Source organism: Mytilus californianus, unplaced genomic scaffold, assembly GCF_021869535.1.
Source record: "Mytilus californianus isolate M0D057914Y unplaced genomic scaffold, xbMytCali1.0.p SCAF_6, whole genome shotgun sequence".
In the NCBI taxonomy this organism is placed as follows: Eukaryota; Metazoa; Mollusca; class Bivalvia; order Mytilida; family Mytilidae; genus Mytilus; species Mytilus californianus.
In genome coordinates this window covers 69,563,443-69,707,621 of record NW_026262712.1, presented here as the reverse complement: position 1 = coordinate 69,707,621, position 144,179 = coordinate 69,563,443, and the positions used below count along the sequence as shown (strand labels likewise).

Here is a 144,179-nt window from a genome sequence, read left to right as displayed (position 1 = left end):
AAACATTTTGAAATTAGTATTAGAGGTCGTATTCGGTATAGAAAAAGATACGTTGTAAACTAAACAACGTAATTCAAAAATATGAATCGAGTTTCTGATAATAATACATGTAATACATTAAACTATATTTTGTATGCTAAAGATAACAAAACAATTTCAAAAAGAAAAGAAAACGGCACAGCAAAGCACAACTCGTGAACACCGGCTAATGGACGAATACTACACTCGTGGACTGACATTCCAAATAATGCCATTTTACACTAAGCTTTTGCCAATGTTTGATATGAACAAAGACTTAACTCAAAAGATCTTTTACACACAATAACATCTTTGAATATGACATTTTGTAGCGAAATATCTTTTTGTGAATGGCCTTGGTATTTTTGTTATTTTACTTTTGGCTTATTTTTAAAAGTTTATGACAAGATCATTTTGACAGTTTTCGCAGATTTCCATAAAATACAAGTTTGATGACCAACATCAAATATTGGTTAAACAGTTCTAGATAAGTTCATGTGTTTGATAGACTAATTTCCTTTTAACATCTGAAGCATGTTATCTAACATATTTGTAGTAATTTGTTTTTAACTTCACCCTCCGCTATATAGATGATGTCCTCTCACTAAATATTTCAAAGTTTGGTGACTTTGTTGAACGCATCTATCTCACCGAACATGAAATAAAGGATACAAGATCACTCCCGGTTTTTGGTGGGGTCCGTGTTGCTCAGTGTTGTGTTTTGTATACTGTTGTTTGTCTTTTGGTCTTTTTCGTTGTTTTGGCATGGCGTTGTCAGTTTTTTTTTCAACTTATGAGTTTGAATGTTCCTTTTCTTTCTTTCGCCTCTCTTTTTATTTTTGAATTCAAAACGTCAAAAAGTGGCCTTGTCTTACCTCCTCCTTTGGAATGTCAAATACATAAATGAAGGAAAGTAGTTTGCAAGGATAGAAGCAAATGACTAAACACAATAAACATACTATTAAGGATTGCATATTTTGGTATTAATATTGATTCACTCATAGGGTCTTTGCATCGGAAATAAACACATTTATTCTAAAACCAGTTGTTGGCATGATACGGGTTATGTTCTTCTCATATATTTTATGATGGTAACGGGAGGGATTGTACTTGATTTTCATATGATGAAGACATAATCTTTCAATCAGTTTAATTGAGGTCTGGAGCTGGCATGTCAGTAACTGCTAGTAGTCCTTTGTTCATTTATGTATCATTGTAATTTTGCTTAGTTTCTTTCGTTACCTATTCTGACATCGGACTCGGACTTCTTTTAAACTGAGTTTTACTGTGCGTATTGCTATGGGTTTTTTTTATTCTACATTGGCAAGAGGTATAGGGGGAGGGTTGAGATCTCACAAAACATGTTTAATCCCGCCGCATTTTTGCGCCTGTCCCAAGTCAGGAGCCTCTGGCCTTTGTAAGTCTAGTATGTTTTTTAATTTTAGTTCATTTATATGTTTTGGAGTTTAGTGTGACGTCCATTTTCACTGAACTAGCACACAATTTTAGTAAGGGGCCAGCTGAAGACCACCTCCGGGTGCGGGATTTTCTCGCTGCATTGAAGACCCATTGGTGGCCTTCGGCTGTTGTCTGCTCTTTGGTCGGGTTGTTGTCTCTTTGACATATTCCCCATTTCCATTCTCAATTTTATGCATTAATTTGTTTATTGCACTGAAAAGAAAAACACAACAAAACATTACCTGTTGTATGGATGATTAAGTAAAACATGGTATATAAACTTTGTTGAAATCACTGTTGATGTTATAATAAAAAATGTAACATGTGTAAATGGATGATAATAAACTCATCATAGATACCAGGATTAAAGTTGTGTACGCCAGACCCGCTTTACGTCTACAAATATCATTGGTGTTTTCCTCCCGTTGTTCAACACCCTAATTCCAGGGGCTAGTTATATGTAAGTCAACTGAATAGTATAAAATCGCTTTGTTGGGAATTTATCAAAACTAAAATTACAATGTGCGATGCAAACAAGAATCAGCTATTATTGATAATAGTTATAATAGAGCGCAACATTATATACTAATCGACCATGTACTTGTTTCTCTAAATTAGAAAACACAAAATACAGTTTGATTCATATCAATCTTATACGCACTTCTGTTAGAAGAAGCTACTTTAATAAAAACAAGGAGATGTTATGATTGCCAAATAGACAACTATCCACCAAAGTTCAAATGAAGTGGATGTAAGCAATACATTTTAACGCCAAAAGGCCTAAAAGGTTAGGGTTAGATGACAGATATTTACCAAACCGCTATTGTATTGTGTCTTATCACCGTATAGTAACAGGAGTCATAGGACGGGTGTCACTAATGGAGCAGGAATAATCATGGCTGACCCTTTCGGTCACATTTTCTATAAAAACAAGAAGATGTGGTATGATTGCCAATGAGACAACTCTCCATCAGAATCCAAATAACATAGAAGTTAACAAATACAGGTCACCGTACGACCTTCAAAAATGAGCAAAGTCATACCGCATAATAAGCTATAAAAGGCCCAAAAATGAAAAATGTAAAACAATTCAAACGAGAAAACTAAATGCCTGATTCATGTACAAAATAATGAACGAAAAACAAATATGTAACACAGCAACAAACGACTACCACTAAATTACAGGCTCCTGACTTGGGACAGGTACACAGAATATATCGGGGTTAAACATAAAACTTTTCTGTTTATTTCTGACTTGTGCTTTTATATTGTCCCCTTGGTATCTTCTCCCTTTTTCTACAATGGCATATCTCTAGTAGTGCCTTTAAAACGTTAGTTACATGTTTCTGCAATTTTGTCCTCAGAATTGTCTTGGTAAGTGTTCTTCTTTTGTGTTGAAACGGACTGTTATTCTATACATTTGCTAAAACTAATTACACTTTGTGCGTCCAAAGCATTTTTCTGGATTTCCCTTCATCAGGAACTCTAAAACCCAAATATTTGAAAACCAAGGATGTATCAGAACAAATCACATGAAGAGCTTTATGACCAAACGGGATATAAAAACATAGCCAAATCCATCTAAGGTCAACTGTGACTGAGGAAATTAGAACCTTAGTTTATTGATAGTTTCTTAATTTATTAACGGATCATTTACAAGAAGGTTTTTATGAATCATGTCAGTACCGAAACACTGGCTATTGAGTTGATGATATCCTCGAGGATTAGCAGTCCACCAGTAGCGGTATCGATCTAGTCTAATGAAAATAACATTTTAATCATTCCGTGCGTCCTCAGCTGTCAGTGCTTTACGTCCAGTGGTAAATATAAAATAGAAAGTCAGTGAGATGACATGTGTTTGTTTTATAAATATACCTTGCTTTGTAAAAGACTTACAAGCTGATTTGGAAGATGTTAATTCGTAAATATAGGCAACATAAAATCTCATAAAAATCCTTTTCAAAGTAACCAACAAAACTGAGGGAATCGCATGAACTCAAAAAGGAGCGAGACCGGTGCATCAACAAGGGAATCGTCATCTGCTATGGATGCATCATCCGCCATGCAAATCCACTCTCGGTAAAAATGTCACAATCGGGAAGAGGACACAATCAGTAAAATTACAGATTAGACAACCATTCTTGTATCTAAAGATCTTAGACTGAATAAACATAGTGAGCCGTAAAACTTATGCTGTGTCGATTTCAGTCGTTCATATTCATAACTCTATTGGAACAATTTTTGTGTAAGGAGTAAACCCCTACTAATGAAGTCCGCATAATGTAAATATACACGAGCGTAACGTATTAATTGAGATATGTCAACGCAGTATGATGTAGCAGAACGGATGTTACTGCTGAGAAGTGGGAAGTTGACAATTGAAAAGTTCAAATCATCACGTTTTTCATAGATTTTGGTTTGAAGTTGTCCATCTGTGTCAATATCGAGAGAAAGATCAAGATGTGAAGCAGACCTGTTAGTTTTGGCTGTATCCTTAATTTCAAGATCACTGTGAGAATTGAGTTGAAAGCACTCATTGAAGTGACAGGACATCATCAATATATCTGAAAGTTAAATTAAAGAACCTTGGAAGATGCTTTCTCTCTTTGTCTTTCGTAAGGTTGAAAGATACATGTCACTCTAGTAGGAAAGTTTTATTCTGACTCCAGAATCCGACAGTTTTGCATCTGACTTAATGCCAAGTTCTAAACAATCAAACGGTAATACCCATTTTGTAATCGTAGGTGAAAACCTCCTCCAAGGTACAACAAGACCATTTAGGTGTTCTTGAACCTAGTGCAATTTAAATGCAAATTTGTGTAATAATTGTTTATACATGATATTATTTTGCATATATCAATAATCAAAATGTCCATCCAACGTTAATATTGCCGTTGAGAACAGTTTTACAACTTCTGCCTATGCGGTAGGCCTATATACTGATTTCATATATTGAAACTTTGAAAGTTTTCATTATATTGTTTCGAGTTCTGCTCATTAGGAATTGATGTCACCCCTTCCTCTTGTATAGATATATATTTCCACTGATAAAAATATCACAAATACCCGTTGTATAGGCTGATATGTCACTAAGATTTGAGGTCACCACTGTTTATGAGGTTATGTAAAAGAATGACTTGAGGACACCTCCTGTATCAACTATTTAAATTTTTCGATGAGACGAAATGTATATTATTTTTGAAGGACCGACCATTTTGTCCTCATCAGCCTCTACCCTTACCATACACATCGACATTATTTTCTGTCCATTAAACGTTTTAAATTAACATTAGGAAAATATTAATAGAACGATTGTAGCTAGTACTGTTAGATTGACCTTCGATTTGAACTAAATTTTAAAATAATTGAGTTGATTTACCAAGCAAATGTATTGAAATTTGTTTCGGTATTTGTTCATTTTCAGATACATTAGCTATTTGCTATATGCTATAGCTTGACATTCGGTCTGAAAAATGAAATACTGTTTTTATTCTGTGGTGCGGTTGTCAAGTTTGTATACATTTTTGTACCCTAGCCAATCCTATTGCACACTAGCTAGATTTCTGTGCGAATTACAGCTATTGCGAAACTTGACATTTATATTGCAGATGGCTAGAAATGACATGAATTTAAAAAAAAATTAGTTGATGATAAACTCGCAAAGTCTACATAAATGTAAATAAATGTAAAGATAATTTACAATGAAATCGCAGTTAACTAATCTGGTCAAAAATTGGATTACACAAATGCTTTCATACTTATAATAACCCCTGTTTATATATATCTTCTTCGTGCATTTACAAGATAAAAGATTATTGCAATGCGGTTACATGCTTGGAAGTTATCGGAAGTTTTGCTTAATACAACAATGTTTAAATTTGCTTTCGATTGTTCACTAATGATATATTCAAAACAGTTTTACGAATCATGATAACAACTATAAGTCCATGCAATTTTACCGTTTAAGGTGTTCATTGTTTGATATGAAATCGTTTTGAAATTGTGCATAGATCATCTTTTTTCATCAGACAGGACGCCTTATCTTTTCGAGGTTTCAATGTGTCCTGATTATTTCTTGTAAAATATCTGTGTCGTCTTGGCAGTTGTGGGTGCAGGTCCGTGTTTAATGTTGAAGGTCTTTTAACTACGTACAAGCTTCGAGCATCCTGTGCTTTTTTTTTGTCACTTTGTCATTTTTCCTTAGTATGGTATGGATTTTCTTATAGAGATGTTATTAACAGATTATTCATTTATATATATATATATATATAATTCGTCTCAAATTTAACCCAACAATGTTAGATCTTCAAACTTGCGTTAGCATATTTTTGTTCTTCCCTCAGCGGGATTCGAACCCTTGCTTCTGTGACATCGTGGCAACACCGCCTGCACCGTGTCTAACGCCCTAGACCACCTAGGCTCCATAAAGATATAGCTTTCGGTGGTCGATGTAATGCCTTTCCTCGTCGGCTTTATCTAGGGTTGTAACACTGTACATGATGTATAGTGGCAAGTAGATGGTGTACCTTTCAGATCAACTATTTTGACTGTCGTAAAGGATGTGAATGTTAATTACCATGCCGCCACATCAATTTTTTTTAAAAATTTTATTATACACGTCTAAACAAGTGACAACTCTATGACAGACATTATCCATTGGATAACACGGGGGTTATACAGGGCTAACACTATAATATATATATAATTCGTCTCAAATTTAGACAACAATGTTATATATACATACGTTTTTTCTTAATTAGATATAATAAGATGTGGTATGAGTGCCAATGAGACAACTCTCCATCCAAGTCACAATTTGTTAAAGTAAACCATTGTAGGTCAGAGTACGGCCTTCAACACGGAGCCTTGGCTCACAACGAACAGCAAGCTATAAAGGGCCCCAAAATGACTAGTGTAAAACCATTCAAAAAGGAAAACCAACGGTCAAACCTATATAAAAAACGAGAAACGAGAAACACTTATGAACCACTTCAACAAACGACAACCACTGAACATCAGGTTCCTGACAGTTGCAAACAAATGCAGCGGGTTTACACGTTTGAATAGGCGCCAACCTTCACCCTATCCGAAACAATGGTGTAACATCACGACATAGAAAGACACACTATAAAATATCAATTGTAATGGCTGAACTCAATCAAAATACATATTAACAAAAACAAGTGAACATACACTGAACGAATAAATTTGATCTATGACACACAATGTAAATACAAAATTAATAAAACAAGGGGGTTAGATGTAAAACAATATCAAAAAGACAACCATTACCTTGGATAAAATGCCGCCAAAAAAAACCAACGTACACAGGTAAATAAAAATAGTTTTGTTGTAAGGTATACATGGAGTACGGAAATAATTTTTACAAAATAAATAATTTTGTTGTTCCTAGTACGAGAACAAAAGTGAAAATTTATCGTCATACTAAACACTTATCAAAGGTGGTACATATTAAAATAGTGAGACTAGATAAAACACTGAATAAGTAAACATTAAATAACAAAAATACATTACAAATTGTATCAACAGGTCAGATTAGCACGAAAGTACGATTTTGAGAGTACTCGCAGTTACTGAAAGCTAGTTAAAAGCCAAAAACAATGAATAATAAAAAATCATGCATCAGAGACTAAAATTAACTAAAACACATCCCAGGGATTTAGTGTTTTAACGTCATGGACAGTCAAAGAAGACATGACTTGTGCAATGCCAAAATAAAAATATCGACAGACAGAAGAATAGTTAGGAGTTAACCTGTTAATAAATATGTATAATTTAATATATAGATAGAGTAATCTCTATATAGAAAATGAACGTGGATGTGTATTTATACATCCCAAAACAACGTTTGAAAAGAATACAAATTTAGTTATGTTTTAATTTGCTGATGACAACATTGATATTTGTGCCAATGTAAACTATATTCAAATATTTAATTACAACATTGGTAAGATAAGTTCATTTAAGGAACATAAACTGGGCCAATCTTTCTCTATAATTATTTTTGTGTTTGCAATTATATTGATGCAGAAAAAAAACTCTATAAAAATGATTCTTCTGTTACTTAATCTTTTCAGTTTTATGTCATTCTTAATTCAATTCAAACTTCAGGCAACAAGAGTGATGTGCAGCATATTATCAATGCCACTCATGTAATTTATCAAAATATCTTGAAATTCCAGATCGCCTTTATGTAGAGCATGCATATACGATTAAGTGAATATAATTGAATATATATGTACAACAAAGATCAAACTGTTTTATTCTTCTTGAAACTAGGCCCTAACTTATAATGTAGATCAGTTGTTTTGTTTTTTTAATGTCAATTTCGATTTTGTGTCCAAATTTTATTTTTCGTTGTTGATGGTATTTACAACTTTCTATTCTTGTAAAATTCTAGCACTTTTATTTATATATCTAATTCGGTACTGTCATGAATTAAAACAAGCCTTTCATTTAAACTGCCCGTTTATAAATTTTTAAATTATTAAGTAACCAAGGTTTCAACCCCCTCATGCAAAGTTAACCTTAGACTTATTTGTAGATCTTGTCTTGCTGATCATGTTTGCAAAGTTTCTATCTTTTATAGTCTTCAAGATAATGGGCCAAATTTTTAAAAGAATTAAAATTTAAGAAAATAGTCATTTAAAGACAATAACTCCTAGTCTGACAGTTTTGGTGTAAATAGAGAGTGTGTAGATCGCATTCTCTTACTTCCTATATCCTTCTAGAAATATAATTGGTTAAAAGCGAACGCGTGGAGACCGTGTATATTTAATATTTGGTCAGTGAGCGCTTTTTATTTTAAAACCCGGTTATTAGCAGTGTTACATCCTTTTATAAAACAATAGGGCGTTGAAGGAAAATCTTAAACCTAGACAACAGATGAAGAAATTGATTGAAAACGATTGAAAATAAATGCAGAAAACACAATAAAAGTTAACAAATTGTTATTGTTGGCATTTGTTTTTGTATAGACCAATGGAAGTATGTTCTTAAATTGAAGACTTAATCACTTCACTCTCATCCCATATGGAATTTGCTGACCCCGTATATATCGTATTAGGTCACTAGCACTCTGTGAAACTAGTAGTATTGCTATCATTTCTGTCTTGTCATACTTTCTCTATATATTGCAGTTTAGACAAAACTGGCATTTCACCCCATGTTCAACTTTTATCCATAAAGGCCGTATTGGTTGACAAGCGAGATCATCGTACACATTTTGTAAACTAGATACCACAATTATGATTGTAGTTTGGTTCCAATTGGCCTAATAGTTTCAGACGAGAAGATTTTTGTAAAAGTTTACGAACGACAGACAACGGACGCCAAGTTATGAGAAAGACTCTCATGGCGCTTTTGGCCAGATGAGATAAGACGGAGCACGAAAATGTCACATGTTCCTCAAAATTAGATTCAAAGTAGAATTCAATTCCTTTCAGTGATTCCTTTTCTAAATTAATTGCATCAAAAGGTTAATAAAATAACATTAATAATATATACAACAAAGGCGAAAAAACGTACCGTGTTCGGTAAACTTTTGACTCTGTAAAACTGTTTAAATGTATGAATGTATCTAACTGTATCTACCTTATCGAATAGTTTACCTAGATATTCAATAACTTATATATTGAGATACTTTATTGAATCTGTGGATTAAGTAAATTGTTAACCGTAATGGTGCAATAAAAGTGATTATTTTATGTTAAAAAGTATTTTTGAGTTAAAAAAAAGTTCGTACACCTTTGTCTGGTATGATATAAAAATACGGACTGTCAAAAAGAAAACAGTCCATAACACATACATAAGATAATCGGGCTGTTCATATAAACCCACTTTGAAGGATATTTTACTCTCCAGCTATCATAAAATGTATTATATAGCACAATAACTTTAATATTTTCATCTTTGAAAAATTCACCAGGGCCAGAATGCAAAAGTCCACACCTAACTATGGGGGCTATCTAAGGGGTAGAACATGGTTACTTCCAGTCGCCCAAAGTAACTTCCTGTTGACTAGTACAGGTCACATTTCACAGAAATGCATGCAAAAAGTTCATAAATTTTTCATGTATCATTATACAGTTATAAATAACAATGATAAGTCATCTTTTCAAGGCGAAAAACTATAAAATAGAACAATACAACTTGGTATCAAAACTGCGTCTCAATGTTTTGCACTACCTTTTATTCCTTTAACAGAAGCGTTTAACAAGCCTGATTATGTTTTTTTTTTATCTACAAATTGGACTTTGATTTCAATTTCTTAAAAAGACTTAATTTTGTCATTTATTTGCTTTTCCAGATGTTTTTATTGGCAATTGTGAAATCTTCTTATTTTTATATCATAGGTATGTGGCAACATGATTTTATAAAAGCATCTTTTGATAACACTATACAGGTGTTATATTCTTTATTCATTTTTTATAAGCTTCAGTCTCACATTAAAAAAAAATCCAAGTGCGATTGTAAAACATATTCCTGATTATTATAAATATCAAGGTATTCATTTCAAAATAAATCCAAGTACTAATATAGTCCTCCAGAAGTGACTTCCTTTCTATTTGTAAGTGAAGATTTAATATTAGGGGGAGGGGTACAGGATGATTTTCCGGATTGGTAATTCATCTTTATCTGTTGCTACGATGAAAAAAAAAAATTCAACGGCTTCTCCGTGCGAAAATTTCAGACCAAGTGATTCATTTTCAAAATCCTCCTTGTCCCCCCCCCCTCCCCCCATCCCACAAGAAAAACAAATGGTCGTCCCCTAACTGACATCGTATATATAATTCTGACGGCTAATTTTTGTTTTCTTTATAAGCAGTTATGGTCTCTGTTTTATTCTTTTGTGCCCTCTTGGGATTTCATACTCTGCGCTATCGAATGTCGAATGCTTTTGAATTCTATTGGAGTCTCCGTAATTGCAATGGTTCCAAGGCTTTTAATTTTATTGTCTAGATAGAGGGCATCTACGTTTGTTTCAAATTTGACACCTATTTTCCGTTCTAAAGCAATCAGTTCATTCAACTCAGATTCTCTCTTCTCAATCTCCGGTTTAAGAATATTTGCCAGCATAAATGCCTGTCTGTTCGAACCATGGTCGGAGACAAATTTAAAATCACCTATATGCTTTTTCAAACCGGTAGATAGTTTATGTATAGTATCCCCGTTCTGGTTAACTTTAGAAACAGCTTTCTGTTTTAATTGTTTCATTTCGTTTTCTAATTGTGATTCAAGTTTTTCAAAATGATTATCAAATACGACTTTAATCTGTTTTAATTTACTCGTAATCGCCAGTTCCTGTTGATTAATTTCATCCAAATTTTTGGTATGACGCTCTTTCAGTTGTTCCGTGTCGTGAAATAACTCCTTTACATTAATAGAAAGTTTTTCAAACAATGCAGATTGCTTTGCCTTTTTGGATACATCTTGAATTAAGACAATTTTACAAGTGCGATGAACTCTTTGAATACACGCCCAACAACACAGAAGACTGTGATCAGAACAATAAAATTCCACAGAGATTTCTGGATGGGTTTCGCACAGGACATAAGAAGATACAGTAATAGGAGTAGCTGATGATATCTTATCTACAGCAACTGCAGTGTGTGACAGTGATACTTTGCTTATCTTGTGTGCTTCATCACAAGCAGAACATAGGGTTTCCTCACAATCAGAGCACCAGCTAAAAGAGACTGATTCTTTGTTTCCTCGGAAGCAAGGTTCACAATAACTGTTGAACAGTGATGACCTGATTAGAAAATACAAATACAATTATAACGGACATTCTATTACATGCCAATCTTTGTCAGCATCTTTGTGATTTAGTATGACACTTTGTCGGACTCACATGACAAATTAACGTAAAATTTAGAAAACAACGGAGACTAGAACGTGAAAAAGATATACATATCTTTTCTAGAATTTGAAAAAAAATGATAACTCAACTCAACTCATTTTTAAGGCAATATTGTTTACCGTGCCCGGAAATTTAGAAACGATGCTGGTAAACTTATCGATCCTTTAAATAAACTTATTCTAAAAGGTTACCAATTCAACACTGTAATTAGATCATTAAATATTGTTTTTATTGGTACTAATATTGATTTTGTTATCAGTATATTAAAAGCAAACTAAATATTTTTGTTATATACATACACACATTCATTGATCTACAATCTGTCGATACCTGTATCTTGGCATTGCACAAGGTAATGTTTTTCTCTGACTGTTTATGACGTCTTTACACTAAATCCATTGGATGTTGGATGTGTACGGATTGATAATTTAGTCTTAGATGCATGATTTTTTTTTATTAGTTGTTAGTGGCTTTGAACTAGCTGTCAGTAAATGCTAGTACTCTCAGATCTGTACTTAGTGTCTTTTTGTTGTTTGGATGTACAAGTACCCGGCCACGTCCACTTATATGTGTAGTATTTGTATTTTTATCCATCTGATGAGTTAAGCCTCTTTCAACTGATTTTTATAGTTCGTTCTTATGTTGTACTGTTACACCACTGTCCCAGGTTAGGGGGAGGGTTTGGATTCCGCTAACATGTTTAACCCCACCACATTCTGTATGTATGTGCCTGTCCCAAGTCAGGAGCCTGTAATTCAGTGGTTGTCGTTTGTTTATGTGTTACATATTTGTTTTTCGTTCATTTTTTGTACATAAATTAGGCCGTTAGTTTTCTCGTTTGAATTGTTTTACATTGTCATTTCGGGGCCATTTATAGCTGACTGTGTGGTATGGGCTTTGCTCATTGTTGAAGGCCGTACGGTGACCTATAGTTGTTAATTTCTGTGTCATTTGGTCTCTTGTGGAGAGTTGTCTCATTGGCAATCATACCACATCTTCTTTTTTATATAGCTTTGGCAAACAAAAAGTTTTTTTTTTTAGATTTCGTATTGTTTAATTTAAGAATGCAATATGCCTGGTAACTTTGATGGTATATTTACCTACTTATACTTTTTAGAAGTAACATTAGCGCAGCCACAAACGTTGGAGTGCATGAATCTAGTTTAAAACGATACGCCAATCACGATTTTTCGGTGAGTATCACGCTAATAGAGGTGTGCTATTGACTCAAAATATACTGAAACATTTGTTCATGGAAAATCGGTAGAAACCATAACATCTATGGTCCTGTTTCCAACTCTTTCATATAAAGTTGACCTTGGAAGGTTTTTGGTGCTAATTCCTTTTATGTATTTCAATGCTCTGATATGTTATTTTTTGGTTTTTCAGATGTTTGAATTCGGAAGGCATGATGGAGTCTACTCCAGAAAAACGTCTTGAGAGCAAATAGATAATATCTTACGTTTTCGACTGAATATTAATAATATTGCTTTCTTTTATCACATAAATTTGGTTTAAATTATTATTTGATGGAAATATTGTTTAATATACCTTTTTTCATGCAAACAACTTTGCAAGAGTGTTTTTATATCAGGAACGTCTGTTAAATTATGTGACTGCTTCTCCTTTTTTTCATTCGTATTGTTTGTACTGAACCTATATAAATAACAAATACGTAAGCTATGTAATTTCCCTTTGTTTTCGGTATGTGTTTATTTAAAAACCATATTACTGTTAAAAGAACAAACTGTTTGTTCGTGTCATTCCAACTAGTTGAATACGTCAGCTGCATGACTACAAAGAACAATGGAACGGGTAAAAAAATATAGAAAGTGAAATTTTAAATGATAACTGCCTTTATATTTTAGTGTGAGAATTTATTCACAACTGTATTGTTGAAATGTCAATAGCAGTCAGCAGGGTTTAATAACATCCGTTGTTCGACCTGCTAGTCAAATGCGTTTTGTTAAAAAATCCTTTTTTACTTTTTAGGTCTTTTGTAAAATGTTGTTTGTGCTGTATTTAGACCCCTCTACCAAGAAATTTGCTATGCATGCCCACGTATAGAAATTGCGGTTTTTATCCAACGCAATCATAGGTTTGAATGTTGTTTTCAATTAGACTTGTTTACAAAGATATATGTATATTGTTGAAGACTCTGTCTTGCCCTATGCATATAAGTTATTTTTAGTCAATGGGTTGATGCCTCTCTGATGTATACCGCAAATCTCAAAGGTTTACAAATGCATTGAAAGAAGGTCTCTCTGAAAGTTAACATAATAAATCGTGCAGGATAAAATAAAATCACCACAAATACAAGTGCACATATTCACAGTCAACCTCAAGGAAAAATATAGCTTAGGCTTTGCGATAATTTATAGGAGTGTTATAATATAAAACGGGATAGTAATTGAAAACAAGAAATCGAAAAAAAATGACAATCTACAAAAAAGTAAAACTGATAACTGGGTAACTCCACCAAAACGTACTACTTACTAGTCCTTCAAAATCATTTCTTAATTCACCCCTTACGTTATTCATGGTAGAATATAAACACTTATCAAATAGGAAAGACAGAGAGCTGAGTATTTCACAAGAAATACAATTTATTTGTTTCTTATATTTACTTAATATGAAGAGAATGACACTGGGGTGCTCATTTGCTAAATCCTGCTTTTTGTATTTTTTACCACTTCCCACTTTTTTCCTTTAAATTTCTAGATCTCACGTTTTTACCTCCTATATCTGACATCCTCACTCGGAGTTTTGAGATTTATCATTGATGATCTTTTTCCGTTATCAACTTTGAGTCAGCAATGCTCTTCAACTTCGTTCTTTATTTGTTCCATTTAACTTTTTTTTATTCGAGTGTCACTGATGAGTCTTTTGAAGACGAAACGCGCGCCAAGCATCCTGGTATCTATGGTGAGTTTATTTATTTCTGAGTGCGGAAAATTGATTTAGTTCGTTATATTTGTAAATGACTTCTTGAGTTCGTTCCATTAATATCTGACAAGAAGAGGGAGATTCTAAGGGGACAATCAAAACCCTGATCGAAAAAACAGAGAAAGACAAACAACAAACGTTAGATTACAAAACACTACACAAAAGCAAAACAATTTGTAACATGATCCCCATCATAAACTTAAAATGATCATCAGTCGTGCTGCCCGATATATGTTCCAACTCTCTTAATTAGTTACATTCAGCGATTATATACATTGTGCAACTAGGAAAGAATGACACATTTGTGACTACCGCTAATGGACCATATCTGTGGTTATTTTTGGAACATGTTTTCGACCCAAATAGACCGCTCAACTACTTCAATTTTAGCCAAATAAGGCCTTGATTCAATAGCTTGTAAACAATATACAGGTGCTGCGGAAATATTGCTACATAAAAAGCGAAAGTTGACTATAGGACAATTGAAACCATTTTCAATTTGGTAAAGTTTATAGGTTTCAGCCGGCCCGTACTGCTTCATATCCACTGCATATATAGAACTTGTTTTTATTAGATTAAATAAATTAACTTAAGATATTAAATATTATCACCTATCTATCTGTATTTGAGTTTGAGAGGCTTCCCGAATGTTAGACACTTCAGCAGTGTTAGTTCCTTTCTTTTTCAACCTTTTCTTTAGGATTTCATCGTATTTCCTTTTACTGAAAAAAAGGAAATACAAATTTTGTCTCTTGTTTATAATTGCATTTGTAGAATTTATCCATTTTTTGTATTGTAAACTGTACACGTATTGTGCGCAAATTGATCATATCTTACGTTTTCAACCGAATATCATTATTTCTGCTTTCCAAAATCACATAAATTTGATATCAATTATAATCGGATTGTCAATATTGTTTAATATCCCTTTTTCATGCAGGAACTTCTGTAAAGTGTTGTGACTGTTTCTCCTTTCCATCATTCGTATTGTTTGCATTGTACCTTCAATGTAACAAGTACGTAAGCTATGTAATTTCCCTTTGTTTTCGGTATGAGTTTTTTTCATAAATATATTTACATAAGAACAATTTTTTTGTTCATTTAAACTAGTTGAATACCTAAGTTGCACAACTGCCAATAACATATTGGTTAACAAATATGGAAATATGGAAAGAGGAATTTTGAAAAATGAATTCCTTTATAGTTTTAGTAAAAGGATTCGACTCATTAGCAATGTTAAAATTGAAAAATGATATTGCAAACATACAAAAAATACATATGACAATGGAGAACAGAGATAATGGCGAAAGGGTCACACTGACAGGTAAACTAACCTCCGAATCATGTAGGATATAAAGACAAATGCTAGATCGCAATTAATTCAGGGACAAGTGCACATGTACACAGCTGGTGTCACTAAAAACGAAGCTAAGGTAATATGATTATAAAGGCGTGATATCATATAAAGTGGAATAGTTGGTATATTCAGTATGTATACCGTTACAGTTCCATGGAAAATATTTTTGATGGAAAAGGGAGGGGTATGAAAAACTTTAAGACAATTTTTTCGACAGTACAGTGTTTTTACTTTAATTGTTTTTTTTTTTAAATAACCGTACTTTGATGTTAGTTTTGCTTTGATAGAAAGTTTACCAACTTGAACTGACTTTAAATAGATTTAAAATCAACAGCTACAATCGTCCCTTTCAAGATTTGAATATTTGGACAAACGATTTTTCGTTCCTTATTGTTAATTTCTCTTTTTGGACGGTGATTTTCCTTTGAACACCTCGTACGATGTGTATATTTCCCAACACATTCGCCTTGCCCATGTCTGTAGTGACGTTTAGATTTCGATGGACGTAAACAATGTGTAACTGGTAAATTATGAAGTCAGGGATTTAATTACCACAAATTACTCGTACTTAAAACCTTGATTGATTTATTCCAAACATACAAAGAAGAGGTTTTGAAGTCTTGCTATACTCTATATCAGTACTTTGCGTCATCTTGTCAGTTGTTTGAGGTTCGTATCAATCTAATGAATCACAATCTTTCCAACCGAATGTGTTTCTATATTGTTCTGTTACACACCTATCTTATATTATGGCGTGGCTTGAACAATCAAATTCATGTTTAATCCCTCTACATTCTGGAAGTGCCTGTCCCAAATCAGGAGCCAGTGCTTTTGTGGTTTTAGTCGGTTGCTGTCTGTCATATTTGTTTCTTTCTTTAAATTGTAAAGCATAAATCTGTGTAATGATAGTAAGAGTGCAATGAAAACCATGATCGTAGAATGAGAACTACATTGCCAAAAGAAAAAGACAACCAGTAAAACAAAAGTCCCCAAAATCCCATCTAAAACAAGCATAAACATTTCCTGTTTCACTTATCGCATCCGTCTTTTTGGGCCTTGGAATAATATATTCCTGTGTTTAGTCAAATTTGGAGAAAATAAAAACGAAGAGAGGAGAATAGAATTGTGTCTTACTCAAGTGGAACATACATGTGGTTTTCTTTGAGACATACATTTCAGAACTGTAAACCACATCATGATCACTTCATCATATAGATCAATATGTTGTAAACCATAAACAGGTGCTGTCGGTTTACACTTCATGAAAAGCGAAAGTTGACAATAAGAAAATTATAAATATCATTGGTATGCTTTATATAGATTTTACTGCACATAAAAAAAACTTTTAAAATTAACATTGTTTAAAATAAAACTAAAATCACGTATCCTAAAATCAGCCAGATTTTGTTTAAGTTTCTTCCTTTTTAAATTTCCTTTTACCTCAATTAGCATGTATTGTTTGGTATTGCTTTTGAACAGAACATTAAATAGCATACACACTGCAGTTAGTCAGGAGTCGCTTCACACATTTTACCAATTGAGTTAAGGATCTAGTTTATTTCGTATATTTTCTAACCAAAAGTGAAAATTTATTTCAGAAATGTACGTGCTTTGAAAACATAAAAAAACAGTTCCCTTGCTTTCAATATTACAAAACTCAATGATGAAGTGCAAAGAAAAGCGTACTATGAAAAGCTATTCCATCACCAGTGTTTCGACAGTAAAATATTTTGACTCTTGACAGCCTGTCGAAAGATTAGTGAAATAGGTTATTAACAACAATCGCAAAGTTACACTCAAAATAAGTATTAAAACTTGTCAGCTAAAATCCTTTACTAATTATTACTGTACTTGGAAACTGGAAGAAATGATATCATCGACAACGAACATCCAGTGAAAATGTGATTACAAATGGTGACCGATTTCAGGTAATGATCGATTTCAGGCGAGAGGACTAAAAATAGTTTTATATTACAATTATGTATTATTACCAATCTGTTTGGATCTGAGTTTGAGAGTCCTCTCTTGTGTTTTCAGATGCAATAGGATTAGCTACTTTCTTCTTCAGTTTTTTCATAAAAGCCTAAGTGTAAATCTCTTTACTTTATGTAGGACTCTAAAGTGCGATTGGGACGCTAAAGTACGATGGTCACGCTAAAGTGCGATGGTCTGCGCTAAAGTGCGATGCCTCCATACGCTAAAGTGCGATGGTCCGCGAAAGTATAGACGGAAGAAACGTAGTTGGATTATGACGTTAGCAATCGTTTATACAAACCAAAAATGAATTTACCAGAAGATAAATAAAGAATATTTGATTAACAACTTTTAAACCAAATGTCCATGAATTAATTTCAGATTCAACAGTGCTCTGTCGGCTGAAGAAAATTTGGTTTTTTTTCGGCTGCTGGAAGAAGGACTTGTGTCCTGTAGTCGACCATTTTACTATATAGATACAAAATAGTATACTAATAGGTATCCTGTATCCTGCTTCTATTGGAAATGAACGGATACATTTAAATCATTTCTTACTTTGCAGTTTATTTTGCGGTCCCCGTTAAAATATTGTCGATTTTGTTAAAAAAGTAACGTCGGTAAAATAAAGGTACATGTTTTTAAGCGTAAATTATAAATTGTCGGCTAAAACATAGTTTGTACATTGTAGCAAAATAACACATGTATTTGTACTCGTTACGAAAAAGTAGAAAGCTCGGCGAATATCGCATTTTTCTCGCATTTACATTAAAGCTTGTACAAATAAAGTAACTTATTCCGACAATGAACGCATTTTGTATTTGTTATTTACAATGACGACTGTTAAAAAAAGGGGGAGGGGGGTGTTCAGATTATTGATAGATTATGTGAACGGCAAGCTACACCAATTATTCAAATATTTAATACGCCCGAATTGTTAAAAATTACTTAACAGGAAATACACCTAAATTACCTTTTCAGCAATTATTACGTGGTCGGTCTTCTGAATAAAGAAAGAATCACTCAAACCTCCCGGTAAATTATTAATTATTTAATACAGTACACTCTTATTTACAAAGAACAGACTCGATTTTAATATTTGAAACAATTTTCTGTTAATAATGGCATTGTATACCGACATGCGTAAAGTTTATAGAGTGTTTCAAAAGTCTAATGCAACAGTACATACTTGACAGGTTTGTAGTGCCTCTGCTCGAGGTTTCCGTCTTTGTAGGCTTCAAATGCAATAACCTGATCGAAATCAAAACAATTACGATTAGTAACTGCACTCCATAATTTTTATAAGTAACATTAAGTATGAATTATTGATCAATCTTAAGTTCTTTAAATACTTAATAGACCCTTATCATATACTTAGAACTAATATGATAGCTTTTGCATATGTGTAATGAACGGAAGTACACAAGCCATAATTTCCCACCCGGGCTGATAACCCATATCAGGGGCGTCTCGTGCAAAAAACCCACAACAGTGCCTCTCGTGCAAGTTACTTCCGGTATTTCCGGTATCGTATGTTTACTTTTCCATTGTGGCGTCAGATATTTTTTATTATGACGTCAAAATTTACGGGAACTTTTGTGATGTCCAGTAATGGCGGACAAATAGCGATAAGGTTTATTGGATCCAGTGGTAAATCTGTTTGTACAGAACCAGCTGTTATTGAAAAACAGATGTTAACATGGCTAAATCCAATGACATAGATTTTTAAAATGATGCTAGTTTACAATTAGTACTTGCTAACAAATGCCATGGACAATTATGAATCATCTCATATAGTACAACATGTAGTAATAATGATCATAAAACTGTAAATACTTCCTCCATGCTTCCAGCTTCCAAATTTTTAATGTTTCAAAATGCCTCTATAGGAAATGGTACCATAATATATATAGAGGTAGTGATGCTATTGTTGGACAATTATAGTGTATTTGTTGGATTCATGATTTAACTTCTTTAAAAAGTTTTTGACAGTTTTAGTTATTTCATTTGTGTGTTTACCTTACATAAAACAATTGTCGGAAGTATATGATAAAGAGATTAATACATGGCCTTTTCCATATCGGCCCGGGTATCATCCCTCGACCCATATCAGCACCTCGACTACGTCTCGGGCTGATATGGGGGTCTCGGGATGATACCCGGGCCGATATGGAAAAGGCCATGTATTAATCTCTATGTAAAATATACATATTTGTAAATATTACAGGCGTCAAAAGAAGTGACATAATTTACAATTTCTATAGGTACCGAACCTATATGACAGAGGTTAATACATTCGTAATGGGCGTTCGAACATGTTTTACTTTTGAATTATTGTTTTAAGGATTTTTATGGTAAACCGGGGATAATGAAGCTCTGAGACATGTTCATCATCCATAACAAAAGGCATATTAAGTTTGTTAGATCAGTCTAATACTTACGTTTAGTTAAACTTATGTAAGTCGTATGTTGCTTCTACGGAGGCAGTCCTCCAATAGGAATATAGCATATCATATCTTTATAATTTATAATGTTGTACATATTTACACGTGTCACTCATATAAATAATTAACTAACTTTTAGTCTGGCGTTTGATTTTGTCAGGACTCTCCCTTTTTGAATTCCTCTTCAAGTTAATTCTTTTTTTATAAACACTATAGACTCATTGTTTAAAATAAAGGATTTAAATCCTTTTCCATCATCTGAATACCATAAAACCTCCAGAATATTACAATCCACCTTTGGATAATTGGATCCTTGGCTATCATACATCATCTCCATATATTTATAAGTCAACTGTTGCAAAACCGTAGGGGTCAGTAGCGAACCATATACCGTATAATGTGGTACTTGTATCAAAGCAGTTACATGGAAACATAAAGCTATATGTTTTGAAAGCTGTGAAACCTGGTTCCATATTAACTGTCAAGGTATACACTGAACTATATACAAGTTTATGGATGCAAGTAATATTTCTTGGGAGTGCATACGATGCGGTATGCCAAATTTTTCAACATCCTTCTTTGACTCAACATAATTGGGGCCTTTTAAAGCCAACTATACGGTATGGATTTAACTCATTTGAACTTAGTGGCTAGTTGTGTCATTGGCAATCATACAACATCTTATTTTTTATATACTCAATAGATACAGAACATTAGTATTCTTAACTTAGTAACTATTCAGATTCAAATAGCGAATGTGTACCAAATGCAACATCATCACCTATAAATCTATCAATACCTAAAACATCAAGGGTTCACAAAATAAGAAACAACCATCCCAAGTGAGAAAACCATTAAGAGTAATAAAGTAAACTTTGAATCACTCTGCAATTAAAAACCTGAACTATTAAAAATTATCAACGTTGGTAAACAAGGTATAATTATAGGTTCAGAAACATGGATAGACAAGTCAATACCATCAACTGACTTTTTTTCTAAATTACCTTTACAACGTTTACAGAAATAATATTCCTACAAACAACAAAAATGCCATGGTAATGTATCAATAGATATCACCAAAGAGTTCATTAGATCTGAATTGTAGACCCCCCCCCCTCGGGTGACTCGGGAATAAAAAATGGTCACCATTGGTCTTCCTCCGACCGGCAGTAAAACCCTCGCCAAAGTGAGACGTCCGTTTGGCTGTGCGGGATATACAAGGTCGCAGTCACGTCTGCTCAGAATAGGGACGTTGAATCTGATGGCTTGTGTAAAGAGAGTGCCACACTGTTTGCTAGTTTTTTTTTATAATTCTTTATTTTGTATTTCTTCATCTCATACAATAATTATATGCATAATGTTTGTTAGTTAAGAACCCTTGCAACAACTCTTTGAGGGGTCCGTAGGTGGCCTGTTGCAAGACTAAACTTCTGTTCCTATCCAATATACCCTCATTTTCTCGTGGCAGTCCAAATTTCCCCGACCTCCATCCCAGACGGCCTTTGTTGTAGGACCTACCTATTGTATTTACTCGTCCTGAACATGGATAAAATATTTGTTAATAATCCGACTTGAATAAATAAACTTAATACACTACCATCAATCCGCTAAGCAGATCACGATATATCTTATATAGAAATAGACCCCTTGTTAAATAGAGTAAGACAAACACCTAGAAAAATACTTCAATATAAAGAGGCATACTGGATTAACATAAACAATGTCCTTAATACAATACTTAACACTATTAATACAATGTATGACATTAGTGATGCAGATGCACTATGGAACATCTTCAAAATTGATCTTCTAAAATCAATAGTCAAATGTACAACACAAAATGCTCATATACAAGCACATACTTTCAAGAATAAACAACAATCTGAGGAAACTCAACAAGAAAAAATATTGTTATAAAATAGAAATATCAACCCATCAATATACAAGAAACTAAAACAAACAGTTCAAACAGAGCAAATGAAAGCTTATTGGGACTACATTGAACAAATTATTTTTAATTTACCAATCAATTCAATGAAACAGATCAACACCAGTCGAAAAACACAAAACCAAAAAAGCTATTTTAGTACATCAAAAGCACTAGAAATGAAAGTACAGGAATTGCACCTCTGAACAAAGAATGCATGCTAGTAACAGTCACTACTGAAAAAGAAGACATTCTAAACCAACAACTTCAGTCAGTGATGAACCGTCGACCAATATTCCTGATAAATTTCAAAGCCAAAAATGCCAGAAACAAATATCGCATCACCAGGTGTCAAACAGTTTCTACACACACTAAATCCCATCAAAGCTAGTGGTCCAGATAACATCATTGGATGAGTATCAAAAGAACTAAAAACAGGAACCAATCTTAACCATGATTTTTACTAAATCAATTAAAACAGACAAAACATCAAATCAATGGGAACATGCAAACGTCGCACAAACATTTAAAAAGAACGAAACGATACAAAGCTGAATATTATTGGCCAATCTCGCTAACTTGTATTTGTAGCAAATCGATGGAGCACAATTGTGACAAGTAACATCATGAACTATCTGAAGGTCAATAACATCTTTTATGACCTCAAACGTGATTTCCGAAAATCGAGATCATGCGAATCACAACTCATTCAATTTATACCAGAACTACATAACAACAATAACAAAAATATTCAAACAGTCCTCATTATTGTGTATTTTGACAAAGCCTTTAAGAAAGTACCTCACAAATGTCTACTCTACAAACTTTAATAAGATGGCATACAAGACAACACTCTTAAATTGATTTAGGCTTTTTTTTTATCAATCCGTACATAAACAGTGGTTATAGATTCTTTCTTAGGGCCTACACTCTTTTTAATATACAGAAAATATTTTCCGGAATACCTTAATCACAGCAAGGTAAGACTCTTTGTGGACGATAGCATTTTATATACCGTGAAATAACATGTCAACAAGATTGTACAAAACTACAAAAAGATCTTTATGCGGCTGCTAAATGAGAGAATGATTGGCTCATGTTCTTTCATCATGGCAAATGCACAGTTCTAACCATCACACATCAAAAAATCTTTTAAGCACAATTTCATCTTGCATAACCATACTGTAGAACCAGTAACATCAGTAAAATATATTTTTGTAACCTTACAGTCAAATTTAAATTGAACAATCACTAAGACAATATCATATCAAGTGCAAATAAATTTCTTGTCTTCCTGAAACCTAAAATATCAAGCACCAACATCAAATCCCGTGTATTCCAATCCATTATATATATATAAATTTTAATACAGCTGTAGTTTATGGGATTCAAGTACAACAGAATACAAAAACAAACTAGAAATGGTACAGAGGCATGCCACCCGTTTTGTATGTTACAACTACCAAAACACCGATAGTGTTACATCAATGATAAACAATCTTCAATGGCCCTCACTTGCTGAGCGCCGCATCTATCCAGGCTGATTATGTTCTATAAAGTGTCTATGGACTCATTGCAATTCCATCGCTAGTCATAAAAATGAATAGATACTAGAACACGAAAAGCACATAGCCAAACATTTAGGCATATATTTACCTCAAAAGAAAGTTACAAATGGTCATTTTTTTTCAACAAACAATAATGCAATGGAACATGTTACTACAAGTTATTGTAGCATGTCAAACAATTGAATCATTTAGAGAACAGCTGACACCAACTGTACCTGTTCCCAACGACAAAGGTTAACTGAATAAATATCAATGTACATAGTTTTAATTACTTGAGTTGAAAAGTAAACTGTTTTGACACGCACAAAAAGTGTATTGTTCATAAAGATTAGAAGGAAAAACACCATTCAAAATGTCTTAAAGAGAAAAGCCTTTGCTCATATCTAACTATTGATAACAAAATCTCATAACGAGGTATTTATGCATTCTCCAGTTTGTCCTTAAAAGTTGTTCAAAGACCTCAATCAAACACGTCAGTCAAAATTCAAAAATATCAATGATGATGTCTAATTATATAATATCTTTTTTTAATTTCAAACTTTAAGAGGATAAAAAATTACCGTATCATACCTTCTCCTTTTAATACCAACTATATTTTAAAGGGTTCATGCTAAACATTTTATTTGGTTTATTAAAAAATAAAATTCTGAGTTGCCTGCCTGTTTTGATATATAGCGCCAAATATCACAAAATGAATCAGGTCATAAATTCGTTCATACTTCAGGACTAATTCAACATGTCTCTGTTATATGTGATTCGTTAGAGAACAACTGAATTACCTGATCTTATTGTTAATTGCTCGGTCATCTAGATAAAGGGAATTGCCCGAATGCGCCGATAGGTATTCCAATCATTAGGAGTGGATTTGTTGCAAATTTATCTCTCATCTATGATATTCATTTTGTCAATATTCAATTAAAAAGATATTATACTATGCACTATGCAATGGCAAAGGACTTTCGTCATACGTAAAATAATTTCTTTCCACAATCTATTTTTCATTTCAATAACAAGTATTTTTAATTTGAAAAGCTGTTCTTTTTAACACACAATCGTTAAATGGCTGTATTATCAAGCAAGTCTAGAACAACTCAGTGTATTTGTTTGTCCTTAACTAGATTATGCACCAAGCGCAATTATCAAAGGATAAAAGACATTTGAAACTGCTATTCAGAGTCATCAGATATATCATATACATTCTGTTTCCGAATGATAGCAATACCCAATAAATATTTGTTTTCCATGCTTAGACGATATCATACACACGAAACATGGAAAAATGTATAGAAGAAACAAATTTTACTTCTGTTTCGTCGTGAATTACGATATTTTTAACACTCAAGATACTAGAAGTTTAGATTTAGTGCTTAAGCGAACATTTGTTTTCTTCAGAATCATCAGATAAACTTTATTTCCAAAATCAAAAATAACCTGTTACCCAAATGATAGTGTAGTGCTGGTTCCCGGTTTAACCTGGCCCTAATCCGGATGTCCAGAAATACCGGCACATGCACAGTCTCTCAACGTCGACAACCTAAAGAAAACAGACAGCCTTGTAAGTGCAAATAATAAATCGTTCTATCTAGGAGAATCCTTAGATCGGAACAGCCATCGTTGATAGCCAGACTCGGAAAACAGTAGCACATTCTATCATTGGCGCTGCGGCAAAAAGCGGGCCTTGATAAAAACGTATTTTTCGGGTTTTCTTTCTGAGAAAGTTGTCTGCATCAGGGGATCGGGTTTTGATTCAGGGATGAGACAGTTTTGACTCAGGGGAGGAAAAGGGATAATTGGGTAGTTTTCGGGGTAGAAAACTATTCAAGGGTCAGATCGATTGGCGGTTTGTCAATTTCATGATTGTTTTTTTATTTAAATTTCCACTTTGAGTTTGTTCTGGTTCCCGGGCCAAGAATTACCTCCCGCGGATCCAGTTCTTGTCCCGAAGTGCATCACCGGAAGTTCATTCCCGGTAAACAACATTGATTTTTACAACAAACTTTTTGAATTTGCCAAGTGTACGTGACACTGAGGCCCAATTAAACTTATTTAACATCACCGATAGTAACATCAGGTACTTGTAGCCGCCATCCACTTGTCAAACAAGGCGGATTTTGCAGAAACAACAACCAACTGCAAATTGTCTTTGTGTATAATTGTTGTTATTTATTTTGAAATAAAATAAAGTTGTCCTAACAATTGTCAGCCCATACACACCAAAAGGTAAGCAATTGTATTTGTGTATTGTTATTTATTTTGAAATAAAATAATTTGTCATAACACTTGCCCACCCATATACACCAAAAGGTAAACAATGGCACGGGTAAATATAAACCAGTGCTCCAACCAAGAGTTGTTAACACTCCCAGGGGTCGGGCCCCGCATAGCGGAACAGATATTAGATATTAGAGAGGGGAAAGGGTTCATCACAGAGGGTGACCTGTCGGGTATTAGTTATTTGAGGGTAACATTCAACCTCCTAGACAGGGTAGACTTTTCCCGGCCTGTTGATTACCATACAGGCCCCCTCCCAACGGCCCGACCACTCATGACCGTAGGGAGTATGATGAAATGTTGCAGAGGGTAGACAGGGTGACCAGGGCGAGAACATCATCAATGAGGGGAGCCCCTTCCTAGTAAAACAGGAACAAGGGTGGTCAGACATACAGACCCCAGGGGACCCTGGTCTTATGAATTCCGCCTTTTTAGGGGAATCGGATGATGACAGTGTGCCATGGGATACTGAGCCCCAGGGGGCGTATGGTGGGCAGGATACCCCATACACATATAAGTCTCAATTAAACCCCGCCCAGAGGGACAACAGGTACAGGTCCCAGGCTCATGATTATGAGAAGGGGCACACAGGTAATGTAAAAGGGGAGTGCTATCCACCATTCCAAAATTCAAATACTGGATACCAACAACAAGGTTATGGGGGTCCATCTCAGCCCGGGGCTAATCTTGATGAGTCCCAGGGCTTCTCCCCAGCACCATACTACCAAGATGGTGTGGATCACAACTCGTGGAGACCCGGTGAGACACCCAAGAAGTAGGTATGAAAAACACCAACAAGGGAAGGCCAGCCAAAGATCAAAAGGACCCAGGGATCGGAAAAATTTAAGGCCCCCCCTCCCACACTTAAACGAAGCCCCACCCTCAAACCATTATGATGTGGGTCAGATGAATACACAGGTAATCGGCAGAACTACAATACCTTACCGTGTAGGGCCACAGCCCATGCGGGGAAGGGTACAGTATTCAGGTACCCCATATGAGGATGGCTCAGTCCAAGTAAGGTCCAATACAGCCCCACATTCGGGACAAAATGGCAGGGGGCAAGATTACAGGTATGGCATAGATCATAACCAGACACATCCAAATGCAACACAATACCAGGTACAAGTAGATTTCACACCATACAATCAAGGGCCGCCATCAGGAATTCAAGCAAGGTCAAGGGTGCAGGGATCCCAGCCACACAAAAAAAGTTGACCATGCACCCAAAACTTTAAAGTATGATGGAAAATCAAATTGGAAAGCCTTTTATGTGAAATTTTCACGGTATGCGGAGGTATATGAATGGTCCCCACAGGAGTGTAAGGATCAAATTTGTTTGTGCTTAGAGGGTAAGGCCAGTGAATATTACGCAATGTTGACCGACAGAAATAAACACATGTCATTCACGGATATGATCGAAAAGTTTGAAAAGCGTTTCGGATATAAAGAGTTACCAGAAACCGCTCAGGTCAAATTTCAGATTGCCCGTCAACAGGCAGACGAAAGTCTGGAAGACTGAGCTGACAGGGTTCTATCCCTTGCTACAAAGGCATTCAGGGACCTACCTAGGGAACACATGTACCAGCAGGCGGTCCTCAGGTTGTGTCAGGGTGTGTCTGACAAGGAGGCGGGGACTGCAGCCTCAAATGTCCGTCCAAAAAGTATTGAGGAGGCCATTGATAAAATGAAATGGTTCCAACACAACCAACAGGCTATCTATGGTAGGGGTCCTAAAAGGGAAGTGATACAGGCAAACCTTAATAGGGGGTACTCGTATGAACCGGAAGTCATGACCCCCACTGTTTCAGCTACCACTTTTCCATCCAAGAGGGAATCAGAGACCCCTGGGAAGGTAGACATAGAGAGGGTGGAAGACAAGATTGATAAGATGCAGTCAGAATTACTGTCTGAAATTAAAAAGATTGTAATTCAAGCCCCTGCTCCTAGCCAACCAGCTCTGAGAAATCAATCTCCAGCGAGGATGGAATGTTACAGCTGTGGTTCCCAAAACCATTTTAAGCGGGATTGCCCCAAATTTCGGAGGTCCCCTTCCCGCAGTCCATCCCCCGGGTCCCGGGCGAATTGCTTTCATTGTGACCGCCCTGGGCATATGAAGAGGGACTGTCCCATGAGGAATAGGGAAAAAGCTGTGACCTTCGCAGACTAGGTTAGAGCTGCCTCAAAGGAGGCTTTAAACATGAACGGAGCTGCTCGAGAGGCCAGAGCCAGTTCCCAATAGATACAGGTCTCACTAAGGGCGAAACCACCGAGAGTGGGGTAAGGGAAGTAGTAGAGAACCCCACAGACAAGGGGGTGTTCCAGTCATGGATGTAACATCCAGATACAACACTGTTGATAGTGGGACTGAACCTTTATCTGACGTGGGGTTACCGGAACCAATGCTTCTTACATGTAAGCCCCCCCAAAGCCTAAAGAAACATCACAGGGGAGGGAGATGATTTTGAAAGTAGTAGGGAGGAAGGAAGTCTAGGGGGTAATGTGGGATCTGACTCAACCTCAACAGAGAGTGAGGGAGCGGGCATTGCCCCTCGTCAGGCGGATCGCCACTTGTCAAAGACTTTGGCCTTTATCTTAAGACATGGGCCCAGAAATACAATAATGAGGTCCAATCGGGAGGGTACCTTTTTGTTGATGAAATCTTGAGTTGTCAACCTGGTCTAAAGGGGTACTCGGTTGAAGATATTTGTAGGGTGGTAAGATTGGACGACAATAAAAGGTTTGGGTTGTCAACCGATGATAAAACAGGTCGACTAAAGATTAAGGCAGATCATGGTCACTCCATTCCCATACATGATTCTGACCTGGTATTGATTAAGCAGGGTGAGGTAACAAGAGCATACCACTGCACCAGTATGTTGGGATGGGACGGGATAGTTGGCATGGGAATAAATAGGATGGGCCGGGTTCACATTCATTTCAGTACCCAGGTCCCAGATAGTCTAAAGTCGCATTGGGAAATAATCATTCAAGTCGATATAAAGGAGGCTCAGCAGGACGGTTACAAGTTTTTCCGGTCCCCCAGTGGACTTATTTTGTTTTCAGGGAATGAGGAGGGTATTATTCCAGCAAAGTACATTTCATATGCCCAGCATTTGGATTCAGGGGAATACATGAATTTGGACCCCCCTGTCAGTCTTCGTTATAACAAGGAATCAGTTGAAGCTAAAAAGTCAGATTTGATTTGTGAAATAGGTTCTTCGTGTGATAGTGTGAGCGAGGTCAGGTGTGTCCGTGAGGATACACCACAGGTTTCAGAGCAGGTCAAGGGGTCATATGATTTCGGTGCACATGAGCCAGAGTCTACTCGAAGTGAAGACCCAGGGAAACATTTCTTTGACAACTCGTGCAAGTCGATTGAATGGGGAAAAGTTGGTCCAAATACTGAAAAGTCGGGAAATTGGTCAGACTCGACAGGGGACGGGATTCCCGAGATTGAAGATGACCCTCCCCTCGGGTATAGTGAAGCAACTAGGGAACCTGGTGACAAGATCTCGGGTAGTGAACTAGATAACACTCTTGTGACAGGCATGCAATACAGTGAAGGTGATCCTGAGAATGTAGAGGGCGTTGTTACAGTCTGTCGACTTCGTTCTGGTTCAGTTTAAGGGTACCTGTGAAGGTTCAAGGGCAGAGTTTGTTTGCAGTTGTAGACACTGCTGCAGAGGTGACACTTATTTCAGAGGAAGTGTACAAGTCCCTGAAGGCTGTCCCACCCGTTCTTAAGGAGGTCATAATGCACACGGCGGGTAGGGGTATGCAAATGAATGGATTCATTGTGGGACCCACTGAAATTCAGTTGGGTGCACGAGTGATGGAAGCAAATATCTATGTAGCTCCCATCTCAGATGACATGCTTTTGGGCTTTGATCTGTTGAGAGAAAAGGGAGTGGCATTGGATATGTTAGAAGGGCATTTGAAAATTGGAGATGAAGTTATCCCCATGACATCTGGCGCGGTGGGACAAGTCCCTCGTGAAGCTAATGTAGTCTTGGATAGGACGGTCACTGTTCCCCCGAATTCAGTTATGAGGGTATCATGTAATCTCAGTGAGGAGTTGTCAGGGTATGTGGTTGTGGCCTGTACCAATGATGAACTGTTAGTCCCCCAGAACTTTACAGGCCCCGGGGCGTAGCCCTATTATTTGTTTGATGAATGTTTCGGATAAGCACGTGACGATCCCAGAGAATGAGATGATAGCCCGGCCGGTTGAAGTTGAAATACTACCGGGCAAGGAGATTGAGTTGGCCCAAGGGAATGACCCCTGGGTCAAAAGCAGTTAGCTTCTCTATTGTCGGACTTTGGCGATGTTTTTGCGGCCAATGAATTTGACTTGGGCAACTTCTCCCTCATTGAACACCACATTGATACAGGGGACCACCCACCCATTAAGCAGCGAATGAGGCGAACGCCTGCGGGGTTTGCCCAAGAGGAGGAAGCCCACTTGAAGCGAATGCTCGAGGCGGGGGTGATCCAACCTTCATTAAAAAGTACGGGTTGTTTGAATTCGCCAGGATGGCGTTTGGTTTGTGCAACAGTCCGGCCACGTACGCAAGAGTTGTGAATCTGGTCCTACGGGGGCTCACGTGGGACATAGTCTTGGCGTTCTTAGATGATATCTTGGTATTAGGCCAAACTCTAGAGGTCCACTTCACCAATCTGAGGGCGGTGTTGCAAAGATTCAGGGAATATGGGCTCAAACTCAAACCGAAAAAGTGTGAGTTGTTACAACAGAAAGTGGAGTTTCTAGGGAGGGTAGTAGGAGAAGGTGGTATGGAGATAGGCCCAGGCTATATTGAAGATGTTAAAAATTGGCCTATCCCTAACAATAGTAAAGATATTGAGAGGTTCTTGGGCTTTGCCAATTACCATCGATCCTTTATTCAGGCATATTCAAAAATAGCTGTCCCCCTCCAAGAGGTCACAGGTAAAAGACCATTCAGGTGGGAAACTGAACAGCAAGAGTCCTTCGAAAAATTGAAAATGGCCTTGACCTCAGCCCCGTACTCGCCCTACCGAATCCCACGGATCCCTTTATCTTGGACTGTGATGCCTCCGATAAAAGTTTGGGAGCTGAGCTGATACAGGTCCAGGAAGGGAAAGAGAGGGTTGTGGCGTATTCAAGTTTAACACTGGCCCCAGAGCAGCAACGTTACTGTGTAACCCGCAAGGAACTATTGGCTATTGTGAGGTTCACCCGCCAGTTTCGTCATTATTTGGCGGGTCGTCCATTCGTAGTGAGGACTGATCATTCGAGTCTCACATGGCTCCTTAGGTTCAAGAACGCAGAGGGGCAATTGGCTAGGTGGATGGATGAACTTAGCCAGTACAATATGACAGTCCAACACAGGCAGGGTGTTAAACATGGGAACGGTGATGGACTTTCCAGAATCCCCACAGAACTACCATGCCCGGGGTTCTCTACGGAGGTAGAATTGTCCGATCTCCCATGTAAAGGTTGTAAATACTGTGCAAAGGCCCATAGGCATTGGTCTGGGTTTGCGGAGGATGTAGATTATGTTGTGCCCCTCGCTTCCAAGGTAACACCCAAACCGGAAGTCAGGAGGGTTCAGGGCCAGGCCAGTAGCCGAGGTCAAGATTTGGATGAAGTTCATGTTTCAAGGGTAATGATACTTGTGGCAGACGGGAATGTGATTGTTTCTCCAGATACAGGGGAGATGTCCATTCAGGTCGTTCAGGATGAATATGGTGTTGGTTTAGGGAAATATGCAGTAGATGAGATTTGTGAGAGTCAGGGTAAGGACCCTGAATTAAAGTGGTTGGTAAAAGGGCTGAAGGGTGAGGGTGACCCGCCGCAAGGAGAAATTTTCCGTAGTAGTCCACATGCAAAGTTTTATTGGGTGAATAGGTCTAGATTCACGATGACAGACCGGGGAGAGGTGATTCTTATTCCTACGAAAGGGGAAAACCCTCGTTTAGTTGTTCCAACGGAATGGAGGAATGAGATTCTGGAGTTGTGTCATGACGTTCCGTCCGCGGTCCACCAAGGTGCCGAGCGGACTAGGGAAGAATAAAACAGAGTTACTATTGGCACGGGCTTGGGGCAGATGTTGAGAGATATGTAGCAAGTTGTAAACATTGTAGCCAGAACAAGAAGGCTACTAGGTCTGCTAGGTGTCCCCAAACCCTTTACCATTCTGGTTATCCGATGGAGAGAGTCCATCTGGATTTTATCGGACCCCTCCCCAGGACGGAGAGAGGGAATGAGAATGTGCTCATGATGGTAGACCAATTTAGCAAATGGGTTGAGTGTGTCCCCCTTCCGTCCCAGACTGCCGAAGTGACTGCAAGGGCAGCGGTCAATGAGTTTTTCTGTCGCTTTAGGTACCCGTTTGAAACCCCATATCGTCCTTGTGCTAATGGGCAGGTGGAGCGGTTCAATCGAACCCTAATGGCCGCAGTTAGGTGCTTTGTGGGAACCACCCAAAAGGCATGGGACGAGAACATTGCCCAATTGGCGGGAGCAATTAGGGCATCAGTTAATAGAACAACAGGGTTTACGGCTAATAAGCTTATGCTAGGGAGGGAAGTTAACACCCCAGCCGAGTTAATGTTTAGACCCCCAGGGATGGGAGCCCGCCAGACTTGGATGGGTATGTGGCAGAATTAGTCGAGGCTATGCAGGCAGCTCATGAAGTTGCCAGACAAAACATAAAGACTAGCCAACTTGGGAGTAAGAGGGATTATGACTTGCGGGTAAATCTACGCCAGTACAACGTGGGGGATCTGGTGTACCAATTAGATACCGCCACAACCCCAGGGAAATGCAAGAAACTCTGTCCTGTATGGAAGGGCCCCGGGATTGTGTTGCAGAAGGTTTCCGCCTACTTGTACAGGTGAAAATGAAAAAAATGTTGGTAACAGCCAATCACGATAGGTTAAAGATCTGTAAAGATCGGGTACTCCCTCCTTGGTTGGTTAAGGAAAAGAAGAGACTGGAACAGGGGAACGAATGGGTAGAAAAGGATACCTTAGATAACCCAGAACAAACTCCTAAACAGACCCGGGATGACAATCCACCCACACCAGATCTTTTACAAGATTCAGGCGTAGGGAAGGGTGAGGAGGGCTCTGAAATAAGTAGGCCCACTCACAACATAGAGGGAACACAGTCAGGGGTAGAAGATTTTGAACCTGGCCTTGCAAGCTCTCAGGAAGAATTGTACTGCATCTGCAGGGGTCCAGATATAGGGGATTTTATGGTTGGGTGCGATGGATGCATAGAATGGCTCCATGGGAGGTGTGTGGGTATTTCATCGCAAGAGGCTGAAGAACTAGGGGAATACCTATGCCAAACTTGCAAAGAGGCCAAGGAAACAAAGGGTGCGACCTCAACTCCCATTAAACTCCGTAGGAGCGTACGTAACCGGCGTCCTACAAAAGAGTGAGGTGTTAGTTGATGAGAAAAAAAGGGGAGGGGAGGTTGGGTAAGGGAACGAACTTGCTCACTCATTTGAAGTGATGAGTAAGGTTGGATACACCTGTATTTTTCAGAACTTCAAGCAGGATGAGCAGTGCAAGCGACGAAGGGAGTTCTAAGAGAAACAATGATTGGAAGTTTGGGAGGGAGCAGGCTGAGAAAAAGAAAGACAAAGATGCAGGGCACAGAGGGACAGGGTCCAGAAGACCAGCCTTAACAAAGAGACTCTCCAGGAGAGACCTTGACCGTTCAGGTAGGAGGGAGAGGACCTTTAGAGAACAGTCCCAAAGCCCCCAAGAGACCAGCCGGGGAAGGAAAAGGGGCAAGGCTCCTGAAAGATGGTTCGAGGCACGTTTGGCCAGGACCTCGCCCCGTAGCGAGTGGACAGACACTCAAAGTGATTTGGAGAGAGACAGATCACCCCCAAGAAGGGTCGTGATGAAATCCGTTTGTATCCCCAAGGGTACAGAGGGAACGGCCAGACAGGCAGAATCAAGGCCCAAGTCCCCTGTCCAGCGTTGGGTAACAGTTGATCATGACCCTACACGGACAGTGGGACCTGCAGGTGGTACCTCCAAAGCAGGCTCTAACTCCAGCAAGCAAAGGGCCAAGGGTCCAGAGAAAAGGGCAAAAGAGAACTGGAAACGGGCTGAGCGAAGGCGAAGGGCATTTCTTAGAGAAATGCAAGAAAATGGACTAAGCCAGAGGTCTCAGAAAAACAGTAGGGAAACCAGACGGACCCTGTGGCAGTCTTGTGGAAATGGTAGGCCTTCAATTCCACGTCCAGCGCTGTCCCGTAGAGACAAACCATCTAGCCCAGTTGCATTCCAGTCTCCTAAGGACGAGGAGGATGGGTTTATATTGTGTCCTGTAGATAGTTGTAATGTTAGGGGCATCAATATAGAACCACACATCAGGGGAGAACATCTTGTGGAAATTTTCCAGGAACCGTCGGGAGGGCTCAGATCTAACCTTTTGGTTAAAGCTCGGTTTGAGGCCCTCCAGACCCAGTCAAAAATGATTTTGGGAAGAGTTGACATTTTGGGTTTAGCTGCCTGGGTCAATCGACTGATGAAAAACTGGTTCAGGATTGTTGAGCAAGTGGAGATGGGACCAATGAGGGAAGTATGTGCTGCTGGTGGATGGTCTTTACCATCTCAATTTACTCTGGTCCCCGTTAATTCTCAAGGGGTATTAATTCACTGGAGGGTACAGATCTTAATTATGTCCTGGATTGGAGAGAGGAGAGGTCAGGAACTTCGTGAGATGTACCCTGTGGACCCTCTCTTGTCACAGAATAGAATTGGTCCAGTGAAGAGCCACAGGCAAGCTTCTGCTAGCTGGGGAGCATCCCCAAGGTTAGAAACCGTAATGTCAAGGCCCAGGCCTATTACTGTTGACGCCCACTTCCACCTGGATAGGGCTTGGGCTAAAACCAATCTTCCGGGTAGGCCAAATCTTAGACAGTACATGGAGATGAGGCTGCCAAGTAGCCAACAATATGACGTTGATGTAAGAGAAGGGGTCATCAATTTCTGCGACCCCTTAACTTGGCCATCAGACAAGGAGCTCGAGGTACAAGACCAGAGCTGGGTGGTTGCTATGGGGGTGCACCCGAAGAAGGCACGGGAATTGGAAGATGAGAGAGCCTACAGACTTGAAACCCTACTCAAGGCTGGGAAATTACGAGTCCTTGGAGAGGTTGGTCTAGACTTCTCGATGGGAGCCCCTCGGCCTCAGATCCAGATTAGCACCCTAAGATGGGTCCTAGGAATAGCATCACCGGGAGGAGTTCCTGTGGTACTCCATGTGAGAGGGGGTAAGGATGATGTCCATAGTGCCCAGGCCCACATTCAGTGTATGAGGCAGTGTAGGGCTAGTCTAAAAAGCGGTCACCCTATCCACCTACATTGTTTCGATGGAGGCTGGGAGCAAGCAAAACTAATGGTTGGAATATTTCCCAGAGGTTCACTTTGGATTCACAGGATCGGTGAAAGCCTTCAGTGAGGAGCAGAAGTTGGCGGTAGCCAGGATACCCCGGGACCGCCTCCTTCTGGAATCGGATGCCCCTTACTTCAGGCCCGCTTGGGTTCCACAGGCCGGGTATGGTCATCCCAGGTTACCTGGCGGAGGTGGCAAAAGGTATAGCTTCGATCAGACAGGGAGCGACTGTGGATGGAGTCCTTCAAGAGGGTGGGATGAATACCCTTAGGTTTTATGGCCTAAGGGTGTAGAGAGGGAAGGACTATAATAATAGACAGTGTGTACAAATTGTAAATACGTAAATTGTTAATACAGACATTTCACAGTATTATTGTTTGATGTGTGCCAGGAAGGCTTGTCATTGTCCTTTTAGTTCAGTGCTGGGTATTTTTGAAATATGGGATTCAGACTTAATCAGATGGGTGGGGGTGGTTTTTAATTTTCAAGACAGATGTGAGAGAATGTAAATCCTAGAACTGGCACCAGCACCGCCCTGAGCATTGAAATTTGTTGGGGCCCAGCCAAACAGGATGGCGGTATGTCACCTCTTGATCTTGGTTGGGGCCCTTCAAACAAAACAGGGGGGAGTGTAGTGCTGGTTCCCGGTTTAACCTGGCTCTAATCCGGATGTCCAGAAATACCGGCACATGCGCAGTCTCCCAATGTCGACAACCTAAAGAAAAAAGACAGCCTTGTAAGTGCAAATAATAAATCGTTCTATCTAGGAGAATCCTTAGATCGGAACAGCCATCGTTGATAGCCACACTCGGAAAACAGTAGCACATTCTATCAATAGCAATAACAAGCATATTATAGTTCTAAAAGTATTGATATAATGAAAGACTAATCATAAACATCTATAGTTAAAAAAGAGACACAAGATTACAAGGGACCAATAAAAAGTCATGTCGACGAAAAACGAACAACAATATGGCCCGACGACGAAACTACAAACATTTCTACAGAACTTTACACAGAAAACTGAAGACTGAGTAACACAAACCCCAACAAAAACCGAAAGGTTAACAAATCCTGATTTACTGGTGACACGCAAGTGAATATTATGTGATAAAACGCATCTGATTATGTCATAATAGGGAAAAAGAGAACAGGAGTGTAGCTTCGACAGTTGGGACAATTCTGTAGACATCTGTAAAACAGATTTTACCATAACGGTCTATGAAATTAATATATTATTATAAAGAATTTCATGCTTTACCTGTCCATTATATATGGCGCTATCTTGTAGTGTTGAATCCATCTTTGATAAATGTTCATAAGTGTTTGACAGATGTTTGCAATATAAATTAATTTCCACATCCACAGGTACATCAAAATTAACTCGTACTCTTTTAAGTAAATCCTCTGGAAAAAATAAAAAAATAAATAATGCTCAAAATAGGATGTGGCTATATTTTGCCAAAAAAATTATTTAACAGCATAACTTACAATATGTGGTTATATCAATCAAGCAAGTAAAGAAAATTAGATATCCAAAAAATAATATATAACACAATATGGATATAAGACCAGACCTGGGATAATTAAAAATGTAATTGTAATTAGCTGTAATTAATTACAAATTTGAAAGTAATTCAATGTAATGTGTAATTGAGCATATTTTCAATTACATGTAATTGAAAGCAATTAATTAAATTGCCTTTTTGCCATGTAATTATGAATTACATTTCAATTACTCTCAATTATATTAAGATATTTGCTGGGAAATTTAAAAAAAAAACATTTTGGGCTTTTCTGATGCAATCACACATCATACAGTTGGTACTTTAATTTCTTTTTAATACTTTATAAACATTTTAAAGTGTTGAAGAAAAATAGCATTCCTTAATAATAATACTTCATTAATTATTATAACAAGTAATATAATCCTTATTTGTACTTATTTCATTAATTTTTTTTCACATGCATAAAAAATCTAAAAATTATAAACAATAACAATTTATTGACCTGGGGCCTGTTTATCGAAGCTCTCTTAGGATTAGGACGTGTCCTTTGACCAACTTAGGACACATCTTAGTCCTAAGTGGGTTTATCAAACATGTCGCAAGTTAGGAAAATCCTAGGAATTGTCCTAACTTTAGGATACCAATTTAGGTGTCTTAAGATGGTCTTAGGATGGTCCTAACTTTAGGATATATTTAGGACGGTCAATTTATAAACAAACATGGCCGCCGCATATATACGTTTAAGAAGAAGAGCAAATAATATTCGTAGGAATAGACTTCTTAGGGACTATGATAATCCGCTGGACTATCTTGATGACATTGACATTATACGCATGTATAGATTATCACGTCCATTGATACTAGACCTATGTAGAATGTTTGAAAATGATTTGAAACGGCCTACAATGAGATCACGAGCATTTCCAGTATCATTGCAGATTATGGTGGCGATTTTATGCAACTGGAAGCTTTCAACTCGTAAATGCAGATGTTCACAATATATCAAAGTCAAGCGTCTCAAACATTTCCCGGGATGTAACCCAATGTTTAGTAAGAGTTTGCCAACAGTATGTCGTAATGCCTACAGACCCAGAAGAGTTGCAAAGTGTTATGCAAGGGATCTATAATGTAGCGAATTTCCCTAATGTTGTAGGAGCAATAGACGGCACACATATTAGAATTAGAGCGCCGTCGGTAGATGAACATATTTATGTGAACAGGAAGAATTATCACTCCGTTAACGTTCAAGGTGTATGTGATTCGGATATGAAGTTCATGAATATAGTTGCCAAGTGGCCAGGTGCAACCCATGATGCGTTCATCTGGGCTAATTCTAACATTAGTGAAATGTTCGAAAACCGAACAATAGGACACGGGTGGCTGTTAGGTGACAGTGGATATCCACTGAGGCCTTGGCTTCTCACACCTGTTCTTAATCCAGGGACAAGACAACAACAAGGATACAACGAAGCACATATGCAGACAAGACGCATTGTGGAGAGAAGCTTTGGTTTGCTGAAATCGCGTTTCCGGTGCATAGACACAAGTGGTGGCACACTATTGTATACCCCTAAGAGATGTTGTGACATTGTCATCGCTATTGTTGTATTGCACAACATTTGTATAATACATAGACTTCCATTACCTGCAGACAATTTTGAAGACCGTGGACGTCTTGGCAGACAACACTACAATGGTAATTTGAACGACGGAGCTGCTGTGCGTCAGAGACTGATTAATGGCAGATTTTGATGCAAAATAAATTTTTTTTTTCTAAAAAAACTAGTTTCCATTTCTCATTGTAAAAAAGGGGGATGTTGTAAGCATTCCCATATTCATGTGCATGTTCCAAGTCAGAAAACTTGTAATTAAGTGCATATACATTTTGTCTTTTTCTTTTGGTCTTTCCAATTCAGTATTGTGTAGAGATATTTTCTGCAAACACATTTGATGTCAAGAAAAAGTGGGTAAACAGAACATGAATATAATATTTATTCATATATAGATATAAGAAGATGTGGTATGAGTGCCAATGAGACAACTCTCCATCCAAGTCAAAATTTATAAAAGTAAACCATTAAAGGTCACAGTACGGTCTTCAACACGGAGCCTTGGCTCACACCGAACAGTAAGCTATAAAGGGCCCCAAAAAATTACTAGTATTTGTGCTTTTTTGTTTACTAAATACATGTGTGAAATTGAAACGTTGGTTTACAAAAGGGATTTACCAAAAGCTAAAATGAAATAACTAACTAAATACATAAGTATGACATTAGCGTGATGTATTTATATGCAAAATATTTTTACAACACACAGTTTTAGCTTGATGGATTGTCTTTTTCTACACTGGTTGATGGTGTATCTGCTACATGTACACCCATTTGTGTCATGCTAATGTTGAGCTTTGCCATATATAGTTGATGCTTTTGTTGTTCAGTCACTAGCCTTTGTTGGTCGATTTCTAGTCTAAGCTGTTCAATGTGTAATCTCTGTTTTTCAACATGGAGACGTTCCTTTTCAACCTTCAACCTTTCACTTTCTATTTCTATCAACTTACAGTCCTCTGGTGATGGTTCACTAAATTTCCCCTTTGAAGATTTGGAAGATGAAGCACCAGAAGAAAACGAATTGCCACAAAAGTTTTCTCTTGTACACCTTGATTCACTAATTGAACAGTAGGACATGTCTGAAAATAATCAACAAAACGTCAAAAAAATGAATAATACCATGCATAGTTCCTGTATTTGTAAGGTCGACATGCAGAAGGTCACTGTTAAAAAAAGGGGTTGGTGGTTGTCAAGATCAATCGGTGTGTTTGATTAACCGAAACACTGAAAAAAAAACATACATTTGTCATATACAACAACCAAAATAAAACAAGAACAAGGTAAATAGGAACTTGCAGTCTCTTTAAGACATATAATCAGAACTAATTTAAACAAACACCTACATAGGATTGATAGATTGATGAATGTTTCATTTACACCTCTTTAACGCCAAATCGAATCAACACAAATAACGCACTGTGGTTTAATTATTGATTGACTGCTGTTTTTTTACGTCCAGTGGCAAATATTTCATGAACGATCAGGACGACTGGTAAAAAGAATCGTGAAATGTTTGTTATTGAATTATTATACATAAGCGAGTATGAAAATTAGTATTTTATATGTGTCTTCATGCAATAAACAGACATAATATGTAATATATACTACACAAAAGTATGTAAGGTTTATTTACTTTCATAACTTATTCACTGGTAAAAAATAAGCTTACCATTTTCATTTGAAGAGTCAGAATCTCTTGTCTGGGTAGGTTCTTCGACGGGGGCTCCGTCCATTTCTATGCCAGGACATGTGTCAATACCTCCTTCTATTCCGTCTATGGGGGTGTTGCCTATAATTCCGACAACTTTATCTTGCAAGGGAGTCAGCTCTTCAGGAGGCGGTCCACCGCCAGTTTTCCTGGATTCTCTGCGTATTCGGACAGCCTGCTTTTTAGCATTACTCGTGTACGTGCTCCATTTCTTTCTAATTTCATCTACGGTTCTTTTGTGGTCGGTGTTGGTTGCATTTACTTTACTGCAGATGGAATCCCAAGCCTTCTTCTTAGCACCATAGGTTGAAACATTCGAAAGCTTACTAAAAAGCAAAGTCTTATTCTTTTCAACTTCGTCCAGGAGAGTCTGTAGTTCAGCATCTGTGAAGTTCGGATTTCGTCTCTTGCTCATTTTCACACGTATTTTTTTAACAGTTATAAAAAAGTTGAAGTACTCCGTATTTATATGAAAGATGCACGAGATTTGCCTTTGAACTTTTAAAAGAATGAAACCGTGACACTTCGAATTCAACTCACTCAAAACATATAATGATTTTTACCGATTATATATCTAGTAGTTAGTTTGTTAAAATTTTATATAAAACGTATTTATTATTTTTGTCTTATGTTTTGTTTTATACAGTTTAAATGTACAATTATTATATAAAAAATATTTATTACCTTTTATTTAAAACTAATATTTAGTTTCTAATTAACCATATTTAAAAATTATAATTATTGGTTGAATTTGATATCATATTTTATTTAAAAAAATTTTAATTTGTTATTTTCTTTTACGCCAATACTTAGGACATCGGTTAGGACATCCTAGCTAAGATAATCCTAAGATAGCTTCGATGTGCATGCTGAGACGTGTCGTAAGTCGGTCCTAACTTTATCCTAACTTTTGTCCTAAGACATTCTTAGGACGAATCTTAGGACAGTTTCGATAAACAGGCCCATGATTGACATATAATTTTTAAATATGTTGTTCTTACAATTAACAATAATCTTAGCCTTAGGATATTTCCTTTCACATTACTAATTTTACAAAAATGTCCCTTGATTAAAATTGCCAAATGCAATTTTTCTCTTAAACCATCATATTTATATGTTATAATCTGTTCAGATGGTTATTATTTAAACACATTCTACAAAATTTTAAATATAGAAGTCAAAACATATGATAAAAGAATCCTATATACTTGACAATTTTGACTTGCCAAAAGACAAGTTTGGAAATTTAATAAAGGCAAAAAGCTATCATTGCTCTGATGTAATAAATGGAAGCTTGACTCACATGAGATGAATAAGAAAACCGTTTTTAAAAAATCTAAATAAACATTTTTAGCATGTTTAGTAGAAACTTAAAATTTTAAGAAAAAGTTTTTTAAGAATAAAAAATGTATTCATTTGTATCAATATATATATAAAACTATTTACAAAAATGTTTTTTTCCATAAAAAAAGAAATGCAATCAAATAATCAGCATTAAAAATCTAATGATGATTAAATGTAACAATGATGTTTGAAATTTGAACTTGTACAAATGTTTTCACTGTTTAAAGTTTCATTCTAGCGTGTTTTCATTTTTATGATTTTATCTTATGTAATATAGCTCTTACATTTCTTTGGACAAAAGTAATTGAAAAGTAATTAATTACATTGGCAATGTAATTGTAATGTAATTAATTAATTTGACAATCAATGTAATTGTTATGTAATTAATTACATTTAAAAATCAATGTAATTGAAATGTAATTTATTACTTTGGCATGTAATTGACCCCAGGTCTGTATAAGAGAGCACTAAAATAGCACCCGTAATTGTAAATGCAGATCGAACGGAGCCGCAACCTGTGATGCACTATGCTATGCTATGAAAATATTGGATATCTTCTAATATCTAAACTAGAGCTGTCTGGTGTAGATATTAATAAACTTACAGCTTCAGTTTTATTTTTTATGCATCACAAATTTACACTAAAGCAGTAAGACGAGAGAATTAAAAAAAATATCAACTTTTAAAATCATATTATTCTCAAGCTGAGTAATCAGAAGAGATATATTCTAGGCTAAAATATCATTGTGGTCAACCACATTACGAATGTATCCGTAAAACAAAGGGATGAATTCAAGTTTACAATTTGGATTCCTTGGTTCAATAACAAACACCTAACATGGAAATCAAAATAGAAAACGCTAGCTCTGGAATATGCTCGAGATTGCATAGTCTACAGTGAATGCGAAACCAAATTTATTTGTATAACATTTATAATCCACAGTTAAACAGCATTCAAGGAAGTTAGTCCAAACCTAAATTATATTTTAGATGGATTCATGAAGTTACATATGTCAAAATTAAAAATTGAATTTTGGATGACTAACTATATTTTGGTATATAGCTTTTACATGTATTAAGTTAGAGAAGTAACCATATCATGTGGTATAATATGCCTTTTTCTTTCGGGTAAAGATTTACATCTGTGGCGTACAAAATTTTAATCCTGGTATCTATGATAAGTTTATTAGTGACATGTTTACAAAAAATTTTAATACGCAAAGTTAGTGGAATAAAGTGAAGTGGTCTGAAAGTAAACATGTACTTAGCATATCTACAAATAGTCAATTAATCGTTGCATATATTGTTATAAATTTTTTTAAAACAATATCATAAGTGTCATAGCTCATTATTATAATTATTTTACATTAAATAAATTGTGCCTTCTTAAATTTATGGAACGCCCTGACTGCCTTATGTTGATGATCGTCATTATATGCAGTGGGCACAGCATTATATGCAGTGGTCACAACATTATATGCAGTAGTTACATCATTATATGCAGTGGTCACACAGCATCATATGCAGTGGTTACACAATTGTATGCAGTTGTGACAACATTATATGTAGTGGTTACAACATTATATGCAGTCGTGCCAACATTATATGCAGTTGTCGGAACATTATTTTCAGTGGTTACAACATTATATGCAGTGGTCACGACATTATATGCAGTCGTGATAACATTATATGCAGTCGTGATAACATTATATGCAGTCGTGACAACCCTATATGCAGTGGTTACAACATTATATGCAGTCGTGATAACATCATATGCAGTTGTCACAATAACTTGTTTTGTTGATGAAGGTAATGATCAGTGAGAGTGATGATGATAATTGATGATAGTGATGGTGGTGGTTCAAATTTGGTAAGCTTCGGAAGTTTTATCGGAAATTACCAAATCTGGTCATAATTGATAATGCCCCGTAAACAAAACGAAACAGTTATTGAAGTCATGTAATTTAGGCAATTCGATAGTAATCTTTATCAGCGAAAAAGTAACACCTCAGTCCTGCTACTGTCTGCAAATTGGAAACACATTATTTTATCCATTTAGGGGTAGGCCATTTCGAGGAAATGATGAAACTAAGAGTTGAATGCATTGAATATAGTTCTATTCGTCTTAAGATATACGCACGGCCTAATGTATTTAAAAATAATGAATAATAATAATGAAAAATTGAATGGAATTTGTATACTCTATGCCTCGAGTTCATTTCTTATTCAACAACCAAAAGCTATATGCCACTTCAGTCGATATTCAGTGCCATGTCTAATATATGTAAGACTCAGATCGACGTCCAACGGGAACCTATAATAGAGGTCCGTTCCTCAAATCAAGGCCTAATATATAAACTCTCTATATATAATCGACGTCCAATATGGTGTCATGTCGACTGTACACCAAAACTATTACTCGGAGTTTCCTCTTTTCGATGTCTAATATGATTTAATCATTTGTTCCCACTTTGATCTTTGTTTTTATTTTCTCTGAAGTGATCGTTTTGTTTTCATATAATGCTGTCCACATGTACTAATAGTTTCTATTTTAAATATTTTATAAACATATCATAATGACTTATGCAAAGGAACAACAAAGGGATGAAACACCCTGTCACAAAGAATGAAATATAACAAAATAAAAAAAAAAACAAAAAAAACGAACATGAATAAATGACAAGCAGTCAACCATCGACAGCAGATTCTACGCTTGAACAGTAATATTTTGCAACACATGGAACACGTTGATCCTTTTAATCTACGTACTATGTCTAATTCCTTTCATATTCAAATGAATAATGGAGATGTGGATATGCGCCAATGAGACAACAAACAAACGACAAAGATAACCGTACAACACTGGAGTCATACATTCGGCAAAAATAGACAGCTATCTATACAATTTACCCCGAATGTATTCTACGACAGTTATAATGTCTATTTCTGAACATTTAACCCCAAATAAACATCTTCAGATTACCTGGGACTGCAATTTTAATATATAATGACCCAGTATTTCTCAAGAAGAACCAAATATCTATCAGATGTTAACTATGTATTGTATTTTGGAAACAAATTAGTTTATGATGGTCAACGATGTCATTCGAAATAAAATATTACTAAAACATATAAGATTTGCAATATTATTTTTAAAGGGAATGGAACAGCAATTTTAAGTGCAAAATAACTATTCTATGAACAAAAATCTTTTTTAAGTATATAGTTCGGACTATGTAATACATAAAAATCCAATAAGTTTCGACAATTTTCCAATTTTTACCCCGTGAGTGAAACATATACAGGGAAAGAAGCACCACGTCTTTAGCAGAAACAATCAGGATCTACCATCAAAAGTAAAATTCAGATATGAAATTTTACAACTTCTGAAGAGGATCCTAACATGGGATATGGAAAACATTTTGTTAGCTATAAATAACTGAAGTCCCCAGACTATAGCAACGAGACAAGCTTGTATATGAGAAGAATAAGAACGCCATTAACAACAACGAGAAGAATTCACAGTAAACAATAGTTCTCCATTAAGAGACATATTAACTAGTGGCGAATTTTTGTTGTTGTAGAGTATAATACAGTATATAATTAAACGCTAGCCTAGCGCCTGTGTGTTGAGGTGACCAAATTTTTGTGCGGACCTTCATTATTATCAAAGAAGTGCGCAGTAACAAATATTATTCCTCTCATCTGATCATCTGATGCTTTCATCTGGACCTTAACACAAAATTATATCAGAATCTTTCATGCGTAAAATATAGGTGAAAGTGACCAACTTTTTTCCTTTGTAATTATCAAAGATGCGCGTACTGAAAAGATACCATTCCTCTCTGACTTGTAGTTGCTTAGATTCTTTATCTTAATGCAAAACTTAACAAGAATTAAATATGTGTAAAATGTAGGTCGAGGTGACCCTTTTTTCATGGACATTCGTTACTATCAAAGATGTACGCGTTAATAGTAAAGCATTCCTATTTTTTGACTCGCAGATTTTTCGATCTAGACCTAAACGCAAAACTTAACCGTGACAGACGGACGGACAAACGGAGTAAACGCTATATCCGCTCCCAACTCCGTTTGTCGAAGGGATGAAAAAGATGATAACTAGGAATTTAAATATCAAAATGGGTCTGGAAAAGGGTGAATTCCTACTAAAAGTATATATTTTGATATGAACATCAACTATAACCAAAAAAAAAAAAAAAATGTATATCTGAAGTTGTAAAATATGATCGATGCTTTCATATATGATCATATATCTCTTAGGTTAATGCTGCTGCTCAAATTTAAAAGACAAACTGCTTTGCGTGCTAAAAAGCTTGCCAAAGTTGGATACAATTGATTTTGAGTTATGACAAACACCTACTGTACAATAAAATGCTTTAAACTGCATCTTTCATGTCTGTTAGATACTAAATTATGAAAAAATGCATAATTCTGAAAATCAAAGCCAAATAATGGCTCTATCATGACATCTATAAACGAGATATGGGGTTAGGTCTTATAGACAGCGGACTATTTTAATAAAAATGTATTTATGCAATTTAAACTTAATATCGACTACAAAGTGGCACCTAGCTATTGTTGTTCAGTAGGAAATGAACTCGAGCATATAGTAAACAAACTGTCCTTTTATATATCATTATTATTATTCATTATTTTTACTTACATTATGTCATGCGTATTTCGTAAGACGAACAGGACTATAATTAATGCATACAACTCTTAGTTTCATCATTTTCTCGGAATGAGGGTCCTCGGTGGCCAAGTGGTCCAAGTAGTCCAACTACTGTATCACTAGCCAGTCAAGACTGAGGTTGTGAGTTCGAATCCCGCACGGGGCAGGTGTACTTGACTCCAATCTTAATTGACTAGGATTGTCAACGAAATAGCACAATAGTGTTGAAAGTGGCGTTAAACACTAATCAATCAATCAATCAATCCTCGGAATGAAATACCCCTAAATTTATAAAATGATGTTTGTCCAATTTGCAGACAACAGCAGGTGGTATTGTTTCTCTGGAAAAGTTTTCAATGGAATTGCCTAAATTAAATGACTTCAATAACTGTTTCATTTTGTTTGCGGGGCGTTATCATTTATGACACTGCATATAATGTTCCGACAGTTGCATATAATGTTGTCACGGCAGCATACAATGTTGTGAATACTGCATATAATGTTGTAACCACTGCATATAATGTTTTGACCACTGCATATAATGATGTCACGACTGCATATAATGATGTGACCACTGCATATAATGATGATCATCAACATAAGGCAGTAATGGCGTTCCATATAAGTTGTACGCTTATAGTGAATGTGTGGATTGGTGGATACTGTAATGTATACAGGGAAATATAATGCCAGAAAAGTTTTAAAGCCTATAAGAATATAAAAGATCTGTTGCGGTATTAGTTTGATAAGGATATGCAAACATAAAGTAGACGGACTCAAACCCGACAAAATATAATTTTACGATACTTCTTCATTTTTGTAGACATCAGATAAACTATCACTTATTTAAATTTCACACCAATCATATACTTTGCTAAAACCAAACGCTTGCCAAAATTATTGAATACGATTACTTACTTATTAAATCAGCGCGACTCATAGATTGAATGACATATTCAGATTGAAACTGTCGTGGACACATCTTTATCTCTAACGGATATGTTTCTATTTTACAGATTTTGACAAACATTCCCTGTTCTATTACTAAACGTTCTATTGGTACCTAAAAGAACAGATATAGATAGCACACTATTTATATTATGTGTTAATATATTTGTACAATTCTGCGAAGGTGTTTTATTTTCAAATGAGTAAGGTCTGTAAATCATAATGTTTTGACCCTAAAATATAAAAGTGTTTGCTTGATCTATCAAATAATAAAAGACAGCAAACTATTTATCGGTCAAGGAACAGAAACGTTAAAAACTTCATTTGTAGTCATCATATGTAACAATAATCAATGATTCAATAAAACGTAGAAGAAATACTAATATGCACATTTTGTCATTACACTCACCCTACACGAATCATCGGATTCAATTTACGTACCCATTCACACAGGACATAATTTCGATACATCCCGCACAATCAACCAGAAGCCACCTGAATAACAAGAGCTTTACTGTCGGCTGGGAGAAATTCCAGTAATAAATATATTTCTATTCTTAAGTCAACCCTTAATTGGAGGTGCATTTAAAAGCATTAACGGTACCAATTTTCTGCACCAGATGCGCATTTCGACAATAAATGTCTCTTCCGTGATGCTTACATCTATAAATGATAAATATGTATTGTATCTCGTAAATGCTTCATTTTTATGCATACTGTAAACGTGTAAATGAACGATGGCACATTGCCTAAATTGCGTACTTAAATCATATGTAAGAGCTTAATTAGTCCTGATAAAATGTGTCTGGGCGGACACACATTACTAGTATAAAAAGTCCATGGTTGCAGAATTTACTAGTATTTTTAGTCCGATGTCAGTTATTTATGTCCCCAGACTAATTTTCCTAGGAATTCATGTCCTTGTCATTAATATCCTAGGTAAACACGCCCATGTCTTTTATTTTACTGGAAAGAAATCATTTACTTGATGTAAACAATGGAATTTTTAATTGTTATGTTTCAATATCGTATAACAGTTGTGCATTAATCTTTTAATAAAATGTATGTCCCCAGACTAATTTTCCTAGGAATTCATGTCCATGTCATTAATATTAGTTTGTAAAAACGTCCATGTCCTTTATTTTACTAGGAAAATTTGTAAGGAAAGAAATCATGTAACATTGGAATTTTTAATTGTTATGTTTTAACAGTTGCGCATTTATCTTTTTAATAAAATTTATGTACCCAGACTAATTTTCCTAGGAATTCATGTCCATGTCATTATTTTTCCTAGGCAAAAACGTTCATGTCCTTCATTACTAGGAAAATAAGTGCCGGACATATTTTACTAGCTATGGACTAATTTTCCTAGGATAATTTATTCTGGGATTTACATTAGTAGTAGGAAGAGGGGGATTCTGCGGCACTTTCAATTTTTATGGGTTAGGGTTTAATTTCAAATAGGAGTAAGAGATGAAATTTGAAAGTGAGGGGTAAGTTTTAATCAAATAGGAGTAAAATTTGAATTTTAAAGTAGTAATATAAAATTGAAAAAATAACTATAAAGACTTGAGTACTATAGTATTGTATTATGATGGCTTCTTTTGATAATGACTTTATGAGTTTTAGTGATTTGGAAGAGAAGGTACAAGAACAAAATGAAGAAACATTGAAATGGAAGAACCTTCCAACTGGTGTATGGTATAAAATTATTGAAGTGACAGAAGTAGATGGTAAATTTGGAAGAGTCGTATATTGAGTGTAAAAACAAGGGAATGAGATAGTACAATGGTGTTGGCATGTAGTGGGTTAAACAAAGAGAATGATATTTTGGAAGGGGCCTATGTAAGAAGTAAGAAATCTAAAAATGAGTATTTTTCTGACGACTTGGTTAGAATGTAAGTAGGAATGAATACCTGTTCATTTTTTAGGTAACACTAAATTAAAAAATGTTGATACTTTATTTAAAAAAAAATGAAAAAAACTTTAAAAGGTTGAGGTTTATATTATTATATTTTGATGGTTTCTTTTAACAATGACTTTATGAGTATTAGTGCTTTGGAAGAGAAGGTACAAAAACAAAATGAAGTGAAGGAACAAAATAAAGTTTTAAAATGGAAAAATTTTCCAAATAAGGTGTGGTATTACATAGTTGAAGTAAACAAAGTAGATGGTAGGACTATATTGACTTTAAAAACAAGGAAAGGAGATATAATAATGGTGTGGGCATGTAATAAGTTAAACAAAGAAGACGCGCCTTTAAAAGGTGCTTACATAAGAAATACAGGTTTTATACATGAAGGATTTGGTCAATATCAATCTAATGTGGCTACTTTTTCGTACCACTTTGGTATAGTCAATGATAGAGATGGGTATGGGTTTAGGTCTTATTATGTTTTGTCAAAAATATTTGAACCACTTTTAGAAATAAAAACATCTTAAGTATATGCCAATTCTTTTTTAATCTAGCTAACACTAGATTAAAAAAGAATTGGTACTACATTTAGAAAATGAAAAATAAAAAAACATTAAAGAGAAGAGTTAGTAGTAGTAAATAAAGAAATGAATACAAACAACATGCCTGGTCTACCTGGATTAACATCTACAACACATATACCAAGTGAAAGTAGTGGTGCTAGATTTGTAAACACAGATGCACCTAATGAAAAGTTGCAGGTAAACATGACTGTAAAGCAACTTCGACAATTGGCTAAGGATAAGGGGTTAAGTGGGTACAGTAGGTACAGTAGGAAATCCAAAGATATGTTAATTAAATTCATTGAAGAAAAAAAACAACCATGCGTTTATTCGTGAAGAAGTGTTTACTAAAAAGGAATAAAAAACACTTGCAAAAAAACAAGGAAACGCTAAGTATTCTCGGTTAAGAAAGGATGATTTACAAGATTTAGTAAAACCCACCTTAAAAGTATATGATAGAAAAAAACATTAAAAGGTACATTTCGCACAGTTATCATTGAACCTATAAAACCTTTTGATGTAGATATTTTTTTTAAGGCAATTAAGGGTAAAACAAGCAAAACCATTACAGAGTCACTTATAAAAGTTAAGGCTTTAAAAGTGCAACTAGTACAACGAGTAGAATTGGTAAAAACTAACCCAGCCACAGGTGACAGCACTTATGTGACTCCTTATTCTAGATCAACAGTAGTGACTATTACAAAAACAACAGACCTTGATTTAGGTATTGCATTTATGATAGAAAAGGCAAAAGAAAGCACGATAAGATACATGCGTGAAGGTAGTGGTTGGACATTTAGTCACATTGAGGAATTAGAAATTCATATAAATACATTTATACCACTTAAGGAAAATTCATACATACCTCTTCCAGTTAAACTAGCTAAAAAGAAAGCTATTATTTATGTACAAAACAAGGACGACAAGTGTTTTCAGTGGGCGGTGCTTTCAGCGTTACACCATGAAGAAGTGGACAAAAATTGTACTAAGCGTGTAAGTCAATACATCCAATGGGAAAACGACCTTAACTTTGACAGCATTGATTTCCCAGTGTCATTAAAATCCATTAACAAATTTGAAAGACGAAATAAAGACCTTAACATTAATGTGTTTGGTTATGATGGTGTAGAAATAGATGAGTATGAAGAAGAAAAATTACAAGTGTACCCTTTAAGAATTTCAAAAAATACTGGCACAACACATGTAGACCTTTTGTTTTTAACCAACGCTTCTAAACAACATTACTGTTGGATTTAGAGTATATCACGTCTTTTAACATCACAAGTAACACATCATAAAAAATCTGTTTATTTTTGTCGAAGATGTTTAAACCACTGTTCAAGACAAGACATTTTAGATAAACACATGGAGTATTGTAATCAAAACAACTGAGATGATGCCAGATGAAGGTCATTGTATTTATTTTCAAAACTATAAACGATCTATGCGTGTTCCTGTCGTTATTTATGCTGATTTCGAATGTTATTTAAACAACATAGAGACCTGTCAACCTGATGCATCAAAACCTTACACCAACGCTTATAAACGACACACACTCCTGGTTTTTATTACCGTGTTAAGTATACACGTAAGGAAACTAAAGAAGGACTACTGTACCATGGGTAAGAGGTGGCTAAAAAGTTATGGAAGAAGAAGTGAAAGACATTGCAGACATGTATCAAGACGAAAAAAACATGGTGATGACAAAAGAAGATAATGTATGTTTTAAAGCGAGTACACGTTGTCACATTTGTGACGATGAATTAGGAGTTGACAAAGTACGAGATCATGATCACTTAACAGGTAAGTATCGTGGTGCAGCACATAAGAAGTGTTATTTAGACTTTCAACTTCCCACCTTTGTTCCTGTTGTGTTTCATAATTTAACGGGGTATGATGCTCATTAGTTTTTCTAAACAAATAAGGGGTACTCATTTAAAAATGCGATTCATTGATTCATATAGGTTTATGTTAAATTCACAAGAAGTGTTAGCTAAAAATCTAACAAAAGATAAATTTAAGGCAGTGAAAGCATCGTTTGGTGATCACTATGAACTGATGATTAGAAAAGGGGTGTATCCTTACGATTACATGGATGGTCCTGCAAAGATGGAAGAAACACAACTGCCATGTGCTGATTATTTTTACAACAGACTTGATGGTGAACAGATAAGTGATGTCAACTATGCACATGCACAACATGTATTTAAGACATTTAACTGTAAAACCATGCAAGACTATCACAATTTATACTTGAAAGGGGATGTAACACAACTTCAAGACATTTTTGAAGATTTTAGAGACATTTGTTTACTACATTACGGACTTGACCCTTTACATTATTATACATCACCAGGATAAGCCTTTGATGCATCTTTAAACATTAGTAAAGTTAAACTGGAATTATAACATGATATAGATATGTTATACATGTTTGAAAAGGCTACTCGAACGGGTGTGTCTGAAATAAGTCATCGACATGGTAAGGCGAGCCATAAATACATGAGTCCTCACGACACTACACAACCTACCAAATACTTAACGTATTAAGATGCAAATAATTTATATGGGTGGGCCATGTCAGAACCCTTACCCACAGGTGATTTTAAATGGGGGAGAACCAAAAGAAGTGGAAGACATTTTACATTGGGAAGATGATAGTGAAGTGGGGTGTATGATTGAATGTGATTTTGAGTATCCATCATAACTTCACGATAGTAATATGACTACCCCTTCCTACCTGAAAGTATAGACATGAATGGAGTTCATAAATTAATACTTTTTTAAATTCCCGCCAGAAATATGTACTTCATTTTAGAAATTTGAAACAGTGTCTTCAGAATGGCATCCTATTAGCCAAAGTACATCGTGTGATTACATTCAAACAATCACGTTGGCTTAAGTCTTACATTGACAAAAACACAAAACGATTTTTTCAAATTGATGAAAAATGTTTCGAAAAACGATGGAAAACATTCGTAAACGTGTAGATGTAAAATTAGACACGACAGAGAAACAAGCATTAAAACAAGAAGCCAAACCCAACTTTGACCGTCGAGTCGTATTTACTGAAAACATGGCTGCTGTTCATATAAAAAAAAAACTCAAATTTGACAAGCATGTTTACTTAGGGAGTTGCATTTTAGACATTTCTAAAATTTCAATGTATGACTTTCATTATAGATTTATACGAAACATGTATGGGGATAATGCACGAATTGTGTTTACCGATACCGATAGTTTAGCCTATGAAATCCAAACCGAGGATTTTTACAAGGATATAACACCTTACATACAAGACAAGTTTGACACATCCAACTATGCTACTGATAATCCTTTTGGAATTCCAACAGGTGTTAACCAAAAAATCATTGGTAATTGGTAGTGAACGTGGGGGTAAGTGTATGGCTGAGTTTGTAGGTCTTCGAGCTAAAATGTACTCGTATCAGATGGATGATGGTAAGGACACTAAAAAAGTAAAAGGGATGAAAAAGGCAGTCATTAAACGCGACATTACATTTGACGATTATAAAACATGTTTAACCACACAACAAGCATGTTAAAGAACGATGAATGTCATTCGTAGTCATCTTCATACCATGTACAGTGAAGAAATTAACAAAGTAGCCCTTTCAGCGAACGATGACAAACGGTACATCTTACCCGATGGTATTAATACCCTAGCACATGGACATTACAAAATTGAAAAAATACCTTTTGTGTTGCAAAAGGTAAGAAGGACTAACCCACCTATGATATCGAAATGTCTTAAAACATCAACAGCTGTAGAACGAAAATACTTCAACGCAAGTACACAAATGATAGATGCTTCTGAAAGACGAATCCAACTTCTCCTTCCTCATGAGGCTAGAAAACTTAAAATAAATAATACGAGTGCACAACATTCTACTTCCCAACAAGCCCCTATCCAACGGAGAGTTGGAGAAAGCAGTTAAAACTCTTAAAATATCTCATTTTAGAGGTGTATTCATGCGTGATACCTTACCACCCCAACCACACAGTAAAGAGTGTGGTATTTTAAACCATGATACCTTAAGGGATCCGGAAACCCATTGGACGTGTTGGTATAAGACGACAACTAGCAAAGTGTATTTCGACTCTTATGGATTACCAACCCCCAACGAAATGAAAAATTACTTAAAAACTGACATTGACTACAACATCGATGAACTTCAGATCAGAGGAACAGTGGTCTGTGGATATTTTGTTTGTATGTGTTAAAATTGTTGTCGGAAGGTCAACATTTTGATGACGTCGTGTTTTCCATTGGATGCTATAAATAAATGACAGACAAATTTGGATTTTATGGAAAGAGAGACATCAATAGGAGTCAATTGATTGAAGACTTAAACATGAACGACAATCGTATTACCAACTTAAAACATCCGAGTCATGGTGCGGATGCTACAACGAAACGTTGGGTCATGCAACAAGCATTACAATCCGAAAGTAAACGGATAAAAATAGGATATGATGCAACAATTAAAGAACTCGAGAAAAATGGTTAGAGTCTAATACCACTCATCAACAAGAACTCGAGAAAAAAGTGGATAAGATTAAAACCTCCACACAACAAAAAATCGATGTATTGGTGAATCGTATGTTGGCGATGGAAGAGCAAACCAAAGATGACTTGGATGGTATAAGGATGTTCATGCAATTGAAACACCCTGCTAGGGGATCAAAAACTGTGAGTGGTTCGGTATCTGGTTAAGACATAGTTTAGATGTTTAAACCTTCACCACCATGATATAAATAAAATAAATTTGGAATGTATGGACATGAAGACATCAATAGAGATAGTTTTCTAGAAGATCTTAACATGAACAACAATTGTATCACTAATTTAAAATCTCCAAGTCACGGTATGGATGCTGCAACGAAACAATAGATCATGCAGCAAGTGAAATACAATACGAGACAATTACAATTACAATCCTAGTGTGAGTAACTAAAAATCAAACAAATGGAAAAAGAATATGATTCAACCATCAAAAAACTTAAGAAGAAAATGGATACGTTTGAAACCAGACTGAAACAAGAATTCGATGGAAAAGTAAATGAGTTTAAAACTATTTTACAACAAAAAATCGATACATTAGAAAAACGTTTGTTACTCATGCAAAGTATTACCTTGTCAAGAACCGATACATTGGTGGAACGTTCGTTGGCAATGGGAGAGAAAAACAAGAAAGATATAAACGATTTAAGGATATACCTTCGATTGCTAAAACGTTCTTAAAGGGGAAAGAGTTAACTTTTTTGTTCTTGAGTCCCAAGAACAAAAAGCTTATTTTTATTGCATGTCTGATTGTTTGATCCAAGAATTAAAGGACTTAGGATACCCTTTCCATTGAACAAAGACTTCTTTTACACCACCCTTGGTTCGTTTTTGCAAGACCTTTTCGATGCGGTTCATGTCTTGATCTGTCTTTTGAAGTTCAGGCTCATAGAAGGAACCTTGTACTTCCTCGTCATTAAAATCCTTGATACGATACGTTTAAGGTTGAGTGTTTAACACGCGGGACACCGTAAAGACTTCTTCGGTCCACCTAGGGGTGTATCCATTTTCAAACACGCTTTTCTTTTTAGTGATTTGGACTGTATCCCCTACGTTAAATGTACCCTGTTTTAATGAAGGAAGGTTACCATACAAGTTTCAGTACACTTTGATTTCGTGTTCTTTTTTGACTTGCAACGATAGGAGTCATTTTAATGGATCTATTTTTAGACGTATTGTATTGATGCACAAGATCACCCAACACATTGATGTAAGTGCGCGTAGAATTAGCTGAAAAGTATTTAAACATGTTTTCTTTCATGGAACTGTTCCATCGTTCAACGACACTTGACCTTTCTTCATTCTCGGTAGAGTACAGTTCAATGTCGTGCTTTCGAAGTATATCCTTCACCTCTATCTTTGTTGTAAAATCCAGTACCTTTATCTGTCCGTAACTTTTGAGGAAGTGGTGATGATGATGTGAAGACCGCTTGGAAGGTATCTTTGACCGTCAACCCTTTCTTGTTTTTGAGAGGTATGAGCCATTCGTATTTAGAAAACACATCGATGATACTTAGAATGAATTTAAATCCTTTGTTATCGCGAAAAAATGAACTCATATCGACGAGATCGGCAGTCCAAATCTCATCTATACCTCCAGCGATTACACGTCTTGAATTGTCGTCGAATGTCGAATGTAATTCTTCTGCTAATTGATCTGTCCAAAGAATTTTTTTTCATGTCCCAAACCAAATCGTCTTTTAGTACCGATGAGAAGTTTAACGATACCACGATCCATTTACTCTCTCATGGTTGGATTGTTAATAGAGTCTAATTGTAAAAGCATATTTGTATCACACACAAAATTACGTGTCGGTGTATCTTTATGTCGAGCATAACAGAAGTCATGACGATAGGCAGCTTCATCAACTCGATTGATAGGTTAAAACCAAGATTTAGGTGTTTTATCTGTATTGAGTCGTTGATGTAACTTAGTCCCAGGTCCCGTAAACTGATGTCCTGGAATATGCATTTCTACGGGTAGATGGTTTATGAATTCGTTCATAAAACCCTCACCAGTAGACCTTACAAACTCGGATTTCTTTGATCCACACGCGGCGCAGATTTCACTTTTTCGTCGTCATCCGTTGCTAGTCATCTTTTTGAAGAGACATTTCGTTTCTGTGTTCCTTTTACATTTTAAACAATAGAGTGTCATTTATTCAAATGAATGGACGTTGAAGATATCTCATACAATGAAACGACTGTAAACAGAAAGAGTCACTTCCTTCTTCCACAGTGTTCGATTCGAGGACTGATTATTGGCAAGTCAGATTGTGGTAAGACGACATTACTCAACAAATTTCTTCTTAAAGAGGACTGGTTAGATTACGATTGCTTGCACGTGTTTGGAAAATCACTTCATCAACCCATCTATCAACTGTTGCAACATGCATAAGAAAAGGAATACACCAAAAAGACATACGATCTCTGTTATCCGTGAAAAAGAAAAGGTCCTCACTCTTTAATTGATGTTGTAAAAGACTTACCCCAATCTCAACATCCTAGTGGTATCGAGGCCTTCTTTTATGTACAAGGAGACGATGTACTAAACCCTCAACAACTGGATTCCCATCGTAAAAACTTAATGGTGTTTGATGATTTGATGTAAAGTAAACAGAATAAATGTGAGCATTATTACGTTAGAGTTCGACATAACAACGTGGATTGTTTCTATCTTTGTCAAATTACTTTAAACTTCCACGTCAAACGATTCGGGAAAATAGTAATTCAATCTGCTTGTTTTCACAAGACGCTAAAAGTCTTGAACAAATACATCGCGATCATTGCTTAGACCTCACCTTTGAGGAATTTAAAACATTCTGTAATCAGTGTTGGAAAGAGACTTATGGATTTGTCACCCTCGACCCAAATAGCCCTTAGGAAAATGGTAAATACAGATCCAAATTAAAAGACTTCTCTGTCGTTAAATAAAATGGATCCCATAAAAGATTTTAAACCTTACTTTGAACTGTTAGTAGTAGTAGTAGTAGAAGTAACAATGATGATGTGTGTGACCATAACTTTGTACGGGTTGACGACAGGGTAAAAGAATGTTTAATATGTGGTGTTGAACACATTTACAATCGATTTAGTAATGGTAATGAGTGATGGAATTTAGGTAAAACCTTCCACAAGTCAAAACACCCACCTCAACAACCACAATGCACTTCAATGACGAACAAAGGACATCAATGCACTCATCCGTGTCAACCGAACCAAAACCTATGCCTCAGACATATGAAACCTAAAGCTGTATCCACAATGCCTCAGCAACCAAAATGTAGTGTCAAGCAATGTGTGAATGAATGTCATCCTAACCAAGACGTTTGTTTTGATCACATGGATCCTAAATCTAGGAATTGGATCTGGTAAATGACACCTTGTGATTTCCATCGACCCAACGCCCCAACAACGTTCAACGTTCAACGCTAAACGCTAAACAACGTTCAACATTCAACGCTAAAACAACGTTCAACGCTCAACGCTCAACGCTAAACAACGTTCAACGCTAAACAACGTTCAACGTTCAACGCTAAAAAACGTTCAACGCTCTAAATAAATGACGTTTAATAGAATTACCGATCCTAAACAACGTGAAGCTCTTGCTAAGGAGTTGCACGATGTAAAGCGTAACATTCAAGCTAGCACCTTACAACAATGACTGGACAAACAAGGATTGAGTCGTGACCTTAACAAGTTTTTTAAACCCGTCGTAGAAGCACAAGAAAAACGGCTTCTAAAATCACTAAAACGATTGAAGATCTCCCAGCGATTCTACCTGCATTGCCTCAAAATCCACCCGAGTTTGTAGATCCAAAACCTTTTAGGCTCGCAACTCCATGACCTATCGAACCACCCACACACATCATTAACGTGGGTCCTCTAGCACAAGAGTATTTAAAACTTTGTTCCACCCATCAAGATGATCACACTTTTGGATTGCGTGTTGAAAACGATGAATACTTAATCGGAAATTCACCGGTGACGTTTGATGAAAATGATATCTTCGTCAATGGAGTAAGGTACAAAGGAACTCCTGGTTTATGGGACCTCATGATGATGAATTCGAAGGTACCAGACACTTACGAGCCTAATGATTTGGATCAGTACGCCGAAATCTTAAAAAGCACAGGCGCCATGTACCATAGAAACTCAGTCTTTTCTAAAACTCCTAAAGCGAGTAAGAGTTACAAATGGGGAAATATAGTCAAACCTACAATCAAGATAAGTATGGTTATGGACTGTAACAACCCATATTTCTATCTTCAGATTTTCACCAACTCCTCGATCGATTAGAGCTGTGTAATGCTTCTAATCTTGCTGTAAACAGTGGTGTACGCAATGAGATCGTAGCCATCCTCGATGCTATGAAAAAGGGTGGTTTCATTAACAGTAAGAAGTATAAAGAGATTCATCGTAACCTTCTATAAATAAAGGTAAACATTAAGAAAGGATACGAACGTAAATATGTGGTGGGTGGTAGTGGGCTGTTTGACACGATCTCTAATTAAGCCGAACGCGCGTTTACCTCTTCTACCGCAAAGACTCTAGGAAGTAAAGCCATGACTGCTGTCACCAATGCAGCTCTTAAAGGTGTACCAAAGCTGTGGATCATGTGTTTCGGAGGAAACCCAAAACAAAGACGCCTCATCATCGTTTGAACAACATCATCTCATCCTCTAAAAGCAAAAATCAGCAGAAAACCCATTTAAACAACATCATCTCATCTTCTAAAAGCAAAAAGCAGCAGAAAATCCGTTTAAACAACATCATCTCAGGCAGTGGTTTTGCAACCATTCACGACTTCGTCAAACGTTATAAATAAATGTATGATATACTTAGTATCACAGAAGGTTTGTATTTTGATGAAAGTATTCAGGAGTATAAAGTCCATGAATACGAACCCAAAACTGGATCATATTTAAACAGTTCCGGTGCTGAAATACGAATCAACATCGAAACCCAGGATCTGTTTGTTCATCTATCTGAAAGTTATCTCTTGGTGGAATGACAACTTCTTAGAGCCGACAACAATGCGTACGCCGATGCAGATATGGTCTCCTTGTCAACAATGGTATCATGTATCTCTTCAAAATCATCGGTTATAAACTATCCGGTCAGTAGATTCAATACCTCAATGATCCAGGTATAGCGACTACACTCTTGGGGTTGTTGATGTATCCCGATGACTTTAGCAAATCACAAGATCTCAACCAATTGTGGTATAAAGATTCTACGACTGACGCCGAGGCTGAAAGTACCGGTTTTGCAGCTACATGTAGACATGGTTACATTATTACCAAACCTACCCCAAAAGGAACGTTTTCGTTTACCCTACCTTTAAAACATATCTTTAATTTTGCAGTAGATTATAACAAAATCATATATGGGTTTAAACATGAACTCACATTGGTACGAGATTCTGATGAAAACGCGGTGTTCAGAGCAGCAGGAACAGATCGAGCAAAAATCGTATTAAGTAAACTATCCTGGTTCGTTCCTCATGTGATCCCCTCCGATGACAACAAGATGACACTATACAAAACCATTCAAAGCAAGACTAAACTCGACTGTGGTTTCCGCATGAGACAGTGCGATTCCATATCTGTTCCCCAAAGTAGAGAATTCACTTGACGACTCTCTGCTAAAAGTGGACGGGAAAAACCTAGATACATCATCATAGCCTTCCAAACCGATAATAGTAACGATTAAGTAGAAAACGCAGCACTATTCGATCACTGTTTTTTAAGAAACATTTATGTCACCTTAAATGCACAACGTTATCCAGCTGTAAACTTTAACACCCAATTTAATCAGTGTAAAATGTCTAGAATATACAAAGAAGCCGCCGATTTTCGTAAAAAATTCTTTAAGATGGATCATCTCATAAGAAATGATAATATCAACCCTTCCGACTTTACAAACCTCTATCCTTTGTTTGTGATCAATGTGAATCACCAGTCTGAAACGCTAAAAGAGTCAGTGGTTGACATTCAAGTTAGGGCAGAGTTTGAACGCAATGTTCCAGCAAACACTGAAGCCTTTGCACTGGTGATCTCAGATAGAGTCCTACAGTTCGAGTCTAAAGGACAAAAGATGAATGTTGTGTTCTTAAGATTAACGAGTGATCATAACTTGTTACAACGCACCGTTGAAAATACGGCACCTAGGGAGGGTTTCTCTTTCATCGTGTCGGCTGTCTCTTACTCTATTGAAAACATCAACAACGTGTTACAAAGAAATCTACAACTCAACAAACACATCACCAAAATCCAGATCGCTGCTTATCACAGTCCACTGAGGGCAACACTTACCTTTAGCTAGAAACTATCAAGTCGATTTTAATGTTGACAATAGCATCAATACAGTATTGGGCTTTAACAAACAAATCTACACGTACGATCGAGTTACAAACGGTTACACAGAGGGTGAGACCATTGTCAACATCATCAGCATCAACAGCATTCTCTTCAATAGTGATATCATCAGTGGTAGATATGTTAATGGTTCACAACAACCCGCCATCTACAGTTTCTTCCCAAATGTATCCCCCGGTATGAAAATCTTTCAAACTCCTAAAAACTTGGTCTATTTAAAAGTCACACTGAACACCATCAATCGCATGAGTACTACTCTGACGGATCAAGATGGACATCCCATCGATCTGAGAGGTGAACATTTAAGCATACGTTTTCATCTTCGTAAAATATAACATTAAAGCCAAAAAAAGCTTATAATTTAATATGGAACACAACAAAGATGTTATTGGTGTGTGTGTGTAAATTATACTCTGACGTTGACTTAGTGTTTTGTCCCGTAGACAAACATTACCAATCCACGTTTTCTATGTATTGGAGTAACATTACAGTAATGAATTACATGTTAGACAATCAAAAGTATGTGGTGCTACCCCAACCTTTTTGTTCGTTTGAATGTTGCTTAGCCTTCATTGAAAGACAATACGCATGATTACACCTTTGTAAGGAGTAAAGCGTTAGTGTTAGACATGTTTAAACAACTCAGTAAACTAGGTGATCCTGAACCATATCGCATGCTAATCTAAAGGGGAACGATCAGATGTTGCTCACTCAGCGACAAATACAAAAGATCGACAAGCTGTTAAAAAGTGGTAAAGATGGTATGGTCTTGGAGTTGAGTGTAAAACAACTCAAACAAAAAATGCAAAAGGAAGTTGTTTTCTTGGGAATGTTAGCCGGTTTAGCCATGCGAACTCTTCCCATATTAGCTAAAACAGTACTCCCCGCTTTCGGTGTAGGTGCTTTGAGTGGTTTAGGTAGTGATGCCATGAGTAAAGTCGTTGGATCTGGTCTCTACCTTAAACGTGGAGGCATTTGTAAAAAACACGGTAATGGTTTATACCTTACCCCAGGTCAACTCCCTAACACCTATGGAGATGGGTTGTATTTAAAACATGGAGGTAAATTTTACAATGCAAATGATAAACAGGGTAGTGGTTTGCTCTTAGGTCCCAAAAGCCTTTAAGTCAAGTCCCTCTTCTAGGTTGGTTGTTATAAAAAATAGATGACGAAGACTCTCACAAGCAAACGTATCAGGAATACAAAATTCGATGCGTTGAACAAAAGTTAGAGGTAGAGATGCTTAAATACACCAAAATTCTAAAAACATACAATAGACTAGACAAAGTGCTTTCTGTTCCATAAGGAACCTGTTCGGTTCTAAACGTTATTTGTACAACCAGTGCACTCAGCACTGCTGCAACAGGAATTGGAGCCATTGCTTGCATTCCTTTAAGTTCACTAGCGGTCGTTTATTCGTTAGGAATGATGGGGTTAACGGTATTATCCAAACGTATTCATGAAAAATGTAAAAAACATAAAGATACCGTACAACTCATTACAACCTTTAAATCTAAGATTGAAGATGCAGTGAGTAAAGCTTTGGATGATGATGACATTAGTGACATAGAGTTTATAGGTATTGTTACATGCTTAGACTCTCATTAAGATGGAAAAAAAAACATTGCGAAAACCATCACACAGCAAAAAAGGTCTGACAGTGTCAGACTAATTTTCCCGAAAAAAATAAAAAATCCCGCTAAAAAAGATCTGACAGTGTCAGAATAATTTCTAGTAATGTTGTATAGCAACAACGCAACGTAAATTGTATTATGACGTTGAGGTATGAACCTTAGCGCTACTACCAATTTTACACCACAATCTAATTTTTAATTTAGTGTTTAGATAGATTAAAAATTAAATGGCGAGGTTTTTTTAACTAGGAGTAAGAGGTGTTTAAGTGAAAGTAGGAAATTGAATTGTTGTTAACTAGGAGTAAGATAATTTTTATTTTTTAACCAAATCGTAAGAAAAATACTCCTGTTTAGATTTCTTACTGATTTTAAACCCTGTGCTTCTTACATATGCCCCTTCCAAAATATCCTTCTCTTTGTTTAACCCACTACATGCCCACACCCTTGTACTATCTCCTTTCCTTGTTTTCATTAGAAGTATTCTACTTTTACCAAATTTACCATCTACTTCTGTAACTTCAATAAGCTTATACCATACACCACTTGGAAGGTTCTTCCATTTCAATGTTTCTTCATTTTGTTCTTGTACCTTCTCTTCCAAATCACTAATACTCATAAAGTCATTATCAAAAGAAGCCATCATAATATAATACTATAGTACTCAAGTCTTTATAGTTATTTTTTCAATTTTATATTACTACTTTAAAATTCAACTCTTACTCCTATTTGAAATTTAACCCTAACCCCTTAAAATTGAAAGTGCCGCAGATTCCCCCCTTCCCACTACTTACATTCCTAGGGAAACTATGGTCATGGACTTGATTACCTTGTAAAAAAAGTCCAGGGGACAAATTTTACTACCGGACTGAATTTACTGTTACACATACAGTCCCGTCACTCATAAACGAATAAACTTTAGTTTATTTCGACGTATGCGTTTGAATGTATCTTTGGTATCTTTTGCCTCTCCTTTCTCTTTATGAAACATAGCATTACGAGAAAAATTAATAAGTGATCGTTATAACACACTAGAGTTATAGCTAGACATATAAAAGATTGTATAGTTTATCTTTCAGACAATCGGCATTCATAATGGTATCAAATCTACATTCATAAGTTCATAAGGATATCAAATGGGCTCTTCTTTTTGCCGATTTGTTTCTCTTTTCATATGAGGTAGACTTCAAAAAGAAGCTTCTCGAGAAGAATGAAAATAAACTATAATTAACCTTTAGCTTCAAGTCAACAATATAGATGATGTTCTCTCACTACAGTTTGGTGACTGTAATGAACGCATTGATCCAATCGAACTGCCTCCTTGGTCTTTTGGAAGCGAATCAATCCAATCGAATTTTGCATAAAGAATATAAAAGATACAGAAGAGTCTGCTTCTTATATTGACTAACATCTAGAAATTGACAATGAGGGTCGAATAGGAATTTTACGAAAAACAGACGATTTCTGCTTCCGATTGTGAATTTTCAATTTGTTTATAGCATCATTATAGCAGAACCTGCATATTTTGAAAGAATATATATTTCCACTTTGAAGCGATGATCCAGAACTTGTACTTTCTATCAGGATTGGCTTTTTAGAGGCTTACTGCTTACAGAAAGACTATTGATCAAATGGTATATGGTAAAGCCGAATTCATCCCTTCAAAAACCTTACGGACGCGATCATGATTTGATTATCCAGTATGAAATATCTGTATCGCATAGCCCTGGACATAATCCACCTGTCGTAGCCACAGCTCTGTCCTCTTTGCCGCGACTGTGACATTAGCGATGGCATATATCACCAAATTAGTACTTTCCATTAGCAGATGCTAGGACTGGTGATGAAATTGGACCCTTCCGATGCACCTTAGTTCACCTTTGGTTTTGGTTGGGTTCATGTTACTCAATCTTGGGTTCTCTGTGTACACTTTAAGTATTTGCGTCGGCCCGTTTCGGACATGGTGCTGTCTGTTTTCTTCAATGTGCGGTTTTTTTATATCTCCTATGGTTTCTGCTCTATGTTGTTATGATATTGTAATTATCATATTTATTTTAATTAGACAGACAGACATAAATATACGTGTATTCTCAGAATTTCTCTGGAGTTGTTGGATTGACACTTTTATTTACGACCAACATCATACTATATTGTGAACTTATTGGACATATATATTCCATTGGATTCCGTACAGTTAAGAGAAGAATTCCGGATAAAGAAAAGACAAAGGATCGGACATATATTTAAGCAGTTAAGTTGACATTTCAATTTTTATAATATTTATTGTAAACTTGTCTATAATAAATAATGTTAAATTTTATTATTGATTTTTGTCTTTTGTTGACTACAATTTAAAGGTTATTTCTGGCCGTAACAATGTTTTTATACCAAAGATTATGACAAAAGGGATGATCTTTTCTTCTCTATTCGATTATGATGTTTCGTTTATTCCCTGTTATGAAATTTCATTATATAATTTGTACACGTTTGACGTGAAGTCTCAGATTTCAACAGAACCTAAATTTTCATCATTAAAATATTTGTTTGATCTAAAAATTATTAAATGTGCAAAGTCATACTTTCATTTTGTATTTATGTTAATTTTCACTGATACAGTTTGTTTTATGTGAAAACCTATGCAATGAGATGTTTCCCACATATACGGCGATATTTACTTTCAGACTGGTTTTCTACTTTATATACCACCAATATATGACGTCAGTGTCAATGTATTTTTTGTGACATTTAAAGTTATTGATAAGAATTGAGATATTCTTTATCTACTTTTATTATATGTACAAACTTTATCAAATTACATTATGTATGAAGCGGTTCATACTATAAATGTGCACACAGTCAGCCAATAAAACTACGATAAACAAGACATTCATTAAATATAATAATTATTTATGTTAATGCTAAAAATTCATTGAAGGTGGTGGTTTTTTTAATTTAGTACAACAGACGCGCGTTTTGCTGTCTTAAGACACGTCTTCGGCTCTCAATTCAAAACAGTTGGAAGCTAAATCAAATAAGAAGTTGAAAAGAAAATAATACACATTTTTGGAACGTTATCGTGGAGAGAAACCAAACACGCATGTGTGTATGTAGTAAACAAAACTCGGTCAAAAATTGTGTCAGCAGTCTGTATATGTGTACTTGTCCAATCAATTGGAATTTTATCATGTGTATTGGATCTCTAAAGTACAATTCATAGCAGTAACGAACAATAAGAATGCCAAAATTATATGAAATTTACACTTTGTCTTAATAGCCAGTAGAAAAACTAATTGAGTATCTATGTTAGGATGTTGAATACTAACAGAGACACTCTTGTGTTCTCCAGAAATGTTATGTTTACAAAAATAGAAGAAGGTATGCAATCAAAAACCATATATCTCGTTTTAAAATTGCATTCAGCTTATGCTCAACTACACATGTCAGTTTTTCTGACTTCCTCTTGTACAACTGTTAAGGGACTCGATATGAAATATTGTGACAAAAATTATTTTAGTATCAATATTAATGTATTTAACTCTTTAGAACTCTTGAATACGCTCGAATGTCTCGCTTGACGGTTATGATTTCTCTAAACTGTATACTATACCACCATAAAAACTTCTTAAAGGGGCATTATCTGTCAAATTCATGTCACCGATTCAACTCAAAATCTAATATTTTATACTTAAACATCTATCCAAATAACAAAATATCCTGAAGAAACAATTTACCATACATGATTTCGTTAAATAATGCATCAATATTTCGTGTGTATTTTAGAATAGACGCCATCTAATTAATCATCGAAATGATCTCCGAAGAATTCCGTAAGTCATATGACCTGATATAAACATAATTATAAATATAAAAAAAACAGGCAAGCACGTGCAATCGAAAAATGACGATTTTTCTAGGTCTGTTTGATTTCATGTCATAGATTAAAAAATATGTAGATAATCGTTTTATTTGTATTTGAATGATTTTTTGTGGGCAAAATGAGTCAACGAAAGGGATCTTCCTGGTGGCTGCCTTGTTTCCTTTTTCAATGTTGACATTCTTGTCCTTTTGATAACTAAACATGCTTACCCCATGCGTAGCTCTTTCCCATTTAGGGTTGAATTGGAGTTCGCACGAATGAGTTGAACTATTGACTTGCAAGCCATTAATACATCAGCGATATTTTTTAGCTTATTTTGACAAAATTGAACTTAACTGACTGCTAATAGCGATTTTTTTCTTCTTTTTTTTTTTACAATGACGCTTTTATAAATTTTTGAAACCAAATAAATCATATTTAGATTCGTTTGTAAACTTCGTATCTAATGCCCCTTTAAACAAAAATTTACCTGTGATCTTTTCATAAATCTGGCTGTAACTATATCTAATAAAGTCTTTACAGTTCATTTTTCAATTATCATGATTATATTTGATATGTATATAAATCATTAACATTTTGCTTGATAATATATAGGTTCGTTTTGGAGATAAAGTATCCCATGATGTGATTTGTATTCAGCTTGGGGCTAACTGTGCCTTTCTTTTTACAGATTTATCTCTTAACTTTTATTTATAACAGTTTAGGATAAAACCACATTACGGATAGTTTTAACCATGCAGATGTTTAAACGATAAAAATAGGCGGAAGATACCTAGAGGAAATTCAAAACTCATTAGTCAAATATTAACAATTCAACACTTATGAAATTTATCAACCTAAACTCCCTCTAACTAAATCAAATATAGAGAGCAGTGTCATTTTAGACCTTGATAACAGAATTTCCAAATTCATTATATGTAAGAGGAAACAGCAGTTTACCAAAGTTCACATTTCGTAAATCCATTTAGGGTATACCAATTGTTAAACACTAAACGGATCGATACCGGTTGCGTCAACGGGGTAAGCATCTCTTTTTATGCATGCATCATCCGCAATGCGAATCCACACTTAGTCAAATTTTAACAAAAGGGAACACGATACAATCGGTAAATGTACAGATAAATGACTGTTCTGGTATCTAAAGATCTAAACTAAACTTGTCCTTCTCAACTTTTAACCTTCCTTTCATTGATGGTGATGGTCTGTTGGCTCTTTCTTGTGTAGTGTACATTTCTCAGTTGGTTCCTATAAACGCATGTTTGCAATGACGTACCAGATTTCAATCAATATAATATTTTCTAAAACGTGTTACATCAGATATAGATATCATAGGAAATGTATTGTGGAAGTATCATGATTCAACACACGAATTTGCTACTACAACATATGCGGAATTTTTTTTTATTCTAGATTAAAAGGTTTTAGATCCTTAGATTTTAACCACCTTGGCCTTCTTACAAATCCAGTTGGTTAAATTGATTTTCAACCGATCTTAAGAATCCATATAAGCTCATAATGATACAAATAATAACCTGATCATCCACTAGTCCGTAGCATGAGACTAGTTTATTCCAAGCATTGAGCGGTACCAGCTGATAATCTACTTCATCGATTAGGTGCTCCTTCAATCTTCCAGTGCTATCTGAAAAACGACGAAACACTTTAAAATAAACTGGTGAGCCAGGAGCAATGATGCACCCGTCGTCGGCATGTTGAAACTGAGATAAGAATAAAACAGAATATTGTGGGAAGCATCCAATCAGAAGTTAGTTTAAAGTCTTGCAGACAAGATTACTGCAGGATATCCTCATGCATATAAAAATGCCTAAAGATTTGAAGATTAAATTTCCATAACACTTGTAAAGCAAATCCCATTTTCAAAATAAAAAAGAAGCATATTTTCGCCAACAACAGTGAACCGTTTGAAGCAAACTGATCCAATCATACTTTAGGTGTAATACCACCAAATCATAGCATACGTAAAAGGGTCGAAAAATAATATTCCTTTGAATTTGACAGTTGTAGGAAATTAATCCTACATTTCATTGCAGTAAAAAATTTCTGAGTCATAAACATATATCTTGGGTGTTTTAAAGCAACATTTTATTTGGTGTTTCTATAGAATATTTATGATACTTGAGGTTACATGTTTACTAAAGCTTGTACGCAGGGAAAAAAAGGGTGAAAATTTGATTGGTTAACTTCCAGTGATGGTTATTGTCTTATATGCAATGAAATGTTATGTGAAATTTTGTCTATAGTACTGGACAGAATTAAACTTTACTCATGCCAAGTATTTCTTTATTTGAAACAAAGATAAATTCTGCACAATTTTTTGAAAAGTGCAAATTTAACAAAGACTTACAGGGGAAACCCAATGGTGGTATTACACATTTAGCTAGTGCATGACATGTGAACAATTGGGAATGAGTTTCTAAAATATTGTACATCAAGTATGTTCAAAATGAACACTCTTTGAAGACCGGTAGAAAAGATATTTAAATCATCAAAACCAAGAAGGTTATATCAATTGTTAGTCATACATTTTATCATAAAATAAAAGCTAACACTATACTTTGAGAACCAAATATAAGAAAAATAAAATGATGCAGATGATATATTGTAAGAAGAATTTCCGCTGAATTTTAATGAAGTGAGTTTAACACGCAAGAAGAGTTTCAACTTGTACAGATTACTACCATTTCAGTGTATAAATGATAAAGAAAACACTATGAGGCCGACTAATACCTAAAAAGTTATTCTGTGAATAGATATGTATTAGCTTATAAGAGAGTATTCGGCTACTGCAACGTATGGTTTGACTGGCAGTTTATTTACCATTGATGACTGTTGTCCTTTCAAATTCATTAAGTATCGGATACACAGGAGAATTTCACTCAGATGAATTTCACTCAGATGAATTTCACGTGAATTTGAATTCGTATGAATCTCACATTAAATTCCACCTCAAACGAGCTAATACGTGAGGCTCACCTGAAATCAGTAAATGTACGTTTCACATGTATTCAAATAACATTTATTTTTTTAAATTTAATTTAGTTCATTTAATTTAGTTCATGAAAAATACCAATTTTTTTGTTTGTAAAGTTCACGTGAAAATCATGTGAAAAATTTCACGTGAGATTCAAGTGAAATTCACATAAAACTTTTCATGTGAGTTTCATGTACAATAGATATAAGAAGATGTGGTATGAGTGCCAATGAGACAACTCTCCATCCAAGTAAAAATTTATAAAAGTAAACCATTATAGGTCACAGTACGGTCTTCAACACGGAGCCTTGGCTCACACCGAACAGTAAGCTATAAAGGGCCCCAAAAAATTACTAGTGTAAAACCATTCAAACGGGAAAACCAACGGTCTAATCTATATAAAAAACGAGAAACGAGAAACACTTATGAACCACATCAACAAACGACAACTACTGAACATCAGATTCCTGACTTAGGACAGGTACAAGTTCGTTTGAGATAAATTTCACATGAATTTCGTGTGAGATTCACGTGAAGTTCACGTGAGTAAGATTTGCCTGTGTACATCTATTTTACACTAATTTTTTGTATTTTGTCAAATCAATGTCCGGATTCATTTTAAATAAGAACAACTGAATTAAGACTTTATAAGACCACATTGAGCTATTTGCATTTCTTTAATATAATTGCTTAAAAGTTTACATCAAAGTTTAATGATCTTAGTTTATGATTTATTGACTTAGAATCGGGTTTAGACTAGATTGCAGTTTTCTTTATCAATGTGACATGCATTCTTGTTTCATGATACGATAAAATATTTTGGAAATCAGAATTCCCCAGATAGGTTTCTGTATAATATTTTTGCATACAACTACTTTGATAAAGTTACGTTTACTAATTTGATTCCCAAGTCTAGTTGACCTATAAGATAAAATAAGATATTTTTATTCCAATTTAAAGGGCCCATGAAGACCAAAGTAATTTATTACAATGATTCTAATAATTGACACAATAATTTTGATAATCATATATAAATATGAATATAATAACATTAACGGTACCATTTTTCCTGCACCAGATGCGCAGATCTTAAACCACAGCCAGACCAAAGCCATAAGCATATAAGTTAAAAAGATTAACAGTTATAAAAAGGCATAACAGTTATGCATATATGTGTAACTTAATAAAAGAATACCGACTGCTTTCCGCCAAAACGATGGAAATGACATACAGTTTAAGCTACTTTCATATTACAAACGTATAACAAGTTGGCGTGTTTATTTCCCTGCGATCGGACGCGAACACCTTATGTTAAAGATTAAGACTCATCTTCTGTACCGTTGAAAAAAATACGGTCCTTTCAAAAAATCTTCGCATCGAAAATATTCGTGACGAAACTATACATATCTACCCGTACGTTATGACCAAATGAACTTTGTAGATCTACAAATGAAAAACAATTCTCCACAATTATCGAATGATCGTAAATAAAATACAAACCGTCTATCAATGGTAAATTATCAATAGGTCCTGGGTGTGCTTCTTGTTGACCAGCAATCAATGCATCCCAAGCTTCGTAATTAACGTACTGTTTCCATTGCTTGAACCATTTCGTATCCAAAAGATACCTGTCGAATGTCATGCGTATACGAAGATGAGAGCAATCATCACTTTTACATCAAATCAGCTTAAAAAGTATGCATGTATTAAAAAAATCGGTTACGGTTTTTGAACGGCACATATAAGAAGTGTTAGCTTGGAGAACAGACTTGGTTGAAGTTAAACTGTATGTAATAAATTCTAGTTTTGATGGTTTGCTTTGGTTTGTATAGTCTTTCCTTAAATATATTGATTTGCATAGTTTCAGATGTATACTAAATTCGGAAAAAACTTAAGAATTTTTTATTACAATTGACATAACAAGTATCCAGATGATAATTTTACAAATAGATTACACTGCTTTTTATGATTCATTTTTATACACTCGAGTCAATACTAGATTTGTCTACAATATAAGCAGTCCAGGCTTACAATCCACAGGCATTGTCTCATAAAAAATTAAATGTATACCTTAATTTAACGCAACCTTCTATAACGTTTCTTAAAACTGCTACCAATTCTTCCGATGACCGAAATAGGCGTGTGATAACCCATGTTGCAATAATTTAATGTAGATTTAGGACATAAAAATTTCAGTGGGATATACCACTGCGGAATCAAAATAGAAAATGCTAGAAAAGTTGTTTTGAATCGTTAAAACAAAATATAGAATGCATTATAGTAAATAAAACATCATCTTACCACCTATCACCCTTCTTCAGAGGTGTTTTTAAAAGATCACGTATTTCAGTCTTCTGTGATTCTAAATCCGTTCCACCAGTTGCCATTTCACTTCCGTGTTATTGTTATTAACCGAAGTCCATTCATGCAAATACATATGGCCCGCAATTTTACTACATATTCGACAATCACTATCATTTAAAGTCTAGTCCTATACAATGTAGTACAATACAAATATGTTTATTATAGTGACAAAAATATGTACAATATTGAAATATTTCAATTTAATTACACCCTGCCCAATGGACCTATAAGTCACTTTGAATAGATACTAGTATTAATTCAGATTGACATCAGGAATTTTATATACATGTTAATTGTTTAAATATAAGTTTTGTCCGCGTTTTGTTAATGACTGTTCTAAGTATATCGATACTCAGACAATAATAAATTTAAGTTTCCACTGTTATTCAAATGCAATGCGGTTTCACTAAGTCCAGAGAATAATTGATTACGTAGACAACTGTAAAATTTGCGTTCAACCAGAAAGTGTAGTTCATTTTCAACGTGTCCGGAGTCACACATTCTGCAAATTCGTTGGTATTCTGGCTCACCAACAAAACGTCCTGTTTCCAATCGTAGTGGGAGAATACCACATCTATAAAGTGGGCCAGCACCGATCTCTCACTACGTTTTAAATTGAGTTTAATCTACGATTCTGTTGAATATGTAGAATTAAAGGTTCTATATGTACGCAGTTTCGGAAAGTTAGATAAATTTGTATGCCATTTTGTTGCACATATATCCATAAGCTTGTTTCTGACACTGTTAACATCACATTTTAGCATTTGTTGAAGTTATCAACCATACCAACTAAAGACATTATTGGTTTTACACTAGATGACCAATTCTTCATACATAGTTCGTAGTCCCATATGAACACCTTTTACAAAGTCTAGTATTGTCCATATCCATCAGTCAGTTCCAGTACCTTACCATATTACACCAGCGACGTTCTTTTGAAGGTAACCCTTCAACATCTCCGTTGATAGCTAGTTTTGGAGCAATCTTGTGAACTCCTTTAAAGTATCTTATGGCCTTGTTTTGAAGAGTGCCGACACAATTAAAGTATTTATAACCCCACACTGAAGAACAGTAGTCGAGTATATATGCATAATACAAGAACAGTACAGTTTGTATAAGTTTTTAAGCCAAATTCTTTTAAACTGTTTATCTTCGATATAATGGCTCCGAGTTCTCTTCCACCAGCGGTATAGAACGATTTTTAGCGTTTGACGTACATTCTTTTCATTCATTGAAAATAACTCCAAGGTTTATATTTGTCTGTAATTTGCAACATATTTCCTCCGATTCTGAACTGAAATTCACTCCGTTTTGTACGAGATGCTCTGAAATGTACAACTTTTGACTTGTCTGTATTGATTAAGACTCTCCATTGTTTGCATCAATCATGTAATTTGTCAAGCATTTTTTGCATATCATATTCATTCTCGGTCATCAAAAAGATATCGTCCACATTTAAAAGTAAAGACAATTTTGATTCTCTAATATTTATACCAAGTCCAAATTCATTGATTTCATCTACAAGATCATCAATAAAAATAAAAAAATGAATGTCGAAGATAAATTATCACCTTGTTTTACACTAGAGTTACAAAAAAAAAACAATCGCACATTTTATTATTTAATCGAATACTTGCAGTTGTTTGCACATATAAACTTTTAATAGAGTTGTATATTTTCCCATCAATATTGTTCAGCAACAGTTTGTACAATAAAAGCCTTCTTTAGATCAACGAATGTGGCAATAACAATTTGGATTGTTTTTAATTATGCTGTTGAGGGTGACTACATGATCTTCACACGAACGATTTTAACGAAAGCCGTTTTGTTCCTCAGAGAGTAAATCATTATTCTCTAGATATGAAGACAATCGATTAATATAAATCCAAAGTACAACTTTGATATACACGACAACAAACTGATTCCTCGGTAATGTAGTGGAATGCGTATATCTGATGATTTGTCTTTAAGAATCGGACAGATTATGGCCTGATGCCATAATGATGGTACAATGCTTGTGTCGAAAGAAAACTTGTTAAAACATAGAATGTAGGACGATGATAACGTTTTCTTTCTTCATGACTTGATAAGGGATACTGTCAATTCCACACGATCTACCGTTTTTTTTGTTCTTGAGAAAAGTCGCCTAATTTCATCTATAGTTATAACTGAATTCAACTCTTCATTTTCAATAAACAAAGGATCGAACATTCTTTTTTCTAACAAAACTTTACAATTAAAGGCATATTTGAAAATAACCATTTAAACGTCCTCTGAATTATCCATATTTTATATATTTTGAAAATCTGTTTTCCATTTTTCTAATACAACCTTGTCATCACTAACAATCTCACCATCTTTGTTATATACTTCCATTGGAATAGAAGAATGTCTACGAGGCCCTAGTTGTTCGATTTGTTCCAGAAATCATTTGGATTATTCGTGTTCATATTGTCAATGTCAGTGCACATACTTTGCTTATATTGCCTTTTATACTTGTGTAGCTTGCGGTCAAAGTTTTGTTTTGCGCTAACTGAAACTTTGTTCTTAGTTCATTTTTCACATTGGTACGTCCTTTGAACTTCAAGTACTGTTTTTCTGTTAAATGCATAATATTCCATAATGTTTGAAGTCCATCGTTCCAAAATTGCCTATAATATACATGTTAAATAAATGTTTACAAGAATTGAAAACTGAGAGTCGATAGTCAACTGTTGAGATATTTGAATAAAGGCTTAAAGAATTAATTTAGTTATTGATTTACTCGGCTCAGCAATGGCTTATTTATCACTGGTTCCAAATAAGTATAAAAGCATTGTGAGTGAAGTCTGTCCATTTTTTCTAACATGAGTATAGGTTAATTGGTTGTTTGATAAAATTTTTGCCTAACATCAAGTGACAAGTTTTTCATTGAGATTAGTCGGTTTTGATGGTTGCAGATAGGTTAACTGATTGTTTGTAATTTTGCATGTCTGGCTTGGTTCGTTTGCTTGATTGGACGAATTATTGGTTGATTGATTGACAGTTTGATAACGTAAAGAGACAAATATTTCATATTATTGATTGATTGTTACTGTAACGTACAGTGACAAATATTAAACGCACATTCTTTAATCACATTATTTAAACGACCTCTCTTCTAAATATAGATGCAGGCCGGGAACCACGTATTCTATTTAAAAAATAAACCGGGTTTGGTCTCTAAGAACAAGTGGTCCACGTCTTGTTTTTCTTTTGAAAAAGGGGAGCATTTAATCTGTTTATCTGAATAAAAAATGTTCGTTAAATATTTGTCACTGGCCTTCACACAAACAATCAATAAATCATTCTATCAATCAATCAACCAATCAACCAAACCAACCCATCAATTTAAAGAACTTGTCCATTACTTGATATTTGAAAACATTGTGTCAAACAATCAACCAAGAAATCAACCAAACATCATGTTTTGAATTGACTTAGAAACTATGGAATGACTTTCATTAAAGGGGCATTAGCTGTCAAATTAATCTTTACCGATTTAACTCAAATTCTCATAATAGATTTATAACATAAACAATTAACAATGCATGGACTTGATAATATGTATCAACATTTCATTTGTATTTTTGTCTAGACGTCATCTAATTAACTATCAAGATAACCTCCGAAGACTACCGACGGTCATACAAACTGATATAAACATGAATATAAATATAGAAAGATAGCGACCACATGCAATTGGATTTTTTCTAGGTCTGTTTGATTTCATGATGTAGTTTAAAAAGCATGTTTATCAACGTTTTTACCTGTACAAGAATGATTTTTTTGTGGATCGAAACTAAATAGTTTATCCTTATTTCACTTTCAATGATGACATTCTGTTCCTTTTAATAGCTGAATACATGCGTAACCCATCTCAAGCGAAGGGGTTAAACTAAAAGATCACATGAATACGGATTGAATGAGGTCGAATTATTCACTTGCAAGTGAATAATTCATCAGCGATTTTTCGTATCTTATTTTGACACAATTGAACCAAATTGGCTGCTAAAAGCGACTTAGTATTACACTATATCACTTTTATTTATGATTGAACAAAAAAAATCATATTTCAATTTTTTTCTATTTCGTAGCTAATGCCTCGCTAACAATTGTTTGTTAAACCGGTATTTGCTAAAACAATAGATTTATACTTATTGGTAGCCAAAGAGAGGCTATTAATGCATCGAGTAAATCAATTATGAAGTTCATACTTTTGAAATTACCCCTTATTTAAATGTCTCAACTCTAGACTCACTACTATCAATCGTCAATTGTAAAGATTTATCTAACATTTCTATTAACATATCAAAAATCATGCTGAATATATTTACGCACTGCCACAAATATTGACCAATCCGAAATATCATATATTTATAACACAAAACTGTTTATTTAATATACGCCAATATATGACCACTATAAAGACACACACTCACGTGTGTTTGTTTACATAAATAGAAAAAGGTGTATGCTCAACTTTAATAAATACAGTTATTTATCATGTGAAGATATAAACAAATTCAAAATGGTATGCTGTAATTTTCTCCAAAAAATAAGTATCTGTTGATGTTTTATGTAAAAGTTAACTAAGAAATCTCATTTATTATTAAATACGAAAATAAATGCATAAAGAAAATTCATTGTATGACTTTTTTGCAGCATCGATTTAAAGGAAATCACATTATAAAGATTTTCCATTTACTTTAAGAATTTGATATGATGTTGTTAAATGAGAGAGAGAATAAGATAGTCCCTAACAGTTTATCAACTTTGTATTTAATATAAATTATGCATAAGAAAATCGATAAATATTTTTTCCACAAATGTGATACCTCGTTTTTCATGTAGTCGAACTTTCTTGATTGTCTAAGTCGTATTTGACATAACTTTTGTAATTTTCTATTTCAAATGCTCTTCAATTTCGTGTTTTGATTTGAGGGTCATTGCTGAGTCTTATGCAGACGAAACGCCTGTCTAGCGTACCAAATTATTCGCCTGGTTTCTTTGATTAGTTTTAAAACGCACTGGGTCGATGTCACTGCTGGTGGACGTTTCATCCTCCGAGGGTATCAACAGCTAGCCCAGAATCTGCACTTTTGTGTTGACATGAAATATCATTGATAAATTATTTTATTCTGTAAATTTACCGTTTATGAATTGTTGAATAATTCGAAACAATTTAGGTTTTTCTACTCCCAAGAAATAAAATGCCTAAGCCGCATTTGGCATAATTTTTCGGAACTTTCGTTTTTAAATTCTCTTCAACTTCGTTTTTGATTTGGTTTTCCAACTGGGTGTTTTGATTCGAGCATCACAAATGAGTATTATGTAGACGAAACACACGTCTGGCGTACCAAGTTATAAGCCTGGTATCTTTGATGGGTTTTTGCATCTTTTTTTCATGTGAATAAATTTAATTGGCATAAATAAACAAAATCAGCTGTCTAAATTTGTACAGGTATTTTCAAAAATGTATATATTATCACCGTAATTTGAGTAAAGATAAACCTAGCCATAAACTACCACTCTACTCTATATTTGAGGAACAAATCGGCAATGCAAGGGACACACGGCAAAACGGCTGTAGAAAACAAACTTCCCCTCTATAAAACGCAGCTCAAAAATGACTTCATCTATTCTGAATACTAGACGCACTTAATTTATCAAGTATTATTTTCATTTTCTTGCACAGCGTCGATGCTGTCAGTCTCTGAGATTATTGTTAGCTTAGGAGTCAGCGGTAATTACTGGATTTATAACATACCTTTTTAAATTATTTCTCTTTTGATGCATTGAGAAATATTCTAGGTTACAACTTCCTCAAGTAAATTTGACTAAAGATGAATTTTTCTATCTGTGAATGTCCCTTTTGGACATATAGCTCCTCATGTTTTCAAGTATTTATACATCACTGGTTTCCATATTTTGGTTTTAGGCAGCCATGATAAAGGTAAATCAAGTAAAGGGCTTCTGAAGCAGTTTATCTATAAATGTGTATTTTCATCTTTTGGTTCAAAATAAAATTCTCATTATGATAAATCGCCAACTATGGTTTGGTTTGTCTATTTATGCTTTTCTAGAAAAGATAGAAAATGCCAAAAGTCTGTAGACAGTAACATCTGTTGTTACCGATTCCTCAAACTATGTATTACGGGTAGATTTCTATACACAATGAATGGTAATTCCATGTCGTCTGGTTATGAAAACTGTATGATGCCCTCTAGATGTATTTTGCTTATTTTGTCGTCCGTCAGGTTGTTGTTTCATTGTAAATAAAAATGCACTTCCTTTTATATTCACAACATCGTCATTTTTAGCGACTTTAAATGATCTAAATCTCATTTCCATTTGAAAGATTGTTATACTGTTTTCAATACTCGTACATAGAAAAATACCATTCGTATTATTTCAAACTTTTACAGGTATTCTTTTAACGACATTTTAATCAATTTTGGTCAAATGTTTTTGTCACAACTTTTTCTATTTTAGGATGATTCTAAAAAATGGTCAAAAAAATATTTCATCAACATCACAGAACAATTTTTTTATATACCGTTTCTCTGAAAATTTGGTTTGGGAAAAAATCACCGTTTTTTTTCTAGACATTTTGGGAAATCAGTTGAGAATATTGAAAAATTTAATAACTGTAATTTCAATTAAATGTGTTGAGCTTTAATCTCCTTTTTGTTTGAAAATCATCTTTAAATCATTTTGAAACCAATTCAAACTTTAGGGGCCAGCAATAAGATTTTAAAAATTCTAAAATGGATAACACTCACAGTTTTACATTTAAAAAAAGCCTTAAATCATTAATCAAATATTAAAATGGTTGCAGCTGTAATTTTTAAGATAGTTAATTTGAATAGAACATAGCATGATTGCAATCTAATGCAATTGCCGAGGAATTTATATCATGATGATCCTTATCAATTTAAGTTTAGTTTTACCAAAACTTTAAGTTGTAAATTATTTCATGGATTTGTTTTCTGATTTCCAAAGCTATGACTGATAGGTACATTTCTATAAACATTGCGAAGACAATAGAAACTTCTGGCATCAGCAGTGTCACTTCTACTGCCACCGAGTAGTACATTTCACTATTTTTAAATTTGTACATGTAAAGCATACGTTTCAAGATCTTTTTAAATAGATAAGGAGATAAAATAGCTACAGTTTTCAATAACATCACTCCCGATAACATCTAATGGAATGAATTAAACAGATTAAAAAAAAAATCATCGTTCAAAGAAATTTTTCGATAAATGTTCTCTCAAGAGAATAAAATTTACCCAATTTATTACTTCAATTTCAAGCGTTCCTGATGAAGGTAAATGCAGAAAAGCGCTTCGGACGAATGCAATTCATAACATATTGTGTTCCCTTTTTTTCAACCAAAGTAACTTCCTTTTGACCTTTTAAGGTCACATGTCATGGATTTTGATGAGAAATCCAGTTTTAGCACATGGCATTATAAAATTATAATCCTTAAATTGATAATTCGAAAATAAAATAATATAACTTTGATTTATCCATTTGTACCTTGCAAGAGAACAGCAATTGTGCATTAATACAAACTGCTATACAAAGGTTCTTACCAACACATATGCAATCTATCTTTATCACAGGTATTTTTGCAACATTTTAGTCTTTATTGGACAGAATTATTGTGTTATCTCATCGCCAATGAAAGAGCACGATTTTGTAATAAAATAAAATTGAGAATGGAAGTTCATTAATAGATAACAACATATATGTATTCTATTCTTTATTCATATTAGTTAAGGGTAAATCTCACATGAAAACCCAAAGTGATGTAAGACATATTCCTGACTGTTTTAAACATCAAAGGGATAATTTCAAAACATAACCAAGCGTATTCATAATAATGTGACTCTTTTCTTATATGTAAATGGGTAACTTGCTTACTTTGTAAATCAAAATCTGACAGCTTATTTATGATTTGCTAATGTGGAGTTACATTCTCAATTTTTATGCTTATTTTTTCTCTTTGGACTTCATACTCTGAGCAGTTGAAGGCCGAATGTTTTTAAATTCTTTTGACGTCTCCGAAACTTCAATAGTTCCAAGGCTTTTAATTGCATTTTCTAGATAGAGGGCATCAACGTTGGTTTTTAATTCGATATCCATTGTCCGTTCTAAAGCTATAAGTTCATTTAATTCTGTTTCTTTCTTCTCAATCTCCGGTTTTAGAATATTTGCAAGAATAAAGGCGTGTCTGTTCGAACCATGATCTGAGACAAATTTCAAATTAGCATTATGTTTTTCAAAAGTCATAAATAGTTTATCTACAGTATTCTCGTTCTGATTAAGACTGGAAACAGCTCTCTGTTTTAGTTGTTTCATTTCATTTTTTAATTTTGATTCAAGTTTTTCAAAATGATTATCAAAGACGACTTTAAGTTGTTTTATTTTATTCGTAATCTCCATTTCCTGTTGATTTATTCCATCCAAATTTTTGCTATGACGCTCTTTCAGTTGTTCAGTGGTGTGGAATAACTCCTTTACATCGATAAAAAGTTTTTCAAACAATGCAGATTGCTTTGCCGTTTTTGATACATCTTCAATGGAGACGATATCACAAGTACGATGAACTGTTTGAATACACTTCCGACAACATAAAAGACAGTGTTCAGGACAATGAAATTCAATAGATATTTCTGGATGGATTTCGCACAGAACATAAGAAGATACAGTAATAGGAGTAGTTAATAATAGCTTTTCTACAGCAACTGCAGTGTGTGACATCGATACTTTGTTTATCCGGTGTGTTTCATCACAAACAGAACATAGTGTTTCCTCACAATCACAGCACCAGCTGAAAGAAACAGATTCTTTGTTTCCTCTGAAGCAAGGTTCACAGTAGCTGTTAAACGGTGATTTCCTGAAAAGAAAATACAAACCGAGTAAAAACGAAACTCTAACTTATTCGTTTTACCATTTATTTCAGTATCCTTTTAATTTTTGTTTTTCATATACATGTCAGACTCCTATGTCACATACCCCACTGAACATGAAATAATGAATACGACAGAGATTAGAAAGCGATATAATTTAAACTAAGTTTTGTGATGTTGTTTGAAGTTCCATTTGCCAATTTTTCATTTTTTGATGGACAATTGTATTCATGGAGCAAAGTTTAAAGTTAAAATTCCTAATGCATTCAAACTAAGAAGAAACACATATAACAATGGTGACCTGAAATAAATTTAAAAAAAGGAGTTGATGGTTAAAGTTTATCTTACACACAGAAAAACAGTCTCATTGAACTCGTAAATTAAATTAATCTTCGATATTCAATGCGTAAAATAAATACTATCTACCAATTAACGACAAAGGCAAGAATAATTGGCTAAAAGCACTCATAAATAAAGCTGAGGAAATGTTGAATTTTGAAGAAGAGATATTACACATGTATCAAACCCTTAAGTGACGGCACATTCTGCTGAAACGTTTTAAGGGAAAAGGGGAGGTGATGATAAGTATTAAAAAAATCGAGGACAGACAGATATAATCACTCTTAGGAAGAACAACAAGCTGCAAAACTGAACAAAGTGACAATTGAGTAACGTAAACACCCTCAAAAACTTGAAATTTAGTTGCTCTAAAGATTCATTTTACATAAAGTTAAATCATTCCTAGTAATATTATGTATATATAAAAGAAATTAGAAAGACGGATACTTATTTTTCAGTAGAAATGTCAGTTGTTTTTGTTTGTAATTTTTTTTATAATACTAGTACAGTATGACGAGCCCAAAATATAAATCTCGGAAGTTTTCAGATTTCCTAACAACATTTACTTTACCTTATAAATGTGAAGAATAAATTTAGTTCGTTCAAATAGTAAATGGTTGCCTGAGCGCGTTCTTTTGATGGGTAAAATATGTTGAAGAAACTAGGGAGGTGATTATAACCATAATCGAAGAAAGTTAGCTTAACATAGCATCACCAAAGAGAGACGATCAGACGAACAACAGTCAACAAAACAATTACCAGCAATTGAATATTTAGCAACACGAACCCAACAAACAAACCTGCTTGCTCTTAAGTTTGTTCTTATGTTGTTTTGTTAAATCACAGTTCCAGGTAAGAGGCGGGTAGAACGCTCACAAACATGTTTAACCCCGCCACATTCTTTATGTGTTTGTCTCAAGTCAGACGCCTGTAGTTCAGTGGTTGTCGTTTGTTCATTTCTATCATATTTGTATCTATAGATCTGACTAATAAAGCATGTCCCTAAAGAGTTGAGACACCGACATATCGTATCGGTTAACCAATACGTGCTGGTGACCGTAAAACCTATGTAGTTTCGATTTAAGTCGTTCTTCCTTATAACTCTGTTGGAGCAGCTTTTGTGTATGGAACACACCGCTGTTAATTAAGTCCGTATAATGTGAATAGGCAGGAGCACAACATATTATCTGAGGTATGTAAATGCCATACGATGGAGCAGAGGACATGTTACTGCTGTAAAATGGAAACTGGACAAATGGAAAGTTGAAATTATCACGTTTGTCGTCGATTCTAGTTTAAAGTCGTCGATTCTAGTTTAAAGTCGTCCATCTGTGTCAATATCGAGGAATAGATCAAGATATGAAGCAGACCTTCTTCTTTCATTGGTATTCATTAATATCAAATTCTCTTGGATATACGAGATGTGAGCACTTATAGAAATGTAGGGTAACAGAACTTCATCAAACACGATAGTGATAGAAAAATTGTAATCATCTCTTTTGACGCAAGGTTTAGTTTAACCAACAATCACTGAATTTCTACGTGTAAGTAAAGATATGAAGAAAACCTTAAACTGTATTTGTAGTTTGGTACATATCAAGTTCAATGCCTACAGTTTTGTTCAATAAACATTATCTATTATTACCCATCTGTTGGTATCTGAGTTTTTTTGGCATCTCCTGTGTTAGAAGCTGCATCAGGATTAGTTACTTTCTTCTTTTGCTTAAGGACCTCACTGTAAATCTCCTCACTATATAAAATACATAATCTTAAGTTTGAATCTTATTTGCATCTGCCCAATTCGTCTTCATTTAAGCTTAAGTCAGACTATTAAAAACAATAAAAAAATAATTTACATTTACAAAATTACACATTAATAAAACATTAAATTAGTTTTATCACAAAAAGTAACGCATTATTGAATTATTGTTGCATTTGTAGATATTCTGCAAATTGTTCTATTCATATATTGTAAAAAGTAAACAAGAATGTGTCCATAGTACACGCACGACATACTCGCACTATCATTTTCTATGTTCAGTTGACCGTGCAATTGGGGTCAAAACTCTAATTTGGCATTAAAATTAGAAAGATCATATCATTGAAAACATGTGTACTAAGTTTCAAGTTGAGTGGACTACTGTAACAACTTCATCAAAAACTACCTTAACCTGAAGCGGGACAGACAGACGAACGGACGGACGGGCGGACGAACGGACGGACGGACGGACGAACGGGCGCACAGACCGGAAAACATTATGCCCCTCTACTATCGTAGGTGGGGCATAAAAATTTACAGTTAATATGTATGCACTACTGTTTTTTTTGTTTTAATCACTAGAAAAGTAAACCGCACAAGGTCATGGAGAAGACCCTTTAAATAGAAAGTTATGACTACAGCAGATTTAATTTTCTGAAAGACCCTTGATAAACTATACGGTTTATGCAAAGGGAAACAACACTTATAACATTAGATATCGGAAAACACACAATATTTTAAATTGACAGTAATAATTGAAAACAAGGAATACAGATGGATCTGAAAGAAAAGAGTGTAGTTTGCAGCTAAACAATGGTAAAATACAACTGAACTGGGTACCTATAATGAATAGTTGTGACGTCAAGACTCTAGAAAATTCTATTGTTGGGAGAATTTAATTTTCAAAAGTGTATACTGAATGCATTTGTAAATAAACGCAAATAAATAAACAAACAAAATGTTTATGTTTGTAAGAGATTATATGCTAATGCAAGAGCAACCTGCATACTATTAACTATATGAATCCGGCAGATAAGTTGCTTTAGAATTATAGATTTACTATTTTAGACGTTTCAACCATAAGTTGTAAATTTTCCCTTTTGCACAACCGAATGAAGAGTCTCTTGGACGTGAGATACTTGTTGATAATGTCCACTCCTGCTTACGTCCTGCCGTTGTTGTGTTGAAAACCTTACGTGTGGATTTCAATTTCAACAGATAAAACTGACCACTGAATACGACTTGATTCACTATAACATGATGAAGGGCTTGTTATGTCAACGCTTCACATTTGAAGTTCGTATTCCCTGTAAGTGAGTGAAAACGGATTAAGGACATTAGCAATTGTCTTCATGTCAACTTGCGTTGTCGGGTTGATGTATAATTAAGTTTTATACCACATTTGTCAAATTCATACTGATCAAGAGGGTCCTAATAGCATGAATCGCTGAACTGTTCAATATATGCCATTTTCATATTTATTTTTACCTTTATTGCAATCAGTTGTGTTTGCTTATTTGTAGATCGTAGTTAGTGGCGTTTGTATAGATCTCGTATTGAAGATAATTTTCACAGTTTCTACCTGTCTATGATTCTTCATAGTTTTCGAAATAATTGTTAAAAACACAACAAATAGTGAAACAAAAACTCATCATTGAGGGTCACCCTATGATTTCGGTCACATTGGAATTTTGTAGATCTTGTATTGCAGATGTTTGCTGTTTATAGTTTCTATCTAAATATTTTAAGGTCTGGAGATAATTGACCAAAAACCAAAAAATTATAATGATTTTCTTTTTATTTCCACATGAACATAATAGTTACACACATTTTGTGCACAATCTAACAATTTTTATAAGGAATAATATTAGACATAGGCAAAAGATATATAATGGTTTTATAGACAACCATCAAATTAATTATTTTAAGAAACTAATAAGAAACACAGCTAAAATAGTTTGATACATAACGACGATAATAGCAAGACAAAGGTTGCTTATAAAGTCAATACATATTTTTAATTTATACAACATATGGTGCCTGTTGTTCATATTTGTTGTTATGACGACAAAGGAATCCAGGGGTTCCAGCAGTCCTCCGCCCTACTGAGGCTTTTAATTTTATAAAATATATATTGTTCAATTAATAAGTTTACTTTTTAATAATTGTTTAGCCCTATTTTATTGGTTTGTTCCAATGACAATTTGCTTCTATAAATATAGCATTTTGTTAACCGAATTATTGCGTTTCTTATGTGATTTGTATCGGTTTCCGTTAGATTACCAAATAAAACCAAATCTATATGTAAAGTTAGTTCTATTTTAGAAGATCGTGTATAACTGATAATTTTTTACTGTTTACAATTTCTACCTATGTTTTATAAATATTTGAGATGATAGATAAAACTAAACGAAAATTAGTAAAATATTGTCACTGAAGGGCGATAACTTTTGTAAAAATAATTTTGGTGAAAATATAAAGTAGGTCTTAACATTATGCGCAATTTAGCTCCGTCAGATTTTCTCTATCTATTATGGTTTTCCAGATATTACAATAAATACAATTCACTATTATGTTCTATTTTAGTCAAGGCAGCATAGCTATGATTATAAAGCACAAACTATAAACTAGATACCCTATGATTATTTGGCCGAACTTTGGTTGAAATCAGTCGGGTCAGGTGAGCTAATGAATGGTGAAAATATTGTATAAATTAATTATTTCAGTATACATTCATTGAACAAATAAAATTGGGAATGGAAAAGGGGAATATGTCAAAGAGACAACAACCCGACCAAAGAGCAGACAACAGCCGAAGGCCACCAATGGCTCTTCAATGCAGCGGGAAAATCCCGCACCCGGAGGTGGTCCTCAGCTGGCCCCTAACTAAAATTGTGTGCTAGTTCAGTGAAAATGGACGTCACACTTAACTAAAAAACATATAAATGAACTAAAATTAAAAAACATAAAAGACTAACAAAGGCCAGAGGCTCCTGACTTGGGACAGGCGCAAAAATGCGGCGGGGTTAAACATGTTTTGTGAGATCTCAACCCTCCCCCTATACCTCTAGCCAATGTAGAATAAAGAAACACACAGCAATACGCACAGTAAAACTCAGTTTAAAGATGTCCGAGTCCGATGTCAAAACAGGTAACAAAAGAAACTAAGCAAAATGACAATGATACATAAATGAACAAAGGACTACTAGCAGTTACTGACATGCCAGCTCCAGACCTCAATTAAACTGATTGAAAGATTATGTCTTCCTCATATGAAAATCAAGTACAATCCTTCCCGTTAGGGGTTTAATATCATACCATCATAAAATATATGAGAAGAACATAACCCGTATCATGCCAACAACTGGTTTTAGAATAAATGTGTTTATTTCCGATGCAAAGACCCTATGAGTGAATCAATATTAATACCAAAATATGCAATCCTTAATGACTTGACCACAGTATCGTAACTATATCCTTTCCGAATAAGTCTGTTTAAAGGTTTGGTTAGCTTTTGAGGTGAATGCCAACATTTTTGTGCTTTGTAAAGAATATTACCATAAATATTGGATGTGAAATACCTGAACGTATAAGATGTCTGCATGTTGATTTATATTTACGAATGATGTCCTTGTACCGATGATAAAATTTTGTAAATGTTTTGACTAGTTTGTGATATCGAAAACCCTGGTGTAATAAACACTGTTTTTTTGGCAACTGCTGTGCACTTTATTAATTAAGTCACTTTTCTTTCTAATTTCTTGTGGGTGCTAGCTATAGCATAGAATGAAATCCTAGTAAATTGGTAAATCCTAGATATGATCTCTATGTTCATCTCATAGAGACACAACTTGGGAATTTTACCAGTATAAAAACTGTTGGATAGCGGACAAATTAAATTCTCAAGAAGACTCAGAGTAAAGGGAGGGGTAGTAAAGAATTTTAGTATAAGTTTAAAATCTTAGAAGTTCAAGGCATTTAAATGTTGAAAATATGCTGCACAACCCTATGTTTTGACCTTTGAAAAAAATATTAGTGCATATGAACTTTCCATTCCAGGATATGATTTTTAACGAAACTTCATTGTAAAAGTAGCACAGTTTTAGCCGTATAAGGAGTTCCTATGGGAAATTGCATGGTCTATATTTACAGAAGTGCAACCTATATTTTACACTGTTTATTATATCTTCCGCTTTTCTTTTAAAACAATTCCAATAAAAATGGCGTTAAAAGAAGAATTGCGTAAAATATAAGGAGTTTCCGAACTTCAATAAGATATAACATACCTTACAGGTTTGTAGGGTGTTAGCACGAGCTTTCCGTCTTTGTAGGCATCAAATGATATAACCTGATAAAAATAGAACGACTATATTTAATTAACATGTGCTTTATAACAAAACATATATTTATGTTAATAAAAAAGCAGAAATTGTTGAACAACCTACATTGGAGTAAATACTTTATTGATGTGTAATATATGTATCGTAGGTTTTAGAGAAGGGACACTATTCATAATTCCAAAAATATATAGGTCTTTTCTGCAATTAGTGTAACACATTTGTAATGAATATTAAACATATTTCACGAGATAAAATTAAGCTATGAAATATGCTTCATCGCCCACTACAAATACTTTATACTATATGCGATAGTTCAATTACAGACGTTAAGTTTAACTTGCATTTTTATCTCATGTTGCTGCTACGGAGACTTATAATAGGAAAATACTAATAGATTATCAATGGTTTTTGAAAAGAGAGGGTGTTTCACAGCTACCATCACTTCAAAGGAAATGAGATGTAGCTGAAAAACATCTTCGAGTTATAAAGACCATTGATAATCTGTTTATCACAGTTTTCCTTGGCAACTTCAATGACGTAGGCTCACGACGCCATACATTCTCTTTTACTAGGCTGAGAAAAACCCAAAATTGATCAAAGCAAAATATGAGAAATTAGAAATAAAGTAAAAAAAAATATGCTATTATTCTGATTTGTATTATCTGCTGATATTATATATAGATAACAATAGTATACCGATGTTAAAATCTCATAAATCGATTAACCCTCTTGCTCCTTAGGGACACATATTTCCATATGTTAAACAACTAGTATGCAAGCTTCTAATCATTATTGTATCTATTTAAAAACAATTTCTGAAGATTAAACCGTATAATATTTTTTTCAATTGGTCCCGAATGTTACGTCATTAGGGCATGACGTCATATGTCGAACGACGTCCTCGACGTTGGGCATGTGACGTCACAAACGTCTAGCTGTCGTATTTTCTGGCACACGAAATGCAACCATATAAAATTAGCGGCAGCAAGAGGGTTAAGAAGACAAATCAAATGAACAAACAATTACTGATGGAATAGCATGAACTCCAAATGAAGCACGGTATTATTAATGCACTACACTGTCCTCTACTACTGTACTGCTATCAATTATGCCATAATTATTTGTACTATATACATTCAATTTCATCGACTTCTTTATAAATGCTATAGTTTCAATATGAAGCTCTAAACGAGATAAACTCATTTATGAGACACATGGTGAATGTTGACTGTAAGAAATAAATTGCTATAAATATGCATTATTATCTATTACTTTATTGGTATTTCAACACAAATTTCCACACAAAAATAGATAACGATAGTCAAATATTGAACAAAAAAACATTTAAAAGTTGATGGAAAGTTCCCCTGCATTATACACTGAAGATAATAAGAAAGTAACAATTTAGAAACAATTTGATATTTGTAGACCTTAAAATTAGAGTTCACAGTTTTACCAAAACAAAAAGAGAATATTGTTCATCGACATGTGCATAAACACTCAAAATGTAATAAAGTAAATACAAATATAAAAAATGTAAAGATTCTTATGCAGAGTTTATTTTAAATTGGACATTTTGTTTTCAGGAAAAGGCACGATAAGGTCACTTTTGGGAATCTTCTATACAAAAATGTTTTTGTAATAAAATTGTTTCAAATCAAATCGATCCTTCAAATGTTCAGATGAGAGAATTTCTGTCAGATATCAGTATTTAAACTTTTACATTGTGTCTTACATATTTGCTTTTGGTCACCAAACTTCTTATATATCATGCAAAAACGGCAAACCTAGCTAATATAGTATCATTTTTAGATCTTTTAATTAATATTAAAATATGAGTCAATGGTATACACAAAAACAATTTTTGCTTCAAGATTTCTTATACAAAAAACAAGTGTAAAATTGCATTTTAGGTGCAATACGACAATTTCAGCATGTATGACGTCATGGTGACATGTAAATGGACTTTTTTTAACTGAAGTGTCAAACTTATACAACCCTATTCATTAATCAGTAGATTTACTATAAATTGGAACGGATTGAAATCCATCTTTAAAAAAGATACCCGACGACTACAGATGAAGGCAAATTATTATACCATCAATTTTTATGTCTTTTTCATCATATCTAATTGTACTAAGTTGACGTCAAAAGTCTGACAATTCTGAAAATTGAGCACACGCATTTGTCTCTAAACAAATATACATATATTCTGTTAGTTAACTATTTAAGCCTTAAATAGTTAACTAACAGAATATATGTATATTTGGTTTTTTTTTCAAGGTGTTACATGTATATATTTTATTTTATCTTAATTTCATAGGCACTTGTTCCTTTCAACCTACTTTTATCCCTTAAAAGGCACTTGTTCCTTTCAACCTACTTTAATCCCTTAAAATTTTTAAGGGATTAAAGTAGGTTGAAAGGAACAAGAGCCTATGAAATTAAGATAAAATAAAATATATACAATGTAACACATTGTAAAAAAAATCGGTTCAGAACCGGAAAGAAATATCAATCATAACTATACATGTACAAGGATACATCAAACAATTAGAGACGCAAACTCTTTCGGTGTTTATAACGGATGGGCGTCAAAGGGAGGTGATACATAACACATATTATGACAGGTAATTAAATTTGCTATTTATATTTTGACACTCTTTATTTCAAGTTTAATTTTTTGAACTCGGATATATTCATCTATTGATTCGGAATTATACCTACCAAATTTTGACTGTACTTGCAAGATACCATAAAATTGAGAACGGAAATGGGGAATATGTCAAAGAGACAACAACCCGACCAAAGAGCAGATAACAGCCGAAGGCTACCAATGAATTGTATTAGATGAGAGGCGAAAGAATACCACAGGGATATTCAAACTCATAAGTCGAAAACAAACTGAGAACGCCATTGCAAAAAACGATAAAAGACAAAAAAACATATAACAGTCTATAAAACACAAAATAGAAAACTTAACACTAAGCAACACAAACCACACCAAAAACTAGGGGTAATCTCAGGTGCTCCTAAAGTCAAGTAGATCCTTCTCCGCATATCAATCCCTTCGTGTTGTTTATGAAAGTACTAATTCGGAAATAATTCTCATTCGGTGATGTCATAATCGAATAAAAGAGGACGGGATTGTGGTTCCGACAATTGGAATTATCGATTACTAATATGGAAACTATAGTTTACCTAGAAAAGTACCAATGGAAAATATTTTGCTATTGAACTGGAGTTAATAAAGCCAAATTGACCTATATAAGTTTAATTGTAGATTTATTGAATCTTAAAATAAAACCAAGATTTACCTGTGCGATGGATATGACCTGAAAACCTGCAATTTCAAAACAGTTTTGCAATGGTGATAATGACCATTTCAATACCTTCATTATGTTTAGCTGAATCTTTACATCATAAACTTTTCCGTCTGTAAAATTATCTACTTTTATAACGTACGTGTATCTTTTTGTTGGTCTGAATGTTTACGTTCTCTAAAACCCGCGCAAATACAGCATGGATGGATGCATTATAGTATAGTTTATATTAAAAATTGAAATTTTCCGCTGGTAAATATTTTCTTTTCTTGTAAAGGCTATTTATCAAAGACACATTTTGAAATTGCACCGTTGTTATAAGATATATTTTATCTGAGATAAATATTCTTAAAACTAGCACCTGCTGTACATTTCCGAAAAATCTTAATATTAACTCAGAAATTATTGTTTATGTTTGAATATACGTTTGTTTGAACTTCAACAATGACATTATTTTTGTACAATCAAAGAAAAGATCAGTGACAACGCTCAGGCTGTTACAATATTTTAGCATCTTTAAGGTCAAAGGTTATCAATTCGAAACTATACCGACTGCGTCAGAAAATGTGCGAACAGTACATATAGGACCTGACAATGACAAAAAAAAGCGTAGATACAAAATGGGGGATAAGTCTCATTCGGTGATTTCACAATCGAGGAAAAGAGGACTAAATAGTGGTTTCGACCATTGGAACATATTCGTGGTCATCTGTGACATGGAGTGTGACACAGATATTCCATACACACACTTAATGCTTATATATTTGCTATTTTAGGAGCCCACAGATTACTCTTATCGTACAACCACCTTTAAGCATGTTGTTGGGGAGTAATCTTCAGCTAGTTCTCTGTAAGCAAAATAAAAGATAAAGAAAACACGTATGTGCTTTTTCTTTTAAAAGTAGGCAAAACTCCGGAAATAAGTTATGATAACACTTAATTTAAAGTAAAATATGTCCAGGAAAATGATGAAATAGCTTAGGAAATTTTAGGATATTTAGTGTACCTTAATTGATTTGGGATCTGACATCTCGACTTGATAGGTGATAACTTGCTTTGTTAAAGCACCCAACTTACATAGTCTCAGAGGTTTCCACGATATAGTTTTATTATGATTAATATAGTATTTAATTTTGTCTAAACATCCATCTAAAATTGTAAGGGTATAAGTATTGCGTTCGCCAGCGAATTTAATGACGAGCTTGATTGTACCATTTACTTTCTTATCGTAATTTCTCTAATAAATATTTGAATAACACGAATGGTAGAAGTTCAAATTTTTCATCCATTCAAAGGCAATAAAATCATCCTTTTATTAGGAGAAACGTCATAAAAAGTGGGTTTTTTTCCGTCAGATTGATGCAACTGAGGAAATTAAAAGTGCAAAATTCTCTCGTTAATCAAAGCTGTTTTATATCTTCGCGGAATTTGATTGTACCATGACTAACGATCGCACAAGGAGGATGTTTGATAAGAGTCATCGTTTTGCCCCTGAAATTATAAAAAGAGTGAACACGCTGAAATGTCTCGCCTACTATATACTGACTATTGATTTTATGTTGATAGTCCTACATATAAAGTTTTACAACAAGTATCACATTAACATTTATGATCCAAGAAAATGAGGTCAAGGTAAGATAAACCAAGCCGGAAATACATGTACTACTTTAATACAATCATTTCATACACAGAATATAGATGACCTATTGCTTATAGTATAAAAGAAACAGACCAAACCATGGAAATTCTATATTGAACAATGAACCATGAAAATGAAGTCAAGGTCAGATGAACCCTAGCCTGCCAGACAGACATGTACACCTTAAAATCATTCCATAACCAAATATAGTTGACCTATTGCTAAAAGTTTAAAGAACAGACTGACATGTACATCGTAAAATATTTCCATACACCAAATATAGTTGACCTATTGCATACAGTATTAGAAAAACAGACTCAAACACAAAAACAAAATATTACCACTGAACCATGAAAATGAGGTCGAGGTCAGATGACACCTGCCAGTTAGACATGTACACCTTACAATCATTACATACACCAATTATAGTAGACCGATTGCTTATAGTATCTGAGATATGGACTTGACCACGAAAACTTAACCTTGTTCACTGATCCATGAAATGAGGTCGAGATCAAGTGAAAACCTGTCTGACAGGCATGAAGACCTTGCAAGGTACGCACATACCAAATATAGTTATGCTATTACTCATAATAAGAGAGAAATTAACATTACAAAATTTTTTTTTTTCAAGTAGTCACTTAACCATGAAAGTGAAGGTCAAGGACAATGGACATATGACAGACGGAAACTTCCTATCATAAGGCATCTATATACAAAGTATAAAGCATCCAGGTCGTCTACCTTCTGAAATATCAAGCTTTTAAAAAGTTAGTTAACGCCGCCGCCGCCGCCGCCGGATCACTATCCCAATGTCGAGCTTTCTGCAACAAAAGTCGCAAGCTCGACAAAAATACTAGAAATTATCAATCCATTCATAACTATGTTTACTTCATTGATAAATGAATAAGATGATATAGTCTTGTCTTTTAAGAGCTAGGATTATAGATATCTATATATCTGGATTATAACAGTTATATCATAAATATGCCAAAATGTACTTGAGAGGATACAATCGAAAAGGACCCAACATAACAGCAAAAATTGGACAAGAAATCACAGATTTTTTCTTCAGAATTCAGTTCGACATTCGACGGACTACTTTGTTTTACGGCACACGAGTTATTTATAAATATTAAGTTCTAAAACATGGTTCTATGAGGATATCTGGATTGTCCGACCAGATTACTACGTTCTCTTTTGTATGTATTTTTTTTGTTAACCAACTGTCCGTTTTCTATTTTTTTCCCCATACATATGCAAGGAAACAGCTTGGCCTTTGCGTTGTGTAAGATTAGATTATGTGTATCTGCCTGGTCTATACAAATTATGCACGAACAAAAATATCAAAATATAAATTAGACATTTGAAATTACCTTTAGATTCATCGGATAAACCTAACTTCCGAAATTAATAATATTCTGTTTCTAAAACAATAACAAAAGCAAATGAAAATGTCTCACATTGGTGGACGATACTCAGCCAGGTAGTTAAAGATTGAACCCATAAGTTGGTTAAACTGTCTCTTGGAAAAATAACGTTTATTTCAGTTGCTGTGATTGGAAGGTCAGTTAGGCATTATGATATCGGTAATTTATTTGCCACAGTGCCATTTTTGTCTTACCGGATCAAGGTTGTACAGACTTGAAAGACGGTAAAACACACAAGAGAAAAAAAAATATCTACGTTTGTGAGCTATCTCTCTATACATGATCGTTAAATTTAGGTGTTCAACATGCGAACTTAAGTGTACAGTTATCTATCTCAGTATCTAACATAAATTATAATGTACATTTAGAAATTTTACTAAAATTTGAAATTGGCTGGTTCATATAGTAATTAGATACAACTTTTTTCCAAAATTGGCGATATCCTTTCAGCCAAGTATATTTAAAGGTTATTGAGAACACCCTAAGTAATTAATAAAAGCACACATATTAAAAAGAATAAGAGGGAATACCTGTCCTTGATATACAGCTGCTTCCTGTAAAGTCGATTCCATTTTTGTTAACTGTTCAAGAGTGTTTGACATACATTTGTAGTATAATTTTATTTCCACATCAATAGGTACATCAAATATTACTTGTATTGTTTCAAGTACATCACCTACAAATAAAACAGTGAAGGGCTCAAAATTTGCTGTACTATGATTTTAACTATATTTAACAAAAGGAAGGTTTTTTTCGCGGCAACACTATTGCAAAGAAGTAGTATATATTTTTACAGTATGTTATATTTTCAAATAAAATTAAAGGTATATGTCACCGTGCATGTTTTCAAAATTTAACATTTGGGAAGGATTATCAATATATGAAATAAATGTGGATAGTGTCCCCGCTTGCATATCATATAGTTATAAAGGGACATAACTGAAGAACGGTAAAAGTGACGCTACCCATATTTGAACTTGATCTAAGTTTTGTGGTAATAAGCATTGTGTGTAAGTCTCATAACATTTGGTTGAGGCTAACTTAAGAAGAGAACAGAAACTAAAAATTCAGCAATTTTTCTATTTGTAAACACGCATAACTCTAGAACGGTTGTGTATAAGTTTTATAACATTTGGTTGAGACAAACTAAAGTTAGAGAACAGAAACGAAAAATTCAGCAATTTTTATGTTTATAAAGGAACATAACTGAAGAATGGTAAAAGTGTCGCCACCAAATTTCGTACATAATCTGTATTATGTAGTAATAAGTATTGTGTATAAGTTTCATAACATTTGGTTGAGGCAAACTAAAGTTAGAAAACGGAAACAAAAAATTTGTACTTGATCTTAGTTTTGTGGTAATGAATATTGTGTATAGGTTTCATAATGTTTGGTTGGGGCAAACTTAAGTTACAGAATGGAAACTAAAAATTTTGCAATCTTTCGATTTATAAAGGGGCATAACTCAATAATGGTTAAAGTGACACTACCCAAATTCAACTTGATCAGTGTTTTATCAGTGGAAGTCAAAATTAAACATTGCATTGTATAAAGCATTGATTGTAGTTGATTCAACTATAATCATGGACAAAGGAAGATAACTCCAATTTTAAAAATTACTTGATATTTAGAAGAAAATAAAAATTTTGCAATTTGTCCATTTATAAAGGGGCATAACTCTAGAACGGTTGAAGTGACGCCACCAAAATTCAAACTTGATCTGTTTTTTGTGGTAATAAGCATTGTGTATAAGTTTCATAACATTTGGTTGAGGCTAACTTAAGTTAGAGAACGGAAACTAAAAATTTTGCAATTTTTCCATTTATAAAGGGGCATGATAACTCTAGAACGGTTAAAGTGACACCACCAAAATTCAAACTTGATCTGTGTTTTGTGGTAATAAGCATTGTGTATAAGTTTCATAACATTTGGTTGAGGCTAACTTAAGTTAGAGAACGGAAACTAAATATTTTGCAATTTTTCCATTTATAAAGGGGCATAACTCTAGAACGGTTAAAGTGACGCCATAAAAATTCAAATTTGATCTGTATTTTGTAGTAATAAGCATTGTGTATAAGTTTCATAACATTTGGTTGAGGCAAACTCAAGTTAGAGAACGGAAACCAATTTTGGGACGTACGTTCGTACATACAGACGGACAAGGGTAAAACTTACTAGACCGACACGCTAAGTCGGATTTTAACGTGGTAGTTCACAAGGTAACAGTCCACAGGAAGGCATGTCACTATACCCCGACACATTATTATGACTCCGAGGCAGTCTGACTAAAGCCAGCCCCACCTATCCACTTGCGTTCACATCTATTTCAAACATACTACAAGATACACTTCCAAAATTCTACACAATATATTTTAATATATTTTAGTAATGTAAAAATACCCGTGATTCCTACTTAAATAAACATTAAGACCCATCGGTGGCCTTCGGCTGTTTTCTGCTCTTTGGTCGGGTTGTTGTCTCTTTGACACATTCCCCATTTCCATTCTCAATTTTATTATACAAAAGGTCTTATCTTCATTTATTCGTGCTTAACATTAAACGTAAATATTGATGATAAGCATTCAGGAACATGCAACTCTTCATATTTCTAACTTGTATGACATTACATAACTGTAAACAAGCACCCATGTGGCATACCAATCAAAACTTTGCTAAGTAAAACAAAAAACACCATGTTAAATTATGCAATGCGAAAGCTCACCTAATACATCAGCTCGACTCATAGATCTAATGACATTTTCAGATTGGAACTGTTTTTGACACATCTTTACCTCTAAAAGATATACTTCTACTTTACGGTGCTTTACAAACATTCCCTGTTCTATAACAAAACGTTCTATTGGTATCTACAAGAAAAGATATAGATAACACGACATGTATATTCTCTGTGTTTATATTTATACAATGATGTAGGTGTAAATTTCATTTTTAATTGAAAAGGGACGTCAGAACAGGACGTTTTTACCCCACAAATTGAAAGGTGGTTATTTTACAAATTATTTTTTAAACATATTTAAATATCTATAATTCAAGAAAAATAAAATAATTAAAACAAGAATGTGTCCATAGTACACTGATGCCCAACTCGCACTATAATTATTTTCTATGTTCAGTGGACCGTGAAATTGGGGTAAAAACTCTAATTTAGCATTAAAATTAGAAAGATCATATCATAGGGAACATTTGTACTAAGTTTCAAGTTGATTGGACTTCAACTTCATCAAAAACTACCTTGACCAAAAACTTTAACCAGAAGCGGGACAGACGGACGGAAGGACGAACGGACGGACGAACGAACGGACGCACAAACCAGAAAACATAATGCCGATACAAATATCGTAGGTGGGGCATAAAAATACTTCCTGTATGGTGTTACAACGCCACAACAGTCATATTGGAAAAGACAAAAGGTACATAAGTAAAAAAACTCGATACTTTATTAGAAAATATTTGTCATTGGTGTGATAAAAACAAAATGTTAGTAAATGTGTTAAAACAAAGACAATGTATTTATTATTATTATTATTAATGTGTATAGGATGACACATTAAATATATCCATTAATGGCCAACATATTAATGCAAGTCACTGTGAAAAGGTCCTTGGTATTTTTGTTGACGCAACTCTGTCATGGTATGATCATATTAATTATAAAAAAAAGCCAATTATTCATTATCGTTACTAAAACGAATCAAGAAATACTTGAATCATAATGCACGAATTTTATTTTACAATGCTTATATATATTCTTCCACATTTGGATTATTGTTGTTGTTCAGTACGGGGAAACTGTAACAAGTTTTAATTTAATTGACAGTTCACTAAAATTGCAAAAAAGGGCAGCTAGAATTATTTTAAACGATCACGATATTTGTAAACCATCTATTGAACTATTTAAGGAATCTGGAATTATTCCTGTTACTAAAAGAATACTTTACCACAAGTCATTATTAATGTATAAATCAAAACATGAACTGGCACCAAAATATTTATCAAATCTATTTGTGCCTACAAATAGTAAACAATCATACAATACTCGACTTTCATCATCAGATAATTTTATTGTTCCTAAATCAAATATAGAATTATACAAATTTAATTGGTTTTTCTTTTAGCGGTCCAAAAGTGTGGAATTCACTATCCAGTGAAGTTAGTAAATCAAAAACTGTATCTGCATTCAAATACTTACAAGTCATTATATTTCTAACAGAGTGTAATTGTAACATGACTGTTAATGACGTCTTTACACTAAATCCATTTGATGTTGGATATGAACTGATTGATATTTTAGTCTTAGATACATGATTGTTTTTTTACATCGCGATGACCTTGAGGTCATTCCGATGTATTGCTATCGCCTAGATTTCCATTATGTAAATAGTTTTGGGTTGTAACCGATCTATAAACATGATAAATATGCGCACATAAACGAGTGCAAAATAACATTCCTTATCGTTTGATATAAATACATCTCTTCAATGAATACTGATAAAAATATTTTTGCTTACAACATACATTAATAATATGAAAATGTTTTGTAGTTAGATATATATATATATAAGTAAAAAATCATTGATAATATCAATGCACACGTACCGAAAAATTGTGTTAAAGCATGCGGAAGAATATCTCAAAGAACGTTTTGCGACAATACCGGCAAGGACCGGTAACTCTGTAATTGTTTTTGCGGGAAAATATGAATGCCTACTCGTATCCAATCTTAGAAAAATAAATTTTTTACAGAAAAGTGTCCACCATGCACTTGCATTGCACTATTATTAGAATAGTAGAATAGAATGATATACAAATGGATGCAAATCATATATATATATGTAACTGTTATCTTAATATAATATATAACAACAAATTAAATCAGTGTATACTGATTTGTATCTCTACAATATAATAGTTATTACGGTGAAGTTGAATTTCCTGTCATTTATTCATCATCCACGCACGAACATGTCTCAGAAAAAAATATATCTCTGTACATTAACCTCAGTTTCAGGTAAAGAGATATGTTGTTTTTTTCTGAGACAAGTGCTTTTGACCATCCTCAATAACTTGTGGTCATCCGATGTTCAGTACTTCAGTACTTTGATATTAGTTGTTATTGGCTTTGAACTAGCTGTCAGTAACTGCGAGTACTCTCAGATCTGTACTTAGTGTCTTTTTGTTGTGGGGATGTATAAGTAACCGTCCACGTCCACTCTGTGTTTTTCAGTGTTAAATGTATTTCTATTTGTATCAATCTGATGAGTTAAGCCTTTTTCAACTGATTTTTATAGTTTGTTCTTAGGTTGTACTGTAACACCACTGTTCCAGGTTAGGGGATAGGTTGAGCGCTCACAAACATGCTTAACCCCGCCACATTCTTTATGCGCCTATCCCAAGTCAGGAGCCTGTAGTTCAGTGGTTATCTTTGGTTCATGTCTGTCATATTTGTTTTTCGTAAATTGTTTTTTGTATAATTGAGGCCGTTAGTTTTCTCAATGGAATTGTTTCATATTTTTCATGTCGGGGCCTTTTAAAGCCGACCATATGGTATGGGTTTTTCTCATTGTTGAAGGCCGTACGGTTTCATATAATTGCTTACATCCACTTCATTTGAACTTTGGTGGATAGTTGTCTCATTGGCATTAATACCACATCTCCTTATTTTTATATATAGGTGTATTATTTTTTGTTATAATTATGTTTATATATATATATATATATATTGTTCAAACAACATTTTCCAAAAGACCAAAAAAGTGAAAAAGTATATTCTAACAAAACGCATTTGACTAGCAGGTCGAACAACGGATAATCTTAAACCCTGCTAACTACCATGGCGATTGCCAAATAAACGGATCACCAGATGTAACAAAATGGATCTTAATTATCAATTTAATACCAAACAGAAAACAATAATTAAAGGTACGTAGAAAAATCTGCGCATTGTTGTCATGACACATGCACTAAGATTCCACATCCTTAATTCTAGCATCAAACATGCAGATACTTTAAACAAAGTTGTGTCATTTTCTGTCGTAAGCTTAAAAAATACATATGGGCGTTCATTTGTTGTGAATCTGTGATGGCAAACTATAGTTATCACTAGACATATGATGCATACTTTTAAACCACATATTACTTTGAACGACATTAAAAAAATGTCAAAATCGCTGGTCTTAATGAAGCTAAGCATAGTGAAAAAAGAATAAGGTTTCGTTTAAGAAGACTTGAGTTATTATTAGATATATGAATTATGGGTTTTATAATATGAAAGATCGATAACTATGGCACGATTACTCTGAAAATCATCAAAATCGAAAGGGAACTTTCTTTCGCTACTGTGACAGTGTAAAAAATCGAAAAAAAAACCAGAAGATTCGTTGAAGCTTTAATTATCATCTAACATATAATTTTATTTGGTGTAAAATGTGGATAGGATTCGTTAAAGCATACTTAAGTTATTGAGAGAAATGCTTATGACATACGGACGACAACGGTTCAATATTAAATGGAAATGGCAGATATTCAAATTGCCAAGAGAAGAACAATTATGCATCCGATAACTGTAGAAGATTATTTTTAATAACTTAACCAACGTTGATAAACGTTCAGTAGACAACAAGTGATACATGTATTTATACAGCTACATTCTTTATAAGACAGTCTTTAGAAATGAGAAAAGAGAACAATAGTACTACAAACTTACTGTTTAACTGGGTGCTTGCATCACCTATAGCATAGTGAACTTATGATTAAGGATGCTACATAAACTAGAAGGTCTGCTTTATACTTTGATTTATTCCTCGATATTAACACAGATGGACAACTTCAAACTAGATTCATAAATAACGCGATGTTTTCAACTTTCCCATTGTCAACTTCCCATTTCCCTAGCCCATAATAATATCTGCGTACAAAGTTTCTATCCACCTCTATATATAAATATATAGCTTAGTGCAATGGTACTAAAGTTATGCACCAGACACAAATTGAGACGGAACGGACAGGCAGATAAGGTGATTCCTATATACCCCCTAATTTTATTTGCAGGGGCTATAAAAGGGGGTTGAATTTGCCAAGTCAAATTTTAACAACTAAGATAGACTAAGAACAATACGTTATTGGTGCACAGTTCTTTATGAGTCGGAGTAAAAACGTTCTATTTTAGATACTTTTTTTAATATAATTAATTAAATTGAAGACTAAATTTATAATGAAATTAATATACAAAATATGTTCAAAATCAATTAGTTTTAACAAGCTACATACAAAAAAGTTTATTTGCATATACTTTCTAAGAATATGTATTCCAAGAAAATGAAACTTGTATCTTTCGATCTATCGAAAATGTGTTTGACAGTGGAAAGCAATGCTTAGAGGAAAGCAAGTTTTCAATAATTTTCTTATAATGGGAAGTTTTCAAAAACCTGTAATTACCTGAAAAAATGCAATATTCAACCATTCCATGACTACTTGTTGTTGCAAATGTGAAGGAATATAAAATATGGAATAATTATTTAAGATAGTTCCGAAATATAACTGCAATCAATTTACTTTAACTCGAATTTACTGTTTTACTGAACGAACACTCCCTACGCTGCGTGTATGGAATTATCTCTCTTCGATCACCACGAATAGGCTGACACAATTGCTTGACCGGTAAATTTGGGGTAAAAAATAAATAAAATTTGAACCAAAAATGGTTTTACTTCAAATTTTGTGCCCCTCTATGCGTTACCTTAGCTATTTAGAGTATAATTCGGATGATCCGTGCACCTACGCAAATTTTCAGAAAAAAAGTTTCACTTCATTCGCAATTTTTTAATACTTCAATAACACTTTTAGCAAAAATGTAAGATATAATGAAGCTTATTCACCCCAAGATTTCAACACTTCAAGTTTTATTTATGTTCGAGTAAAAATACGACGATACGAGGTAAACAAACCACTAGGCATACTCGTTGAAAAAAACGTTAACTCTGACCTTTTGTCACGTGACAAATGTCTTGACCTCAGAAGCCATTAAATCGTGTGGCTTCCAATTGCAATTTTGTATATATATATATTAAGATGAACTTTTCTGAAATTTTAAACTGGCTGCTCAGTGTTGTGCGTTATACACCCATGCTTTAAATTTTTTTTCACTTTACTTGTTGAAAATTAAAACATTTACAAATAGACACAACTCTGGAGGTGTGCCTCTCTGGAGGTGTGCCTAGATTGGCAGAAGTTATCAAATACAGATAATGCATTTTGTAAACATTGTATAGGAACATTGTTAAGCAAAAAAAATCGTGCATATTGCAGATTAACAAAGCAAATAAACACGTATCAATAATTGATATTTCAATATTGAATTGCAGTATGCAATATATGCATAATAAAACGAACAAGAATTAATGACAGCTGATCGGAATTGAAATACACATAGTTTATTTCCCGGCATTTGATGTCTTATCCTGAGACGAGAAAACTCCGTAATTTTTTATCTCATTTAAGCCAATAGCTGTTGCTGTATCTCAGTCGCATCATAAAGCAACCAATCAGAATCTATATGTGATAAGTAAGTATTTCAAGATGGCGTGTATATCGACTGAAACTAATAGCTCCGCACCGTGGTGCGAAGCAACAACTTGATTTGACAGGGTCAGTTATGTAACAAAACAGAATAATATTATAGGAAGGAATGAAAATTGAATACCTCGCATTAAATGATCAATGTATGACTGCCACATATCATAACGTTTAAACGACACGCAAGAAAACAAACTTGCATCTAAATATAGTATCACATTCACAGCAAAACGTTAGTTATACATCCTTGATTCGTCTTCTAGGTTAAAATGACCGCCAAACAATATTCATGCGCCTATTGCCATTTGGCAAATGTAAACGACTTGTAATAGAAATTTTCGGCGATGAAATATTCTTTAACATCTTTATCAAAAGCACAGAAGATAAAAAAAAACAATGTGAGACTTTCCACTGAGCACTATTCTTATGTGCAACGTCATTAATTTTGGTTGTTCGACGATCATTTAAGGTTATTCTTGACATATGTTTTGTGTTCCAAAATAAAAAGCATGAAAAAAAATGTCCAATTAGTTATAAATATCCTACCAGCCTGCTAGATAAGGACAATGGTACCCATTTCAGTATTCCGGAGTCAAAAAAACTAATCTGTTGTGCTAGCATATTGCAGATAAACTGCCAAGAAACGGAATATTGACCAATGAACCATAAAAATGAGGTTAAAGTCAGATGAGCCCTGCCAGACAACATGCACACAATGCAATCATTTCATACACCAAATATAGTTGACATATTGCCTTAAGTATTTGAGAAAAAGACTTAATCATGAAATGTTAACATTGACCAATGAACCATGAAAATGAGGTCAGGGTCAGATGAACCCTGCCAGACAACATGTACACCATGCAATCATTCCAAAACCAAATATAGTTGACTTATTATTATAGAATCTGAGAAACAGACATCATCATTAACAATTGACATTGGCCAATGAACCATGCAATGAGGTCAGGGTCAGATCAACCCTTTCAGACAACATGTACACCATGGCATTGCAATCATTCCATTCACCAAATATAATTGACCTATTGCTAATAGTATCTGAGAAACAGACATACTCATGTAAACTTAACATTGATTAATGAATCATGAAAATGAGGACAATGTCATATGAAACCTGCCATATACACCTTACAATAATTCCATACACCAAGTATAGTGGCCCTATTGTTTATAGTATCTAAGAAATAGACCAAACTGCAAAAACGTAATATAGTCCAATGAACCATGAAAAAGGTCAAGGTCAGATGAAGCCTGCCAGACATGTACACCATACAATCATATCATACACCAAACACAGCTGATCTATTGCTTATAGTATCCGAGAAACAGATCAAACCACAAAAGTTTAACATTGACCAATGAACCATGAAAATGAGGTCTAGGTCAGATGAAACGTGCCAGTTGGACATGCACACCTTATAATCATTCCATACACACAATATAGATGACCAATTGCTTATAGTATCTGAGATACGGACTTGAACACGAAAACTTAACCTTGATCATTGATCCATGAAATGGGGTCGAGGTCAGGTGAACTCACATCCTTTAAAACAAATATAGTTATCCTGTTACTCATTATAAGTGAGTTTTTCACATGACAACATTTTTTTCCCAATCAGTTGCTGAACCATAAAATGAGGTCAAGGACAATGAACATATGACAGACGGAAACTCCATCACATAAGGCATCTGCATACAAGGTATGAACATCCAGGTATTCTGCCTTTTGAAATATAAAGCTTAATACAAATAGTTTACATCACCGCCTCCGCCGGATAGTAATCCCTATGTATCGCATTCTTTGACTTTCGTCGCAGGCGAGACAAAAATGCGTTTATCGGAAGATACCAAGAGGACATTCAAAACTCAAAAGTCGAAGAGAATATGACAACGCCATGGAAAACCCTTAAATAGACGAAAAGACAAACAAGTTCATAAAACAACATATGCAATAGTCCTTACGGTTATTAAATGCACAAAAATACATTTATTGAAAATGCAAAAAATCAATGGAGTATTAGTTATTTTGCTTAATAATATGATCAAATTTGGAGATAAAATATACCCACAAAGGATTGGTATTCCAATGTGGCTAATTATTACTCTTTTTTAGAGAACCATACAGACCCAACGAAATACCTGTAGAAAAATATTTTTTTCAAAATATCTGTAAGTATTTAGACGATGAAATTTATCATCCTAAAGTTATCCTTTATCAAATATTAATAAGGTCTGGTGTATTTTAAGACTTTGATCATTAGTATTTCTGAATGTATTTTTCAAACCACATTTATAGTAAACAAGACGACCTTTTCTTTTCTTGGTGTTTTGATGGCCCCTTCTTATGGAACTTTCATTTCTAAATTTAATAGGTTCTACATTCGCGCGTTTGCAGAGTCGTCTCCGATTTCAATAAAAGTAATATTTTCATTAGTAAAACTTTTACAGCAGGGATCAAGATATCATAAATTGGTCAAAACGTTTAATAAATTTAATCACATATACAAAACTGTAAAGAGATGCAACTTAGTGTCTATATGCCATTTTGTTTTCTTTGAAATATTATTTGTTTTTATAGTGATTAAGATTACAACACAATGTTGACTGCTGTACCCCAATGTTTGACAATTTTACTTATTATGCCTGTTTGTTTTGCTCACACATTGTTGTCAATATAATGGAATTCTATGCGATTGTCATACAAGTGAGAGGTTTAGCTAGCTACAAAACCAGGCTTAATCCATCATTTACCACATAAGGAAATGCCTGTACCAAGTCAGGAATATGACAGTTGTTTTCCATTCGTTTTTTGTGTTTGACTTTTGATTTTTCCATTTGATAAAGGACTTTCCGTTTTGAATTTTCCTTGCAGTTCGGTATTTTTGCTTTTTTACTTTTTGCAGTAATATGTTACTTAAAATATTGTGGATGGTTTTTTTTAATTCCAGATTGAAAAAATGGATATCCATTGGGTTTGTTTCAAAAATAATTAAATAAAAAATGATAATAACCTGATCATCCACTAGCCCATAGCTTGATACAAGTATATTCCAAGCATTCAGTGGTACAAGCTGATAATCTAACTCATCGATCAGGTGTTCCCTCAATTTTCCAGTGTAATCTGAAAACGATAAAAATCTTAGAACAAACTGTCAGTCTCCGATGGTACTATCCATCTTTTAGGTAGTCGGTAATTATGACCTAAATGATTCAGTTTGACTGAAGATGTCCAGTTTATATCATGTAAGTGTTCTATAACTATAAGGTTACAACTTCCTGTCGCAAATTGACCTTTGACGGCGTAGGCTGTTTTGTGCATGCCCTTACGTCTTTAAAGCTCTCAAACGTTTGATATATTTGGTTTCCTGAATTTGTCCCAAACATAGCCACAGAAAATCAATCTGATCAACCTGAATCGGTAAAATGCCTTAAACGTTTATGTCGTATCCATGGTAGATGCCAAGGTAAAACAGATACAGACAGCAGATAGTTTATTATGTTTTATAAATTCAAACTTTAAGAGTTGTGTTCAAATCTATCTATCTAGCTTAACAGACGTATTGATAAACAATACAATCATACTGTTGTGGTTCAATCACTGATCAGTCTCGTATTTTTGTAAGATGAATATTAATTGGATCATTTAGAGTTTGAAGCAATACTAAAATGTTTCTTTAGTTTTTCTCGTTAGTTTGTTTTTTGGCCATTGCTCAATATCATGTCGTCCTGTACTGTTAATGACGTTGGTGTATTTAATCTTCCTAGAAAACAGCAACCGATACCAAGTCAACAATCTAATTTAAATATAGATCTGTGATTCCGTTATCATTATATATATATAAGCACGCGAGTTAAGATAGATCTGAACTTTAATCAGATTGATAAGTCAAGTACGTTATGATTTACTTTGAGTTTGCTTTCATTAACTGGTTGTTTCTTAAAAAATTCGACATAATTTGTTATTTATTTTGTTTTTATCTACTAAACCGTTATTTTAAGTGTTGTTCCTGTTCTGGTTTACTTGTATGTTCTTTATGTACATTACAGTGAATAATTAATTGTAAAAACGACATAAAATACTCGGACCAATTTAGAACTTGATTTATTGAATTAAAATGTGTCTATTGGAAAAGAGAGTATGTTTACCTCATGTCATTTAATTTGTTTTTCGGGGGAGAGGGGGGAAGTTGCCTTAATCATGTTGACCATTCATCTCCATACATTCTAAAATAATTAATGGGATGTTTAACATATACTATCATTGTTTTTGGTCTATTGATGTGTAAACTTAACTGGTTGTTCCAAAGCTAAATTAAAGAAAAGGAATTTGCACAGTTAACGAATATAATATAAAACATATTTTTTTTAACTTTTTTTTCAATAGGCAACCGTCATTACCATGGGATCCAACTTTGATCGTCTTCTCGTCGACTTAATAGTTTATCCATAAGATACGGTTTATACAAGCGCTTTACAAGTGGAATAAAGGACGTAAGACTTTAAGTCCGCTATATGACTGATGTCTTCTCCTTAAGTATTTTAAAGTTTGGTGACAATTTTGAGCGCATCTATCCCAATGGTTTTTAAATAAAGGATATGACAGATACATTAAATATGCTTCATATGTTGCCTTACACATAGAAATTGACAGTGAGAGTCGGTTGAAATTTACACCAAAAGAGATTGCTTCGGTCTTCCCAAAGCGAATTTTTATTTTTTATGTACTAGATTTTGCATAGGATGTTTGTTCAATCTCCATTTTGCTATAGATTATTATTAGAAACAATGCGTTGACTAGTAACCTCGATAAAAATATTGTCATTCTGTGTTGGATAAGGTAATACAATAGCTTGTAAATAGTGAAAAATAAGAATTAAAAATCAAAATACCAAACGTTAGGATACTCGAGTACCTCATTTTCATGCATCAACGCCATGTAAAACGTTTCATTTTTGTGTACAAAAAATCAAAAAGTTGCCTTTATATCATGTTTTCTTCGATCGTCGTAAACCTTGGCAAGTATGATCATTTTTTACATAATATATATCGAAAAATTGGAAAAGCCGAGATATGTATGTTTAGACTCTTAAACTGAGTTTTACTGTGCGTACTGTTGTGCGTTTGTTTTTTCTACATTGGCTAGAGGTATAGGGGGAGGGTTGAGATCTCAAAAAACATGTTTAACCCCGCCGCATTTTTGCGCCTGTCCCAAGTCAGGAGCCTCTGGCCTTTGTTAGTCTTGTATCATCTTTAATTTAAGTTTCTTGTGTATAATTTGGAGTTTAGTATGACGTCCATTATCACTGAACTAGTATACATATTTGTTTAGGGGCCAGCTGAAGGACGCCTCCGGGTGCGGGAGTTTTCGCTGCATTGAAGACCCATTGGTGGCCTTCGGCTGTTGTCTGCTCTATGGTCGGGTTGTTGTCTCTTTGACACATTCCCCATTTCCATTCTCAATTTTATTAGTATAAAAGGTACATTTGGGTCGTGGTGTTTTTCTTGCAGGAAACATTAGTATTGTAAATATGTGCATCAATGACTTCAAAAAGAATAGCCATCTTGTCACAACCAAAAAAATTTTTTTTTTAATCGAGGTTTAATATGCACGGTAGGATAATAGAAAATAAAAATTGGTAGTATTACACACAAATGTTTTTTTAAATTTCAAACTAAATATTTCCTCAAGTTATCTGTTAGGAAACAAGTTTTTTTTTTTTTATATCAAAAGGTATAGCCATTGTGGCACAATGTCAAAAACACATAATAGATATCATGTTCGTGTTCTAAAATATATGGAATACAAATTATTGTATAAATTAAGGTGACAGTAGTTATACGATATTCAAATCTCGTAAATCGTTTCAGAAGAGACAATAAAGGTAACAACACAAAAAATGAGAAAATCCCATGAACTCTTTAAAGGGTGAAACAGTGTGTGTCCACATGGCAAGCGTCTTTTGCTATGCATGTATCACCCGCCATGAAAAACCTCACTCAGTCAAAATGCCACAATCGGGGATAGGACACAATCTATAAATTACAGATTAGACGACTATACTGGAATCTAAGCTATAAGACGACTGAAACATATCGCTATCGACACTGACGCTTCGTATCTGTCAACCAATTCGTGATGGTGACCAATATAACTTATGTATGTCTGTTTCATCATCTATTTAGTCAGTGTTTCGGCACTGATATGATTTATAACACATAAAGTATCATTGAAACAAAATCTTCGTTAAAAATTCATCTCTCTGATATTTGCAATATCAACATCGAATATTTACGATGTTAAAATATTGCCTTTTGCACATGTACATATTTTTATTTTTTCCTTTACTTTTTTTTCTTCGGAAATTCATGAACGGTCATTCGAATTATATTTGTCCATACTATGTATCATGTTTTACAATGCAGTCCTATTTTGTTATCGTTTTCTATTGTATTGTATTTGACAATAGGTAGGTAATGACATTGCAGCGTACAGGATAACAATAGGACTGTTTTAGCACAAGTCTAGTTTGGGTTTTTTTGAGAAAAACAGTTTACCGGTATTGTTTTTCCTTCAACGATATGCTGGCAGAATTAATACAGATAACTTAAGATTTAAACTATGTATACGCAATTTATACAAAACTTGTAGTAATTTAGTTGCTTTTTATATATTGCTATTATGTTTATTAATAATATGTGGTGACATTGAACCGAACCCGGGTCCTTAACGCACACAAGAGTATTCAGAGAAAACATTGTCAATTTTCCATTGCAACATCAGAAGCCTTAGATATAAACTGAACTATATTGCCGATATTATTGAGGATTATGATGTAGTATTTTTCACAGAAACGCATTTAGACTCTAAAATTACTGATTACGATATATCTATTATAATGGTGTTTTAAATACCAGTTCGAAAAGATAGAAATTCACATGGTGGTGGCATTATCATAATTTTAAAAATTATGTTCACATAATCCGTCGACAAGATTTAGAGCATGATGAAATTGAGAGCATGTGCTTTGAGTTAAAGACCAAACTTCGATCTATTTTGATTAATATAAATCATAGGTCGGAAAGGCAATCTACAGTTTATTTCTGGCAATACTTTGATCAAATGTTGAAAAACGCCTTGGATGAAAATAATTGTATAATTTGCTTAGGTGATCTGAATAAAAATTTTATGTCTGATCTACCATCAAATATAAGAGATGTTATTTTCATTAATGGCGTGATTACATAATTGACAAAGCCACGCACTTGACACACGAACAAGTAGCTCGTCACTACTTGATCCTATTTTAATTACAGATTCTATACCAGTTTTAGTACCTATTGATAGAGGTATAAGTGGTCATGATGGAATTAACATAATTGATTGTGGTTTTAGTAAAAGCCGAACATTATATTAGATCTATATGGGATTATAAAAGAGGGGATTATGACTTAATGAAACAAAAAGTACTTAATACTAATTGGGAAAATTTAATTTCTGATGCAAGTGATGTTCATGTTTCTGCTACAAACTTCACTAACACTTTTATTAATATAGCATCTGCGTGTATACCTACAAAGGAAGTAACTATAAGATCTGATGATAAAGTTTGGTTTGATTCAAATTTGCGACGGGAAACGAGAAAACGGGACAGACTTCGAAAAATGTTTTATTCGTTCAAGAAGTATATCTGCTGAATATAAATATAGGCAACAAAGGAACAAAGTTAATTATAATTTAAAAAAGCAGGTTAAAAAGCATTTCTATGCGACTATAAACGAGAATCTGGATGAACTGAAAGTGCCAAACAGTAAACAGTATTGGAAGACCATCAATATGCTAATTTAAAGCGACAGACCAACTTATGATATTCCTCCGCTAAGAGACCCGGATCAGAACTTTAACCTTGTGTATGAAGGAACAGAAAAGTCTGAAATTTCATTAAATATTTGTGTTCCATTTCTAATTTAGATGATGCTAGTTAAGATTTACCGGAATCTGAAGATCGCTGTCATGATTTTCTTTCACAATTAATTGTTAGTGAACAAGATGTACTTGATATTGTTTCCACGCTCGATGCAAATAAAGCTGTGGGACCAGATAGTGTTAGCAACAGAATGTTACTTGCTGTTAGAAATGAAATTTACAAACCATTATGTTTACTTTATAATAAATCTCTTAATGATAGAATATTTCCCGATCAATGGAAAATTACACATGTTATTCCCTTATTCAAAAGTGGTGACAAATCTTTACCTTCCAACTACAGGCCTGTTTCCTTATTGTCATGTGTAAGTAAAGTATTAGAAAAAATTGTTTTCAAAAATATGTTTAACCATTTACATGAAAATAAATTGTTGTATAAGTATCAATCTGGATTTATTCCAGTATATTTAACTACGCATCAATTGATTGAACTTTACAACAAAATTTTATTGGCGCTAAATAATAAGCTAGTAACTAGCATTACATTTGCTGATATTAGTAAAGCTTTTGATACTGTTTGGATTAAGGCTTTACTAAACAAACTTGAAAAATATGGTTTAAAAGGAGATTTGCTGTGTTGGCTAAAAAGCTACCTTTGTAGACGATCTCATAAAGTTGTCTTAAAAGATTCACTCTCAAAATTTGGAAAATTAAACGCCGGTGTGCCTCAGGGTACAATATTAGGGCAGTTATTGTTTTTGATATATATTAATGATATAGCTGATGGTTTTTCTGGATTTGGAAGGCTTTTTTCAGATGATACCTCAAAAGGTCATACTGCCCCTAATGAATCCATTTTAAGAAATTTAATCAGCACATATCTTGTTTATTTAACTGAGTGGGCAAAAAGATGGCTAGTGAAGTTTAATCCAAATAAAACAGATATTATGATATTCAGTATGAAAACTATACAAAGTAATTTTTCTTTTGATTTTGATGGTGTTACATTAAAGCTAGTTCATACGCATAAACATTTTGGTGTCATATTTAGTAGTGATTGTAAATGGAGTTAGCAGGTTGATAAGCTAATAGAAAAAACTTCGAAGCAGCTTAATGTTTTACGAAAACCAAAATTAAGACTTAAGAGGGAATATTTGGAAAAAATTTATATGACTTTTATTCGGCCAATTATGGAGTATTCATCAGAAGTCTGGGGTAACTGTGGGCAAGTAAATTCTGATCGGTTGGAAAATATCCAAATTGAGGCTGCTCGAATAGTTACGGGATTACCAAGTTACGCTAGCCGGAACAGTATCTATGTAGAGACAGGATGGGAAAATTAAGCGTCAGACGGGAGGTTAAAAAATTAGCTATGTTTTATAAAATTATTAATAACCAAGCGCCAGATTATTTACACGATTTGGTTCCGGATTTTGTATCAGATATTAGTAATTATAATTTGCGTAAAAGTAAAAATATTACTATTCTTGTAAATCGTTTATCAGCTTATCAACAGTCTTATTTTCCGTCATCTATTTCATTGTGGAATTCTGTGGACTTAAGTATAAGACAGATTCCTACATTTTCCTTTTTTAAATCAAATTTGCATAAACTATACTATAGAAATAATAAATCTCTGAGATATGGTTCCTCAGGAGATCGTTTGTATTCTGTTTTACACACAAGGCTGCGTAACAGATGTAGCGCTCTGAATGCTGACTTCTTCAAAGCAAATTTGATACAAAATGCCAATTGTTCATGTGGTTCTATCAATGAAAATGTTGAACACTATTTACTATATTGTATTAATTTTTCAACTCATAGAAATCTGATGTTAAACGAAATTAATGTCTTTAATGTCAACATTACTATCGACTTATTATTATTTGGTGATGATGCATTAAGTACTGCAGAAAATGATATAATTTGTTTATCTGTTCAAAAGTATATAAAAAATACCAAACGTTTTTTCTCTGCATTAATATAGTATGTAAACAACACATATGATTTAAGATATTTCTATATACATGTAATGGCAATAATCGAATGATCTTGATGAATAACTACTGAGGGGGGCAAGGGGGGTTCCAATAACAGCATAACAGTAAATTGATTTGGCTTAAAACAGATAACAAGGAATTGAAAAGGGATAATAACAGATAACAGTAAATGAAATCTTAAAATCAGTCCGGTCAAGGATCAGTACAGTAGATCTTATTATTTTACTGGTTGTATGGACCTAGCTAGGTCTTAACAGAGACATATATATATATAAACAACTCTAAATTGAAAACAACGTTCAAACCTATGATTGCGTTGGATAAAAACCGCAATTTTTATACGTGTGCATGCAAAACAAATTTCTTGTTAGAGGGGTCTAAATACAACACAAACAACATGTTCCAAAAGACCAAAAAAGTGAAAAGTATATTTTAACAAAACGCATTTGACTAACAAGTCGAACAACTGATGTTCTTAAACCCTGCTGACTGCCATTGGCGATTGCCAAATAAATTGATCACGAGATGTTACATGGATCTTAATTATTAATTTTAATACCAAACAGAAAACAATAAACTTGCGAAAAGATGGTATATCGACCATGAGGTGTAAAAAATTTTATACACCATATCCGGATTTCGACAATTAATGTCTCTTCAGTGATGTTAGGGATCGAAACGGTATTAATTATGATCCTCATCAGGAATCCCTTGCCATATGTTTTCCTTTTTGTTATTTTGATAATTGATTTGAATTTGATATACATGTACGCATGGGGGTACAGGAACTTTATCCCCATATATACGTAAAATTCAAATTCGAACAATTCTTAATATCACAAAAAAGGAAAACATATGGCTAGGGATACCTGATGAGGATAGGCCTAGGTCCATACAACCTTAACAGAAACACCTTTTATATATGTTGTGTACAATTTTGATTTTGTACAAATTTGTACCAAAAAAATGTACAAATTATAATTTGTATTTTGACTTTGTACAAATTGTAATTTGTACAAAAAAATCCATGTACAAATTACAAATTCACTTAAAACTTGTACAATAATTTATAGAATGGATGTTGATTTTTTTCTGAACAAAATTGCTAGTTTCTGTTTTTGTTAAAGGAATATTTAAAAATCAAGGGAATTTTATAGATAAATTTTTGTCGTTTCGTTTTTAATTTTCAAGACAACTTATATTAGTTTGATATTTAGAACATTTTTCTGAAAAGCAATTTTCTCGTATGGATTATGTTATAAAAAAAAAACATTGATGCACACAACAGAATTTTTATTCAATGACCACATAATAACCTTAGTTATAAAATTAAAAAAATACCCAATTGGAGACAGAAAATGTAATTGATACATGCATACAGTTAATTATGAAAATATAATAGAAATTGGCTCAAGTGACTATTTTGATAACATAATAGAAATTAGCCCGAGTGACAATTTGGATGACACCAAGTGAAACACCAATCGTGCATCTTATGTGAAGTTATTGAATATGGAGAATTTGGGTACCGCATTGGAACAGCTGTTAAATTTTTAAAAGGACGTTTGTGGAGAAATTAAATTGAAGCTGTTAAAGACACATCTTTATTTGCAGCAACTTTCATTATGTGAAGCAGTTAAAAAGCTTTTAAAAAATTTTGGTATTCAGGGTTCTCTTTCATGTAAATACAAAGATGAGGATTAGCACTTCTAAATGTGAATGCTAAAAACAAAAGATGTTGTGTAATTCCCAAAGGCAATATTTCACTCACATGCTCAAACAAATGATACATAACTATTTTTGTATTTTGTAAATTAGTATAAAAGGAGATGTGGTATGATTGCCATTGAGACAACTTTCCAAAAGAGACAAAAAGACACAGAAATTAACAACTATAGCTCATCATACCGCCTTCGACTATGAGCAAACCCATACCGCATAGTCAGATATCAAAGGCCTTGAAATGACAAATGTAAAACAATTCAAACGAGAAAACTAACAGCCTAATTTATCTACAAAATAATGAACGAAAAACTTAGCAACAAACAACAACCACTGAATTACAGGCTTCTGACTTGGGACAGGCACATAAAAATGTGGTGGGGTTAAACATGTAAGTTGGCGCCCAACTCTCCCCTCAACTTGGACAGTTGTGTAACAGTACAACATAAGGTTTATTATGTGGTCATTGAATAAAAATTCTATACGGTGTACATGTACCAATGGGGTTTTTATAACAAAATCCATACAATAAGTTATTGTTAAAGTTATAAGTGAATTTTGTACAAAAAAATGTGTACAAAGTCAAAATACAAATTGAAATTTGTAAAAAAAATGTATACAAAGTCAAATTACAAACTATAATTTGTACACATTTTTTGTACAAATTATAATATGTACAAAACCATACATCTAAAAACATGTTCACAGACAATGGAATTTATTACAAAGAATAATAATAATATATACTGGAATGGTCCTGGACCTGACTGATTTTAATATGTTAATGTGATGTATGTTACTGGAATCCTTCTGCAAATACGTGACCTCCATATCACCAGTGGAAAGAACCCAATAGATATAAGAAGATGTGGTATGAGTACCAATGAGACAACTCTCAATCCCAATCACAATTTTCAATTATCTTCAATTTCTACTTAAGATTGGCTTTCAAAATGCTAACATTCCAATTTTCAATAACAGTTAACAGCAAATACATTATCACAATAACAGATAACAATAAAAATAATAGTCCTATAACAGCTAACAAGGAATAAGACAATAACAGCTAACAGCAAATATATTTTCAGAATAACAGATAACAAAGAATTAAATAACCCCATAACAGCAAAACAGTTAAACCCCTTGCCCCCCCCCCCCTCACTACTGTTATGTTAATAACGATTCAATGGATTTTAACGAAAGAATATACAATATAAAATTAAATTACAAATCAATACTTACCATTATTGTGTAGTTTACATCTTTTTCTTAAACATGCATTTTATATTTAGATCCCACGCATTATTTATGCCTCGTTCACACGTACATTTAGTTCGAATTGAATTCGAATCGAATGCGAATCGAATTCGCTAATCGCGTTTCACACACTCTTCTTTTTTAATTCGAATTGATTCGAATTGGCTAAATCGCATTATCCAATTCGCTTTAGAAATGCGTTTTTGTTAATACGAATTAAAAGTTAACGTCGTTAGGACAGTAAAGCGAATTTGACGCGCATTGCAATTCGAATTAGAATTTACGTTTGGACGTTAAACGTTTCGAATGCGAATTAAACTAATTCGAATTAGTTAATGCGAATCGAATTCGAATTACGTGTGAACACAGCATAAGAGAAACACACATACACTTATTAACACTTAAAGCTATGTCTACACAAGAAAGGATTTGTGCATAAATAATTCCACACTGGCCCAAGACCACAAATATAGTTCCTTTTAATTAGAGTGTATTTTTTCTTAATTTTTTTTCTTTCCCTTCCTCACTCATTTCTTAGTATTTTTTGAATGGAAATGAAATAAGAGAGGTGAAATAAACTTTTGGATGTTGTATTATAACTGATTTTGATATGGAAAGAGTGATTAGGCCAGGTGCAAAAAGGTGATATTTACAGTTTTCGGAACATCTCTTGACTTGTCCATAGGGGTATGGATGTGTATTGGCTAAATTTGTAAGATACTGGGGAGCAATCTTTCTGAATGTTGGATATATGTTTGGACTAGTACTGTACTTTACACACACAAAATATTTGACAAAAAGATTCGGTGCATTTTGTTTTTAATGAAACAAAACGTTATAAAGAACTAAAAATAAATAGAGAATTTAATTGTGGTCTGTGGCCCACTGACAATTCGGTGTGTTTGTTTTTTTATTTATACTGTAAAAAGATGCACTCGATTAAAATCCATTGATTCGCTTCAACAAGTTTTCTTTTGCTTTCATGTCTTTATCGGTGCATTATTTTTCCGTGAAAAAAAGATGACGTTTCCGCAAAAAAAAAGTCTACGTTTCCGCAAATAAATACCTTACTTTTCCGAGAAAATAGTAACGATTCCGGAAAAAATAAATTATTACTTTTTCGAGATAATAATTAAGGAGTACCTTGAACTTTGTCCTAAATGAAACCTGCAACAACTGATTATAGCATCATGAAATTTTTGAAACAGCAGTATGCATTGCACATTCAAAGTCAATATGATCTACCTCGGGCTGGAGAGTTAGTCTTCGGGTAGTGCACACATCAATAAGCAGATCCCACATTTTGATAAAAAGTGGAAGTAACGCAAACACAAGAGGAATATAGTTACCATTTTACACCCATGTATCGAATATTTAACTGTGCCATCTATGAAAATATCAGTTATTTCATTACATATACGATTATAGACATTTCAAGTTGGTGAAACATAAAAATATAACGATTCCGACATCATCATCTTTCACTAAGGTGAAACTTTTATTTTCTTTTATATCTAGTATATTGTAGATATACGATCAGAACCTTTTTTGTATAAAATATGAAATAAATAATGTATCTAACATATATTCAAATATTAATAATTTACTACCAGGTAAATTTCCGGAAAAGTAATAAATACAATTTCTGGAAACGTATACTTTAAGTTTCCGGAAACGTAGTATTGGAACTTTGAAAAATTAGCGGAAATGCAATACGCCCGTCTTTATGCTTAAATTATTTGTCAGTATGAAATATTTGATGTGTTCATTGATTAATGTGTATATTTCTTGTTGTTTTGGAGAAGACATTACTAAGTTGTAAAACTTGTGTCTGATCCATTTGTCATTTTGAACAATAAAATATGTTTAAACTATAACACATTTTTTAATACTCAGTAGACAAAATAAGCGCTTAATACTTATTCAAATTAAAAATTGTTGTTTTCATATATATATATATATATATGTGTGTGCAACGTATGGTTCAATGAAAATGGCATCAAACAATTCATTTCCCATTATTGACCCGTGTTCTATTAAACTCAAGTCATATCTATTTTGCTATTCCCACTTACAAAAGTACATATAAATGATTTATACATTTATTTATCAATAACCCCATGCATTATTATAGTCGCATTGGTAATATTACTTGGAGTAAAGGAACCCCACAATATGCTTTTATAAAGGTATCAGAAGTCCAAACAAATTATCAGTTTATGAGGTATTCAATAACATCATGTTATGACAATTTATCGGAGATAGAGTCAAGAAAAGGACTTTGGGAACGCAGAGCCAAACATTAACATAGAAAGGTTGGCAAATTAAATACACTTGTTTTAGCTCACAACGATTTAGAACTTGACATCATACAACACCTCTTTAGTTTGGCCAAATTGAAGATGAGAAGCACTTTCTTTCTAATTGTTGTTTTACACTTATATCAGACATGCCAAAGCCAGTCTTTTAAATTTTACAGTTGATTATTTTTGCAATATTGAAAAAAACAGTTATCTTATGTGTAATGAGAATATGGTAGATGTTGTCACTCTCTCACAGTCTCTTTTATCTTGTTCCCTTTATTCTATGTTTATATCTATATCATTAACGGGAAGCTTAATACAAAAAATTATGATAAAAGAGATGATTTTTCATTTCCTATCGTTAATTATCCATTTTTAGATGGTGCATTCCCTTGTCACCATCTTATGGTGTTTATATGTCTCAACTTGTACGATTCGCTCGTGTATGTAACAACGTATTAGATTTTAGCGAGAGAAATTTATGTATTACTGAAAAATTATTACACCAGGGTTTTCGATATCATAAACTAGTCAAAACATTTACTAAATTTTATCATCGGTATAAGGACATCATTCGTAAATATAACTCAACATGCAGACATCTTATACGTTCGGGTATTTCACATCCAATCTTTTATGGTAATATTCTTTACAAAACACAAAAATGTCAGTATTCACCTCAAAAGCTAACAAAACCTTTAAACAGACTTATTAAGAAGGGATATAGTTACGATACTGTTGTCAGGTCATTAAAGATTGCATATTTTGGCTTTAATATTGATTCACTTATAGGGTCTTTGCATCGGAATTAAACATATTTATTCTAAAACCAGTTGTTGGCATGACACGGGTTATGTTCTTCTCATATATTTTATGATGGTATAATACTAAACCCCTAACAGGAGGGATTGTGCCTGATATTCATATGATGAAGACATAATCTTTCAATCAGTTTAATTGAGGTCTGGAGCTGGCATGTCAGTAACTGCTAGTAGTCTGTTGTTATTTATGTATTATTGTCATTTTGTTTATTTTCTTTTGTTTCCTATTCTGACATCGGACTCGGACTTCTCTTGAACTGAGTTTTACTATGCGTACTGTTGTACGTTTGTTTTTTCTACATTGGCTAGAGGTATAGGGGGAGGGTTGAGATGTCAAAAAACATGTTTAACCCCGCCGCATTTTTGCGCCTGTCCCAAGTCAGGAGCGTCTGGCCTTTGTTAGTCTTGTATCATTTTTAATTTTAGTTTCTTGTGTATAATTTGGAGTTTAGTATGACGTCCATTATCACTGAACTAGTATACATATTTGTTTAGGGGCCAGCTGAAGGACGCCTCCGGGTGCGGGAGTTTCTCGCTGCATTGAAGACCCATTGGTGGCCTTCGGCTGTTGTCTGCTCTATGGTCGGGTTGTTGTCTCTTTGACACATTCCCCATTTCCATTCTCAATTTTATTTACCGAAGAAATCTAGAAGTATTTGTTTATGTAAAAAAAGTTTCTTTTTATGTATGTTTATTTCAAGTCTGTTTTAATGATAGTGTCTCATAAGCCGTTTTCGGATGGCATCCTTTCACTTAATATATGTTAGGTTTTTATGAAATTGTGTTAATATAGATGTTATAATGGATGGTAACTCTTAAGTAAAATAAATTTATTTTTTTATTTTATTTTGTATTTATGTCATTTGTTGAAGACCGTATGAGGACATCTATATTTCTTTTGGTTGTTTTGTTGTCGCGTTGCTCTCTCATTGGCTCATCCCCCACATTTTTGTATTCGAAATAAAATTAGTAACAGTTCAAGCACCTGCATAAAGATTAGTTTTACTACCTTTTGACGGCTTATTTCTTAATATTGTCACAGTCCTTCTTTGTTCAACTTTATCTTATACAAATAAAGGAAGTTAAACAAGCACACACACATTAAAAAATTCAACGAAGTTAGTAAGATTATTTATAAAACCTTTCAGCAGGATAAATGGTGAGTCGAGAACAATCGATAGATAATTTTTTGAACGAAAATGATAGTAAAGTCAATGGTTAGTTTACCTCGATATTAATGCTGCAAGGAAAAACATCGATACCACAGTGATGCTTTGTTTTTTGTTTGTTTTTTTTAACTATGCTATTTGAAATACATATTCAAATGCAAATTTTGTTTTCGTTATTTATATAGGAAATAGCATTAAAAAAATTTGTGGTACCGATATTTCAAAGATATTTAATATCAGTATTTGCAAGATCTTACAACTCCTAAATTGTACTGTAAATGTTTGTATCGTATACATATTTATGAAGTTTTTCCCGCGGTCCATGTCAAAGTTTTTAGATTTTTTGTTACCCAAATATCTGTCAAAACGTGTAGTTAAAACAGATGGACGAGAAACAGCAGACAGAGCTGTAGAGGATGGTTTAAGCCAAATGGATTTGACTGGAAAGGTAAAACAATTTTATTACAAAGAGCTACAACTCGGCATGCTCTTTAAGACATGAATCAAGTTTAGTTGACGACGTCTTTAATATTTGTCCTGAATATGATTGAATTATTTGCTAATGGGCGTTTTACGCAAAAAATCAAGTTAGCGTTTTGCTTTGAAGGGTACCATTCCAGTTTGTTGAACTCTACACAATACACTCAATGTTCAATTAAGCTGTATACCAATTGGTTTTTAGTCTACGACCCAATAAAAGTTAGCAGACATATGACCGCTTATTCAACTTGCTGCAGATTGCTCGTCATCAACGTCAACACCAACTAGCACCCAATATATTCTTTGTGACTTTGAGGCAGCTACCCGTAATTCCGCCTAAATAGCATTCGCCAACATAACATTAAAATGCTGCTTTTTCCACTACACCCAATAAATGTTTCTCAGATACTATATGAAAACAATAGGCTAACTATATTTGTTTCATGGTATGATTGTAAAGTGTACATGTCTGTCTGGCAGGGTTCATCTGACCTTGACCATATTTACCTGAATGATTGATGGTGTTGAATTTATGTGATATTTATAGTAAATCCTTCATAATACAGACTTTCAACATAAAACAATTACAATTAAGTCATTAACGTAGCCTCGTTAGAGCACTATACAGGGGAAAAAATATATTGCGCGCTCAATATAATTATATATATATTTGTGCATAAAGTTTATAATTTTTTATTTCAATCATTTTGGTAAGGTTTTGTTTTCTACTATAATTTAGATATAAGACTTTTTGTAGAACTATTTAAAATCAATTCACACAAAGATCTCTAATACAGAGCATACAAACCGTCTATTAATGGTAAATTATCAATAGGTCCAGGGTGTGCTTTTTTCTGACCAAAATTGAGTACATCCCAAGATTCGTATTCAACGTACACCTTCCATGATTTGAACCATGAAGTAGCCAAAAGATACCTGTTATAAATAATAAAGTTTTTAAGAGAAATGTACATGTGAAAAACAATCAAAGTGGTAGAGTGTCATACGTATGCTTAGACGAGAGCAGTCATTACCTTCACATTAAGTCAGGTCAAAATGTATGCAAGTCTAATAGCAAAACAAAGGATATAGGGTATCCATCCATGACACAAAATCAGTATGTACAGCAAAAAAAAAAAACCACAATAAGTAGTTTAGTTCTACACCGAACCTTATTTTCAATTTCTAGATTAACAAGCATTCTGAGAGTATTGCATGGCAATACATAGTCCCCTACCGGGTAAAAATTCATTATACTGGAACAAAATGCTAACTTGTTCTATAAATTGTCATGGTGTAAACAAAAAGAAAATATCAAGTCAATATCTTCAAGCATGACTAAAAACAGTGTGGAAAACTGAATATATGAGTGAATTTTTTCAAGTCCAAGGACCATAACTCTGCACAAAATTATCAGACCGAAACAAAAATTTGAACTTGATCTGTAACTTGTCATGATAAAACTACTTACCAATTGTCAATCAATATTTTCAAGCATGATGAAAAAAAGTGTGGAAAACCTATAACACTCTAACATTAGATATGATGTAATACAATGTATATCTATTTTCAAATTACAATCAAATATAATTAATAGTTCCAAATATTTTTTCTTTCATTTGTGACAAACTAATATAGATTTGTAACTTACCTATAAAATGTCAACAACTTTTATCTACACAATGTAATGTAATGAAATATATACCTTAATAAAAATAGATTATTATCTAATTAAAGGATTTCACTTAATAAATATATATATATATATATATACATGTAGCATTCAGAAAATTAGTTTATACAAAATAACATATAAACCTGCCACAAAATTCCTCAAACAATTTACCAAAGAATGTCTTTTAAAAAATGAGTTATCTCCCTTTGTACAGATTATATGGTTTAACATAGTACTCTAACATTAGTTATGGAGTTTAATCATGGACCATAACTCTGGACTAAATCATCAGACCGGAACAAAATTCGAACTTGATCTATAACTTGTCATGATAAAACTATATACCAAATATCAAATCAATATCTTCAAGAACGAAGAAAAAAAGTGTGGAAAGCTGAGTTGCCGGACTGACGGATGGACAGACGAACGGACGGACAGACAGACGGACAGAGTGCAAACCTAAAGTCCCCTTCGACTTCGTCGGTAGGGGACTAAAAAGTCGAATTATTGAACGATTATAATGTCTTTTTATGAGTCAATTTTTCATATTTAGAATCATCAGTGTTAAGACGTGAAAAGAGGTAAATAGAAACTTTATGTAGCTTATATCGCCTATCTACGTGACCTACAGTTGTTAATTTCTGTGTCATTTGGTCTCTTGTGGAGAATTGTCTCATTGGCAATCATACCACATCTTCTTATTTTTATATCTACATTAAATGAACATGTTTTTGCGTTAGTTAAAGAAAGACACCTTTCGACAAAAAAATGGACAAGTTTAGGCGTCACTCGACATTTAGACATATTTGGCGTCTTTTGATATCAAACGGATATGATTTTTGGCGAGGTGGACATGTTTGAGAGTATAAACACCTTTGCGAGTGTTATATTTGTATATACTTTAATCTAAATCAGATACATATACAGCAAAATGCCGGTTTTTTTTTCTAAAATCATGGAAATATAAAAAATATAAATTATATCCAAAGAATTGGTACAGAAATCCAGAACATACTTATGTAAAGAAGATATTCCAAATGTTTTTTTTCAAAAATCTGCTTGTGTTTCTCTTTTGAAACAAAAAAGTTGGGTATGTCTGTCAAAAGGATAAAAATTCCCAGGAAACCGAAATTTTGAAGAATTGTTTAAAATTTCGACCCATTTATCTCTAAAAGTAGCACATGAAGTTATACTTTTTATTACAATATTATATTTGAATTGTCTAGGTAAAATATAGCTTCAAGCCGATGCTAGGGGCCGTCTTTTTAAGTCGAGAGTTTTTTGGCTCCGTGTTGAAGGCCTCACTGTGACTTTTGAGATGAAAAACAGTAATAAAAGCGCTGTTTGCTTTTTGTATGTTTTTTGCTGTGCATGCACTGATTTTGAGTCATGAATGGATACCACATATCCTTTATTTTTCTATTGTATGCAAATTTTCAGCAAAAATTCACCGTGGGAACAAAACTGTATCATATGCCTTAAACAAACACTCAGCGCAATACAAGAACGAGACAAATCAAGTGTCAGACAAATTGGGAAAGTCGTTTTAGAGCAAGGAAAACTAAAAGTAAATATTTGTTTGGATGATGAAAATTTCAACAAAAGCTTAGTATACTTGTTCCTCCCCTATTTTCTAAGCCTCATTAAAAAAAGTTGACATTTTTCTGACATTCCGAAAATAGTACATTTAAATGAAAGACTTCGTCATCAAAGGGCAAAAACTCCAATAACCAGTCGGCTTACGATTTCGTCCATGTTGACTTATTTGTAGATCTTGTCTTACTGATCATTGTTTCTATTAAAAGTGTTTATGAAGATAATAGGCAAAAACAAAATTTGGTAAAAATCGTCATTAAAGAGCAAAAACTCTTTATAACGAGTCGACTGAAGAATTGAAAATAGTAAAAATCGTCATTAAAGGGCAATAACTTTAATAAGGAAATGGATGACGATTTCGGCCATGTTTGACTTATTTGTAGATCTTGTGTTGCTACTCATTTCTCTGATATAAATGTTCTCTCTATCTTTTATAGTATTCAAGACAATTATAGACAAAAACGGATAAAAATGGTAAAATTCGTCATTTAAAGATAATAACCCTGATAACGAGTCGCCTGAGGAATTCAGTCATAAAACTTATTTGTAGATCTTGTCTTGCTGATCATTTTTGCCATCTAAAGTTTTTTATCTATCTATTGTAGTTTTGAAGATAATAGGCAAACATTAAAAAAAAAACATTCAAAAAAATGATAAAAATCGTCATGATGGGACAATAACTTTAATAAGGAATCGACGGACGATTTCAAACGTTTGACTTATGTGTAGATATTGTCTGATCATATTTTCTATTTAAATTTTTTATTATAGTTTATAAGATAATAGGCAAAAACGAAATAAAAAATGGTAAAATTCGTCATTTATGGGCAAAACTCCTATAAAAAGTCGTCTGACAGTTTTGACGTAAATGGACAATAGGCAGAGCTCAACATTCTGAACATTTATGCCCTGTCAGATGTTCTCCTTTCATAGCGGTTTTCAAAAATAATAGACACGATTGCATTTTACACCGTTGTTCTATTTTTAGTCATGCCGGCCATCTTGGTTGACAAGCGGGGTCATCGAACAAATTTATTAAACTAGATACCCCAATGATGATTATTGCCAAGTTTGGTTAAATTTGGCCCCGTAGTTTCAGAGGAGAAGATTTTTGTAAAAGTTAACAGACAACGACGACATCGACGGACGACGGACGCAAAGTGATGAGAAAAGCTCACTTGGCCCTCTGGGTCAGGTGAGCTAAAAATAAGAAGATGTGACATGATTGCCAATGAGACGAACCTCCCCGAGAAACCACATGACGTAGAAGTTAACAACGATATATTACCGCAAACTATCGCTTAGGTCAGGAAGGTAGTATATAACTACTCAGGAATGTTATGTTGGTCCTAGGAAACAGAAATAAGGGTGTTATTCAAAGTTTCTAGTTTCTGAGTTGTTTGTCAGGGTCAATTAAAAAATGTCTAGATATAATGTCTACGATTATTTGTGACATACTTCTGATTGACGGATACGTGATGACAATTGTAAAACTTGTCTACTGGTTTAGACTGAGTATAACCTTGACTTAACGATTACAATACCAGTAACCAGCAATAGTGTTTGTTCATGGAAGGCACTGTAGTAAACACTCGCTCTTTAGATGCGAGCCAACTGCTATACTTAACATCATACACAGGTGATATATGAAAGTTGCTTCTTAGAAAAGGGAAATTCACTAAACGTCTTCGGGGGAGGAGGTGTTAAGAGCTTCAAAAATATAGTCTAACCCTGCCACATTTTCGTGTGGTTCTCCATAGTTTGGAACCTCGTCAGTGATTGTCGTGTGCCGTATCTAAATTGTGTTCGTTATTTGGGAAATTGGTATAAATAACAGGTCATTGATTGTTTCTGTTCAACTTGTTTACTTTTTTTTTTATACTCGAACGATTTAGAGCCTGTCATAATATGATGACTGTACATATGTGGCCCTCTAGATGTCTTTTTGTTATTTTCGTCGTTGGGTTGCTGTCCAATGTACTTATACCGTAAATTTCCTAGGATGAAAAATGTTGTCCTGCCTATTTATTTTTCCCTCTATTCGGTCCTGCATTTTTATTTTTCACTCTATTCAGTCCTGCCTTCTTTTTTTAGATTATCCTGACTTTTTTTTTACATAAATTGTCATCCTGCTTTCTCATCCTGCATTTTTTTTTTACTCAAAACTCCTGTCCTGCAAATTTCATCATAGCCCCCCTCCCCCATAAAAATCAAATGGTAGCTCCCTTACCGAGACAACTTTGATGTTTATTGTCCACTTTATTCGTGAAAGTTGGAAAATATACACACATATATAAAGTAAATCCATTTCCGCCATCCATTACCGTTTCCTTGGTTCCATAGAAAATTCTAGAAAAGTTGTTTTGTGATTTGATCAAACTTATTATCCCACTGATGTGAGTAGACAGTCGTTACAACATATTATAGAATTGCATTATAGTAAATAAAACATCATCTTACCACTTATCACCCTTCTTCAGAGGGGTTTTTAAAAGATCTCGTATTTCAGTCTTATGTGATGCCAAATCCCATCCACCAGTTGCCATTTTACTTCCGTGTTATTGTTTTCATGCTTCATGCAAATATATATGGCCAGCCATTTTACTACTTATTCAACAATCACAATCATTTAAAGACTAGTATTATAATAGACATGATAAATAAATGTTCACAATTAGTGGACAGTTGTCGAGATCGAGTTTTCTGTTGAGTTATTTAAATAAGGGATCATCTTAACAGCTTTTTTATCATTGCTTCCAATAAACACCAAAGCATTGTTAGTAAAGTCTTTCCACTTTTCTAGTGTAGGGCATGGATCCGTTAAATTACAGGTTTTCGGGTCAATGCAAATGTTTATTTGTATCTGAATCATGGTATTTTAGAGAACATGCAAGGATTTAACACCCTATTCCAAAAATATCCTTGCATTTTCTTTTATAAATTTCAAAGGGAACATGCAAATTTTTACATCCTCCTAAAATATCATTGAATATTCATCTATAAATTTCCCTTTTCTAGGGATTCTAAGAACTTATTTTATAACTTTATTTATTTGTTGTGTTTGTAATCTTTTTCATTGTACATGTTGTAATCAAAATCGAAATTGGATCTTAACTTTGTTTAGGACGATCCCCTCGCGTTTTCTTTTTCGCTTGTTCTGTTAGAAACGTCATCTTATAGCCGACTATACGTTATATGGGTTGTTCTCATTGTGGAAGGCCGTACGGTTGCCTATAATTGCTTACATCCACTTCATGTTAACTTTGGTGGATAGTTGTCTCATAATTGGCAATCATACCACATCTCCTTATTTTTATATCTTGTATTTAATTGAGGAAGTGGTCGCCGTTCTGTTTCTCTTTTGAAAGAGGGGATCATCTCAGGGGGTGGGGGGCACTACCTATATACAAGGTGATAGGACGTGCCACTGGAATAGGTCACATTTTCCAGCTTGAAAATATGTGAGTAGGTGGGAACTATCAGAAATATATGACAAGGCCATTAAAGTTTCCATAACTTGTTATATGAAAAGCCCTGTAACTTTCTGGGTGTTCCCAGTTGTGTTTTTATCCACAAATTTTCCCTCTTTTGACACTTTGGTATTCCACTTTTCCAACACACCACACACGAAACCCAATCAATATTAATTATTGGAAAAGGTTACATTTTTACCTACGCAATATATGAAAAGGTTACATTTTTACCTACGCAATATATGAAAAGGTTACATTTTTACCTACGCAATATATGAAAAGGTATACATTTTTAAAATATAAATTATATGAAAAGGCTGGGGTAACAGAACCCCAGCGGCACCCCTATCAATTACGTATTGAAGTGCCCGAACTTGGTTTACAAACTTCTCAGTTAGACTTTCTTTATTTGCTGGTATTCTCTTTCCGATGCTTATTCGTCAACAGCCAAATAACAAATGAACGAACTCGCACAATGTATTGGTGTCTTTATATACCAATAGCGCGGACCTCAAGGAGAGCACCCTAGCAACAACGAGTTTCATAGCAACCAAGGATAAAATGATGATTTTCCATGTAGTTTTCGTTAACGAATTGTTCAAACGGGTAATTTATTATATATTACAATTCAACAATAAACTACATATATATAGTATACGTAAAGGCATTTTTATAACATTACCCACGCCTCCGATTTCATGTGTCCTCGCATGACTAACATACTTTTTTTTTATATAAATGTTTAGTCCTTAGCTTCTCCAAAATTTGAATAATAAGATTGCCACTGTAAACGAACATTAAAAAAAAAAAAAAATAGGTTCTGAAATAATTTTGCCTCGACAAGAAGCACTTATGGCTTACATGAGGGTTCTTTTACATGCACAGGGCGTGACGTTTCCCTGCACATGGGACCTCGGATTTAACGTCCCCATCCGACGGACTTTACATAGATATATTTTTTTTCTCTGCTGAGTGTATTTCAACACAACTCAACAGTTACAATAACAATAACATGTATAGTCACTATACAAATCCTTGCTATCTACAATAACCGATCAAAACTCAACCAAAGATAGAAAATTCTTCCTGAACGGTGTGTTTAAACTCTTTATTAATTCGAATATATCTACTAACAGTCTCGAGAAATTCCAAAAAATCAAGTGATTTTTCTTTTCTTGGAGCCACAAGTTTCACTGGTCCTTTTGGCCTTCTTGTGTTCCTTGTTTTCAGACCCATTCTAATAACAGTCTTAACATCTGTGTCAGGCTCTCTAACACCTTTTTCTTGTATGAGACTGTTTTCTCCGTTTTTGGCCAGGTTCTTCAGCTCTACAAGATCTGACATCTCTTCTCCACTGTCGTGTGATTTATCATCTTTTTCCTTAGAAGGGTAATCTTGCTCATTTGGTAGCTCATCGTTTTCAGCACCATTACCCTGATGACACCTTGCCATATGACGAATATGATATGCTGTCTTTTTAAACTGTCTGTTACACTGGTAGCAAGTCAATCTGTTCTTCCTTTGATTCGTAACCAATATTCTATCAACTTCCTTGACTGGAAGAACGGGTTCTCTGGTGGTTCTAGACACCAGTACTTCACTCCGAGGAGGCAGTTGTACAGTTGATGCTACAGATACCCCGTAGCAGCCTATCTGACCTTCAAAATGTAAACGGGTCTCTCTTCCGTTTACCCAAATATTACCTTTAGTGATATCGATCACACAACTGTGGCTCCTTTGGAAATCTATTCCCAATATACCATCTATGTTTAGGTCTGCTACTACAGCAATGTTTGAACAAACATATCCATTTAAGTCAATGTCAATAATAGTTTTCCCAAACAGAATTAAGGGAGGAGAACCATTTGCAGTCAATATCTCTCTGTCCATTGGTGACAGAACATGAGAATACATACTGTCAAATAATTTTTTTGAAATTAGAGATACTGTCGCCCCTGTGTCTATAAGCATCTTTGCTTTAGAACCATTTACTTTAGCTTCTATAAACATACCAGCCTCATTTGCTAATTTGTTTACTCCTATCACACTGTTCTGTTTTTCGTGTGACACTTCAGGCCCGTTTGGGGTGTTTGAATGTGCTCTCTTTACACTACTTTCGGGACAATCTTTCTTGCAATGTCCAAATTTCCCACAATATAAACATCCACGTTTCTTGCGATTCTGGAATTGGGAATTCCCTTTAAAAGGAAACCACCCTCTTCCCTGAGTTTGTTGCAAGGCTTTTACTTCTTGTTGCAGATCAGTCAAAGCTGTCTGCATGTTTTTAAGTACTATAGTAGTAGCTCTACTGTTTTGTCGCTAGTGTCACTGATGTCCGCATCTGTATTTGTAGCTCTTAAATAACCTTTCCCTTCCTCTCGCTTTATTTCAGCCTTATTAAAAGCTTCTAGTTCAACGGCGTGCCGAACCGCGTCATTCAGGTCAGCAGGTCTAGCTTGTTTAATTCTAAGTCTCATGTCCACACTCATCAGTCCGTCGATAAATTGCTCTTTAGCGAGAGTTTCTCTTACGTCATTCGGGGCAGTCGGATATGAAAGGTTCGCCAAGCGTCTTATGTCCTGACCTAATTCAGGAAGACTTTCCGAAGCTTTTTGATGACGCTCCCGTAGTTGTGTTCGGTACAATCCAGTTTGATTGGCAGGCGAAAATCTCTCTTCGAGAGACCTCACAAGTTCCTTAAAAGTTTGTCTTTTATCTGTAGGTAAATTTCCTAGTACCCCCTGAGCTTGTCCTCTCAATGAGACTGCCAAATACAAACCCTTTTCTGCATCTGTCCAACCATTAGTACTTGAACAGGCATCGAAGTGAGACTTGTAATCTATCCATGAGCCTTGTCCGTCAAACGTAGCGGGCTTTATGATATTTTTGTTTTTGTTGTCTCCCCTATATGTACCTAATTTGTCTTGTGGTTTTGGCAAATTTTTCTTTCGCCTTTCTGTTACAAAGTTTGTCTCAAGAACAGAGTCTGAATAAGTTCTCATCTCTTGTGTTAATTTTACTGAAGCTGGGATATGTTTATCGGGTATTGCAGGCTTTGGCATAACTTTTGACTTAGCCCCTATCCCAATGTTTGTACTTTAGAATATGTTACTGCCTGTACCAAAGTCAGGGTTCGGAATTCTGGCAGTAGCAATTCCAGAGTCAGATTGTCTTGGATGTGTTGTTTGACTGATAGGAGTTGACTGAGCAAAGTCTGGGGCATTTTCAAAACTTTTAATTCGTATGCGCCCTATTTCCCTGTTCAATCTATCTATCTCCCTTGTCAATTATCTTGTTTCATAACTATCAGGGTCATACAACATATCATCTTCTCTGTATGTTCGCGACATATTTTGAAGAATAAATTAAACAAGTTTTTCAAAAATATTTTATTACACAACTTGACAATCAATGTATTTACAAAACAATGTATTGCTTCTTGCAAGGACATATAGAAAATGAACTCATAATCAAACTATGTAATTACATACAATACTGAAGTATCTCATATCCCACCGCTGCTAACCAATTTTGTAACGTGTTTGGCTTATAAACTATCTGTTCGTATCCGTTTTCACAGAATCTGAGATACTCCAATATCAATCTTTTACTTAACTCAAAATCTAACTACAACTTGGAGGCTTCACTAAAAACTACGAGACCAACCTTTTAACTTTGAAACTTAATAAAGAAACAACAATATTTACACAATTAACTTTGTATCAAAAAGTAGTCTAAAAACTATAACCTCAATTTATCCTTAATCCTTTCACTGACTCCGAGGTCCCGACCGATTTGCTCAACAATTATAACCTTTCAAAAACAATAGGAGGACAAGCTTCAAAACCATAGGTTCCTGAGACACCTAGTTCTGAGACACCTAGTTTCTGAGACACCTAGTTCCTGAGACAACTAGTTTTGAAACACCTAGTCTCCGAAGCACCGAAGTCACCAGACTATTACAAACTACCTGTTCGAGGGACTGCGACCATTCCCGTGGGAATTTACAGTTTCAGAACAACCCGGTAGCTTGCAACAATCGTAAAGACTTCTAAACCGCTTGCTTCAAACCACAAGCTTTCAACTCGAACTTGGTTTACAAACTTCTCAGTAAGACTTTCTTTATTTGCTGGTATTCTCTTTCCGATGCTTATTCATCAACAGCCAAATAACAAATGAACGAACTCGCAACAAATGGAAGTTTTTAACGACCTTGACTGGCTATACAGCCCTTGCACGGTCGGTCGAACTCGCACAATGTATCGGTGTCTTTATATACCAATAGCGCGGACCTCAAGGAGAGCACCCTAGCAACAACGAGTTTCATAGCAACCAAGGATAAAATGATGATTTTCCATGTAGTTTTCGTTAACGAATTGTTCAAACGGGTAATTTATTATATATAACAATTCAACAATAAACTACATATACTATAGTATACGTAAAGGCATTTTTGTCACACTTACAAAAGAATAAAAATAATGAGGAAAATGAAAAATGTTCTTGATAGGTTTACACTTGAAAAAATTTACATAGCATTTCTTCGCCCAATTCTCGAATATGCAAACGTCGATTGGGACTCTCAAAATCACAATTTGATAATATCCTACTTGATGCTGCGCGTATCGTCACGGGGGATATTAAACTTACCAAGCATATTAATAACTTATATGCTGACACTCGATGGGAAACTTATCTGATAGACAATGCAACCAAAGATTAATTCTTTTTCATGAAATTTTGAATAATAAAACTCCAGAGTATTAAAGAGACTTAATGCCCGACTCAGTGGGAAGAACACATGACCATTATACAAGACAAAGAACTAATATTACACAACTCAACACACGAATCATTTTATATTCTGAATATTTTATCCCAGCTTCAACAAGACTATGGAACACACTTAATTTAAACATCAGAAAATGTGAATCATTATTCAAAAAACAAATTCGCACCCAAATTAGTAAGGTCCCAATGTACTAGGTTATCGTTTTGTACAAATTCTTCATGCCTGCTTAATAGAAATCCATGACACAAAATCAGTTCATGCACAAAAAAAAAAAAACCCATACAAAAACAAAGGAACAGCGCTTTTATTGTAGTTCTTCATCTGAAAGTCACAGTGAGGCCTTCAACATGGAGCTCACCTCACTGTAAGTTTAAGACGGCCCCAATCACCGGCTTGAACGGAATTCTTTGCAAAAACAATTTGGATAGACTTTGTAAGATGTAACACCACCACATCGGGTGGAACCGAACTCGCTTTCACTGAATTCTCACCTATTCCTTCGTACTTTAGTAGACTATCCAAACAGTCGTTGTGGTGATTCAGAAGCAAATTCTCACTTCCTTTTATCTTGTCAAATATACACCGATTAAAGACATGAACTATTAGCTTCCGTTTCAGTCCTTCCTGTCAACGTTTACACCAATATTCGATACTTTTTGGCTTAATGGTACTCTCAAAAGAGCAGAATAGTCATTTATTATACCCCCGCTTTAAAAAAGGGGAGGTATACTGTTTTACCTCTGTCTGTCCTTCCGTCAGTCCATCCGTCAGTCCATCCGTCAGTCCGTCCGTCCGTCCCATGAATATTTTCGTCGCATTTTTCTCAGGAACTACTTGACAAGGATTTCTGAAATTTGGTTTCAGGGTTTATATAAGTAAGTTACACCGTATGATGCGTTTTCAGATTTAACACTCAACAACTTCCTGTTTACTGAATACTTGTATTATTTTACACATGATAGCCAACTGAAGTTGAAAATGTTCGTCACACTTTTCTCAGGAACTACTTGACAAGGATTTCTGAAATTTGGTTTCAGGGTTTATATAAGTACGTTACACCGTGTGATGCGTTTTCAGATTCATCACTCAACAACTTCCTGTTAACCGAACACTTGTATTATTTTACACATGATAGCCAAGTTGAAAATTTTCGTCACATTTTTCTCAGGAACTACTTGACAATGATTTCTGAAATTTGGTTGCGGGGTTTATATAAGTCAGCTATACCGTGTGATGCGTTTTCAGATTCATTACTGTACAACTTCCTGTTTACCGAAATATTTCGGCGGGGGTATCATCAGTGAGCAATAGCTCACTTTTACTTGTTTAAGTTGGTGCAGAAATACATTATCGGAAGCAAACGTTTTAATCATTGATGTTACTGCTTCATCATCCAATAAGAACCCCAAGCATTTTCCCACTGTATACATTACAAAATTTCATGTTTATTCTCTTTTTTTTCTAGTGCATTTTTCACTTTTTTCATATTCATATATTTATCACACAGCATGCCAATATCTATATAGTATGTTTTGCTCAATAAATGTATTATTTGTGTACTAGGAGACAAATTTGTAAAAGCAATTTGCTTGTTTCTGAATCCTATATATTTATTATATGTATTATATTGTTATGTGATGATTTATCTGAATAAATATTGTTGAAATTAAGACTATTTGTTCAATATTTGTCACTGGACATCACACACACAATCCATCAATGAATTAGTCAATTTGAAATCTGAGTCTCTTGCATTATACAAATTATAAATAAAGCAATCAATAACTCATTCGATCAATCAAACAACCAATCAACTAATATATCAATTTGAAGAACTTGTGACTTGATATTTTGCACACACTTTATAAACCAACCAACAAACTAGGCAAACAACCAAAATTATGTTTTAAATTGGCTTAGAAAATATGGAATGACTTTTATTAAGAAAAAAATATTGTTTGCTAAACACGAATTTGCTTCAGCAATTATTTTGATTTATTTTTATTGGTAGCCATGCTATAGAGGCTATTTCAAAATGCACCATGTAAATTAATTATGAAATTCATACTTTTGCCTATTTAAATGTCTCAACTCTAGACTCTCGACACTCAATTATCAATTGTAAACATTTGTCTAACATGTCTAATATAATATCGACTTTGATCATAGTCAGTATGGGCGTAAGAGCAGGGGACGAGGGCAGTTGCCACCTCCCCGACACTATATGTAACTAATAATTAATTTACTAATGTACTGTGTATATATACATTCATCCTTATAACTAAAGATATAAACCTAGGAAGATGTTGACTCACATTTAATATGCTAAATAAAAAATATTGAAAATAATGAATGAATATGAGGGAGGACACTCACTAACTACTAGACTTTTAGACTATTACAGAAGGTTTTTTTCTATTTATTTGCTTGTCACTTTCAAAAGTACAACACCCCCCACCCACACACACTTTTTAGTTTTTTCTTATGCCTCTGCAGTAATAAATAGAACTTTCAAAGTCTGTATCCAGAAAATATTATCAATTTCCTAATCGGTTTTTTACTGGAGCAAAGTTTAATTTTTTGTTTTTGTTGAAGAACAAATCGAATGATGCCAATAATAAAGACTTTTTATTATCTATTAACCATATTTTGCAAAAGGTTGAATTCCGATAATAAACTGACCAATACGTCTAGTAAGTCTGATATATACAGTTAGTGTACTGTCGGGCTACACAGTTTATTTCCATAGATATCATAGATTATGACCCCTTACCTTATCTGATATGTAGAGTGTGTATCAATGTTATACAAAGACTGCAACATTTTGTTTTTTATTTAAAGAAATCAATTGATAGTAAAAAACATACTTACTGCAATATAGTTTTCAAAAATAGTTTGGTTAATACTGTGACAAAGGAGTAGGTCCGGTAAGGGCTGATTTTGGCCTCAAAATTCAGGTTCATCTGATGAAAGATTTTTGACACTTTTTAAACACTTAAGTGTCTACTTCAGTCGATTCAATTAGTTTATGTGAAAGATTTGAACTGATTTAGTCATTTAAGACGCTCAAATTCAAGCTAAAATATGAAAAATCTATCAAATATGCCATAATATGTCACTTTTTAGATGGTTTTTGTCATAAATGAAAGTGGCCGCATCCGTGTTCATTCTCAACCTTTATATATGTTATGTATTATCATCAAATACAACTTACATTTAAATATTAAGAATGAACACAAATGCGGCCACTTCCATTTCAAACGGAAACCGTCTAAAAATTAACCAAAATGCTAAAATTTCGAAGATTTCAGTAATTTAGCATGACTTAATGATGCAAGTACCCGATACATGTGCATTGTATTGTCAAAAACAGCCCATATTCATGTAACAGAAGTATTCTTCTTACCAATAAAAAGCTAAAAATTTACATTTTAACAATTTTGTAAAACTGCTATATTTTGGGGCCAAAAAGGGGTCTTACTGGGCCTACTCCTTTAAAATACTGACAAACAAAGAACACCAATATGAAACAACAGTTAGTGTACCGTGGGGCTACACTGTTTGTTTCCATAGATTCATAGATTATGACCCTTACCTTGGTTTGAAAGGACTACAGTTATGTCTAAACGTTTCGTCGTACATGTAGAACTGAAATGCCTTGATATTTAACGAATGGCATATCCAAACATCACATCAAGTGACTTCGTTCCTGTTTGCATGTCTGCTGACCTACGCTTCTTATTTTTGCTGTCGACATTCTTTGCGGATCGATACATTTAGTTAATATAATATCCATATAATTGATAAGTTTATATTAATTGTATACACATATCCATTTGTCAATTAAACTTATCTTCTGGATATCTTCTTTATTTCATCCACTGACAATGTCTGTTTTTCGGCTTTGAAGTTGAAAATGTCTAGACCTCAGCATCACTGCTGACACTCGGGTTACACTCGTTTTTTGCAAATTTTATGGCGAAGAACGATGAATACTTGCCGACTTACTGAATGATACTTTTAACCAGTAGCTATTGCAATTCTTCAGAATCTGCTAAAACAACTGAATGAGAAAACTGACATTTTAAAAGAGAAGTTTGTGATCGTTATAAGATCACCATTGTGCGGTGTTTATAAAAATGAAGCCACGTCCGGTCGAAATGGGGACGTTAAATCTGATGCGTCGTTAAGTAAAAGTGCCAAGCTCTTTGTATGTACAAGAAACTTTGCAACATATCTGTTAGTCTGTAGGTTCCCTGTAAGTTTGCAAGCAAACATTTCTGGTACTATCTAAAATTTCCTACTTTTTTGGTGACAGTATATTTCTTCATCCCGGTCGCAGAATCAACCAATGGGTTTATTGTTAATCTTTTTTCGTCCGAAATGTGAATGAAATATTTGCCACTGTTTGATTAACACACAATGAACCAATAGAATAGTAGGATTATCAATCCCTATTATTAAATATTATTTATACATTTGGACGTCGTTAATTAAGTCTCCCAAACAAAGTTTGGAAGACTTATTGTTTTTGCTCAGTTATTCTTCCTCTTCTTCCACCTCTTTTTCAAACTTCAACTTGTCCGCAAGCATTTCTCAAAAACTTCTAGTTAGATTATCTAATACGGGCTCCACCATATATTAGACTAATATGTATAGTCGTGCAATCAGGGTTTTGTTTGTGCATTGCGGTCTATATAAAGTCCTATAAATGGGTACTATGCGGAGCCAAAAGAAGGGAGGGTTTTACTATAGAACCTTTTGGGATTATGACTTGAGAACAGTTCGTGATAGACACATGAGGTTTTCAGTAATTTTTATGGGACCATATGGCCTATACTTCTATGACATTGACCTTCAACCTTGAACATCATTTTTTCAATTTACACAAAATAAAAAATATTTGGAAAATCTAAAGAATTGAAAATATTTATATATAATAAAACAAACCAAATGAGATATAGCGCGAGTCCCCAAGGGTCAAGCCTCTCCCTGCCATTTAACAATGTTCTAATATCTTGTAAATGATCGAGATCCTTACCCCTGAACAACATATAAAGTTCTGTTTTTCATGTCAAAATGACTTGAATGATATATAAGGGGAGTCCCTAGTGTTCATCCCCACCTTCTGTCTTTTGAGAATGTTCAAATATATTGTAATGGTTAAGATCCCTACCCTAAACCATACTATATACCAGTTTGTCATGCCAAAAAAATTTAAACGATATACAGGTCTAGTCCCTAGGGGCAATTCCCAGTCCAGCTGTCATTTGAGAATGTTCAAATATCTTTGTAAATTGTCAAGATATTCATCCTAAACCATTTTTATTCCTGTTTGAAAATACCATGATGATTTGAGAATGATACATAGAGTGAATCCCCAGGAGTCACCCAAACCCTGTCACGTAAGAATGTTCAAATGTCTTGCAGATGGGTCAAGATTCCTACTACTAAACTATATGTATTCCAGTTTTTTTTTTGATGATTTGATTGAAATACAGGTTTAGTCCCAAGGGGTCATTCCTATTCCCTGTCATTTGAGAATGTTCAAATAACTTTGTAAGTTGTCAAATATCCAACCCTAAACCAAAGACATTCCTGTTTGTCATGTTAAGTTGATTTGAATTATATATAGAGGTAGTCCACTGGGGTCATCCCAAGTGCTGTCATTTATCACCTCCACCCCTACCATTTAATAGAATATTTGAATATCAAAGTTACAAGTTGCGAGGTAGCTGTAAAGTCGTAGTATGATTTGAAAATTCGCAAATATGAGTTATAAAGTTGTAAATATAAGTTGTATTATCGAAACTAGACGTTAAAATGAAATTTAAAGTCGTAAGTATAAGTAACGAAATCACAAGAAAATTGTATGAATTTATACATAGTTTTATCATCAATATTATATGTTATAAATGAAATTGTAAATGTTAGTAAGTCGTAAATAAGAAAAACATGTCGACTAAGTATATACAAGTTTGTTGGATTCGTCGTTATGAGTTTTTCGATTATAAATGCTTGTTACAAAATAGTAAACAAATCCTTAAAGAAGTTTTAAATTTTGTTCATGTGATATAAACATCTTTATTGATGTTAAAAGGGATGCCTTTTTAATGATTTGTATTTTAAGACAATATTTTTTACTTAAGTTGTCTTACGAACGAAATTGCAAGATAGCTTGTTTCCGAGGAGAATTGCAGGACAACTTTTCACTAGTTTTCTTTATTTGTTTCAATCAGATCATAGAAGTATTATATTGATATTGCTTTCATGATCAGATCGTCAAGATCGGAAAGTTTACAAAAACAAATGGATTTCGAATAAGAATTTTAAAAGTTTCACACAAATTTACATACATACATGACATCGAGATGTTTCTTATCACCAGATATTGCAGATGTGGAATATTTTCACACATTGTTGTATTTTTATTTTTATTTTGCCTATAAACCGGATATCCAGGACCAATTCAATTGAAACGCAATATACAGCTTTCAGACAGTAAGAATTTGTTTTAATTTTGAAATTGAAACAATATTTCTCAAAGTATGAAAATTGAAGATTTAAACAACGCATAAGCTTTATAACCTCATTACACGTTAAAGAGATTTGCCGTACAGTTGTTAGAAATTTACAAAGTACACACATGAACCTTTATTGACAAAACTCACGAACAAGACTTTAGTATTAAAACCTTTAATATTTACAACTAAGTGATATAGTTTTGATTACGTTAGTTCACCATTCTGTTGAATCTGGAAAAGTTGGTTTATGATATTTGAGAATTACATATATCCGTAATACACTATTTCCCAAAATCAATCCAGAGCTATTTCAAGCTGGAATTAGTACTCATTATCAACTGAATAGTACGACCCCATTTTGGCAAGAGGTGTACGCGTTTGTTTGGGGTATATCAATTATGCTACCCGTCCGTTTGATTGAATGGGATGTTAAATATGTTACCCCGTGTTGAGAGACTGTCAAAGTATGCAATTATGTACTCGTCATTGCAACATACTGATGACCTTTCGTCCAATGAAAAATACGTACTTTCTTTACATTTTTGGGGATAAAAATGCACAGACACAGATCTAGGATTTTAATATAATGGCAGAAGGTGCTTGTACATATTGGCAAACATTTTGAAAATCATAGAAAAATTATATTTACGTTGATTTATTCAAATTTAGATACTATCTGCGAATGTACTGAAGACTGTTGCTAAATTTATACTGATAACAGTACGTACGACATGTGTTTATGGAATAACTTCTTATTGGATCATCTTTCCCTTTCAGAGCACCTGTGGTCACCCGCGGTTTTTGGTGGGGTTCGTATTGCTCACTCTTTAGTTTACTAATTTGTTTTTTTGTATTCTGCTGTTTGTCTTTTGGTATTTTCTTTTTTTATGCCATGGTTGTCAGTTTATTTTCGACTTATGAGCTTTAATGTCCTTTTGGTATCTTTCGCCTCTCTTTCACCATGTATGCTCAGTATACAACTTTGGGAAGCCAAATTCATAATACGCATGGGGTCTTTTAAACAAAATAGGTCTCAATACAGCAACCAAATCCATCTAACGTCAACTTTCGTCGAGTGAATTTGGAACCTTAGTTTCTGTGCGTTAACACTGAATTTTGAATTACGAATCTCAACAAATATATATGTAAAAACGGGGGAATTCCGTTAAATATCAGCTGTTTATCTATTCATTAATGTTTGTATCTATTTATTGCTTTCTTCTATTGATCGATATATTACAGTAATTCTCAATTTACTGGGAACTTCTATACTATAGAAAAGCAAAATTAATGTTCAAGTATATTAAGAAAATCCTGTAAAAAATTGGAAATAAAATCATTGAGACATGTCATAGGAATAATTATTCCTTCAATGCTAAATAATATTCAGCATGTTTGAATTCTGGCGCTTGTCTGACGACTCCAAAATCGGCAATATTTGCATCATAATATTTTACAACAATTCTGAAAGAAAAGAAAACCTAATTTACAATACAAACAAACTGATAATCACTCTATTTACTGTGACTTGACTGTAAGTGTTGCTCTCCACCTATTGCAATAATCCAAAGTTCTGACCAAATTGCAATTTTTTTTATGAAACCAAACTGTTCAACTGGTCAGAAATTTGAACAAACTGCTGTAGAAAACCAGTCAAGTCCTTAAAGTGTAAGGTGATAAAATAAAGCATACTAACAATCCTATATAGCTTTAATTCCACTTCAATGATATTATGAAAAATTAGTCTAACAATTTTTATACTAATTTTATTGTTATTGTCATGATAAAGGTGATAGGTAGTAATATTGAACTGCTATAAAAATGTCCAAACTAAGCTTTCATACAATTTTTATTTCGAAAAGTCTTCTATATTCATAAGAATCAGACATCATTTGAATTAAAATATCTTATATTTAGTAAAATAAGTTGTGTAATAAGTTTCCATGGGAGATAACCTTAAATCATTTATTATTCTTTTGAAAATAGAAGACTTTTCGAAAGAAAAATTGATAATCTCTCATGGGAACTTCCTAATAATGTATTGAAATTTCACATATATTTTACTGAATATAAGATGATTTAATTCAAACGATATCTGATTTATGCTTTATTTTATCACCTTGCACTTTCACGACTTGTCTGCGGTTTTGTACAGCAATATGTTCAAATTTCTGACCAGTTAAACAGTTTGGTTTTATAAAACAAATTGCAATTTGGTCAGAACTTTGAATAAATTGCAATTGGTGGAGAGCAACACGTACAGTCAAGTCACAGTAGTTATGAACATGTCCACCGAGGGACTTGTGATAAATGTATGACGGATAGAAATTTTAAAGCAAGGAACACATATACATGTATAAACTCAGAGAGCTTCTATGACCGTACGAAACATATGTGTCTTAAGCATTTTTGAATCGGGCTCGTTATTCGGAAGCTTTAATTTTGAGTGTAGTTTTCCAGTTTATGCTTTGATTGTCTAGATTTCCTGGCATTCATTTATTATAGTGTGTTTGCACTTATTAACCTTATAGGTTTTAATGATTGAATGTAGCAAAGTATAATCACTTAACTAATTGCCTTATAATGTTTACCAATAATGAAAAAGAAAATCTCTCCCCAATAGATGATTTTTTTTCTTTATTTATATAAATATTTGAATAAACCATGATTTGGGGTGTATGATAAATAAACATCAGCACCACAACAAAATTATACGAATTCAATGAAATAAAACAGTTCTTGTTTTTCGTTTATGTTTTTGTACATAATCAGGCCGTTAGTTTTCTTGTTTGAATTGTTTTATATTTGTCATTTCGGGGCCTTTTTTTTAGCTTACTATGCAGTATGAGTTTGGCTTATTGTTGAAAGCTGTACCCTCTACGCCATTTGGTCTCTGGTGGAGAGTTGTCTCATTGGCAATCATACCACATCTTCTAATTTTGATATTCACCGATTGATGCAAATAGTACTACTTTTTAGATTACATATCAATGTAACTAACTTCCGTATTTACAATATTTAGTTGTTTTTTGTACTGTACAGTTTTAAACGATGAAATAGTGAAATATTACCTATTAGTTGGCATGCTCAGTAATGAAGCAAAAAATGGAATAAAGACTTTTGTGTAATCATCGTTGACTTTTTCATTAAACCGGTTCACTGATTCTATATCTACAAACATCATAGGTGTTTTCCTTCCATTATTTATCATCCTGTTACCTGTTGAGACATTTATATACACCAACTGAAAGGGAAAGTACATATACGTATTTCTGCAACTAAATCATTTAAATTCAATTCAGTGTTTTAAATTTAATATCTAGTGAAATATCAAAATTAATGTACACTATAGATATTGTTAAGACAGCCATTGCGTACAGATCCATGAAGGACTTTATAATGTTACATATTTCAAAAAGGCTGGGCTTATATAAGTCCTATAAAATTAAGGTTTCAGTTGTTTATTGAATTGATTTCAGGTAAAATGGAATTCCTCCCTTCGAAAGTTTTACGATCCCCATTATGAGTTGGTTGACTGTTACGGAATATCTGTGTCACAGATGTCCACTAATAAGTTCCAATTATTGTAACCATTCTCCCGGCCTCTTTTTTCTCGATGGTACATCACCAAATAAGACTTAACGTCGAATTTGCGTAACACAACGGTGCCACATGTGACCAGAATATACTTGCACCTCCGGAATACATAAGGTCAACTCTGGTTTTTTGGTGGGGTTTGCGTTGCTCATTGTTTGTTTCTATGTAGTGTTTTGTAAAGTTTTGTTTGTATTTACGTCGGTTTCCTTTCATGCCATGATTTTTTGGGTTTCTCTTCGACTAACAAGTTTGAATCTCCCTTTGGTAACATCTGCCTTTTTTTATAGAAGTTACAAAAAATTATCGCTGATATCAGTAAGCGTTTTTATTGGAAAATAACAGACGGATAAATGTATGTATGCTTTGTCCAACATCTGACTGATGATATAAGTTGTTCTATATTACCCATAGCATATAAATGTTTATGTCGATCACACAATACATGTACATAGACAAACAAACAGATTTTGCTTTATTTCAATGAAGTTAATGTATTCCTTCCTTATGAAGTCATACCTGCCATAATTGTTTTTTCGTAAATTGTTTTGCTATAAATTAGGCCATTAGTCTTCACAATTAAATAATTTCATATTTTTAATGTCGGGGCCTTTTATAGCCGACTATACGATATAGGTTTTTCTCATTGTTGAATGCCGTACGGTTGCTTATTATTGCTTACATCCACTTCATTTGAACTTGGGTGGATAGTTGTCTCATTGGCAATTATACCACATCTCCTTATTTTTATATTTTATGTGTGAAATAACGACATGAACCGTTATCTGCTGATAATGTCCAATTATTGCAATATGAAGAATTTCACACTTTCTTATTCTAATTTAATGCAACAAGGCAAAACGACAGAATGTCGGATTGCTACATGGTCCGAACACGACGATTGCGTGGATCATGAAGAACTGGTCATTTCTGAGTATATGTCTCCATTGCCTATTTACTGTGCGTGTCAAGGTTTTAAATCTGAAGTATGCCGTATTAAGTTTTGTTGATAACTGTTTGTATTATATTTATTTCTTTACGTCATGGTGTTGTCTGACAAAAACATTTTATCTATCCTTTGGTAAATCTTAATGTTCTTACCTCTAACGGATATTCAAGAACCTCACTAATTTTCTGTGCTACTTTGTCTTCAAAGTCATCTTGTAAATCTGAATCTTTCAAGTTTGTATGAATAAATATTCTAGGCATTCTGTGAAGACAAGAACAGTTGGTTTCATAAATATTATAACTGAATTAACAATCTAAAAGAAGAATACAATATTTTCAGCAATATTTCCTATTGTCACCGTAAGTAGTTCCGGTCTTGCTCCATTTATAGTTCATGCGATATCCACAAGATATTTTTTATCTTGATTTGATTAATTCTATTATAAAATAGATTTTACAATTATAGAGGTTGGAAAATTTTCTAAATTAATTGATTGTATTTCTAACATTTATCAACTGTTTAGGCATAATTATAAGTGAATTTAACAAATTAAAATTTATCATTTTACGTTCTACTAATTCTCGAACCATTAATTGAGAATTGCAGTTGCAAAATTATATATCAACATCTCAAATCATACTTCAGTGATTGTTGAAGTTATCCCTACATTTGAAAATTCTATAATATTATCCAAACGTAGGGTTGAAAATTATATTAATTTACCTTATGGGTGTTTAAATCACAATAGTTTTACCGTCTCATAAATCAAATTATCTATAACTGTAAACATATCTCAAGGTTGCGAACTTGTTTACTATCAATGTGATAATGTTTTAGATAATTTATCTCATACTTGTCTACTTATAGGTTAGATAATACTTGGTCATGTTTTATGAATATTTAAAGCCTGAGGCGTAGTCGAGGGTTTTAAATGTTCATAAAACATGACCAATTATTGTCTGACCAATTTAAAACATATTCACACCTTTGAGTGACATAAAAAAATTAGTCTCTCCTATTGAAATAATCAAACCTTAATTTGAGATCACTTTTAGTGTTCACATGGTTAATAAAAGTGATGTAAATCATATTTAATGGTCATTTCAAAAGATGGGATGAAATAGCAATGAGATAGTTTTGTGATAACAAAAAAGGATAAATTATTCATTAATGGAGATTTCTTCTGCTTCCTGTAAAATTTAATACTTATATGTCTTAAGGTCCTTAATCTTATAGAGCATGCGATGTTATATAAATCAGTTTTTCTAAAATTAATTTTTAATAATGACAAAACTTCATCGATTGATTTTGAAATTTACAATCGTTTTAACACTAGATGCTTACTTTTTAAATTGATGAATGTAATAAGGTCTTTTTTAAACTTCCTTTGATTTTTTTTCAACAGTCATTGTTTCTTGAAAAAAAACAATGATTTTATATTAAATACTAATTCACCATCACCGTTGTCCCCTTTTCAATTTTTTTTTCGGGGGGGGGGGGGGGGGGGGGGGTTCTATATATGCAGTAAGTAATAGTTATACACCGAGGGATAGGTGTGTCTGGATAAGAAACCCCGTCGGCCGGAGGCCGGAGGGGTTTCTTATCCAGACACGCCGTATCCAGAGGTGTATAACTAACTTACACCCCATTCTAAACCCTATATTTGTTAACATTGATTATTAAATGAAAAAAAAAAAACGATAGCATATTTATTGATAATATCAAACCATGATTTATAAGATTTTTTTTTTATTACATGAAACCCCACTAGTAACCTTTCTTTGATTATCTTCGTTCAAACTTTGACAAGTGAGTATATTTTACAAATGTCAAAGTTGTTTTACATATTCCCGTTAAATCCATGTGCTAATATGGATCAGCAGGTCAAGGTTGACTGTTTCGTGTATTCTTCTTACTAACAAAAAATACATCATGCTCTTTGTATTCAGTTGTCAAGATGGACGGGTATAAGACAGACGACAGTTTGTGGCAAGCGTTGGATTTGGTAGAAGAGACTAAAGATGAAGACAATATTATAACCCAAAATACTTACCTGTATCAGTTTAATAAAGGTAATCATAACTTTATTTTATATCTTTAATACGGTTTTATAGAACAAAAGCTCCTCCCCCCTCTTCTCGGGGATAAAAACCCAAT

At 34.1% G+C, this 144,179-nt stretch overlaps 4 protein-coding genes and 2 long non-coding RNA genes across 8 annotated transcripts in view; 2 read left to right on the top strand and 4 right to left on the bottom strand.

Annotated features, from left to right (window-relative positions):
• Positions 1–9,904: 9,904 nt before the first annotated feature.
• On the bottom strand, positions 9,905–18,883 carry LOC127704376 (uncharacterized). The gene is made up of 4 exons (XR_007983242.1): positions 18,823–18,883; positions 14,917–15,027; positions 12,911–13,015; positions 9,905–11,251 (listed from the first exon to the last, which is right to left on the bottom strand). It is a non-coding gene; the product is annotated as an uncharacterized LOC127704376 (long non-coding RNA).
• Positions 18,884–38,029: 19,146 nt separating this feature from the next.
• Positions 38,030–38,506, top strand: LOC127704372 (putative nuclease HARBI1). The gene has a single exon (XM_052208406.1). It carries the CDS (start codon positions 38,030–38,032, stop codon positions 38,504–38,506), a length of 477 nt encoding a protein of 158 aa, XP_052064366.1.
• Positions 38,507–46,525: 8,019 nt separating this feature from the next.
• On the bottom strand, positions 46,526–71,381 carry LOC127706588 (ubiquitin carboxyl-terminal hydrolase 15-like). The gene is made up of 5 exons (XM_052211245.1): positions 71,296–71,381; positions 70,495–70,622; positions 67,535–67,644; positions 47,025–47,169; positions 46,526–46,596 (listed from the first exon to the last, which is right to left on the bottom strand). Exons 1-5 carry the CDS (start codon positions 71,379–71,381, stop codon positions 46,526–46,528), a joined length of 540 nt encoding a protein of 179 aa, XP_052067205.1.
• A 7,786-nt stretch (positions 71,382–79,167) lies between these two features.
• On the bottom strand, positions 79,168–125,236 carry LOC127704371 (uncharacterized). The gene is made up of 8 exons (XM_052208405.1): positions 125,151–125,236; positions 120,228–120,355; positions 104,755–104,864; positions 95,850–95,994; positions 93,658–93,803; positions 86,682–86,743; positions 82,282–82,386; positions 79,168–80,284 (listed from the first exon to the last, which is right to left on the bottom strand). Exons 1-8 carry the CDS (start codon positions 125,234–125,236, stop codon positions 79,378–79,380), a joined length of 1,689 nt encoding a protein of 562 aa, XP_052064365.1. The 3' UTR covers positions 79,168–79,377.
• Positions 125,237–138,670: 13,434 nt separating this feature from the next.
• LOC127704374 (macrophage migration inhibitory factor-like) overlaps positions 138,671–144,179 on the bottom strand; it is a 10,765-nt gene continuing 5,256 nt past the window's right edge. The window contains exons 1-4 of one of the 3 annotated variants that reach the window (XM_052208408.1): positions 142,746–142,829; positions 142,175–142,283; positions 140,551–140,723; positions 138,671–138,943 (exon numbers count right to left, since the gene is read on the bottom strand). In XM_052208408.1, the coding sequence (XP_052064368.1) occupies positions 138,841–138,943; positions 140,551–140,723; positions 142,175–142,282 (384 nt within the window). In that variant the 5' untranslated portion in view covers position 142,283; positions 142,746–142,829 and the 3' untranslated portion in view covers positions 138,671–138,840. Of the gene's footprint in view, positions 138,944–140,550; positions 140,724–142,174; positions 142,284–142,689; positions 142,718–142,745; positions 142,830–144,179 lie in introns of those variants that run through there. The other 2 variants (XM_052208410.1, XM_052208409.1) reach the window with 2 other exon arrangements.
• Positions 143,653–144,179, top strand: part of LOC127704377 (uncharacterized) — a 9,911-nt gene continuing 9,384 nt past the window's right edge. Inside the window, exon 1 of the long non-coding RNA XR_007983243.1 lies at positions 143,653–144,094. This is a non-coding gene — a long non-coding RNA (uncharacterized LOC127704377). The remainder of the gene's footprint in view (positions 144,095–144,179) is intronic.

Excerpts from the sequence above, each read along its gene's own strand:
- LOC127706588 (XM_052211245.1), bottom strand. The coding sequence starts at position 71,381 with ATGGCAACTGGTGGAACGGATTTAGAATCACAGAAGACTGAAATACGT. Across the intron at positions 67,645-70,494 it reads TAATTTACCATTGATAGACG|ATAGCACTGGAAGATTGAAG; the intron begins GTTTGTATTTTA and ends GTCGTTTTTCAG. Across the intron at positions 46,597-47,024 it reads GAGTCGCGCTGATTTAATAA|TATTCACAACATTGTATGCT; the intron begins GTAAGTAATCGT and ends CATTATATGCAG.
- LOC127704372 (XM_052208406.1), top strand. The coding sequence starts at position 38,030 with ATGAATATAGTTGCCAAGTGGCCAGGTGCAACCCATGATGCGTTCATC.
- LOC127704371 (XM_052208405.1), bottom strand. The coding sequence starts at position 125,236 with ATGGCAACTGGTGGATGGGATTTGGCATCACATAAGACTGAAATACGA. Across the intron at positions 120,356-125,150 it reads CTGAAGAAGGGTGATAAGTG|GTATCTTTTGGCTACTTCAT; the intron begins GTAAGATGATGT and ends TATTTATAACAG. Across the intron at positions 86,744-93,657 it reads CAGCTGTATATCAAGGACAG|GTTATATCATTTGATGCCTA; the intron begins GTATTCCCTCTT and ends TATTTTTATCAG.